General features: G+C 41.3%; 2 protein-coding genes and 1 long non-coding RNA gene across 5 annotated transcripts; all 3 read left to right on the top strand.

Annotated features, from left to right (window-relative positions):
- The first annotated feature begins 32,863 nt into the window (after nt 1-32,863).
- Nucleotides 32,864-39,753, top strand: LOC116649512. Its single transcript, XR_004302687.1, has 4 exons — nt 32,864-32,967; nt 33,764-34,043; nt 34,906-34,964; nt 39,721-39,753. It is a non-coding gene; the product is annotated as an uncharacterized LOC116649512 (long non-coding RNA).
- A 112-nt stretch (nt 39,754-39,865) lies between these two features.
- On the top strand, nt 39,866-44,044 carry LOC116649555 (zinc finger protein 33B-like). The gene is made up of 3 exons (XM_032432472.1): nt 39,866-39,897; nt 40,127-40,253; nt 41,887-44,044. Exons 2-3 carry the CDS (start codon nt 40,220-40,222, stop codon nt 43,560-43,562), a joined length of 1,710 nt encoding a protein of 569 aa, XP_032288363.1. The 5' UTR covers nt 39,866-39,897; nt 40,127-40,219; the 3' UTR covers nt 43,563-44,044.
- Nucleotides 44,045-67,121: 23,077 nt separating this feature from the next.
- Nucleotides 67,122-110,751, top strand: BMS1 (BMS1 ribosome biogenesis factor). 3 transcript variants are annotated; one of them, XM_032432429.1, is made up of 24 exons: nt 67,167-67,243; nt 68,797-69,006; nt 69,991-70,181; nt 72,240-72,319; nt 75,491-75,679; nt 76,322-76,464; nt 76,833-76,952; nt 77,209-77,330; nt 77,648-77,841; nt 79,808-79,947; nt 81,465-82,210; nt 82,421-82,522; nt 83,792-83,949; nt 88,872-88,953; nt 100,439-100,509; nt 101,167-101,340; nt 103,900-104,088; nt 104,178-104,358; nt 104,554-104,612; nt 105,595-105,717; nt 106,670-106,817; nt 107,163-107,338; nt 109,399-109,560; nt 110,085-110,751. In XM_032432429.1, exons 2-24 carry the CDS (start codon nt 68,831-68,833, stop codon nt 110,313-110,315), a joined length of 3,957 nt encoding a protein of 1,318 aa, XP_032288320.1. In that variant the 5' UTR covers nt 67,167-67,243; nt 68,797-68,830; the 3' UTR covers nt 110,316-110,751. The 3 variants fall into 3 exon arrangements, with proteins under 3 accessions (XP_032288321.1, XP_032288320.1, XP_032288319.1); XM_032432428.1 differs by having other exon boundaries at nt 100,436-100,509; nt 110,085-110,750; XM_032432430.1 differs by lacking the exon at nt 76,833-76,952 and having other exon boundaries at nt 67,122-67,243; nt 100,436-100,509; nt 110,085-110,750.
- Nucleotides 110,752-144,179: the final 33,428 nt, after the last annotated feature.

Below are 144,179 nucleotides of genomic sequence, written 5' to 3'. Positions count from 1 at the left end.
GGAGTCCCGCATAGGGCTCCCCCCTCCACAGGAAAACTGCTTCTCCCTCTCCCACTCCCCTGCTTGTGTTCCCTCTCTTGCTGTGTCTCTCTCTGTCAAATAAATAAAATCTTTAAAAAAAAAAATAAATAATAAAAGCTTTATTAAAGAAAAAAAAAAGAACTATGAGTCCAATATCAGAATTCTAGGACCAGTTCTATGTTTGACAATCTAGATGAGTCAAACTCTATGAGTTGCCTTATCAGTTAAATAAAAGGGTTAGGCTTGCAGCCCTGGCTGCAAACTAGAAAATTCCTTGGGAATCTTTAAAAACAAACAAGCCAAAAAACCAAACCAAACAAAACAAAACAGAGAAACTGACACCTGAGCTAATCTCTAGTCCGGTAAATCAGAATCTCTGGTAGCGAGGCCCGGGCATCAGAATTATCAGTAATTGAAAGAAAGAAAGAAACCACAAGGTAATTTTATTGTGTAATCATGATTTTTTTTTTTAAAAAAAAGATTTTATTTATTTATTTGACAGAGAGACACAGCGAGAGAGGGAACACAAGCAGGGGGAGTGGAGGAGGGAGAAGCAGGCTTCCCACTGAGCAGGGAGCCCGATGTGGGGCTCGATCCCAGGACCCTGGGATCATGACCTGAGCCGAAGGCAGACGCTTAATGGTTGAGCCACCCAGGCTCCCCTGTAATCATGATTTAAAACCACTGCACTAGGGGCGCCTGAGTGGCACAGTTGGTTAGGAGTCTGACTCTTGGTTTTGGCTCAGGTCATGATCTCAGGGTGGTGAGATGGAGCCCTGCATCAGGCTCTGGGCTCAGGGAGGTGCCTGCTTGAGATTCTTTCTCTCCTTGTCCCCCTCCCCCTGGGACTACCAAACCAGATCTGTATGTCAAGTCACAATAATCCTGCAGAAGCAGAGGAGAGAGGGACTATGTGTCTGTGAAAGTGCCGGCTGACCACCAACTTGATATTCTAGAAATAGGAACTTCTATAATAAGGACCCAATATTTGGTATATGTCCTTAGTGTCTGCTTAAGTATAAGTTTGTTTCAGGTGTTTTGGTAGTTGTACCTCCTGACGGTCATCGGTTGTTCAATGGCCTGTAGGTGAGATCTAGTCCCTTACTTTTCCAAAGCCAGGCAAATACCATCTGGGGACAGACCAGACTCAGAGAACCAGAGGTGCAGAGCTAGATCATACCCATTTCCTCTCAGGGGGTTGGCTGATCAGGTACCCCATTTGGTGCCAAAACTGGAAGCAAATTGGATGTTCTTCAGCAGGTGAAGGGCTAAATAAACTGTGGTACATCCATACAATGGAGTATTATTCAGCAGTTAAAACAAATGAGCTATCAAGCCATAAGGACATGAAGGAACATTAAATGCATATTGCTACATGAAAGACACATTTAAAAAGACTACATATTATATAATTCCAAGTATACGACATTCCGGAGAAGGCCAAATTATAGAAATAATATTAACAGATCAGTCCTTGCCCGAGGTTTAGGGGGAATGGTATGGGGGAGCACAGGATACTTTTAGGACAGAGAAACTCTTCTTATGATACTATAATAGTAGATACCTAATATTATGTACAATACAAAGATGAACCTAATATTATGTACAATACAAAGATAAATACAATACGATACTGTGAACTCTGAACTTTAATTAGGAATAATATATCAATATTGGTTCATCGATGGGAACTAATATACCATACAAATGCAAGATGTTAGTGTAACAACCCAGCAGCTGGTCCTAAGGGTTGACTTGCTTCAAGTTAACACACTCCTTACTTGGTGACCTAAGTCCCTTGACCTACAACAGACTGATTTACTTTCTTTGAGATTTGCAGACCACTGGCCTTGAGGAGTGAAGGACCAGAACTTTCCCAGGCCACAGAAGCCAGCAAGTCTGTTTGAAGCAGTCTCGGCCTCCTGATTAGCCCAGCAATTTTTTTTAACAAAATGTTTTTCTTTTTTTTGGTCACACAAGTGATTTTACTGACCTCCCTTTGTATATCTGTAGATGTTGCCTTCCTTTGCAGAAAGAACAGAGTCCTCCTGCACATCACGGAACTAGAACCAGAACCCCTCTCACACAATTCCCTGGCACTAAGATAACTTTTGTAGCTGGTATTGTGGAGTCTGCACATAATCAAGGATTGTTGCAGGCCATTGCACTCCCTTTGCAGATTAACTACCCTACACCCCTTAAGAAACCCCTAAGTGGGGCAGAACCCTTGGAGTTGGCTTTTGAACAAGAGTCCACCTCTGTCTCAGGTTGCCAGCTTCCTGAATAAAGCTCAAATCCCTCTCCAATCAAAAACTTGTGTCTTGAGTAATGGCCTTTCCAGGGACTGGCAGCCGAACTTGGGTTCCAAAACATTAATAATAGGGAAACTGTAGGAGGGGTGAGGGTGTGGAGGAGGCAGGTATATTAGAACCTTGTACTTTCTGTGCATTTTTCCTATAAGCCTACAAGTGCTCTAAAAATAAAGTTTATTGAGTGAAAAAGAAAAAAAACTCTTGCAGTAAGGGAGGTGGCTACTGCAATGGGAGAGGGTGACTATGGCCTTAGGGAAACAGCTCTGATCTTAAGATCTGCAAATGTCTGAAAGATTAATCACAAAAGTGTGTGTGTGTGTGTGTGTGTGTGTGTGTGTGTGTGTGTGTTTATAAATAGGAAAGAGCTCACAGAGTAGGCAGTTAGACAAGAGCCGGTGATAAATAGGTGACACATTAGAAGCCTGAGGGTACAACATCCTGACTTTGTGGCTTCAACAACCTGGCCTTAGGGCTTCCAGCACTCCAGGGCTGACAGACCCAGAACCACAGGTGCAGAACATGCCTCTCCTCTTCAATCTCTGCCCCAGGGTAACCTATAGCTTCATTATGATTTATTTAAACTGTGGTTTCAAGACACCCACCCCTATGGGGGAAGGTGGCCAGGATAGTTGCAACAAGAACCTTGTAGGGCCAAAACTCCCCCTCCGAAGTGGTAGGAGGAGTCCCTTAGATGATTAGAAACAACCTCTGTTGGAGAGTGTTTTAACTGATGTGATTTTGGAATATAGTGAGGTTTGGTGGGGTGAGGTCCAGAGCCCACGACCAAGAAAGAATTCTTGAGACGCCTTTGGTGCAAAATGGTGGTTTATTAAAGCACAGGGACAGGACCCATGGGCAGAAAGAGCTGCTGCACCGGGGTTGTGAGGGGTGGCTGATTATATACTTGGGAGTTGGGGGCGGTAAGGAAAAGGGAGTTTTCAAAAGAACTTTCAAATGCTAAAGAGGATCTACAGGGTACAGAAGGCCCTGCCACTGTCAAGCTGCCGTTGTTTTTCCCTCTAGCAAAGCATTAACATTAAGATAGTTGGGAGCTTCCTGGAAGAATGTCACGCATATGCCACCCAGGAGGTGGGAGGGTGGGCTGCAGGGTGTCAGCTTGTGCTTTGTCCTCAGTTAGCCTTCTGTTCCCTCATCACTATGACCCATAGCCTTCTTTTTATGTTATATCTTTTTATGTTTTATCTTTTCATGGATAAAAGAAAAGACATCCTTATCCCTGATGCAGTTACCACTTCTGGGCCTGCCCACTCTCCCTTCTCCACTGTCCTTAATAAACTGCTTTGGGCTTGCAACTTTCCTGCTGGCTGTTTTTATTGGAGCGTGGATCCTCACGTAAATCTTTTGTGGGTAATCCAATAATCAACACCTCCGTTTACACAATGTAGACTCTCCCACTGGTAACAGAGCAATGAAAACTAAAGAGAGGGTTCCTGGGTGGCTCAGTCGGTTAAACGTCTGCCTTCGGCCCAGATCATGATCCCGGGGTCCTGGGATCGAAGTCCCGCATCGGGCTCCCTCTTCAGCCTGGAGTCTGCTTCTCCCTCTCCCTCTACCTGCCCACTGCTTGTGCTCTCTCTCGGTCTCTCAAATAAATAAATAAAATCTTAAAAAAAAAAAAAGAAAAGAAAACTTAAGAGAGAAACTCATTTTTTTAATGGAGGTGTAGACAGGCAAGAAGGAACTGGGTTTCAGGAGCAGGGCAGTGGATGGCAAGATCAGGAAATACTTTTCCTTATTGTCAGCCAAGTTTTGAGAGGGATTGTTTGGCATTCCTATACTTGTTTAAACTTAGGAGTAAGTCAAATTTCAGGGTCCTGTGGGGGAAAAGAAAAATTTAGTCAAGTTAAATTTACAGGTATTTTATTCTGATTGGTCATGGGGACAAATGGTTTGGCTGATCATTTATGAGACAGAATGGGAAATGTGGTGGTTTTGTGTCTAGTTTTGTCATAGGTAAACAAGGGGCCTGTGGTGAGTGTTAGTAATATGGAAAAAGGTGGTTCTTTGCCATTTAACAAAAGACCACAAAAGAAATCGAAATAGACAAGTTTATTACTCAAGGCCTTGAAGCCACGTGGGAAGGTCAAGGCAGGCTGCAGGCAGAGAGAGGGAGGCATCACCTGGGGCACAAGCCTTTATTGTGTCTTTGAATAAAATGCTTTAGGGCTCCCAGGGTAAGGCTGGATTGGTCAATTCAAACCAAAAAGAGCTGGGTTGGGGGGGGTTGGTAAACACCCCCAAGATACGGGAGCAAAGACTTATGGGAAATGTAGTTTTCATTCTGCTGTTGGACTTCTGGGCTGCTTTTGCGTATGTTCACTTTCACTCCGCATCTGTAAATTGTCTTTCCCCAGGGTACACCTTTGCGTGGGTGGCGCTTCCAGGGTCGCGGAATCTTTGCACTCCCTAGGGACCAGTACTACCGGCTAGGGGAGTGGCGGGTGAGTCCTGGAGGGTTGGCAGAGGGCCAACAAGGGTCCGTTCGGCTCAGGGGTGACGGGGGGGACAGTAGAGGGGACCCCGCAGCGGGACCTCTGGCACTTGAGCCTGCCCAGGGCGGGTGGGGGTGGCCTCGGCCTGGAGGAGGAAGGGGCCGGCGTCCGGCGTGGGGACGGGGGCGCAGGTCCCGGGAGGTTGCAGAATCTGTGAGCAATGTCGCGGCTCCTGCCGGAGCTCTGTTCAAGTTACTGAGCAGCTCTGGGAATGACATTCAGTTTCCCGTTGTGCAGAATGAGAGTATTTTAATACCTGACTGCAACTGTTGGTTTAATACCAACCTGCGGTGGTTCTGCGCTGTTAACGTATATGCTATATATATTTAGATTTTTGTCATCAAGAGATCTCACTTCCATATTGGAGGTAAGTTGGCTGTTTCCATGTTAAGAGAATAGGAAAACTGAGGCTCAAAGGTAAAGTGATTTACCCAAGATCACACAGCCAGCAGCGATGGGAATCTAGTTTTCGATCTGTTTTTCTCTCCATCTCATGTTCTTTCTAATAAACTGCCCTGCCTAAAACCCAGCATTGTTATTCATAGCATTGAGCACTGATAGTGTCTTTACAGAATCCAGGAAAATAATTGTGAAGCAAATTATTAAATAAACAAAGTTCTCATGTTCTTTCTAATAAACTGCCCTGCCTAAAACCCAGCATTGTTATTCATAGCATTGAGCACTGATAGTGTCTTCACAGAATCCAGGAAAATAATATGGGGACTGAATAATTTCTTGGCCCTTGTGTTTATGGGATTTTTTGTTATTCTTCTGAGCCCTTGGGTCAGGCAGCACAATTTCTGGGCCAGGTCTGCCCTGTCTAGCTTTTGTCTTTGGAGGCCTTCATTTGAGTTTGTAGATGGCCAAGCCCTTGATTTTTTGGGAAAGTATGACCTGAGAGTCAGATTGGGAGTCCTGTTTGAAAGTTCCAACCATATTTAATTTGTCCCCATGGCTCAGGTCCCAGCTCTTTTAAAGCAAAACAGCTCTTGAGGTAAGAAAGAGTAGTCCCCAGGAACCTCACCTGGAAGATCACTCCTTGATCTGAGTGAGACCTCTCACCAGAGCTCCACACAGAGACAGAAGGGTCCCAGGAAAGACTATATCCTAAAACTGACAGGACAAAAGTAATTCTCGGTCCTCCTACAGAATGAGCAATGCTTAGGTGATGTCACCTTAACCAGAAGTCATTGCAGGCTGTCCATTGATCAGCTTTGAGAACTGAAATAAGGCTAGCAGCATGAGCAAAGGGTAGGCAGCACAGCTGAGGGACCTCACAGGAGGCTTGGTGAGGACACAGTTCGGGAAAAGGAATCACCAGCCACAGAAGGAGAAACTGCCCTTCTTGTTCACTCTCATCACTCCCTTTACTCTGCGCTCGCTCTATAACCTAGAGCAGTGTATCACTGGTCTTTCTATTCTGACAGTAAAAAATCAAATAACTAATGCATAAAGACTTTGAAGATTTTAAAATTTTGCCTTTATTTAAGAGGTGAAAAAGAAAGTGGACCAGAAGGTAAGTGATTTGTTTAGAGTCACATGATTTATTAGTGGCATGCCCAGAGAACTCCTTGCTGTCCCCCATTAACAATGATGTCACCTCAAATTTTTTATTAAAAGATCTTTTTGAAAAACCATAACCAAGTTAGAATAAACAAAGTACCCCACCGCTTTTCAGGGGATGCTGATCAGGGGATGCTAACCCAAGGGCCAAACATTGTTACTAGGCATGCAGAGAAATAAAGGCAATGTCTTTCCTATATTGTTCTTTGTTTAATTAGTTCTCAGTGATTTTTACTTTTTTTTTTTTTGGTCACTAGAGGGCAAGATAAATTCTTCTTAGTAGGAAATTAGTCGGAAATGTTTACATTCATTCAACAAAAAATTGCATTCTAAGCTCTCTGTGACCAGAGTCAGCATAGACACTGGGTGCTCCTCCACAGGCTCTGTCCTGCCCTTAGGGTTGAAGGGCCCAGACCACAGGGGCTTTGTATGTAGCTGCTGTGTGTGTGTGAAGCTTGCTAGGCAGATAAGCCTGAGAACTGCACAGCTCACCTGGTTGCATAGGACCTCATTTTCTTACCTTCTTTCCCAGCTGTACCTTTACAGTTCTCTTCAGTTTTCCAAGGCAACAGGAAATGAACGAATCACAGGTGAGTTTATTCCTGCTTTGTTTCACTGTGGTTTTTGTGAGGTTTGTAAGGGAACAGAAATTAAAATAGAAAAATAGAAATAGATGAAAATCAACATCAGAGACCCTATAGACTATCAGGTCAAGAGCTGAGCAAAGTCAGCATATTGATAAATCCTGGTCCTATAAAGTCCCAGAGTTACCAAATTTGAGCTGCAAGTTTGCCTCTGATCTCTCTGACAGCAGAGGAGAACCAGAGAAGAAAGTCTTTTAGGGCACTAAAATGCTGGCACTTCTGTAACAAATTATCAGAGACTGACGGCTTAAACAACAAATACTTATTTCTTATAGTTCTGGAGTCTGGTAACTCCAAGATCAAGATGCCAACCTATTTGGTTCTTAGTGAGGACCCTCATCCAGTTTGCACATGGATCTCTTCTCATTCGCATGGTGGGGAGAGAGTAGGTGGCAAGCTCTCTCATGTCTTTTCTTCTCAGGGCACTAATGACCCAATTACCTCCCAAAGTCTCCATTGTCAGATACCATTACATTGGGGATTAGGGCTTCAACATATGAATTTTGGTGGCGGGACACAAGTGTTCGGTTCATAACAGAGTTCGAGTACATAATTTTCTAATGGTCTTGCTGGGTCCAGCGGTATAGAATATCTGGAAGAAGGCTGAATGGCCTACATGTCCTTTAAACAGCTCTGCATAAATATTTCCCTCACCCAGACTGTGGCACTATACGTGTGACTGCTACTTAACCCTGCTTACTTGCCAGCACTTGGTGTTGTCAGACTTTAGACTTAGTGCCAATCTAACTTCTGAGAAAAACTCGTTTTAATTTGCATTTCTGAGATTACTAATGAGCTTGTACATCATATATTTATTGGCTTTTTTTAAAAAAAAGATTTTATTTATTTATTTGACAGAGAGAGAAAGAGAGAGAGCACAAGCAGGGAGAGTGGCAGGTGGAGGGAGAGGGAGAAGCAGGCTCCCCGCTGAGCAGACAGTCCAACATGGGGCTCGATCCCAGGACCCCGGGATCATGACCTGAGCCGAAGGCAGTCGCTTAACCAACTGAGCCACCCAGGCGCCCCTATTTATTGGCTTTTCATTGCTTTTGTGAAAGACTTCATTTTTAATTTTTCTATATTAATTTTTAAGAATACTTGATATATTTTGGACAGTAATTCTTTGTCTATTATATTTGTTGTGAACATGTTCTCCAACTCTGTCCCTTGACCTTTACCTCTACAGAGTCTTTGGCTTTATTAGAGTTTTATATTTTTACATAGACCAATCTTTTGATCTTTTCCATTTTATTTATTTTTCAATTTTAAAATTCTTCCCTAACTTAAGATAATTTAATATTTAAAATTTTTGTTTAATTAATATTAATACTATTAAAAATATTTAAGCCTTGAACCAATATGGAAATCGTTATTGTAGATAATATGAGGAGGGAATCTAGTTTTACCTTTTAACACATGAAGTACCAGTTCTTTTTTTTTTTTTTTTTTAAGATTTTATTCATTTATTTGACAGAGAGAGACACAGCGAGAGAGGGAGAGAGGGAACAGAAGCAGGGGGAGTGGGAGAGGGAGAAGCAGGCTTCCCGCTGAGTAGGGAGCCCGATGCGGGGCTCGATCCCAGGACCCTGGGATCATGACCTGAGCCGAAGGCAGGCGCTTAACGACTGAGCCACCCAGGCGCCCCAGTACCAGTTCTTTACTAATGTTTTTCTCAATGAATTATAATGCCACAGCTATCCCGTATATTACTGTGTCTGCATGCATCTGTTTCTGGCCATTCTAATTCATTCCATTAATCCTTAATTCATTCTTCTTTAGGTTCATCTTGTCCTTTCTCACCTTTTTTCTGTCCTACTGGATGAAACCTGGCATCCTTACCTTGTGCCTGGTTTTCAGAGATTACTTAGGAAGTATTAGCAGACCCCGGCGTAGTCTCTTTGGGTTTGGGTACACACCAGTTACCCCATTAAGTAAGTTTCTTCCTAAACCTTAAGTTGTAAATGTCCATTACACTTAGTGGTTTTTCTAGATCCCTTAAGGATTGATTTGGTTACTAATTTGATTTCTTAGATGGTATATAGTTTTTTTCAGGTTTTCTGAACTTCTTGGTTCAATTTTGGGCACATTTATTTAAAAAATTGTACATTTTTTTAAGTTTTCCAATTTTTTTGCATAAGTATGTTTAAAAGACTTGACTTAAAATCTTTAGTGAATGCTAATTTTTTAAAAGTATGAATGCTAATTTTTTATTCCAATTTTTATCAGTTATTAAATTTCACTTTAATATAGAAGCTGCTGATTAGAAATGGAAAAACTGTGGTCTGGCTAGTCATATATCTGAAAGCCTAAAATTATAGCATGTGGATATAGGATTGATATTTTTTTTTTTTTAAGATTTTATTTATTTATTTGACAGAAATTGAGAGAGAGCACAAGTAGGCAGAGCGGCAGGCAGAGGGAGAGGGGGAAGCAGGCTCTCCACTGAGCAGGGAGCCCGACGCGGGGCTCAATCCCAGGACCTTGGGATCATGACCTGAGCCGAAGACAGGCACTTAACCAGCTGAGCCACCCAGGTGCCCCCGGATTGATATTTTCAGTTGGTGATAGCATTCTTGAAATGCTTTGCCAGGAGAGGACACAGAGTTGCCATAGTGATGCCAACCGTTAATATACACCAAGCTATCATGGTTTTATGTATTTTTTTATCTGTGTGTGTGTGTGTGTGTGTGTGTGTATTGGGTAATGCATTCACGTTGGAAAAGTCAGTACAATACAAACAATATAAATAGTGAATTCACACTCCCATGTCTGTCTTTCACTGCAAACTCCTCTTGTAATTATAGGGAACAAATTTTGTGTATGTCTATTTTCTCCATTTTTTAATTAATTATTTATTTATTTATTTTTAAAGATTTTATTTATTCATTTGAGACACAGAGATACGGAGTGAGAGAGAGCATGAGCAGGGGGGAGACAGAGGGAGAGGGAGAAGCAGGCTCCCCGCTGAGCAGAAAGCCCGACGCGGGGCTCGATCCCAGGACCCTGGAATCACGACCTGAGCCGAAGGCAGACGCCTAACCATCTGAGCCACCCAGGCGCCCCTATTTTCTCCATTTTTTTAAATGCAGAGACAAGTAAATGTGATTTTATAGCTATCTATCTGGGTAGATAGATATAGGTATGTATATAAACTATATACACGTAAATATGCATTTCTACCTTTTTCTTGCATGTGTTTACATGTATATATGTGTGAATATATATATACATGTGTATTAATGCATGTGTATATATGTGTGTATATATGTATGTACTTATTTTTAATCCTTCGCCAAAGGATATAAGCATACCATAAAATAACCTGTTCTTCACCTTAATTTTTGCATTTAAGAATATATACTGGAGATACTTTGAAATTAGTACATAGTAAAATTTATGTAGTTTATTTAAAATTTTTTTTATAGAGATGGAATTCACCTTTTTAAAGTGTTCAGTTCAGGGATGCCTGGCTGGCTCAGTCTGTAGAGTGTAGAGCATGTAACTCTTGATCTCAGGGTTGTGAGTTTGAACCCCACACTGGGTGTAGAGATTACTTAAAAATAAAACCGGAAGGAAGGAAGGGAGGGAAGGAGGGAGGGAGGGAAGAAGGAGAAAGAGTTCAGTTCAGTGGTTTTTAGTATTTTCACATAGTGGTGCAGTCATCACCAGTATCCATTTTCAAAACATTTTCATCATCCCAAAACAAGACACCGTACCCATTAGTAGTTACTTTCCTATTTTGCCTCAACTCCAGGCAACCACTGATTGACTTTTTGTCTGTATAGATTTGCCCATCATGGATATTTCATATAAGTGGAATCATAAAATCTGAGGTCTTTTGTGTCTGGTGTCTTTGACAGCATAATGTTTTCAATGTTCATCCTTACTGTAGCATGTATTAGTACTTTTTTTTTTAATGGCTCTGTTATGTTATACAGATACATCACATTTGATTTATCCATTATTTTGGACATCTGTGTTTTTCCCACCTTTTGTCTATTATGAATAAAGCTGCTTTGAACATTTATAGACAAGCTTTTGCATGAACATATGATTTTAGTGCTGTGGGTATATACTTAGGAGTGGGAGTGGAGTTGCTGGGTCATATGGTAACTTTATATTTAACTTTTTGAGGAACCACCAAACTGTTCGCTGGAGGGGCTGCATAATTCTGCATTCTAACCAGCAATATATAAGCATTCCGATTTCTCTACATCATTGACTCACTTGTTATTGTTCATCTTCTTTATCATAGCCATTCTAGTGGGTATGGAATGGGATATCATTGTGGTTTTGATTTGATTTTCCTGGATGATTAAAGTTGTTGAACATCTTTACATGCACCCGTTGGCCATTAGTATATCTTCTTGTGAGAAATGTCTATTCAAATTCTTTGCCCATTTTTAATTGGTTTATTTTCTTATCATTGAGTTGTGAGAGTTCTTTATATAAACTGGATACAGACTGTTGTCAGATACATAATTTATAAATATTTTTTCCCATTCTGTGGATTGTCTTTTCACCTTCTTGGTAATTTTTTTTTTTTTTTTAAGATTTTATATGCCCATTTGAGAGCTCGAGAGAGAGCTCAAGAGAGAGCACAAGCGGTGGGGAGGGGCAGAGGGAGAGGGAGAAGCAGACTCCGCGCCAAGCAGGCAGTTTGCCATGGGGCTTGATCCCAAGACCCTGAGATCATGACCTGAGCCGAAGGCAGACGCTTAACCAACTGAGCCACCCAGGTGCCTCTTGGTAATGTGTTTTGAGGCACAAAAATTATTCTTTTATTGATGTCCAATTTATCTTTTCTTTAGTTGCTCATGCTTTAAGTGTCATACCTATGAAACCATTGCCTAATCCAAAATCTTGAAGATTCAACCCTGTGTTTTCTTCAAAGTAACAATTTTTGTCTTAAAGTCTCTTTTACTTAATATTAATATAGGCCTTTCTAGCTGTCTTTTGGTGATGTGTTGAGCAGAACACTAGGCACACGTTACCAATGCTGGGGAAGACTGACCGTGTTGGAGACAGCAAATACCGTCACTATACCAGCCTGCAGGAATAGAAGTTTAAATACTTCTGCCCACCACATCTTGGTATCAGAGTCACCAAGGAAAACACAACAGAGTCAAGCACTGGATGGAATAATGCTTTTACACAGTTAGAGAAGAGATAGAGCAAGATAAGTTCTGATAATATGCCACTGGTCCCCAAAGCTAGTCGGTGCCCCCAGCAGCTGACACGGCAGTTGGCCTATGCACCCTCCTCTTATGCCACAAGAGGAGTCCAACCCCACTATTGTGGAGTCCAGAATATTGAAAGCTGAGGTGGTGCCAGAAGTGCATTTATTACATGCTTAATCAGAAAGAAGGAACACTTAAATACAAGATATTCCCACAGGTGAATGGTTTGTACCGGCTGTGTGGTCTCTGCATCTCTGTGTAAGGAAATGTTCCAGGCCCAAGGCTCATTCTTATGCAGCTGAGTGGGGGTTGAAAGACTACACGCACGAGACTGTCTTTCTCATCAGTTTTCATGGTGTATCTCTGTCCATCCTTTCATTTTCTGTTTATGTCCTTAGATCTCAAGTGAGTCTGTCAGACACTGTTTACCAGGATCACGTTTTTGTTTTGTTTTTATCCAGTATGATATCCACTATATGCCTTTTAATTAGAGTGTTTAATCAATTTATATTTAGTATAATTGCTGATAGAGTAGGATTTAGGCCTGCCATTTTCTTATTTGAGTTCTAGATTGTTTTGTTCCTCTGTTCCTGCATTACTGCCTTCTTTTCTGTTCAATAGATATTTTTTAATGTACCATTTTAATTCCCTTGTCATTTCTTTTGCTATATTTAGTTATTTTCTTGATGGTTGTCCTGGGAATAACAATTAACATCTTAATTTTTAACAATCAAGTTTGGAATAATATGAACTTAATTTCAATAGCATATAAAAATTTTACTTCTATCTACTTCTATTCATTCCCTTACTCTTCCTTTGTGTTTTTATTGTCATACAGATTATATCTTCATGTATTGTGTGGCACCAACACATTTATATTTTTTCTTTACAAAGTGTCTTTTAAATCGGGTAGGAGAAAAAAAGAATTACGGATAAAAATATATTTATACTATCTTTTACTTAGATAGTATTACCTTTACCAGTGCTCTTTGTTTCTTTGTGTGGATTTGTGGTACTGTCTAATGCCCTTTCATTTCAGCCTGAACAACTCCCTTTAGTATTTTTTGTGAGATGAATGTGGTAGCAATGAATTCTCTCAGTTTTTGTTAATCTGTGTATGTTTTGATTTCTCCTTCATTTTTCAAGGATAGTTTGGGCCTGACAGTCTTTTTCAGCACTTTAAATATGTCCTCCCTACTGCCTTCTTGCCTCTGTGGTCTCTAAAGCAAAATGACCTGTTAATCTTATTGAAAATCCATTGTACACAATGAGTTGCTTTGGTCTTGTTGCTTCCAAGACCCTGTCTTTGACCATTAACAGTTTATGATGTGTGTAGTTAATTGATTTTTTGGGGTTTTATTTGTAGTTTGTTCAACTTTGTGGATGTGCAGGTTCCTATCTTCCATCAAGTTTGGGAAGATTTTGGCCATTGTTTCTTCAGCTGTTGTTTCCTCTCCTTCCTCTTTTCTCTTTCTGGGTCTCCCATTATGCATATGTTCATACACTTGATGTCCCACAGGTCTCTGAGGCTCTGTTCAACTCTTCATTTTTTCTTTCTGTTATTCAGACTAGATAAATTTAGTTGACCAGTCTGTCTTCCATCAAGTTTGTTGGTTATTTCTTCTGCCACCTCAAATCTGTTGTTGTGCCCTTCTAATGAATTTCTAATTTCCAGTTACTGTATTTTTTAACTCTAGAATATCTTTATGGGTTTTTTAAAAATAATTTTTAACTCTTTATTGGTATTGTCTACATAGAAGGACATTGTTCTCATACTTTTCTGTAGTTCTTTAGATGTGGTTACCTTTAGTTGTTTGAACATATTTAAAATAATTGATTTAAAGTCTTTGTCTAGCAAGTCCAATATCTGTACTTCTTTAGGACAATTTGTATCAATTGGTTTTTTTCCCTATTGTATCAGACATAATTGCTTGTTTCTTTGTCTTGTAATTTTTGTTGAAAAAAAGAAAACTGTCTATTTTAAATAGTATTTAGTGGCTTTCAGAGTCTCTCCTCCCTATTCATTGTTATTGCTGTCATTGTTATGTTGCTTAGTGGGATTTCTAAACTGATTATGTAAAGTTCTATTCTTTATCATGTGCAGCCACTGAAATCTCTACTCAGTAGGTTAGTCAGCTAATGATTTACCAGATTTTCTCAAATGCCTGGAGTTAATAAGTCTCCTTGTCTGTGCCCAGGGCTCTCTGTGCATTATTGGTACCCATCTTCAACACTCAGACATGCTGTGAACAACTCTTCCATAGTCTTTACTTCTTACATGTACCAAAGCTTCAAGGTCAGCTGAGGATAAGAACTTAGGATCTTCTTAGATCTTTCCTGAGCATGTGCACACCCCTGGGCATGCATGTGGCTTTCTTGATTCCCAGGAGTATGTTGAAGCTTTCAAAGCTCCTGTGGGTATCTAATTACTTGCTTTTCCCTTTTCAGCTTTTAAATTAGCCTCTTGCCTGCTCCGACTGTTATTTATCACTGCAGGCAGCTGTGAAGTTAATAATTTTCCTCTAATTCTTTTCCAAGCATGTTGCCTGAGGAAAAGGCTGTTTGTACTGTGGAAGCTCCAAGTTAGCTTAAAGACAGTGGAGTCTTCCAGGGAGCCATCAGACATGTAAATAATGACATTTCTCTGGGAATGAGGCTTTGAAAGAACTCCTTCCCTATTCTGCTCTTTCTGGTGGCTGCCTGGTTGCTGCTTTTCACTGTGATTACAAGCTGCTCATTTTCAAGGCTCCTGTGGAGCTGGATTGTATAGGATAGGAATGAAGCAAGTAAAAATGCCACAAATCTCACTTTGGCCGTGTTTGGTGAAACTAAGTGTTTATTGAATAAATGCTCCCTGGATTTATGCAAGCGTTTGGATAGTTTCAAACTTCTAAAAAGTTGATTCTTATAATTTTTGCTAGTTTTCCTAATTATTTTATGGAGGAATTTATGGAAGTCTTTACTCTGCTTCTTACTACTTTTGCTCCTCATTGTGTATAGGTGCATGGTTTCTGTTGTATGCATTTGTCATTGATTATTTAACCAGTTCTCTGTTGAAGGACACTTGTTTACAGTCTTTTGCTGTTACTAACAGTGTTTCATTGAATAACCTTATTTATGTAACCTAATTTCATACGTGTGAATCTTAAGGAAAAATTTTCTAGAATTAGAATAATTGGATCATGGGTCGAAACTAAGCCATTTCTTAATTTTCACAGATACTACAAAATTGCCCTGAACAGTGATATATCATTTTGCACTTTTGCTGGAAATTAGTTTGTATCCCTTAGTTCTTTAACTGTTAATTGAGCATTGCTTTTTGCCAGATAGTATTTTATGTGTTCAGGATACTGTCAGTGGTATGCTGGTAAATGTTTAACAACTAGTTCTTTTAGGAGAATCCCACCCTCTGATTTGTAATGTTTTCTGATTTCTGGAGTGTTAATGCACCCACCATAGCCAGTTTTAGGCTACCAACCTGACAGTACTGAACATGGAGTTGGGGAGAGATATATACACCAACCCTTTTAAGCTGGTATGAGCAAGTGCCAGCAATCACTGGACCCGGCCATGAATAATGTTGACTAAAAATAACCCTGTTTGGGGCGCTGGGTAGCTCAGTTGGTTAAGTGTCTGCCATCGGCTCAGGTCATGATCCCAGGGTTCTGGGATCCAGCCCTGCATCAGGCTCTCTGCTCAGCAGGGAGTCTGCTTCTCCCTCTGCCCCTACCCCACCATGCGCTCTCTCTCTCTCTCAAATAAATAAAATCTTAAAAAATAATGAAAATAAAAATAACCCTGTTTTCCTAGAGGAGAGGGCAAAAGGCAATAAATATCATAAATAAGTAAATTATATACAGTATTATTAGAAAATAAGTGGTGGAAATATCAAGTAGGATAAGGCACATGGGAAATTGCAGGGTTATTAAATAGGATAGGCTGGGTGGAACTAACAAGGAGGTGACATTTAAACAATAACAATAAGTGATGAAGTAGAGCAGTGGTTCTCAAACTTTAGCAGGCATCAGAATTATGTGGAGGGCTTGTTAAAACAGAGATTGTGGGTCCCATTTTTAGATTTCCTGCCTCAGTGTGTATGGAGTGGGGCCCAAAAATTTCCTTGTCTTTGAAGTTTCCATGTGGTGCTGATGCTTCTAGTCCAGGGACCATCCTTGCCGAACCACTAGAGTAATGCATCCCAGAAGGTTGTGTCAGTCCCAACCTGTTGATAGTGATGCTATTGGCTAGGAATGCCTGAGGCACTCTTCTGGCCCGTGTTCCTTGAAGTGAGCCCCCGAACGGACATTTCCCTGACCAAAGCCAGTGTTGTGGCTAGACCAGCCCTCATGGTTGTGATTGCAGGATGCACTTCAAAAACCATCAGGGAACTTTGAGAAACAAGATTTATTACTCACAAGTCCTAGAAGGTACACTGCATGCCCAGGGGTCACACAGTAGTGAGGTCACAGGTAGAGAAGAGAGTGGACCTGGGGCTCTGCCTTTATTACAGTCCGAGGGTGAAGTGTCTAAGGTCTTGTGGGTTTACTCCTTATTAGCTAATTTAAATCATAAGAGCCAGAAACTAGGGCACAGGAGGGAGAAGCTGAGTCACTAAGACTGTCAGTTGTCTACCTTGCCCAGGGCTTTCTGAAAGAGGGTACTTCACAGATGGAGGCAGCCTAATTCCTTATTTGGTTGTTTTGTTGGTAGCTGTGTCATACAGCTAGCAATAGGTTTAATCAAGATGGATATTCGTTTGAAATGGATGCCTCAGCAATCAAAAGCTTAGTGTCAGGCACTTATACAACACAGAGGGAACACATAGGACAGAGATGCTGTTATGTTCAAGGAGTAGTAAGGAGGCTGGTTGAGCTGGAATAGAAGAGTGAGGAAGAGTACAGTAGGGAATGAAGTTAGAGTTAGTAGGCCAAGTCATGTGGCACAGTGGAAGGCATTATAAGGAGCTGGGCTTTTGGTCTGAGTCAGATGGGAACTGTTGCAAGTTGTAGAGCAAAAAAGTGGTGTGATCTAAGTTATGTTTCTGAGAATCACTGGTTTCAGTGTTATTATAGGCAAGAAGGGAAGGTGGAAGCAGGAGTCTTTTGCAGTAATTTTGGCACAAGTGGTCAATTACACATGTGTTTTGAATGCAGTACATATATATGCGTATGCATATATATATTCACATATACACATATACATGTGGTTAGAGAGATACAAAAATAAATAGAGATGTCTATGCATGCAAGGGTTAGTACTCATACAGTATTTCCAAGCTCTGTCTATAGAGGGCCTGGACGTGCTAATATCCCTATAACAGTGAGCGCATTTCATACCAATATCTTGGTTTCTAAATACCATTCTCCAATAAAAAGAACCAGGGTTTCTTGGAGAAGTGATTGGTTCAGGACTGAGACAGAAAGGTACTAGATAATCCTAGTCCACCTTGTGGTGTCAGAAAGGAAGGAAGTACTCCAAAAAAAGGATAAGCTCATGTTGAAAGGGCATAAGAGCCAACCTGAAAAAACTAAAAAGAAATGGCCAAAGCTTGAACAATGTGAGCAAGAAGATAAATAACAATTGTATTTAATTATAGCCCACAGAAAAAATAAATATCCATAAGTCCATCCTGATGTTTTTATTCAATTATTTACTTCTTTGTCTTTTATTTTAATTTAAATTCAGTTAGCTAACATATAGTACATCATTAGTTTTTGATGTAGTGTTCAATGATTCATTAGTTGCATATAACACCCAGTGTTCATCACATCACATGCCCTCTTAATGACCATCACCCGGTTACCCCATACCCACCCACCTCCCTTTCTCTCTCTGATTTCTTCCCATTCAGTTTTCCCTCCCTTCCCCTAAGACCCTATGCGCTATTCCTTATGTTCCACATATGAGTGAAACCATATGATAATTGTCTTTCTCTGCTTGACTTATTTCACTTAACATAACCCTCCAGTCCCATCCATGTCGAAGTAAATGGTAGGTATTCATCCTTTCTGATGGCTGAGTAATATTCCATTGTATATGTGAACGACATCTTCTTTATCCATTTATCTGTTGAAGGACATCTTAGCTCTTTCCACAGTTTGTCTGTTGTGGACATTGCTGCTATGAACATTGGGGTGCATATGCCCCTTCTTTTCCCTACATCTGTATTTTTTTTTCTTAAATATTTTATTTATTTATTTGACAGAGAGAGACACAGTGAGAAAGGGAACACAAGCAGGGGGAGTGGGAGAAGGAGAAGCAGGGCTTACTGCGGAGCAGAGAGCCTGATGCAGGGCTTGATCCTAGGACCCTGGGATCATGACCTGAGCCGAAGGCAGACACTTAACAACTGAGCTACCCAGGGGCCCCACTACATCTGTATCTTTGGGGTAAATACCCAGTAGTGCAATTCCTGGGTCATAGGGTAGCTCTATTTTTAACTTCTTGAGGAACCTCCATACTGTTTTCCAGAGTGGCTGTACCAGCTTGCATTCCCACCAACAGTGTAAGAGGGTTCCCGTTTCTCCACATTCTCGCCAATATTTGTTGTTCTCAGTCTTGTTAATTTTAACCATTCTAACTGGTGTAAGGTGGTATCTCATTGTGCTTCTGATTTGTATTTCCCTGATGGCAAGTGATGTGGAGCATACTTTCATGTGTCTGTTGGCCATTTGTATGTCTTCTTTGGAGAAGTGCCTTTTCATGTCTTCTGCCCATTTCTTAACTGGATTATTTGTTTTTTGGGTGTGGAGTTTAATAAGTTCTTTATAGATATTGGATACCAACCCTTTATCTGTAATGTCATTTGCAAATATCTTCTCCCATTCTGTGGGTTGCCTCTTAGAGTTGTTGACTGTTTCCTTTGCCGTGCAGAAGCTTTTGATCTTGATGAAGTCCTAAAAGTTCATGTTTGCTTTTGTTTCCCTTGCCTTTAGAGATGTGTCTTGAAAGAAATTGCTGTGGCCTATGTCAAAGAGGTTACTGCCTATGTTCTCCTCTAGGATTTTGATGGATTCCTGTCTCACTTTTAGGTCTTTCATCCATTTTGAGTTTCTTTGTGTATGGTGTAAGAGAATGATCCATTTTCATTCTTCTTCTGCATGTGGCTGTCCAATTTTCCCAGGACCATTTATTGAAGAGACTATCTTTTTTCCATTGGATATTCTTTCTGCTTTGTCAATTATTAATTGACCATAGAGTTGAGGGTCCATATCTGGGCTCTCTGTTCTGTTCCATTGATCTATGTGTCTGTTTTTGTGCCAGTACCATGCTGTCTTGATGATCACAGCTTTGTAATATAGCTTGAAGTCAGGAATTGTGATGCCCCCAGCTTTGGTTTTCTTTTTCAACATTCCTGTGGCTATTCGGGGTCTTTTCTGGTTCCATACAAATTTTAGGATTATTTGTTCCAGCTCTATGAAAAATGTCGATGGTATTTTGATAGGGATTGCATTGAATGTGTGGATTGCTCTGGACAGCATAGACATTTTAACAATGTTTATTCTTCCAATCTATGAGCATGGAATGTTTTTCCATTTCTGTGTCTTCCTCAATTAATTTCATAAGTGCTCTGTAGTTTGTAGAGTAAAGATCCTTTACCTCTTTTTTTTTAAAGATTTTATTTATTAATTTTGACAGAGAGAGGGAGTGAGAGAGGGAACACAAGCAGGGGGAGTGGGAGAGGGAGAAGCAGGCTTCCCACTGAACAGAGAGCCCGACATGGGGCTCGATCCCAGGACCCTAGGATCATGACCTGAGCCAAAGGCAGACGCTTAATGACTGAGTCACCCAGGCACCCTGATCCTTTACCTCTTTAGTTAGGTTTATTTCTAGGTATGTTATAGGTTTTGGTGCAATTGTAAATGGAATCGATTCCTTAATTTCTCTTTCTTCAGTTACATTGTTAGTGTATAGAAATGCAACTGATTTCTGTGCATTGATTTTGTGGGTTTTTTTAAAAGATTTTATTTATTTATTTGACACATAGATAGTGAGAGAGAGCACAAGCAGGGGTAGCTGCAGACAGAGGAAGAGGGAGAAGCAGGCTCTCTGCTGAGCAAGGAGCCTGATGTGGGGCTTAATCCCAGGACCCTGAGATCATGACCTGAGCTGAAGGCAGACGTTTAACCAACTGAGCCACCAAGGCGCCCCTCTGTGCATTGATTTTGTATCCTGCCACATTGCTGAATTGCTGTATGAGTTCTAGTAATTTGGGGGTGGAGTCTTTTGGGTTTTCCACATAAAGTATCATGTCATCTTCAAAGAGAGAGAGTTTGACTTCTTCTTTGCCAATTTGAATACCTTTTATTTCTTTTTGTTGTCTGATTGCTGAGGCTAGCTCTTCTAGTATGATGTTGAACAACAGTGGTAAGAGTGGGCATCCCTTTCGTGTTCCTGACCTTAATGGAAAATCTCTCAGTTTTTCCCCATTGAGAATATTCACTATGGGCTTTTCATAGATAGCTTTTGTGATATTGAGGTATGTTCCCTCTATCCTTATACTTTGAAGAGTTTTAATCAAGAAAGGATGCTGTAGGGGCACCTGGGTGGCTCAGACGGTTGGGCGGCTTCCTTCAGCTCGGGTTGTAGTCCCGGGGTCCTGGGATCAAGCCCCACATGGGGCTCCCTGCTCGGCAGGGGGCCTGCTTCTCCCTCTCCCCGCCCCCTGCTTGTGCTCTCTCTCTCTCTCATAAATAAAAATTAAAAAAAAAAATGCTGTATTTTGTCAAATGCTGCTTTTTCTGCATCATTTGAGAGGATCATATGGTTATTGTCTTTTCTTTTATTAATGTGCTCTTTCATGTTGATTGATTTCCGAATGTTGAACCACCCTTGCATCTCAGGAATAGATCCCACCTGTTCCTGATGAATAATCCTTTTAATATACTGTTGGGGGTGCCTGGGTGGCTCAGTTGGTTAAGCGACTGCCTTCGGCTCAGGTCATGATCCCGGAGTCCTGGGATCGAGTCCCACATTGGGCTCCCGGCTCAGCAGGGAGCCTGCTTCTCCCTCTGACCCTCTCCCCTCTCATGCTGTTTCTCTCTCTCTCTCTCTCAAATAAATAAATAAAATCTTTAAAAAAATATATATATATACTGTTGGATCCTATTGGCTAGGATCTTGTTGAGTATTTTTGCATCCACGTTCATCAGGGATATTGGTTGTAATTCTCTTTTTGATGGGGTCTTTGGTTTTGGGATCAGCATAATGCTGGCCTCATAGAGCAAGTTTGGAAGTTTTCCTTCCATTTCTATTTTTTGAAACAGCTTCAGTAGAATCGGTATTAGTTCTTCTTTAATCGTTTGGTAGAATTCCCTTGGGATGCCATCTGGCCCTGGACTCTTGTTTTTTGGGCAGTTTTTTATTACTGCTTCAATTTCCTTACTGGTTATTGGTCTATTCAGATTGTTCTTCCTGTTTCAGTCTTCGTAGTTTATAAGTTTCCAGGAATGCATCCATTTCCTCCAGATTGCTTAATTTGTTGGCATATAGTTGCTGGTAATAATTTCTAATAATTGTTTCTATTTCCTTAGTGCTAGTCGTGATCTCTACCCTTTCATTCATGATTGATTTGGGTCCTTTCCCTTTTCTTTTGGATAAGTCTGGGCAGAGGTTTATCAATCTTATTAATTCTTTCAAAGAACCAGCTTCTAGTTTCGTTGATCTACTGTTGTTCTACTGTTTTCTGGTTTATATCTCATTGATATCTGCTCTAATCTTTATTATTTCTCTTCTCCTGCTTGGTTTGTTTTACGTGCTGTTCTTTCTCCACTCCTTTAGGTGTAAGGTTAGCTTGTGCATTTGGGATTTTTCTAATTTTTTGAGAGAGGCTTGGATGGCTATGTATTTCCCTCTTAGGACTGTCTTTGCAGTGTCCCATTGGTTTTGGACTGATGTCTTTTCATTCTCATTAGTTTCAATGAATTGTTTAAGTTCTTCTTTCATTTCCTGGTTGGCCCAATCATTCTTTAGCAGGCTGCTCTTTAACTTCCAAGTGTTTGAGTTCCTTCCAAATTTCTTCTTGTGGTTGAGTTCCAGTTTCAAAGTATTGTGGTCTGAAAATATGCAGGGAACAACCTCAATCTTTTGGTATCGGTTGAGACCTGATTTGTGACCCAGTATGTGATCTATTCTGTAGAAAGTTCCATGTGCACTCGAGAAGAATGAGTATTCTGTTGTTTTAGGATAGAATGTTCTGTATATATCTACAAAGTCCATCTGGTTCCAATGTGTCATTCAAAGCTCTTGTTTCTTTGTGGATCTTCTTCTTAGATGATCTGTCCATTGCTGTGAGTGGAGTGTTGAGGTCTGCTATTAATGTATTATTATTAATATGTTTCTTTATTTTGGTTATTAATTGGTTTATATAATTGGCTGCTCCCATGTTGGGGGCATAGATATTTACAATTGTTTGATCTTCTTGTTGGATAGACCCTTTAAGTATGATATAGTGTCCCTCTACATCTCTTACTATGGTCTTTGGTTTAAAATCTAATTTTTCTGATATGAGGATTCCCACCCCAGCCTTCTTTTGAGGTCCATTATCGTGGTAAATGGTTCTCCATCCCCTCACTTTCAATCTGGAGGTATCTTTAGATTCAAAATGAGTCTCTTGTAGATAGCATATGGATGTGTACTGCTTTTTATCCAATCTGAAACCCTGTCTTTTCATGGGAGCATTCAACCCATTTACATTCAGAGTAACTATTGAAAGATATGAATTTAGTGCCATTGTATTGCCTGTAAAGTCCCTGTTTCTGTAGATTGTCACTGTTTCCGGTCTTTGTGACTCTTGGGTTCTCTCTTCAGTTACAGAATCCCCCTAAGTATTTCTTGCAGGGCTGGCTTGTTGGTCACATATTCTTTCAGTTTCTACCTGTCCTGAAAGCTCTTTATCTCTCCATCCATTCTGAATGACAGCCTTGCTGGATAAAGTATTCTTGGCTGCACATTCTTTTCATTCAGTACCCTGAATATGTCTTGCCAGCACTTTCTGGCTTGCCAGGTTTCTGTGGACAGGTCTGATGTTATTCTGATGTTCCTCCCACCATATGTAAGGAACCTCCTCTCCCTGGCTATTCTCAGGACAGTTTCTTTGGCTGTAAAATTTGCAGGCTTCACTATTATATGTCAGGGTGTTGATCTATTTTTATTGATTTGGGGACGGGTCCTCTCTACCTCTTGAACTTGAATGCTTGTTTCCTTCCCCAGATTAGGGAAGTTCTTAGCTATGATTTGCTCAACTATACCTTTTAGCCCTCTCTCTCTCTCCACCCCCTCAGGGATCCCAATAATTCTGACATTGGAACGTTTCATGGCATCATTAATCTCTCTAGTCCTTTTTTCATGTGCTACTAGCACCCTATCTCTGTTTTCCTCAATTTCCTTCCATTCCATCAGCTTATCTTCTAGATCACTAATTCTCTCTTCTGCCTCGTTTACCCTGGCTGTTAGAATATCCAGTTTAGACTGCATCTCATTCATAGCATTTTTTAGTTTGGCCTGATTAGATCTCATTTCTCCTCTTAGAGATTCTATATTGTCACTATTGCTTTTTTCAAGCCTTGCTATTGACTTTATGATTGCCATCCTGAATTCTAACTCTGACATCTTGCTTATATGTATATCCATTAGTTCTGTGGCAGAAGACATTGTCTCTGTTCTTTTCTTTGTTGAGAGTTCCTCCTCCTAGTCATTCTGTTGGGGGATGGTTGAGTGAATGAGCAGTGTCCAAAATATCAACCACGACCCAAGCAAGATGCACCCTAGCAAAATCTGGAGTGGTCAGAAGCCACCACTGAAAAAACAAAGCCAATATGTAACACAAGAATAAAATTAAACAATTTAAAAGTTTTAAAGAAGGGGGACTATAATCTCTCAGTCTGGACAAAGCAAGGTGTTTCATTTGTTCCTGGGTGTATTTTGGTCTCTGTGTTAGAGGACACTATGTCCCAAAATTACAAGGAAAGTAAAACTCGTATATATATAAGGGTAAAATTGAGTAGAGTGAAAAAAGGCAAGCATATAGCTATAAAAAATATAGGTTTGAAAAAAATACAAGTTAAAAAGCGACTATGGAAAATAAGTTGATATAATAAACATCTAGTTGAAATGAGGAGAAGGTAAAAAGAAAAAAAACAGAAAAAGCATATGAAAAAAAATAAAGAATTTTATCTGAAAAATAAACAAGTCATGAGGCCACACCTGGAGCTCAGTTTACAATTTTCTCCTGGCATTGCGATTTTACAGTCTTATGGGATCCACAGGATTGTCGTCCACCTGTTCTTCCAGCCTGTCTTCTGGGGGAGGGGCCTGCTGCACTGTAACCCTGTCTGTGCGGAATTGCCCCACCCCATCAGGGGGATGGGCTCAGTGGGAACCGGGCTTCTGTGTGGCTTTTGTTCCTTGGGGACTTTTCACACCTCTTCAGAGGATCAGAGCAAAAATGGCCACAGCCAAACCTCTGGCCCAGAGCAGAAAATTCGCAGTCTGCCCTCTTTAATAAACCCTCCAGGACAGTCTCCACTTCTGCATGTGCCGCTGAAAACTGCAGCCTCCCATGGTGTGCACCCACAGCAACTCTCTCAGCGATCATCCCAGGGGCCCAGGAGTGCCACTGCCCTTTTTGATTCTTTTTTTTTTTTTAAGATTTTATTTATTTTTTTGACAGAGAGTGAGAAACAGACACAGAGAGAGCACAAGCATGGGGAGCAGCAGAGGGAGAGGGAGAGGCAGGCTCTCTGCTAAGCAGGGAGCCTGATGCGGTGCTTGATCCCAGGACCCTGAGATCATGACCTGAGCCTAAGGCAGATGCTTTCACGACTGAGCCACCCAGGAACCCTTTGTGATTCTAAAACCGTAAGCAGCTGCAGGCTCGTGCACACACCTGAAGCTCCTGGACCATGTCTGGGTACTGCTCTAAAGCCCTTTCAGGGCTGCTACTGCTCTGTGAGTTTTTGCCTGGTTGTGGGCCAGGTTCCAGATTTTTTCAGGCCATTCAAGAGAATAGTGATTATCAACCAGCCCAGCACATGGTTTATGGTGATCTGGGCTGAGAGTCCTTCCTGGGCTCACTGACCATAACCTGCTTCCTGGCTCCACTGCTTGGGCACTCTACCAGTTCATGCACCCCCTTTAGCTCTGCGGCTTCTCATATCCCAAGACCACAATGTCCTACCTAGAATTCTGCCTTTTCATTTCCAGAGCCCCTTTCAGAGAGGGATGGCTCTCACTAGAGCAGATTTCTAAGGGTTCCGATTTTGCACTCCAGTGTTATATCACTTTCCAGGAGCCAGCTTATGGAGCCTCCCTCCCCCTTCTGGTTATCTTCTGATATCTCCCCTCAGGTTCACGACTCCACACGTCCTATCTTGCAAAAAGCAGTCACTTTTCTGCTTGTAGAGACCCAGATATGTATTCTTACATCTCAGGCTGATTTCGTGGGTGTTCAAAATGGTTTGATAGATATCCAGCTAAATTCAGGGGACCAGTTGAAACAGGGTCCCCTACTCCTCTGCCATCTTGTCTCCTCCCCTGTCTCATTCATAGCATTTTTAAGTTGGCCTGATTAGATCTCATTTCTGACCTTAGAGATTCTGTATTGTCATTTATGCTTTTTTCAAGCCTAGCTATTAACTTTATAATTGCTATCATGAATTCTGTCTCTGACATCTTATATCCATATAGATTACCTCTGTGGCAGAGAACCTTGCCTCTGGTTCTTTTGTTGTGAATTCCTCCTAGTCATTTTGCCCAGAGAAGGATGGGTGAACAAATGAACAGAGTCCAAAATATCAACCACGACCGAAGCAAAATACACCCTAGAAAAATGCAAAGTGGTTGGAAGCCACCACAGAAAAGCAAACAAAACCAAAACCAAACAAAGTAATAAAAAAGAGGGGGGGAAGATACAAATGTAGTGATCTGGAGGGGCACATGCGCCCCAATGTTTATAGCAGCAGTGTCCACAATAGCCAAACTATGGAAAGAGCCTAGATGTGCATCAACAGATGAATGGATAAAGAAGATGTGGTGTGTATACACACACACACACACACACACACACACAAACACACACAATGTAATATTATGCAGCTATCAAAAAATGAAATCTTGCCATTTGCAATGACATGAATGGAACTAGAGGGTATTATGCTAAGCAAAATAAGTCAATCAGAGAAAGACAGTTATCATATGATCTCACTGATATGAGGAATTTGAGAAACAAGACAGAGGATCATAGGGGAAGGAAGGGAAAATGAAACAAGACAAAACCAGAGAGGGAGACAAACCATAAGAGACTCAATCTCAGGAAACAAACTGAGGGTTGCTGGAATGGAGGGGGGTGGGAGGGATGGCGTAGCTGGGTGATGGACATTGGGGAGGGTATATGCTATGGTGAGCACTGTGAATTGTGTAAGACTGTTGAATCACAGACCTGTACCCCTGAAACAAATAATACATTATATGTTAATAAAAAAAAAGGTGGGGGAAGAGAGACTATAATCTCACAGGGTGGACAAAGTAGGGTGGTCCACTTGTTCCTGAATGAATTTTGGTCTGTGTGTTAGAAGACACTACATCACAAAATTGCAAAGAAAGCAAAACTTATATATATATAAAAGTAAAATTGAATAGAGTGAAAAAGGACTAAAATGAAGCATATATCTATAAAATGTAGATATAAGAAATAAAAGTTAAAAAGCAACTTAAAAACCTAAGTTGGTAAAATAAGAATCTAGTTGAAATGGGAAAAAGGCTAAAAAAAAAGGAAATGGAAAATTTTAGACTGAAAGATAAACGAGTCATGAGAAAACACCTGGAGCTCAGTATACTATTTTCCCCTGGCTCTGGAGCTTTACAGTCTTGTGGGATCCATTAAGTTGTAGTCCACCTGTTCTTCCAGTCTGTCTTCTGGGGGAGGGCCTGCTGTGCTGCTTCTCAGGTGTCTTTGCCTGGGTGGTGTTGCCCCACGCCTTGTCAGGGGGCTGGGCTCAGTGAAAGCTGGGCCTGTGTGGCTTTTGTTCTCTGGAGGCTTTTCACACCTCTTCAGAGGATCAGAGGAAAAATGGTGTACCCAGATCTCCGGCCCCCAAGTGAAAGATCGTGGTTCCCCCCTTTTCAATAAGCCCTCTGTAGCTGCCTCTGAAAAGGGGAAGAGGGAAAGGTGGAAAGTCTTGCACTCATCTGACACTAGGCAAATGGATGAGAAATTGCCTTGTAGCAGTCTCTTATAAGACAGGCATGAAAAACTGTCTCGTGGCAGCTCCTTGCCTGTCTAGGATGGTACAAAATGTACAAGGAAGAAACCACTGAATGATTACATGGTATATCTGGTTGAACTACCTCCTCTTTTTGTCCCATCCTAGACAGGCTTATCCCCTTGCTTTAAAAGGAACTGTGGGATGTTCCACCAAGACTCAAGAGATGCACCAGCTTATTAGTGTGTCGTGGCAGAGCCATTTTTTTACAACTGTACCCCAACCTTTCATGTCAACGGCAAGATTTTTTTGAAGCATAGGATATCCCATCATAAACCTTAATTAATTGTACCCATCCTTTCTATTTATCTTAGACAACCTTAGATGAACGTGATTACAACTGAGCATCAGCAGGATGCTCAATCCCACTTGGAGGGATGATTGTAGCTATGTTCCCCATCCAGATCCAAGCCAAGTAAATATGTTGCAGATACCATTGAGATTAACTGTAAAGAGCTACTTCTCTCTTAGGTGGGAGATTGATTTTTTTTGCTTTCCGTGTTTGGGAATCCAGCTGAAGCAGTCACACAGACTTTGTCTTGTCTGGCCAGCAGGCAATCCTGGATGGTGTGATTGTTCATCACCACTCACACTAGAAAGTTTATTCTTAGTTGTAGTGACCTCTTCAGGGTCATTGGTCAGGATCCAAATCTTTGTCTAAAAGTTGGGATTATAATGTGAGGAATCTTAAGTACCAGAAAGGATTTGTAGGAGGGATGCTACTTTCTGATGTGTACAAAGGAACAGTTATTAGGTTTTTATCAGCACAGTCAGGCTGAAGATGACCAATCCAGCAATAAATTTCAGAGCCATATCTATGGTCTAGGAAAAGTATACAGGGAGTTCTTGTTTTCCTTAAGCAATATGGGGACTACGGAGTATCAGCAATAATATAAGGCTGAGGGGACTCATGCTTGTGCGGAAAATTAAGCTTGTTTAGTCATCTTGGGTGGGGGCCATCCACTTCTAAAATTTTCAGGCCTCAGTTGAAGGACACCCAGTAGAATAGAATCCAGTAGTTAAGTTGAGAGCAGTGGTGATAGTCTGATATGACAGTCCAGCCCAAGTGTTCAGCAGATGAGAGCCAAGAGAATTTAATAGTCCTCCCACCAATCCTGGCCTCCTAGATTCTAAGGTGTTTCTTCCCCAGCAGCTGGGGTTTTACCTGTATGACCATGTGATCAGTATAACCAGTCCCTGAAGCAACTACCTCCTCTTTCTGTCCCATCCTTAATAATTTTCAGCCCACACTGTTCAACCAGATATACCATGTAATCATTCAGTGGTTTCTTCCTTGTACATTTTGTACCATCCTAGAACATATCGTTTCCCTGTTATGTAGGTCACACTAGGACCCACCTTATGTATTGTTATCTCATGTCTGTGAACATTACCATCAATATTCAGAGCTTCTCAGATGCAGCAAGTATAACCAGGTGGTAAGAGAGGTACCAGGTTGGAATCTCCCACCGTCAGCTCTTCTTTACCACCCATAAGTTCCTACAGTCCAGTTTCTCAGAGGTAGATAAGAGGAAACTAAGAGTGAGAAGGGTTATTTATGTGTTTTGGGTCTCATATAGCTAGTGTACCTCTTCTTTCACCATACCCCAACCTCATAATTTATCCAGCAGGGAGGCATCCATTTGGAAAATTGCCACAGTGAGAGCACATACTTTCTGTTTAAGTGTGTGCTTCACTGGGAGTATTAGCTGTCTACTTAGCTTTTTAGGTTCTCCTTTAATAGTACATTTTATCTTTTAATGGTAACTGCTTCCTGGGTGTGATATGAAGTATATGTCCAGTGAATGCTGCAGACATTTGCCTACTGCTAAGTATTCTTGGAAACAGAGATGGCACTATTCTTTGACATGATGTGTTTGGGAACTAAAGGGTGTAATATAGTCTACTTAGGAACTCTTGAATAGTATGGCCTGCATCTGCTGTGTGAATGAGAATTGCTGTGCCATACCTGAATAATCAATGCCCGAAGGTATCCTCAAAAGGAAGGTAGAGGGTCTGGATAGTCTCTCTGCCAGGACCTGCCAGGTCTGGTGCCCCAGGCTGTGTGCCCTGGAGTTCCTTTGCCATTTGTATTAGTTTCCTTGGGCTTCCATAACAAAGTACCACAAATTAGATGGCTTACACACAGAAATTTATTCTCTCTTCTGGAGGCTAGAAACCCAAAATCAAGGTGTTGGCACAGCCTTGCACTCTCTGAAGCCTCTAGGGAGGACTTCTCCCTTGCCTCTTCCAAGCTTCTGGCAGTTGCTGGCAGTCATTAGCATTCCTTGGCTTGTAGATGCATCACTCCTGTCTCTATCTCCATGATCACATGGTGTGTGTCTAAATTTCCTTCTTATAAGGACACCAGTCATTGGATTAGGGCCCACTCTAGTCCAGTATGACCTTCTCTTAACTTGATTACATCTGCAAAGACCCTGTTTCCAAATCAGTTCACATTCACAGGTACCATGTGTTAGCTCTTAAACATATCTTTTTGGAGGAACACAGTTCAACCCATAACAGTCTGCCCTCTGACCCCTCAAAATTCATGTCCTTCCTATGCAAAATACATTCACCAAGTCCCAACATACCCCTCAATTCTTAATTTATTCCAGGCTTAACTCTAAGTCCAAAATCTCATCTAAATATAATAATTTAAAAAGTCCCCAATCCCAAATTCTAAATCATCTAAATCAGAAATCAGTGAGATTCTAGGTATAGGCTGTTCTGGGGCATAATTATTCTCTGTCCACAGACCTGTAAAACTTGAAAACAAATTGTTTACAAAATACAGTGATAGGGGACATGTGGCTAGAGGGAAGGCCACATTTGGTGGAGAGTGGGAGGGGACTCAAGATCCTCATAGATTGACTACATTAAACCTTTGATGGTTTGTCAGTGATGTCTCACTGCTATTGACATTTTCATGTTTGGCTTTTCCAGCCTTTGAAACTAAACCATCTCATGTTTTATGAAAGGGACAGTCCACACACCCAAGTGGCTGTAACTGATACTGCTAAATGTATTGTAAAAATTGATATTTTAAGTATGCGTGATGCTTCTCTTAATTGTAAGGAATGTTCGGACAGAGGTACTGGGACAAGTGCCCAGCGAGGCTCTCCCAGCCCAGCCATGTAATATCAGTAAAGCAGTACAAGATGGGGGGATGGATTAACATCCTGATAAAGAGCTGGTAGAGATAGGGGTACTTAACGATTTACGAGGCTCTACGGTGTGCTCTCCCACTTGGGTCAGTCAGTCCTAATAAGTCTCTTGAGCTGCAAATGTCAGTGACCGACCACTATGCACACTAGAGCACCAGTCAGGCATCAGTCAAACTTCCCACCTTCATGCAGGTGGACATTTACCTCTGCAGATAAGGCTTTCTCAGAGGTTGGAGTCCGTGCCAGCACCTTATGCTTCTTGGGGGTGTTGGAACACTGAAGTCCCTGAGGAGGCCTGGACTTCGATGATGAACAGATTAGCTAAGTTAAAGGCTGGTAGTGCACTGAGCCACTATGGCTGTGTATCCGCAGAGAAAACTGTTACAAACCTTATATGCAAAATAAAATTCCACCAGTGGTCCGAGTTGTAGGCTGTAGTGCTTGCCCAGTAAAACACTCCCCCAAAATACATCTTGCTACATTTTCACTGACTCATGAACAATAGCCAACAGGATGGCAGGGTGCTTCAGTACCTAGCAGCAGGATCAAGTCCTAAGCCCCTGGGGGGTCACACATTGTGATAACAGATTGTATAGGATCCCTTACTCCTGTTGTCACCCATGTGGACTCCAGTGGAAAAGGTCCCTTTGACAATGAACATCACTGAAACCAACAGATGTTAGTTTAGGCTGATCAGACCTGAGCCATCCAGAGAAGACCATAGACCTCTGGATATACCATCACACAGGATGAGCATCTATATTCCAGTATTGAGACCAAAATCAAAGCTTAGTGATTCAGCCTAGGGAAGCCTGACAAATGTGCCTAGAGTGCCCATTCCACATGAATGGTGTACTAGTTTCCTAGGGCTGCCTTAACAGACCACCACAACTTGTGTGGCTTAAAACAACAGGCATGTATTCTCTCACAGGTCTGAAATTATACCAGAACCAAACCAGTCAGTGTTCATCTGCCCCATACAGAGCAAGCCAGTAAAGATTGACACTGAGCTTCGGCAGTGAAGAAAGATAAGCTATTTATTGGTATGGTGCATCCCAAGAGAATGGGGAGCTAATGCTCAAAGTCTCAAACTTACAGGTGACACCTTCTAAGGGCAAAATTTGGGGGAGGGGTTTCCTGAGAAGGTGGATGCTATTGATTGGAGGCCTAGGAAGTAATGTTAACAGAAATAGTTACTTCTGGCGCCACTTCATCTGGTCCCACAGAGGTCTGTTCTATCTCAAGATAGAGATGGAATCTGAAAAATAGCTTTATATATGTTAGAGATTTCATTAGGTACATCTGGTGATTATGTGTTTAGGAGAGTGCTAATCAGCTGCTTGTATCTGCTTGTGTGTGCTAAGCTAGTGGGGTTGCTTTCCTTCATGTTCCTTTGAATGATACAAGCATTCCTATCTCTTGGTCCTGGATCTGTGTGTTCCCTGGCTGGTTCAGCTGCGCCTGGGAGCAATATGACCCCTGGTGTTCATTATTTCATCCGAACTAACAAGATGGATGCCCGCTTCAAAATCAAGGTGTCAACAGGGTTGTTTCCTATTAGAGGTTCTAAGAGGGAATCTGTTCCATGCTTCTCTCCTAACTCCTGATGGTTTTTGGCAGTCTTTGACACCCATTGGCTTGTAGCCATATCCCTCCAATCTGTCTCCACATTCACAAGGCATTCTCCCATGCCTCTGTTTCCTCTCTTTGCTCATAAGGACACCAGTCATCAGAGCCCACCCTAATCCAGTATGACTTCATTTTAACTTAACTAATGACATCTGCAAAGACCCTATTCAAAAATAGTCACAATCTGAGGCTCTTAATGGACATGAATTTGGAGGCAAGGAGATACTATTCTACTATTCTACTCAGGCCAAAATGAACCATTTTATATTGTAACCATATAGTTCACGGTTCCCTGGTGGTCCCTGACATGTTCTTTACAGCTTACTCTCTCATAATTCCTTCAACAACCTCGCATCATACTGCATCATTTTGCAATGCCCTGCGGGCCAGAAAGAACCAGGCCCAGGAAACCCCTGGGAGAAGCCCTGAAAGCACCTCTGCCCTCCGGGGGGAAAACTCTTCAGACGAGGCGTGGTGCCAGGGCTTATGGGAAACGTAGTCCTACGTTTCCTCGTCTCACACGGCGCAGGTTCAGGGAAAGGGTTTTCCATGTTCTCCGAGGCTTGTTGTGCGCATGTGTAACTTCGGTCTCCAGGTGTTTTCCGCGGGTTTCCCCGCCCCGCGGAGGAAATCCTGGAGCGTTCCGGGAGGCTGGCGCTGCGCGAGTGGGGGCGGCGGGTGAGCCCAGGCAGGATGGGCGAGCGCCCGCGGGGGCGGCCGTGGGGAGGGGGCTAGGCGAAGGCGGGTGGGGGCGGCCTCGGGGAGGGACGGCCGGGCGGGGCGCTTCTGTCAAGTGGGGGCCGCGGGCGAGTGGGGCCGCGGCGTCGGCGGGGCTGCGGGAAGGGGGCGTGAGCTTTGGATCCAGGTGGAGCCGGGTGTAAGTTGGTTACTGCTGGCAAGATGACGAGGATGGGTGAGAGTAGGTTTCTTCATGTGTAAAACAAGGTTATTATGTGCTACGTGGGGTTCTGAGGATTAAAATTTTTTACACATGTTTTTAAAATAGCATTTTCAGTTTTAACGTTCGGAGCAGAGCTTAGTTAATATTAGCTGTTAAGGTTTTTGGAAGATATTTTACCTTTTCGTTGGCTAAATTTTATTTAATCCTAATAACGGCCTTTAATGTAACTGTTTTCTGTCTTGGCAGACAAGAAAACTGAGGCTCAGAGGGCTCAAGTGAAATACTCAAGGTCTCACAGTTTGGTAGACAACCCTGTTGAAAACCATCCTATTTCTCACAGCACCTTCTTTAGGGCCCAAGGAAACAACCCCAAAGTGTGTGAGCACTGAATCTCACCTTGTGGTCATGTATTTTGGGATTTCTTGGCATGTCAGAACCCTTGGATCAGACTGCATAACTTACTGCACTGTCCAACTTTCAGCATCCTCAGTGGCCTTAGAGTTTAGGCAGATAAGTTCTGTGAGATTTTGATCCCTGAATCAAACTTCTAAATAAATGATTTTGTCTTTTAAGCCTAGGTTCCCGCTCCCTTGGAAGAAAGCAGCTTTTATGAAGTAAGGAGGAAGCCCCAGGAACAGGAATCTCACCTTGAAGGTCACTCCTCGGACCTCAGACTTCTCAGCCACAGCTTTTGAGCAGAGGCAGGATACTCCTAGAAGGGAGCAGGTCCTGGGTTTGCATAGTCTGCAGTAGCAGTTCTTTATTCTGCTCAGAATGAGCATTGCCCCGCTATCACCGCATCCAGAGGGCCTCACCATGATGAAAGGTCTGGGCCAAGCTTCAGGAAAGATAGGTGAGTGGACACTGGGTGGTGGGTGAGGGGCAGGTTGTGTGGAAAATATTAATTCATTAGAGGGTTCATGTCTGCATGGTCTGCAGGGAGAGATCCCTAGGCGCAACTGAAGAAATTCTATCTCCAGCCTTTAATAAACATGCCCTGCCTTCAGCCTCCACCCACTTTTTCTAGATTTTGAGCTGCTCTTCTATGTCCCTTTAGGGGTATGCTGCCACTCCATCTACCCTGATTTTATAGAGGCATAGAATAGGGTCATCTGTGTCTGCTTAATTTCAGAGCTGAGAAACCTTGACTCTGGGTGTCTAAGTAGCCTGCCCAGAGTCACCAAGTTTGTTAGAGGCAGTGCCAGGACCAGAAAACTGTCCACGAGGTAAGTCATCCACCAGGTTCTATCGCAGCTTAGTTAGAAACAGTTTTTAAAGTAGGCCCGTCCATAAAGCAACCTCATCTTTTTCTGCAGAGTGATTTCTCTAACCCTTAAGGGTAAGCAACTCAGTAGGAATGTAAGTAAACAAATATCTTGAGTATTTTTCCTACAACATTGATAGTGAAAAATAAAGATTTGTCTTTTGATATCTTTGTTAAATTAGTACTGGATTGGTTCTAAAAGAAAAATGAAAATTTTAAATCATTAGGAAATAAACCCAGTGAAAAATTGCTCAACCAGGCTCTACAGTTCTGTCAGAGTCACACATGTGAATTCTCCCTGCACATGGTTCTTGCTGACTCTCGGGGGCCAAAGAACTTTTTCCTACAGGGTAACATTTAACCGTCTGGTGGGCATGGGGTTTTAGGAGCTGAATCTCAAAAGTCTATAGCAGCCAAATCTCACATGACCTACTGTTTTCTTCTCCCATAGCTGTACATTCAACCTTCTCTGTACTTTCCCAAAAGGAACAGAAAAAGAACAAATCCCAGGTGAGCTGTTTTTCATTTCTCACATTGTTTTCCATTGCATAAAACAATGAAGATAAAAATGATAAAAGCTGTCAAGGAATACATAGAGTTAACAGATCGAAAACAAGGAAAGGTCAGTATGTTAATTATGTGGAGACAATGATAATTGTTTTTCCGTTAGTATATATATTACACGTTATATTGTGTAGCAGTAATTTTTATAATAATAATTATTGCAAATTTATCTTTGATACTCTGTCCAAAAGGAAAATGCTTTGCCTTGACCATAAAAATAAAAGTAATTCTTCACGGAACACAAAGATTTCCTGGCCTGAAATCTGAAAAAATTCTGTCTTCCTGAAAGTAAGGTAGTTGACAATTTCAATTAACAAGTCTGAGACGAATGCTGCCCATCATCTTCACCTCTGATTGTTCTTTAGTAGGTGCAGAGAGCAGAAGGCCAAAGCATAACTTAGTTGATTCAAGTTGATGATTTTTTTTTAAGATGTATTTATTTATTTGAGAAGGGAGGGGCAGAGGAGAGAATCTCAAGCAGACTCCCACTGAGCATGAAGCCCCACGTGGAGCTCTATCTCACGACCCTGAGGTCGTGAGCCAAAACGAAGAGTCGGACACTTAATTGACTGAGCCACCCAGGTGCCCCTCAGGTTGATGATTTCTTTTGTCTGCTTTACAGTATTGTCCTTTTCCTGTTGCCTTTTAGCAAAGCTTATCCTCATGTGATTATCTTTGGTCTGTTGTAATTCTTACCTTATTATTTCTTGACTGATTTCATATTCTGTGGATTTTTAACTATTTCAAAGGATGCACAACCACTCAATTTGAAATTCAAACGCTGAATGTTGTGCTTGTTTAAGTGAGAGCTATTGCTGGTCAGATATATTCTTACTGAGCAAAGCAAATTGTTGATTTTCTGTATGGTTTTTGCAAAGAGTTGGTATATTCGTTTCCTGTGGATACTATAACAAGTTACCCCAAATTTAGTAGCTTAAAACAACAGAAATTTATTCTTTCAGTTCTGGAGACTAGAAGTCTGAAATCAAGGTGTTGTCAGGGATGTGCTCCTGCTTAAGCTTCTAGAGGAGATTCCATCCCCCATCTCTTTCATCTTCTGGTGGCTTTTGGGAGAGAGGCAGGAGATAGAATGGAGAAAAAAACAAAGATGAAGAAAAATAAATATTTTGTAAGGCCTTGTATCAGTGTTCCCCAGAGAAACAGAACCAATAGGGTGTGTGTGTGTGTGTGTGTGTGTACAGATAGCATATAATATAGACCCACGTAAATACACGTATGTATACATTCGTTTTATGGAATTGGTGCCTGGGATTGTGGGGCCTGGCAAATCTAACCAGCACACTGGAAACTCAGGACATAATGCTGCAGTCTTGAGGCAGAATTCCTTCTTTTGGGGGAAACATTAGTTTTTGCTCATAAAGGCCTTTAACTGTTTGGATGAGGCCCACCCACATTATTGAGGGTAATCTACTTAAAGTCAACCCATTGTAGATATTAACCACATCTATAAAATACCTTCACAGCAACACTTAGATAAGTGTTTTATGAAATAACTGGATACTGTAGCCTATGAAGTTGACACATAAAACTAACCATTACAAGTCCTATAAGAAGATAACAGTGATCTATTGTGTTGTATGTATGTGTTGTATGTATACATATATATGTGTTAATATATATGGGGTGTATGTATGAGTAAATCTCATATACATAAATATGTACATTTTTATGATCATGTGACTAGTAAACAGTACTTGACTGGATTGTTTTTATGCATGACATGAGATTTCCTTTTATATTGGGTATTTAACTCATTAACATTTATTGTGCTCACTGATGATGTTTAGTTTTAGTTCCTCCATCTTTATTTGTATTTTTATTTATCCCATCTTCTTTCCTTTCTTTAATTTTTCTCTGTCGATTATATTTCTCCCTTCCAGTGGTTTGAAAATTCAGTATTTTTTTCCATTGGTTCTCCTGGAAACAGTTAACATAGGTTTATATTTGTATTTTTTCCATCAACATCAAGAATTTTTATTTTCTAGACCTGACCTGATCTTTTGCATGTTTTACTGTCCCTTCCTTCCACATCTCATGTTTTATAGAAGTGATCAGAATCGTTAAAATTTTAGTTTTTTAAATTATTTTTTTAAAGATTTTTATTTACTTGAGAGGGGGTGAGAACGAGAGAGATCACAGAGGGAGAGGGAGAAGCAGACTTGCTGCTGAGCAGGGAGCCCAATGTAGGGCTCCATCCCAGGATCCTGGGAACGTGACCTGAGCTGAAGGCGGACACTTAACCAGCTGAGCCATCCAGGCGCCCCAGAATTGTTTTTTAATATAAATTTTTTAAAATCCTTTATTAACAGGTACAGTATTTAGACATGACTAAGTTATCTGGTTATTTTCTGTAATTTCCAAGGTAGTTGGATTAAAATGTCTATAGATAAGAGGAGGTCAGTGAGCTAGCACCTTGATCTTGGACTTCCAGCCTCCAGAACTGTGGGAAAATAAATTTCTTTTGTTTAAGCCATCCGGTGTGTGGTAGTTTGTTATGGGAGCCTTAGCAAACTAATAACATATGGTAATTATATTTTTAATTCTTTGAGGACACACCATACTGTTTTCCATAGTGGCTGTACCATTTTACGTTCCCACCAACATGCACAAGAGTTCCAGTTTTTCCACAGCTTCACCAACACTTTTATTTTGTTTGCTAATGGGTGTGAGGTGAAGTGACGTTCTTTTGAGTACTGTTAATCTCCAGTGTCTTTAAAAACAGTCGTTTCCTATTTTTGGAATCATAATAATTATATAGTTTTGTTTTCTTCTTACTCACTTTTTCACTTCATCTGGTGCATGTCTTTTGTGTTACATGTTCTTAAATTTCTAGTGAACCTTCATTGTCCATCTATATTTATATGTGAAGATTTGGTTTGATTCATGTAGGTAGCTATTGTGAGTTTATTCAGAAATACAGAATGCTGTTCCTTTATCTGTTTTCTCTCCTCAGGGAAAGAACTGACTTCAAGGATTTATAAAGGGAATTGTTGGAAAGATAGAACCTGGTGAATTTCCTTTTAGGTTATCAGCAGGGAGTATATAGGCAACTTTAAGGGACTATTGATTTTTGAAGTGGACATTTCCCATACTGTGGATTTAGACCATCATGATCTATCTCATCAAAGACCTGCCTTAAAACAAAACCAGTATCCATTTTCTTTCTGGCTGACTTTGCCATTGCTAGAGCCCCTGAAGCATTTACCTAAAACATTTTTTTTAATCTGATTTATCCTTAAACTATCAGCTGTGTTTATACAGAGTGACAAATGCCAGAGTGGTCTGACACTCCTTCAGTTTATTCCTCAGCCAATCAATCAGCGCACTGTCCACTTTGAGCTTAGATGATGGCCATATATACTATATACTGAATGTATGCAGACACATACGTGCCACCCATAGGCAGTTCTCACTTTGCACTGTCGTGTGGGGCTATAAAAATGGGCACATACACTGAAACCATGCAAAGCAAACTTAATCATGGGGGAAAGTGGTAGTTCTGTGATCTTTAAATATCTTTAAAAATATTTGTCAAAACATTAAAAATGTGTATAAAAATGAAAAAATACTATAATATTTAGTACTAAGTACCTCTTCATTAAGATCCTTTGGGTGTAGATCTAGAGTGTCTCAAATGGAGGCAGTATTAACATTCCTACAGTCAGGTATTTCTTCTAAAACCCCATTTATATTTGATTTGAATTTCACTTCTAATGTAATCAGTTCTCATTTCTTTGCTGCTCTTTCATCTTTGTTGGCCAGTTCCCTTTTGCAAACCGTTCAACTATTTTTGCAAAATGCCGTATTGCCAGGAGACAAGGAGGGAACATGTGTTTTTTTTTTTTTTTTTTTTTTTTTAAAAATTTTTATTTTTTTTTTTGAGAGAGAGAGAATGAGAGAGAGCACATGAGAGGGGGGGAGGGTCAGAGGGAGAAGCAGACTCCCTGCCGAGCAGGGAGCCCGATGCGGGACTCGATCCAGGGACTCCAGGATCATGACCTGAGCCGAAGGCAGTCGCTCAACCAACTGAGCCACCCAGGCGCCCGGAACATGTGTTTTGTTGTTTGTGTGTGGACTGAGTAACAGATGTGCAGTGATCAGTCACTGGTGGACTTTGAAAAAAAATGACATGATTGATAATCATTCATGGTGTTTGTTATTTATGTAGTGATTTGTGGATTGAAGAGCAAGCAGCAAAGTTTGTACTTTATGTGATTACTCAGAGTTACCATAGTAACTGAAATCTGACAGTGTTGTTGGGGGACTATTGTTACTTAACTAAATAAATTGTGGTAACTGAAATTTGTGCATGTCAGGACCATGTCTGTAGAGACAGACATTCAGACATATCTGTATATTGCCACAGATTTGTGCCAATTTGATGCTTAAAAGTTTTCCTCTCTTAAAAGGGTGAGTCATCAAATACTTTGGAGAACTCTTGTCTAAATGAACAATGCCAAAATAACCAGATTAGGGCATTTTATATCTTTAAAGCTCCAAATTCAGTTCTCTCTTGATCTTATGCTATTATTTAATCCAGTTTGCATCCATACTAGATTGTAAGCTTCCTGAAAGTAGAAACAGTGTTTTATGTATTTTAATATCCACAGAAACTAGGACACTTTCATGTATATAACGTATCTTATGTTTGTGTGTATTTGTGTGTTGTGTTTTTTTTAAGATTTTATTTATTTGTCAGAGAAAGAGAGAGTGCACAAACAGGGGGAGCGACAGGCAGAGGGAGAAGCAGGCTCCCCACCGAGCAAGGAGCCCTCTGTGGGACTCGATCCTAGGACCCTGGGATCATGACCTGAGCCGAAGGCAGATGCTTAACCGACTGAGCCACCCAGGCATCCCTGTATGTGGTTTTTATTATTATTATTATTATCATCATTTATTATTATTATTATTTTATATTTCTCTTTCTCCCTCCACATATAAAACCAAACAGGGACTATGGCAAGTCTCCCATATAAACTTTTTCTAATAAACTCAATAGTAAACATGGTGAAGGATTGCTTCCTAAATATATTTACTCTGTCATATAGTTTTGAGCACTTCTGATTGATCAGATATGTGTGTTACAGGGATCAATTTCATTTGAGGATGTGACTGTGAACTTTACCCAGGAGGAGTGGGGTCAACTGGACCCTGATCAGAGGACCTTGTACAGGGATGTGATGTTGGAGAACTATAGCATCTTCATCTCACTGGGTAAGCAAAACTTTCCTGAGTAACATCAGCATGTCCTTTTGTTGTTATCAAAGCATGTGGATCTTTTTTTTTTTTTTTTTAATTTATTTGACAGAGAAAGAGACAGCGAGAGAGGGAACACAGCAGAGGGAGTGGGAGAGGGCAAAGCCGGCTTCCCGCCAAGCAGGGAGCTCCATGTGGGGCTCGATCCCAGGACCCTGGGATCATGACCTGAGCTGAAGGCAGACACTTAACGACTGAGCCACCCAGGTGCCCCAAAGCATGTGGATCTTTTGTAGAGTTTAATGATACTTAGGTTTGGACACCAGGAATATTGTTTTCTCCTTCCCAACTGAAAGATTCCAGTGGGTTCCTTCACTGTGCAGCTCCTGAAGCTGGACCTTGGTTTTTCTTCTGAGTTCCTAAAGCCAAGCAGCTTTTCCTATGTCCTTTATCATTTTTCATTATCAGGACATTGCATTACCAAACCAGAGGAGATCTTGAAGTTAGAGCAAGAAGGCAGCATGGGTGTTAGAGAAAGAATTTGCAAGCCAGTATTACCCTGATGAGTCATCCAGGGGAAATTAGATCCCAGGTGGTTGTTGCAAGTATGTGCATCTTTGGAGTGTTTTTAAGAAGCTCTGTTTGGAAGCGACTAAGGATGCTTAGCCTGCATACCTAAATTCACCAAAGATACACTCTCACACATATATGTTCTCTTTTCGATTGGCTTTTTAAGAGTTTACTCCCTTTTATTTGTACCTTGAAATTCATTCCCATGTCATATTAATATTTTATGTTGGCTAGTCTCCTTCCTCTAGCATTCTCAGCTTCATATTCCCTTCATTTTCAAGGACTTCTTTTGTTTTTAGGAATTAATAAATTAGTTTAACCAGTATTAATTGAGCACTTGCTCCATGCCAGTCATGTTTTAAGTGAAAGAGATAGAGCAGTGATGAAATAAATCCCTTGATCTCATGGAATTTGTATTAGCAGGAGAGAGATGCAGGAAGCTGATTGCCATGAGAGTTGAGAGTAGAAGCAAGGAGACCAGTTAGGAAAAACGACACCCCATAGACTAGGTTTGAGGTAATAGAGTGTGCATAGTGATGGAATTCGGGCTATCTCTCAAAGGTAGGATTAACAAAATCAGCACCTAGATTCTAATTCATTCTCTCTGAACTCTTTCATTCCTCGGGTAGTTTTTTGGAACAACAACCTTGTCTACCTGTTTTCCATGTCACATTTACTATATAATTTTTTTATTGAGTACATCTTACTGTGAATTCCACTCATTGTGATTCATCCACTCTTACTGAATCCTTTATTTTCTATTCTTTGTTTATTTTACCCCTTCTGTCCATTTTGAAATATATATTCGTGAAGGACCAAATAAATATGTGTGTTCATTGCCAATTTTACTTTCCTTTCTTCCACCACCATAGCTTTGTTTGATTGGTTGGTTTGTTGTCACCTCTTTCCCCCAGCTCCTCAGAAAAGTAGAGGGAATGGAAAATGCTGATTTGGTATTACTTTTATCTCAAAAGACAGTCTCTGAAACCAAAGAGCTGGGTGTATGAGGGGTATTTGTGTATTAGCCCAATTTTATTAGAAGTAGTTTCAGATTCATAAGGTATGTTTTTCTTATTTCTAGAAGAATTGAAAGTTGATGGCATAATAGAGAGCAAAGAAAACCAAGACAGACATTTATGGCAAGATGCATTTATCAATAACAAAAAAGTGATTACGGAGAAAGAGAATGTATTAAGGAAAACATTTAATCTGTACATAGACTCTGTTCCTTCCAGAAAAATGTCCAGTAAATATAATCTAGATGGAGTCAGTTTAGAAAATACGTCAGAGTTAACCACTAATAATAAAAACTACATCGGAAAGGAATCCGATGATGCCAATGGGTACAAGAAATTGCTTCCTGATATTAATCATGAGAAAACTCATACTAGAGAGAAGTTTAATGAATTTAATAAAAATGAGAGCATCTTCTATCATAATGAGGATTTTATTCAGCAACAAAAGATTCACACTGTGGAGCAACTGCCTGAATATAATGAATGCATTAAAACCTTCCACAATAATGCTCTCTTCATTACACATAACAGAACTCACACAGGAGAGAGATCATGTGATTATAATAAATGTGAGAAAACTTTCAGGGGTGGGTCCAACCACATGCTACGTCAGATAATTTACTCAAGGAAGAATCACTATAAATTTAATGAATGTGGGGAAAGCTGTGATAAGTCAGTCCTTTGGAAGAAACATCCTAGAATTCACATGGGTGAAGAGTGTGAGAAATACCACGAGTGTGATGTATGTGGGAAAACCTTCCTCCGGAAGTCAAACCTCACAATACATCACAGAATACACACAGGAGAAAAACCCTATAAATGTAATGAATGTGGGAAATCCTTTTACCAGAAGTCAACCCTCACTGTACATCAAAGAACTCATACAGGAGAGAGACCCTATGAATGTGCTAAATGTGGGAAAAAATTCTACCAGAACTCAGCCCTCCATCAGCATCAAAGAACACACACAGGGGAGAAGCCTTACAAATGTAGTGAATGTGGAAAATCTTTCTCCCAAAAGTCAGACCTGACTGTGCATCAGAGCTCTCACACAGGCGAAAAACCTTATAAATGTAACAAATGTGACAAGTCCTTTAGTATAAAGTCAAAACTCACTGTACACCAGAGAATACACTCAGGGGAGAAGCCCTATGAATGTAGCAACTGTGGAAAAATGTATCATATGAAGTCAACCCTCATTAAACATCAAAGACTTCACACAGGGCAGAAGATATATGAATGCAGTGAATGTAGGAAGACCTTCTGTGGGAAGTCAGTTCTCCTTAAACATCAGAGAATTCATACAGGGGAGAAACCTTATGAATGTGTAGAATGTAGGAAAACCTTTTCTGAGAAGTCAACCCTCAGTAAACATCAGAGAATTCATACCGGGGAGAAACCCTTTGAATGTAACAAATGCGGGAAGTCATTCTGCCAAAAGTCACAACTCGTTGAACATCAGAGAATTCATACAGGGGAGAAGCCCTTTGAATGTAAAGAATGTAGGAGAACATTTTGCCAGAGGGCATCCCTCAATGTACATCAGAGAACACACACAGGAGAGAGGCCCTATGAATGTAATGAATGTGGAAAATGTTTTTATGATAGTTCGACCCTCACTAAACATAAGAGGATTCATTCAGGGGAGAAACCCTATAAATGTAATGAATGTGGGAAGACCTTCAGCCACAAAGCAACTCTCACCACACATCAGAAAATACACAGAAGAGAAACACTGTAAAGATGGATGGTGAAACCGTCTTGCTGTAACTCAGAACTGTTGGTCTGACAGAAAGTATATCCAAGGAAGTAACCCTATGGTTGTAATGAATGTGGGAAGTCCAACCAGAAGTCAGCCTTCAATTTACATCATAGAACTCACACAGGGGACATCCCTGGCAGTGTTTTTACCAAACTGGGCACAGAACAAGTCTTTATTTCTCTGCAGCTCTTGCATTCAGGTGGGATGATGTGCATGAGAGCTGGCCAATGGGCTGTGAGTATAATGATGTAATTCACTTCTGGTCTGACACATAATGGCCTCCATGGCAATTCTTTGTATTCTCTGTTCTCTATGGAGTAGGATGTAGAATGCCTTCTGTTGAGAGGTCAGCACTCACTGTGTGTTGATGAACTCACACAAGAGTAGAAATCGCTGTCAACATCTTTTTTTTTTTAAAGATTTTATTTATTTATTTGACAGAGAGAGCAGGAGAGGGACAAGCAAGGGGAGTGGGAGAGGGAGAAGCAGGCTCCCCGCTGAGCAGGGAGCCCAACGTGGGGCTCGATCCCAGGACCCTGGGATCATGACCTGAGCCGAAGGCAGACGCTTAACGACTGAGCCACCCAGGCGCCCCTCTGTCAACATCTTGATGTTTAGAAACCTAACCCACAAATGAAACTTACTGTAACTGGAGAAATCAGAGTTAAGAAATCTTGAGATTGCAACAAATTTAAAAAAGCCTTTACAAAAAGGCATTATCTCATTGAACCTCAGGTAAACTAATAGACTAAAACCGTATAAGCACATGGTTTCTGAAAGCTTTCAACAAAACATATTTTATTGTATTTCAGAGAATTATTACTGAGGGAAACTGAATTTAGAAAATACAGAAATTTTTTTCTTTAGAAAAAATTTTTAAGTTGTAGCATAGGAAATACAGAGGCCAAGTATGTATTTTTCACATTTAGCACAACTCTGATTTTAAGAAAGCTGCTGTGAACAGTGAGCTCATTGTACTTACCACCATAAAATGTGTTCATTAAGAAAACAGCCCCATCTCTGAATATCCTGAAATGTTTACTTGGGGAACCTAAGTAGGTTTGAATGTGCCAAACCCAACTTAGATGTAACCCGGGAACTGTGTGTGTAGTAACGTTCTTTACCTTTACTTCTAGTATTGGCAACCATGGTACGGTGCAAGTGTTGGCAAACCTTTTCCGTAAAAGGCCGTATGGTGAATACTTTAACCTTACAGGCTACATGTGCTTTTTGTCACTTTTTTTTTTTTTTTTTTTTTTTTTTTTTTACAACCTGTTAAAAATGTAAAAAAAAAATCATTCTTAGCTCATGGGCCATTGAAAAACAGACTTGGCCAGATTTAGCTTGTGGACCATAGTCTGTGGACCCCTGATACAGTGGTTAAAAGCATGGACTCTGGAACTGTACTTGCTAGGCTCAGGTCCCAGTTCTGTTGCACATTAGCTGTGTGGCCTGGGACAAATCCCTTAACATTTGTTCCTCAGTTTCCTTTTTTGCAAAATGATGATACTGACATTACACTAGCACATGGAGTTCTAGTAAGGACTAGGTAAGTTCATGAATGTAAAGTACTAAACCATTGTATAGAATGCTACAAGTGTTAGCTATTATATGACTGGCAACAGATTTGTTGGAGCTTTTACAGGCTTTTGATTACCTACTCAGCAGCTGTTCCTCACTCCATGCCAGTAGAGGATTCAGGAAATGAATGATGATTGATCTAACCTAATTTTTTCCAGCTTATTGAGGCATAATTGACAAATACAATTGTAAAATATTTAAAGTGTATAATGTGGTAATTTATATATTGTAAAAGGATTCCCCCATCAAATTAATTAAGGCAACTGTCACCTCGTATATTTACCAGCCCCAGCCCCCCTTTTTGGTGAGAACATTTATTTGGTGAGAACATTATTTTTTGGTGAGAACATTTCCACTCTCAGCAAATTTCAGTTATATAATACAGTGTTACTAACTCCAGTTACCATGTTACACATTAGATCCTCATGGTCTAACCTAATTTTGAAAAATGTGTCCCAATTAATGATTCATTTGAAATAAGCATCTGACCCAGCTCTGGCCAGTGAAAAACTCTGAAGAATATTCAGTGAAATACGGGAAAACAGGATTTCCCAGTGGTTAACAAACATTTGATTAAAAAAAAAAAAAAAGCCCTTTGATTTTGCTGGATATTTTTATGTTTGGATGTGATACCTGATTGTAGTTTTGGATCCTAAGGTAGTATCTGAGTTTGGCAGAACACAAACCTGGGAAGAGGTTTAGTCAACAGTGTCTTTTGAGCAGGTGAATCAACCAACCCTGGAGCTTCTTTATATATTTTTTTCTAATTATACTAGTTGAGTTGGGATTTTCTGTTTCTTAGAGCTGAGAGTGGTTTAACCAACTTACAGATATACCTTTTTGAAGAGGTATTAATTCAGATATACTAACATTTATAAGCCTCCGGAGAGGACATTTTCTCATGAGAAACTGATTCAGGGGTGGCTGTTTTTCAGCCATGTAAATCTCCATATAGTGAGCCTAACCATTAGAAATAGAGCTATTTGTTACTTTAGCATATGAAACAAGTGTCTATCTAATTCATTGAGCTTTTGTTGCATCTATACAAGAAAAGCACTTAGAAAATCATTACCTCATGTATGCCTTACATTTAAAATATGTGAAATAAACATTAAGTTAAATTTAATTGTCCATTGACCTGTCTCTGTTATTGCTTGATTAGATAAGGTGTGAGATAAGGATCTAATGTTTTCCCAAATGAATAATCAGTTCTCAACACCGTGTGACTGAAGTTTGAAGTACCATCTTTATCAGGTGCTAAATTATCATTTGTAGGGAGTGTTTTTATAGCTCAGGACTCCATCCCTGTATTTTCTTTAGTAACCAGCTTGCCCTCATGAAATAGGAGCTGGTAGATCTCCTGAAGATTCCACATCCTCTTGGCTTCTCATTTATTCCTGGGAAGGACATTTGATCCAAATGGGCCAGTAAGAGCCCTACATGGGATTTTTGTAGAAGTAGAACATCATGTTATGTGGTTGGTGACCTGGGACTTCTAGCAGCTATGAGAAGGTTTCTGCATGAAGAAAAATAGTTAACATGTAGAAACATTTAAGAGAGAATCTTGATGTTGCACAAGGTCAATCAGTGCTTGACTCCCTTGTTCTATATATTCCATAGATACACACTGTCATGTTCTTCTGGTTTCATTATTAAGCCAACAAATGTTAACATTCTCTCTATACCATGATCAGTTTCTATTTCGCTAAATTCTTTGTTTATGCTCATGTCAAAGGTGATGTTTTAATTAGTATGGCTTTTTAATGCTTTTTATTATAGAGCAAGTCCTTTCACCCATAATTATACAATTAATCTTCAGCAAAGGAGGAAAGAATGTGCAATGGGAAAAAGACAGGCTTTGTTGAAGTAAGAGTTAGTGAGGTATAATTTTACGTAAAATCAAATTCACCATTTTAAAGGGGTACTGTTTTGAGTTTTGACAAATATATGCAATTGTGTAACTACCATCATGCTCAGCCACTGGCAGCCACTGATCTGCTTCTGCCCCTACAGTTTTACCTTTTCTAAAAGGTCATGTAAATGGAATCATGGGTTACATAATCTTTTATGTCTGTATAAATGCTTTTGAGATTCATCCATGTTATTGCATGCATCAGTAGTTTACTTTTTGTTGCTGAGTAATAGTCCATTGTATGGCTGCCACAACCTGTTTACCCATTCACCTGTTGAAGGTCATTTGACTTATTTTCAACTTCTATTATGAATAAGCCTCTTATGAACATTCCATAGAAGTCTTTTTGTGGACACAGATTTTCCTTTATCTTGTGTAAATACCTATGAGTAGTGGCATTGGATCATATGATAAATAAATGTATGTTCAGTATTTGCTTATTTCATTCCAGTTTCTCTCAGATAAAAAAAAAGTTACGGAAGCACTGTGTACTGGTTATGATTAATTAAAAAGATCACACATGAATATCCTAGTGAGAATTTTGAACTTTAAGATCAGAAGTTTCCAAACAAAATCAATCACTTAGAAGGAATAATAAATCATGATGTTGTTTGCTTTTTCAAAATCAGTAGGAATATTACAATATTTAAAGATATTTGACAGAAATGGACTCTATGTGAATGACTCAGTATCTGTTCAAAAGTGCCTGTGGGAAGGGAAAAGAAAAGACTTGGAAAGTGTACTTTAAAAAAATGTAAATTTCAGAGGGAATTTCTGAGTAAACTTATATATAGAGCCCAATTAAGTTATATCAAAAACACTAATGTGGGGAAAATTGCAAGAGAAAATCTAGTAAAAATTATAAATTTCAAAGGATGATACTACTGATTGCATTATATTTGTAATGTAAGTGTTAAATGATTTATGAATAGGATTTACTCTAAGGAATATGTATTAGGCAGGATTTTTGTTGCGTGAGGCTCCTTTGAGCAGAATAAGAGCTTAGTTTACAGATAGGGGAAATTGGAATAAATACTGTGGTGTTGCATTGTTACCAACATGAATTTATGCATAGTTTCTAATATTAATAGATAGTAAATATACAAAAGTGCACATATGGAAGTATACAAACCCACATTTCTTAGCTCTCTCCACTAGAGATGGCACAGTAGCAGCAAAAACACAGTAGAAATAGACATAGCTAGTTCCTGCATTTTCGTTTCTAAATACCATTCTTCACTGAAAGGAACCAGAGTTCTTAGAGAAATGGCTGAATAGTTGAAATCCCTGAATAGTTCAGGGAAATTACATGATGAGCCTGGAACATTTTTTGTGTGAGAAAGAAATGCTAAAGAATAATGGGACCACATCAAAAGGACATGGCTTAAAAACAAAGGGACTTCCACTGGCAGATTCTGGGACAATATAAGAATTGAAATAATTGTACAACATTGAGCAAAATAGGAATCCAGGAGACTATACTAATATAAATGGATAAATGGGGAAACGAACATGTTTTTCCTTAACAGAATAATATCAATAAATGTAGAAGGAAATCAGAACTGAGAAATTACCATTTGGTTATCACAGTAACGATGACTTTGGGCAAGTATCAGTGGATACTAAAAAACTAGTGGATGAAAATGGATGAAGAATCGTATGGTCTCAAAGTATATCCCTACAAAATATTTAATTATAAAGGGTGAAAAAAATAACTCAGAGGATAACATGGTAGACACCCTCTTAATCAAGTAATCGAAGTTAACCCTATCAGTAATGGTTTAATCAACATCATGGGCCACCTGTAAGCAACATCATGTCTGCCTGAATGGATTCAGTGAGAAAACTCAACATTTCAGTGACAGTTCAGCTAATGGATAACATGGGTCTAGTCATTAGAAAATACCAGGCAAAGCAAAATTGGAAGTACATTCTACGAAGATTATAATCCAAAATTCCAAGGTAATCAAAGTTCAGGAAATGGAACTGTTTCAAATTGAGGGAGACTAGAAAGATCGGACACCTGAGTAAACCACATGACACTTGAAGGATCCTTCTTAAAAAGGCATTATCAGAGCAATTGGTGAAACTTGAATTTGGTCTTTAAGTAAAATATATGCATGAGTTTTTGTACTGTACTTTCCTGAAGGTTAAAAGTTTTTTCATAATTCAAAGTAAAAAATACAGGGGAGCGTACATTAACATCATGGCAGCCTAAGACATCCCTTGTTATCATCCCCCTTTCAACACCTAAAATTCAGCATCTACCCATGACCAAAAGTACCTTTGTGGGAGCTGTGAGATCGAGCACAATCCTCCAAGGACCCAGGAGGAGTCTTCCCCACCTGTGTATCATGTAATAAGCAGACAGATCCCCATACGGTCTGTGGAACTGACAGGAATCTGTGAAATGATTCTAACACCTCTTGGCTGCAGTCCAGGAACACCTGGAAAACACTGAATTGGGCACTCACTGATGAGAGAGCCTTTGTAGAAGCCTAGGTCTCTAGAGGAGAAATCCCAGTACTCCCTTGCACCAAAAACAAAACAAATGAATTTGGACACATTTGTAAGAGGAACTTGCCTGCCTCACACCTTTCCTCGAGGTGGCACAGCTTAGAGAAAGAGGAGGCTGGGGATCCCTCCCACAGGAGAAAAGGGGGAGGAACAAGTGAGTGCCCAGCTTCCCCAGCTGTGTGGGCTGCTGCTAAAGAAACCCATCTCTCCAGTATCACCCAGAGTATTAAAGTAGAGCTCCGAGGCAGGGAGGGAGGAGATCTGGAAAGATGCAGATGAGAATATCAAAGGGCATAAAAGGGATGCAGTTCCTACTGACAGCATTCTAGACTTCAGCAGGAAGCCTACTCATGAATCATTGGGAAAATGCGCTCTCTCTCTGACAAAAAAAAAAAAATCTCAGGGCTGCTTCAGGACAGACCAACACCAGTAGATTAGGTACCATCGTTTAGACCCACATGACTACTGTGGGTCTGCTATATAATTGTCTCCTTCAAATGAAGCTCTAAATACAATGTTTATCTCATCATTAAGCTATCCAAAAGACAGTGGGTTATTTATAAATATTGACAGCTTATTGAGTGAAAACAGATGTACTCATTGATAAAACAAATGCACAGATTTTTTTTCATATTATATCTGAAACCAAGCCACATAAGTATGGGGAGAAGGCCATGTAGTGGAATTAAGGGAGGTAGGTGTCTTCCAGAGGGGAAGCCTGGCAGAAGCACCAGGGTGATAGTACATGTTTCCATGCTCTAGATAAGCAGGTCCCGGTGATGGTTCATTTTATGTGTCAATTTGGCTGGGCCACAGAACTCAGATATTTGGTCAAATATTATTATAGATGTTTCTGTGAGAGTGTTCTGGATGAGATTTACATTTAAATTGGTGGACTTTGAATAAAGTAGATTGCTCTCTTAGATGGGCTTCATCCAATCAGTTGAAGCCTTGAATTTAAAAAAGACTGACTTTCCCCAAGCAAGAAGGAATTCTCCATAAGACTGCCTTCAGACTTCATCTGCAATATTGGCTCTTCTTGGTTGAGCAGATAGTCCTCAGACTCAGACTGCAACTCTCTCTGTCTCCAGTCTGCCAACCTCCATCAGATTTTAGACTTGCCAAGCCTCCACAATTACATGAACAAATTCCTTAAAATACATCATATATATCTCTGTCTCTGTATTTACGTACTCTTGGTTCTGTCTCTCTGGAGAACCCTGCTATAATACAGTCTTCCTAGAATGGTCTTGCTTGAGGGAGGCATGATCCTAGGATGGTCGGAAAGTTTCCAGCTGGGGGTTGGGTATTAACACATCACCATCTCTTTGTCTCCCTCCCCTGATTTTTGAAAATCCTCTCATCATTTATTACATCCACATATATTTATCCCCAACATATGCTCGGGCCTTATGAAACTCCCTTGACTAAGCAGAGGAGCATTGAGGAGAAAAGTCTAAATAGTGGTGTCTGGTGAAGACGAGAATGTGTGTTGGGAAGCAAGTAACTCAGGGTAGATTCAAGTCTTGATCTTAACTTCCACTGCAGATGACACGTAATTTCATGTCTAGGACATCTCCTCTTTGATGTTTTTGCTTTGCTGTTTATTTCCTGACTGTTAAGTATAATTTTTTTTAAGCACAATGTTATGTGGTCATCTTAGGGGGGAAAGTAAGGTTTTGTGCAGGGGTCCTGGGGTTCTAGGGTTCCAGCTCTGGAGAGGACTGGCACTACAAAGGTTATCACCCCTTTGTGTGATCTATAACTATGTGAAAAGATTTTTCTCAAGGTGGAGATTTTATTCATAAATATTAATGTATAATGAATGTTCTAAGAGCAGTTAGGGATAGAGAGATGAAAATAACACTATCCTTACCCACCTTACCCTATGTTTTAGCTTAAACCATAGCAGAAGAATGTAGCTGTGAACTAAATGAAGAAGAGAAAAAATCACCCTCAATTGAAGGAGCCAGACTGTCACTCCTGAGTCCATCAACAACTAGCCCTAACTTCTCCCTTTAACACCCCAAGGGAAGGGAAGGACAGATGTTCTCCAAGTTTTCCAGGTGATTAGATTTTATTTGACTCATGTATTTAGGGCTAAGAAGGTAGGTGCCTTGTGTGTGTTTATAATTCTGTGTGGTCTATGTAGGAATCTACTAAATTGGCTTTGTACATTTTCTCTTAGCTACAGAAAAAAAGTCTTAATTCCCATATTCACTAAGGTTGCCACCGTATCCATCTTTATAAGGTTTTTGAAATCAGATGTAAATATTTCTCACTAGGGGAAGTAGAGATTCGGGTCTGGCCAACACTTCCATTGCCACCACTGCCAGAAGATTCTCTGCAGCCTGTGGTTCTCCCCCACCACCGACATCAGTCCCAGGGGCGGACACCCCCGCATCAGGGCTGGCAGCCTCAGCCCACGGTCCAGCCACAGCAGCCGCAAGGGCATCTAGGAAGGCTGGCTCCAGTTTTATCTCAGTAATGGACAACCATGTAGTATGAGGAACTCCCAGACATGAAGAGTGGACAAAAGAAGCTATATAGTCCCAAAGCCTGACAAATGTTCCTACATGAATGGCAAAGAATTTGGGAGCCAACTTACTCTCTTATTAAGAACTATAAAAGTGTGGGGGTGCCTGGGTGTCTCAGATGGTTGGGAGTCTGCCTTTGGCTCATGTCATGATCTCAGGGTCTTGGGACGGAGCCCCGCATCAGGCTTCCTGCTCAGTGGGGAGCCTGCTTCTCCCTCTCCTTCTGCCTCTTCCTCCCTCTCGTACCCAAGTGCTCTCTCTCTCAAATGAATTAAAAAAAAAAATCTTAAAAAAAAAAAACACAAAGAACTGTAAAAGTGTGAAACTTTTTAAAGTTGCTTCAAATCTTTTAGGGAAAGAGAAAGGACACAATTACCTAATAGCTCTAATTAAATACTATCTCAATCCTTAAAGCACTTTGCAACTTTGGTGTTAAATATCTTTACATGTCATGTTTGGTATCTCACAATATTTACCTGTTGATTTTATTACTCATTTGGTTCAATTTAATGGTTGGCCACTTGAGCAAATGCAAACAGGCCTTGGTCCAGTGGGCACTCAAGAACTCATGAGCAGAGCTGCAGTTAGGTGGCACAGTGAGCACTACCTGGGCTGGTAAAGGTAGACAGCCATTGTCTGAACTGTGGCACCGGCCCCACAGTCTGTGACCTTTAATGATATAACTTTTCTGAGCCTCAGTCTTCCCATCTGTAAAATGGAGATAATAGTGCTACACCCTAGGCACTCTTGTAAAGATTAAGTGAGATAGTATTTGAGAAATAGGCTTCTCAGAGTCCTGTCTCGGAGTGAGCGCTCGATGGCGGCTGTTTCAGGTTACTGGGACTATTCCAGTCACTGAGGGACATCCCCACGTCTGTTTCCCTGATGACTTCCTTGAGGGGAAATTCTGAGTTAGAGGCCATGGGTATATTCAGACTCCATACACAGTGCTAGATTGCTATACAAACGGATACAAATCATTTTTACTTAGATTCCACCTGAACTATCCTGCCTTGTAAACCTCTACAGTGGGTCTGTGAGCCATTATCACTGAAGTTCCAACAATTCCTCAAAGTCTTCTCCAAGTGACTCCATGCTGTCTCACGTGCAAAAAATGGGACACAATTCATATTCCTGGATTGCTAGGTGATTCAGGCTCCAAGGGGCCCCGGAAACAGGCTATAATACAAGTGCCTCATTATACCTGTAGTCCTTGGGTCCACTTATCCTGGTTGTAACAGTCTGGGGAAAGGGCTTATGCCACATAATCCCCATGGAATCTGAGAATAGATTTCATCCATTCATTTAACAGAAATGTTTTAGTTACATCAATATTTAAATGTCATTTATTAGATACATTCTATTTTTTCCACCCAGCAGTAATCCTATTTGAAGTGAGGTTGAAGCAACATCGATAAATAGAAAAAAATTTAAATATTAAGTATATGAAGTGAAAAATTGCCAAATGTTTTATCACAGTATGTCTGTTTGTTCACACCTCAGAAAACAGGATAACAATGGTGTGAGAATATTCGACATAGAATTTCATACCTAAACAAATCATAGTTTCAGTTTTCCATTGTTTTCCCAATTTTCTCTTTAAGTGCATTACTTATATAAAGCAAAAATTTTAGTAACAATACTTATAGTATAGCCCAAATGTTTTTCTGAAGAAGAACAAATAAATCAGACGTCAATATTTTTTTTTAACGCAGTAGATGGTCCCTCATAGGAGAAACAAGGCAGTAGCAAGGTTTTCTCAGAAATTCAGTGACTCAAAAGAAATGACACATAAACGGAATAATTATTGAATAAGAAGCCTTATGTTTGGAAACCCATGATGTAAACATGGGCCGGGGCTAACATGGCAGCAAACCAATAAAACCATTAACGGGAGAAAGTGTATGCTAGTAAGTCTAAGTAAAGTGTGCTATTTTAGAAGGCTTCACAATGCCAAAATACAAAAGAAATATTTTGAAGGATAGAAAAAGTAAAATAAGGAATATAACAGCTCCGTATAAATTAAGAGAGAACAGGACATTGAGGGATAGTATTGTAAAATACAAGAGAACAAAGAATTATTCTTCATAAAAATTTGTCAAAGATTATTTTTATTGCATGGATGAGTGAAATCAATTATAAGGGTGTTTAGGAAGTATTTAAAGATAACATAAAATGTGATTGTTTTTCTTCTAAATTAGGATTGCATATCTCAATGATCTGGGGAATATATCATTTAAATAATCAAGCCTGAGGTGAACCCTAGATTGTTTTTTTTTTTTAAAGATTCTATTTATTTATATGTCAGAGAGAGAGAGAGAGCACAGAGGCAGAGGGAGAAGCAGGCTCCCTGCTGAGTAAGGAGCCCATTGCGGGACTCAATCCCAGGACCCCAGGATCATGACCTGAGCCAAAGGCAGATGCTTAACCGACGGAGCCACCCAGGCATCCCAACCCAAGATTGTTTTAATGAGAATTTCAGATAAAAGAATGAGACAGAGAGACACATAGATTGTCAAAAGAAAATAAAAAGCTCCTCAGATAATCTTGATGACTTCCCGCTTAAGTACTATTATTCAAAAAATAGTCACTATAATTAAAAAAATAAAATATCAAGAGTCAAGATCAACCTGGCAACAGGAAAGCATAAGAAAGTAGAATATGAGGAGGAGCAAGATGGCAGAGGAGTAGGAGACCTGGATTTCGTCTGGTCCCAGGAATTCAGCTGGATAGGGATCAAACCATTCTGAACACCTATGAACTCAACAGGAGATTGAAGAAAAGAATAGCAACAACTCTCTGAACAGAAAAGCGACCACTTTCTGGAAGATGATAATAAGGACTTTTGCCTGAAACCATCTGAAAATGGATCAAACAGAAGACAGAAGCCAATGTCCAAATGTGTTATACCCCAAATCATGTCATCGCAGCTATTATAATCATGGAATTTTGCTATGTTTTTCCCATTTATCCATTCATCTGTTGATGGACATCTGGGTTGTTTTCCGTTTTTAGCTATTACAAATACAGCTACTATAAACATTAAAAAAAAAAGTAGAATATATAAAACTGGTTAGATAATATGTGAAATGTAATATAAATAGTAATAATAATATATATTATATATTATATAATAATATATATATTAGTAATATATAATAATATTAACATAATATTAATATATTTTTATTTATATTTTAATTGATTTTTGATAGATTATATATACATATGTAAAATATATTTGGGAATCCAACCTTCTGTGCTCATGTCTCCAAGGACTATGATGCCGGAGCTCTCCTCAGGTGGTGAAATCTATCATTGAAGAGCAAGCTGGTAGGCCTTCTCTGCATAAAAGCTGTGTCCTTTCTCAAACCTACATGTACCTGATCAGATGCTGAGGAGACCTAGCCTGCTTCTCTGAGGACCACAGAGTGCATTTGAACCTGATGATGCTCCAGTGGGTAGTGGTTGATGATTCAACAACAGATGTGGCCCATTGCCCAACCTCAGATCATTCTGAGTGTAAGAATGTGCAAGGTGTGGAGTCCCAGAACCATCTTACTGCCCGCCCCCAACATGTCCCATATGCTAAAGAACAACGTATATGTAGGTTCTCCTCCTTCACTGTTGCAAGAGGCAAGTTCAAAGTGGGCTTTGAATCCATCTGAGATTTGTTTGTTGATTTGCTTTGGTATCATGAAGCATAGTGTTTCTCTCGTGCACACATTTGGAGCTTACGGGGCTCAGATGGACTGCTATGTATAGGGCACCCCCAAACCCTCAGAGAACCCCTGTGCAAAGCATTGCTGGGCAATAGCTCACATTCCATAATGTCTACTAATATGAAACAAGGGAACTGATTGCTTTTGTTCTTCTGTTATTTGAGGAGATGAGCACAGTAGTTGAGATCTCAGGCTTTAAGTGCCCTGGTTTGAATTCAGCTTGATCATCTACCTCTGCTATGCGGTGGGGCATGTTGCCACTTAGCCAAGCCTCAGTCCCTCGGCTGTAAGATGGAGGTAAAACTTCCAGAAATGGTGGGTGAAAGAATTAAAGAAGATGCCAAATGGAAAGCTGTTAGCAAATTACCCATTTCAAGGTAAGCTGTCAAAATAAAATTAACTAAAAATATTTTCCTTTACAAACATACTGTGACCCCATGAGAGGTGACCTGGTAAAACCAAAACCAAAACCAACACAACCACCTCCATTAAGCCTGTCTGTACTCCCTAATCCCTGCAAGGGATCAGGGAGGGGTAAGAGCTCCTGCCCAGGATTAAGCTGGGCCCTCCACTTTACTTTTGCTAGGAATACAGTTGAACAAATGTAGCCATGTAGAAAAAACTTCTATTGCTTATTATTGGCAAATGACTTACGGAATGGCCTGGTTTATTTGCCATTCAACCTCCTTTTGCAACTAGAAGTTCTCTTCAAGGGATAAAGGGAACTTAGACTTCATCTAGTCCAAATTTTCCTTTTATAAAAAAGAGAGTAAGTCCAGAGAGGTAAAAAAAACTATCTCAAGGTCATTCACTCCTATTTCCCTGCTTTCCTTGTAATGGAAGAATATACGGGACTAGGAAGCTCAAATGTCCATGCTCACTTTTCACCCGGGATTTCCTACAGGCCAGGACTCCGAGACCCCATGATCCCTTCCTCGGGTAGGACAATGCTGGGCTTTCAGAGGGGAGAGGCCGAGCCTAGGAAGGGGTGGGAAACTCAGCACAGTAAACCCTACCCAGAGAATATGGCATCCGAGCAGAGCAACTCGGGCTTTTGTGCTCTCCCCAGTCTGCTGGCTCAGCTTTGGGAAAGACTGCAGCTAGCGAGAGAGAGAGAGAGAGAGAGAGAGAGAGAGAGAGAGAGAGAGAGCGAGAGCACTCATGGTCTTCTTGGTAGTATTCAAGGGCAGGCCTAGCCAATGGAGCACATGGGTGGACTCCTTCCTGCAGGCATCCATTCCCTGCTGCGGCCCCGCCCAGGCTGCTGGAATGCGCTCTAGCTGCTGTGAAGCGTCCCCTGTATATGTCTCTGATCTCTACCAGTGCTTCGTTCCCCAGAACTGAAATGACAGCCTAATAGCAAAAGCACCGTTAGCCTATCTATCAAAAAGCTGAGTGATCTGTAACAAAATCCTGCTCTACAGCTGTCAGCTCTGTGGCCCTGGGAGGTCAGCTCCTACTCCCCACAGCTGCCGACTTAGTGGCTGCCGATGGAAGGCAGTGCCCAGCCTGTGCTGAGCATGCAGTGTTTGCGCTTGACACGTTTTGTTCTTCAGTTGGCACTTTTGACTGTCGCTTTCTGCTGTATTTGTCCCAGGTCGAGGAGTGGGTTCTTTCTCACCCCTTCGGGTTAGACCATGGGGAATGAGATCTGAACTGCGGATCTGCGGGGTCCTTTTGGGGTGCTCCGTGATGGCCCTTACTGCAGGACATGCAGACCCAGATGACCAGGGGACAGGGCAACACACAGAGCAAGGCGGAGAGAAAATCAGTCACCAGGTTCTGGGATGCCAAGGCAAACTTGACCCACACAGCTCTTCTGCCAACAAGGCATTAGGCTGAAACTCGACTGCCCTCCCCTCGGCTGCTAATCTGTCCAGACTTCCCTGCTGTTTCTCAGGACCCAAAGCCTCACCCCCAGCAAGGCCACTGCACCGCGGTCTTGCCTCCCCGGCAGGGACAGCACCTCTGCCCCTCACCTCAGCTCTCTCACTGACCCGGCACAGCATCTCGCCGCTGCCTATGTCTCACTGGTTGCCCTAGATGCAAACAGAAACAAAGCATTAAATCGAGGCGACAAATATATTAAGTTTTCCTTGGACTTGGTCCTTTTATCACAGAAAGAGTTTTTTAATTAGATTTTTTGGGGTCCTAATTATAGCCATCAGCCCAAGGAGATCAACATGAGGTTGGCTCAAATTTCCATCAACTGTGGAAATGAAGGCACACCCTGAGATTTTTGTGAATTCTCAGGGGACTAATGGGCTCATGGTCATGTGTGTGAAATGGTCCCCTGGCAAGCTCCCTGCACATGCTGCACTGGAAGGCCACTGGCTCCCACCGCCCCTGAGCTTGGTGGAGCCCGGCCTGTGCATGGTCAGAACCCGCTGTGTGGCCCAGGGGGAGTGCTGTGACCTGGGCAGGCCCCGGGCAGGGACACCAGCCTGAACTTGAGACTATCCAGATCCCCCAGTGTGGGGCTTGGTGGCGATGGCTCAGTGTAGGCCTGGCCTGGCCATTCCATGGTTTGGGGCTTATATAAGTTACCTCACGCTGCTGTAACAAATACCACAGACTGGGGGGCTTGAACAACAGAAACTTACTTTCTCCCAGCTCCGAGTGCTGGAAGTTGGAGATCAAGGCACTGGCAGGTTTGGTTTCCCCTGAAAGTTCTCTCCCCTTGCCTTCCAGATGGCTGTCCTCTCAACCTGTCTTCACATAGTCTTTCGTCTGTATGTGTCTGTGTCCTGATCTCTTCTTATGAGGACACCAGTCATACCAGTCATGGATTAGGCCCACCCGTATGACCTCATTTCAACTTAATTGCCTCTTTAAAGAACCCCATCTCCAAGTATAGTCATATTCTGAGGTAGTAGGGGTTAGGACTTCAATATACGAATTTTAGACGGACACAATTCAGCCCGTATGAGGGCTAAAGTGAGGAGGCCCTAGCTTTGGAACAAGCTTATTAATGGTTTCTAAGGATCTGAGTACAAAGTTGAAGATAAATAAAGATCCCCAAATGGAAAGCAGATAGGCTTGACCACGTTAAAATTCTATACATAACCTTCAGGCTGTCTGCCTGGGTTAGGGAGGGCTGGAAACCGCTGACATAGAGAATATTTAAAAGTAAAATCAAGAACATCGTCACGGCCTGGATACTATTCACGCCTGAAAGCCATTGGTGGTGATGGGTGCATGTGTGGCCAGGAGGGGGCACTGTCCCGTGCGCCCCCAGACCAGAAACTATGTATGTACAGTCGTGGTGATGGGTGCATGTGTGGCCAGGAGGGGGCACTGTCCCGTGCGCCCCCCAGACCAGAAAGTATGTATGTACAGTCGTGAGAACAGCACAGGCGCTGCCAAAGCGGCCTGCTGGTGAGTCAAATGGCTGAGCTCTACGGCACATTTCAAGGCCAGAGTGGTGACAGACCCTTCCTGGGGGCTGCTGCTGGGGGCCCAGTGCTCTCTTCTTCAGGGGTCAAGCAGGGACCCCTATGCAGAACCTCCCACACAGGTCTGTCTGGGCAGTCACTGGATGCTGTGGGACAAGAATGGCACTGTGGTCATAGCTCAGCCTGGCCCTCTCTGAAGTCTGCTGTTGCCAACAGTGCTGGCATCACCCGCCCCTGGGGCTCCCACCCAGGAAATGGTAGGAGGGGTGCAGAGTCATGCTGACAGAGATCCAGGACTCTGGGGGAAATGGCTCCACAACTTAAGGACATCAGAGTTGAATGGCCCTAGGGCATAGCCATTTTCTCCTCTTGTGCTCTAAAATAGAAAAGCAAGACCTAAAGAGGGAAAGATGTGCCCAGACCCCCTGAATCAGGCTCTGTGCACTGCTCCAGCCCTGGTGCAGAGACCATGTAGACCATGCTGGGGACTGAAGAAAGGCCTCCTTGCTGATGAAGTGGCTTTGGACAGACACACAGGATGTGGTGAGGGATAAGATCAGAGAATGAGCCATGGTGGCTTGAGAGGTGAGAGATCTGATCAGTGCGGGGGTGCCCCTTCTAGAAAGTTCTAGGTCAACCACAAATGTTTGCACAAGTCAGGGGTCACCCTGGGCTCTTGTCTTTTATTGACATTACATCTAAAGATTTCAGGAGACACATGTCTTGAAAAGAGAAAGAATTAGATTTCCAAAGTGAGTTATAATTACTGCATACATAATGTGTTATGTATAATGGATGGTTTATCTAAGATATAATATGCTCAGAAGCTGCCCCTGTGCCAGGTGGTATAATTCCAAGTTTCCAGCTGGTCCAGTCCACCTCTCCATCTTCTTGTTGGTCTTCAAGAGAAACCTCCTCCATCATTATGCACAAACCTCTAGGGCTAGCAAGACTCAGTCTCTATTCCCACAGAATGCTAGGTCTTCTAAATATGGAAAATAACAATTGGAATGTCATATTCTTCTACATTTTTGGTCTGTATAATTTTAAAACCAATGTTACAAGATGATAGCAATAAGAAGGTAAAAAGGGAAGTTGGGAGGCAGTCATTGGGTCTGGATGGACAGACTTAGGTGCTACATGCCTGTGATTCTGCATACTTATGTACCCACAATGGTTGCCTGCTCCTGAAACATCTAGTTTGCGAGAGTATCGTGTCTACAGGATGGCAAAGAGCACTGGCTTTGGGTTCAGATGCTCCCAAGTCATGTTACCAGCAAAAGTTTCTCTGATTTTCCATTTTCTCATCTACAAAGACAGATGGTAATGCCTTAGTCATAGGGCATTAGTGGGAATTACTTGGGATAATGTAAAGTTCTCAGCAGATCTCCTTGCAGATGGAAAGTACAATCCTGGCAGCTATTATTTTGATTGTCATTATCATTATTATCACATCACTAGCCCATGAGGTTTTTGCTCTGATTCCAGAACCTAGTTTAAGACTCATTCTCCATCTCTGTCCCAACCACACTAGCATTTTTAGTCCCTGGAGCCTTTCGAAGGTTGCTTGCTACTAGGCAAGCCTTGAATGAAGTAGCTGGAAGGGCACACCTGGATGTTACTCCCGGGTGCTCCCCAAATAAGTGGTGGTTTTCTCTCTTGATTTATTTCTACTTCATTTTCTAGGTATCCATCATGTGTCTGATTTTTTTCAACTAGGCTGTGAGGTCACTGAACATAGGGTTGTCCTTATGGCTTCTAGATTGCCAGGGCCTCATACCAAGTGGGCATTCATGGATGCTGGTAGGAGGAGGGGAAGGAGGAGGGGAGCAGGGACCTGGCCAAAATGCACAGCTCCACCTGACTGGTCATGGCCCATTGCTCTCTCCTTTAGATCCATCCCGGTTCCTAGGAGCAGCAGGCCCACTGCCACCTCAGACACACTCGGGCTGGTGACTTTGCCTTGTGTCCTCCCATCCTAGGACTTCTCACAGTCAGCCCTGGTGTGCAGCTCAATGGAGAAAGCAAGGGCTCGGGTTGAGCTTGAGAGCTCAGAGTTATAGAGTACTGAAGAACAAAGCAGTGTTTAGATTCTCTTAGTCTCACTCTCCTCTCTACAAACTGGATATGCTGCTTAACTGAGGATGGTAGAGGAGAACTGGACCCCTAGGGCTGCTGGACCTGCCCTCATGGCCTCTGAGTCATGGGGCGTGTCTGGGTGTCTGACCCTGACTGTGTTTGAGGCTTCACAGCTCTTGTGAGCACTTGCCTGCCTTCACCTACCTGACAATTTAGGACATGAGGCCAGTGAGGCTGAGTGACCTGCTACCCATGGTAAATGCCAGGGCTGATTCTGGAGGCCCGGTCCACACCTAATCCCCAGAAGGTGCAAGTGAGAGGAGAGGAGGCTGAGGCTACTGAGAGATGAACTGTGGAGATAGGAGTGTTTGGCTGGCTTCTGCTATATCCAGGAAGCAGCTCTTACTGGCTCCTGGTCATACTTTGTACCCTACAGAGGGATTTGGCAAACCACAATTATGGGCAGGACCTGAGTCTCCAAGATCAACTGGATAGGTAACACCTCCATAGAGGCAGGGCCTCCTGGAAATCCCAAATCCTGTAGACCAGTGGTTCTCAATGCTGGTCCCAGGATCAGCAGCAGCAGCTTCACCTGGGAACTTCTTGACATGCAAATCCTCAGCCCCTACCCAAGCACTACTGAATCGAACTCAGGCGGGACTGTCAATCTCTGTTTTAATGAGCCCTACAAAAGATTCTGGTGTATGCTAGAGTTTGAAGACCATGGCCCTAGACCATCCCCTGACTCCCTGTGGCCATTAGCCCTTCCAACCCCACCTTCCCAAGTCCTCCAGCCTGTTTCTGAAATTGCTCTGATGAGGCTTATCTTGAGTTCTCAGGTGAGGAGCCCAGAAGAGTGGTGCTTGTCCTATACTATCTTCTACCACCCTGAGCACTTCTCCTTTCCAGGGACATAGGTCCTTTTCTTGCAAGTGGAAGACCTAGGAAGTAGAGATGGTCCTGTCCTTCATGCAGAGCATCTTTATGCTGCCATGGGGACTGAGCTGGTGGCCGCACAACCTGACACACCCTGTCCGGGTGCCTCTGCTTGACCACAGTGTGCTCATGATAAACCTTCGACATAGTGACCCCACTGATGAGAAGTGGCTCATAAGTCACCCAATGAAGCCATGGACCACCCTAGCAGGCTCTGGGACAGTTAACAGTCTCACCTCCAGCTGACCTGAATAAGGGCCTCACTGACCACTGTCCATTCTCCCAGGCCTACCCCTGTGGGCTAGGGACACCCTGCCTCATGCCTGGCCCACTGCCCAGAAGGCAAAGAATGTGGAGGAGACTGCCCCTTCTTCCCTGTAGGCCCATCTGGGGTTGGACACCTGCTCATTTCCCTGCAGGAGAACTCCTGAGGATTTCAAAAGTAGACTCTGGAAAACTTTAACCTGGGCTATTGTAGGCTTTCATGGGTCCAAAAATGTGTGAAATTTTAACAAAAAAGTACATTTTTCTGGACATGCATCAAATTCTCTAAGGGATCTATTACCCCAAATAGGCTAAGAACCACTTTCTCTAAGGAGCCCCTCAGTAATCTCTGGATTACTGGAAGGTTCCTAGATATAAATGGGGAAACTTAATCCATAGTTAAGTATTAATGGGAAAGGAAAATGGCAAAGAACATAACATGGCAATTTATTGACTACAAAATACATGACTTATAAACATGAATAGAATATACATTGACTTATAACATGACTTATAAACATGGATAGAATATACACTCAGAAAGTACACAAAGCTCAAGCGTATTGCTCAATAATTACTTACAAAGTCAACAAGCCATCAACTAGCACCAGATGCGTAAAGAGAACATTACTAGGCACTCCAGAAGCTGTCCACAGACCCCTTCCAGTCATATATTCCCCTCCTCCACAAAAGTAACAATTATCCTGACTTCCATTGCCATATGTCAGTTTTGCCTAATTTTAAAACTTTAAACAGAAACAAACAACATATTCTCCTTTGTGTCTGGCTTCTTTTACTAAACGTCATCTATGTTGTCTCTCATGGTGGTTTATTTTCATTGTTACGTATTACATATTATTCCATCGTATCAATATACTAGTTTATTCATGCTTTTATTGATGGACTTTTGGAGTTTTCCCCATTTGGATAATGCTATGAACACTCTTGTACATGTCTTTCTGTATTTATTTATGTCACTGGCTTATAGGATAGGTGTATGCTCAGTAATAATATGCTGAACTATTTTCCAGTGTTTATACCAATTTAAATTCCCAGTGGCACCTTATGTCTTAACAGGATCACTCTGGCTGCTGCACTGGGAATTTGTAAGAGCAACGGTGGAAGCAGGAAGATCATCAAGAGGTTTTGCATTAATCCGTGTGTGATAAGATGGGGCTCAGCTCAGGACGGTAGTACCAGAGATGGTGAAGAGTGGTTGGATTCTGGTTGTATTTTAAAGGTAGAGTCAACAGGAATTTCCTGACAGGTTGTATATGGAGGATAGAAAAAGACAGGAGACACGGATGTGTCTGAAGTGTTTGGCCTAATCAACTTTATGGCTGGAACAGTCATCAACTGAGATTAAAACTTGGCAGCCAATCTATTTGGCATTTTACATTTGAGATGTCTATTATACATCCAAATAGATATGTCAGCTCAGTTTTAAAGGTCCCACCACACATCACATCACACATACACTTTTGGACAGGGGGAGAATAAAATAATTGGCAGAAAAGATTTTGTAAAGTTTTAAAAATTTTTGTTTTTATTCTAATTTAACGTAGATAATATATTCACATAATTCAAAATTCAAAAGATTTGTAAATGCATGCATGAAGGGTCCCCATACTTTTGTCCCCAAGCTATTTGGTTCCATTACCAGGACATAACTGATTTATTGTGTATCTTTAAATGATGTGTAAAATTTTCTTTCTTGGCATTAATAATTGGGAGTTTCTATCTTGAACAAAACAAAACAAAACAAATGGATATGTCAGGGAGGCAGCTGGAATTCAAGAAAGAGGTCTGAGTCATTGATTAAATTTGGGAGTTGGTGGCAAATGATGGTGTATTGGTAAGGGTCCAATCAGGAAAGAGAAACTCACTGTAATTTGAAAAGGAAAAGTTTACATTAAGCATTATTAACTACAACAGGGAATTGGAGCAATGAGGTATGGGCTAGTAAGAAGAGAACTCTAAAGAATATTAAGAATAGCAGATCTGAGGAGCGGCCACTACCCTAGGACAGGGATAGAAGGCCTAGGAAGAGTCCCCCTCCTCAACTCCAAGCCCTATCAGCTGAGATCCAGACCTCACTGAAGGGGTATGGCCACAGCCCACTGGTGTCAGGGCGGTCTCTGCAGTGCTGCACCACTGGAACTTGCTGGCAATCCCTGTCTGGGATCCTTGCTGGCAATGCCAGCTGGGGAAAAAGGTAGGTGTCTCAGGAGAGTCCCTCCATGACAAAAGTGCCAGGAGGTAGGGGTAGGGGAAGAAAGAGTGGGGCCTGCTGGCCGGCAGATGCTGCTGGGCACCACATACTGGAGGCGCTGGCCCTGGAAAAATGACCCACCTGCAGGAGCCTAGCCAAGAAGCAGAGCAAAACCAGGCAGAAAGACTGCTTGCTCCTGCAAAGTCTCTCCATCGCCCCCTACTTACAAAACTTAATACATATGCCAGTGTCAAAGGAAACATTTTTAGAGTAGGCAATTAAGAATGAATTTGTAGCAGAGATACAATAAATTGTTAACGGATATAGATGACATACAAAACTACAAGACAGAATGAAATCACCAGGGAAGAAGTACAGACACAGAAGAGAAGAGCAAAGGCCGAGTCCTGTGGGCTGTCTAACTTGAACATGTCAGGTAAGAGTGGAAGAACCTTTAGCAAAGGCTACTGAGAAGGAGCAGCCAAGATTGTGGTGGTGTGCTGGGAGCAAAGAGAATCTAAGAGAGAATAGGAGGAGAGGAACTGGAGAACATATTGACAATTCCTTTGTGAAATTTTGCTACAAAGAGGAACGGAGAAAAGGTGTAGTATCTGTTATAGGAAATGGGCCAAGAGGAGTTTGTTTTGAAGATGGGAGAAATAACCGCATGTTGTACAGTGATGGGAATAGTCCAGTAAAAACTGATGATGTTGGGGAGAGAATAGACTGGGGGGAGTGACACCCTGGAGATGATGGGATCTTGCACTTGAGTGCAGGATTCCTTTAGGGGGACATACCGGTAGTTCACCTACAGTAACAGGCAGGTAGCAGACGGGAGCATGAGTGGATGTGGTGGTGAAAGTCTGTGATGGTGGGAGTCTTCACTTCCATTTTTTTGGTGAAGTCAGAAGCAAGGAAGGGAGAGGTGGTGGGAAGGACTGAAGAGAGAAGATGTGAAATACTCATTTGGAAGAATGGCATAGACCAGGCAAAGTTAGCATTATTGAGCTGAGGGTGGTCAGCCTGGTTCCAGGGTTTCCTCCAGCCATTTGTGGTAGCATGCTGTAGATGGAGAATAGGGTCTACCCAGGGCTCTTATTTTACCGAGCAGATATGATGAGGTGACAGGGAGGTGAGGCAGTCAGTATACAAGAGACTGATGATAATGACTGCCCATGGAGTTTAAGCGAGCTTACTAGGGAAGGAGAATTCATCAAGGGAGGAAGATCTGGGTCAGAGGTACTGGTTGGATTACAGTTGATTTCAGGGCATTAGAGGGAGAAACCTGAAGATGCGAGGTGGCAGTCAGTGCAATCCTTGCACCTGACAAAGTCTAGGGTCTGATCACAGGCAGAGTGAGGGGCTGATGTAAGACAGAGGACAAGAGTGGGACTCATGGAGCCAAGAGAATGTTGGGATTATCTACCTGTAAACTGAAAGCTCCAAGAAGTGAGAGGGATACTGTTGGAGGGAGTTACTAAATTACACACTCTTGACAGATGAGAGAAGTGGGTGCCCTGTAGAGTAGCCCGCCCTAGCACTGCAGAGTGAGTACCTGTGGGATGCCGAGGGAGAGAACGAGCTCACTGTGAAAAGCATGAAGCAGAGAGGTCTCAATTGCTAGAGTGAGCCTAGTTTTGTGGGGGTAGAACTGAGTCTCAGGAGCCCTGGTGAGAGCACACTGAAAAGAAAACCTCCAAGGCAAGAGGGAGACACAAATTCTGAAAATGTACACAGCTTTGTAGCCACGAGGACATCCCAGCTCACCTGAGATGGGGTTAGATGAACTTCAAGAAGTCCCTCAGGTGGGAATGGGCAGGGCCCTGGGAGGGCAAACCCGTGCTGGAAGGAACTGCAAGGGGCTGCGTTCTTCCGCGGAAAGGCCCATTTCCAGGACCAGAGACCGTGCTGAGTCAGAGTCTGTCCCTGCCCTCAGTCTCGGTGCTGGCAAAAGAGGGAATTACAGCACTGAAGACGTCCGAGAATGTCCAGCTCTGTCATCTTTAAGGATGAGCAGGCAGATGAGCCAGACAGACTCCCAACCGTGGGCTACTCCAATAGGCCATGGAGGGACCTGATGCCGGTGGCATTCGGAGGCGACGGGTGCCAGGACTCCGGCTGACCGAGACTAAATATGTTACTTCGTCTTTCGTCCTACACCAAGGAACGGGCTCTAGGCCGCACTGTCGCCACGGCCTCCGGGGGAACTCAGACGTGCGCGACGAACCGGCTCGGAGTCCCAAAGCAGGGTGGGCAGTGCGGCCGCCGTCCCCGCCGGGTCCGGGCGGCGCGCGGCCTCAGGTTGGATCGCACCGCGCAGTTGTCGCCTGCGCCCGTCCTCAGCCAATCAGGAGCCTTCCTTCCGGCTTTCCCGCGAGTCGTCCTTTGGCCGGTCTCTTTCTTCTGCATCCTTGTTTCCTGCCGGCCCGTAGAGTCCGCGCGTAGGGTGCGTTTCCGTTTCCGGCGCTGTCCATGCGGGCCTGAGAAGTAGCAGTTGTGAACCCGGTAACGGCCGCGGGGTTGGGGAGGCGGCGGTGGTGGGCACCCGGGGACTGGGGCTCTGAGAGTTTTGCGAGTCGTGCTTGGCAAAGTCGGCCAGGACAGTCTTTGCCCCTGAAGAGCGCCTGAGGCGCTGGACCGGTCACACATAGTGCGTGCCGGAGTCTTGCTCCGAGGTCCTTGGGATGGCTGAATGAATTCGTGCGGAGAGCCCGAACCGGGTGGGGAGGTGGCAGGGAGAAGAGAGAGGTCGTTCCTTGGCGGGATAATCCTAGCAGGTGACTCAGACCTGGGCCACATCTGTTGATTCCATGTTGTGCTTTTCCCATCCCTCTCCCCGCCCCCCAAGAGAGGGAGAAAAGTGTCAGTACAAGTTTGGGAACAAAATGTAGTAGAGAAGAAAAATAACGTCCTGAAATCACATAGCTATTTAGTTTCAAAGCGTTCCCTAGAACTCGGCTCTCCTAACTCCTGGCTGGTGTTTCCTGACATGCTGGTATATGTGGACTTCTATTGGCGCTCGTGTGTGTCCGTGGGAAGTCTCTGACTGATCTCCTAAGTGCAGCCTTCTCATGTGGCCCTTTACTGCATGGCATGAAAGATACTAGTTTGGATTTCCTTCGCTAGTCGGATCACAGCTGTAGTCCTCTCTTGGCAAAATGCCTAGTACATCATAGGCAGGCACAAATATTTATTGAACTGAAATTAATTCAGTAACTTAACTGAGTGAAGTGACCTTTTTTTCCTTTTTTCTTAGTTTCTTTTTCTTTTTTAATTAGCCAAGTGCTCAGATTGTATACAGCCTGGTTTCCTAAAAAACCTCACTAATTCAGTGTTTCTCAATTTATGGGCCATGAATTCCTAGGACGCTCAGAAATCTTTGTAAGGGTTTCTGCAAATACATGTGGTCTCCAGGCATCATCCACAATCAACCATATCTCACACATCTAGATGTTACTATTTTTTTAAATGCATATAAATGATTATTGTAATTTAAAATTTTACAGAATCAACAGGTACTAAAAGTAACACATGTTATCATGTTGGAGGATTATTAAAATGCTTTAATTTGTTAAAATGTCTTAAAGATGGTTTAAGTTTGGAAACCACTTCATTAGTCCAACTGATATTTTGGGCTGAGCAGTCCAGTGTGGTAACTACTAGTCACATATGGCTATTTAAATTTAGAATGGAATTAATTAAAATTATATTCAATTTCAGTTTCTCAGTTTCACTGGGTCCATTTTAAGTTCTCAGAAGCCACATGTGGTAAGTGGCCACTGTGTTGAAAAGTATAGGTATAGAGTATTTCCATTATTGCAGAAATAGTGCTGATATAGACACTTAAGATGAATAAAAAGTAACATAAGCAGAAGGAACTAGCAAATCTAATTTATAGCATAACAGAGAAATGAAATTGGGAATAGTATTAAGCAATTTCTATCCTTGTTGCAGGAATACCTTATCTCTTCATAAAGAAATAAATGAAATTTGCTGTTTTTCCTTGGGTGTTTTCTGGATTGTAAAATGTTTCCCATATCCCTGCCTTATCAATGTAGGTTAGAGTTACCTGTGAATTGGCAAAAAGCCACTATGGAGACTAAGGACCAGAAGAAACACAGAAAGAAAAACAGTGGGCCCAAAGCTGAGAAGAAAAAGAAACGGCATCTGCAGGATCTCCAACTTGGAGACGAGGAAGATGCCCGGAAGAGAAACCCCAAAGCTTTTGCAGTCCAGTCTGCTGTGCGGATGGCTCGATCCTTTCACAGGTATGTTTAGCTGGAGTCTAGTTGTTCATTCCATTTGTTCTTTTTAAACAGTAGGAGCCTCCCCAGATGTTTGGATTCATGAGTCTTTAACAGCTTTGAAGGACATGAAGATGCATGCCATATTCCTTTTACTAAAATGTGAGCCTAGGTGACTCAGTTGGTTAAGCGTCCAGTTCTTGATCTCTGCTCAGGTCTTGATCTTGGGGTTGTGAGTTCAAGCCCTGCATTGGATCCATGCTGGGCATGAACCCTACATTAAAAAAATAAAAAAATAAAATGTGAGCAAGTAGTCTTTCCTATGGAAGCTGCCTTGCCTCCAGTATCTGCCCACTGATTGGCTTTTTTTGCCCAAGAGAAAAGCTTAAGAGTTTTTCTTTATAGAATTTCTTTGTTTGTGGGGCTCTTAGGTGGCTCTGTCGGTTAAGCATCTGACTCTTTATGTGAGTTCAAGCCCCATGTTGGACCCCACACTGCGCCTGGAGCCTTCTAGAAAGAAAGAAAGAAAGAATTTGTAAAATTTAAACAGTTTCTATGGTAATAGGTGTGCTTGTGTTTTTTTCTGGATATGTTTCATATAATATGTAGTAATAAATAGCTTTATTTAATGCATTCTTATTATATGCCAGCCATTGTACTTTAAACATTATTGAATTAAATTCTAATAGGAGAGCCAAAGTTAACTCCACAGCTCCTGCTGTTATTCATTATGATACACTGCCTGCATGTTTATCTTTTTTTTTTTAAACTAGTACAGTCAGCTAATAAAGCAATCAGATTTAAGGTGTGTATAGTTTTTAATACTCTATACTGTTGAAGTCAATCTGTTATATGTTTACTAAAGTGGTTATTTGGATTGGGTCTAGAAGTTAACAAGTTAATACTATCCATATTGTCTGTTCTGCTCTCTTTAAAATCTTTACTTATAAGGATGATGCCTTTTATATTTTGAAAGTGGATTTAATTTTTCTTTCTTTTTACAAATAGGACTCAAGATTTGAAGACAAAAAAGCATCACATTCCAGTGGTTGATCGAACTCCATTAGAGCCCCCACCAATAGTGGTGGTGGTGATGGGGCCTCCAAAAGTTGGAAAGAGCACTTTGATCCAGTGCCTCATTCGGAACTTCACCAGGCAGAAGCTGACAGAGATCAGAGGCCCTGTAACGATCGTGTCAGGTAGGAGGGTGCTACCCCAGGCGGATAGGGCATATGTCGTCTGAGGGATAGGCATGTCTTTGTTGAACATTCTGTTGGACTGGTAAATGTTAAAGTAATGTTCTCACTTCATATTACCTCTCTTGTACTAAATTGGCTATAGCTTCAAAAAAGGATAGATTCCCTGATATAATAATGATGTAGATGTATACCTAATTCTGACTGCTATATGGATTTGCCAGGTGTGTTCTCTGAGAGGTTTGGCAGGCCTGGGCAGCCTGGGTTGTTCATGGTGACAACCTTCATTTAACAGGGAGTGAGTATCTGCCGTGTGTCAGGCATACCTGCTTGCCCTCGTGAAGCCACATTGTTAGGAAAGTGAGGGAGATTTCCTCTCTTTTTCTGTGAGAAGTTGTCTGGTCTGGAAGATGGTGACCTTTCTGTTTGAGGGAAGATGAAATAAATTCCCAAATGGCAATGAAAGAATCTGAAATTTCTTTCCCCTTTTTTTTTTTTTTTTTAAAAAAGATTTTATTTTTAAGTAATCTCTCCACCCAACGTGGGGCTTGAACTCACAACCCCAAGATCAAGAGTTGCATGCTTTGGGCGCCTGGGTGGCTCAGTTGTTAAGTGTCTGCCTTCAGCTCGGGTCATGATCTCAGGGTCCTGGGATTGAGTCCCACATCGGGCTCCTTGCTTGGCAGGAAGCCTGCTTCTCCCTCTCCCTCTGCTGCTCCCCCTGCTTGTGCTCTCTCTCTCTCTCTCAAATAAATAAATAAAATCTTTAAAAAAAAAAAAAGGTACATACTCTACTGAGCCCCTGAAATTTCTTATTATAGCAATAATATAGTTGGATTGAGGCTTTTCTTTCTTCCTTTTTTTTTAAATTTTATTTTAAGATTTATTTATTTATTTTAGGGAGAGAGCACGCAAGAGCAAGTGGGGACAGGGGCAGAGGGAGAGAATATTTCAAGCACATTCCCCACTGAGCATGGAGCCCGGAGCCCCATGCAAGGCTCCATCTCAGGAACTGGAGATCATGACCTGAGCCAAAACCAAGAGCCAGATGCTTAACCAACTGAGCCACCCAGGTGCCCCAAAGCTTTTTCTTTATCATAAAGGCATTCCTGTCATTTTGACAGATTTCTTATTAATTTTTCTTTTTTTAAAGTAAACTCTTACCCCCATTGTGGGGCTTGAACTCCTGGCTTGGAGATCAAGAGTCGCATGCTCCACTGACTGAGATAGCCAAGCACCCCACTTTTATGTATGTATGTATGTATTTATGTATTTATTCTTCTATGTATGTATGTATTTATGTGTGTATGTATGTATGTATTTATGTATTTATTTATTGATTGATTGTAAACTCTACCCTAACGTGGGGCTTGAGCTCAACTTTAAGATCAAGAGTCACAGACTGATTCCTTTTAACTTAAGTTAGAACTAATGACTGTTCCATGAAGATTCTCTTGCATTATGTTTGAGGATGTTTTTAGCTACAGTGGGAATGTGGGGAACTTTGATAAAGATAGAAGTGTTGGCCTGCTGCTGAACAGCAGGGTCATGGTCATCGTGAAGCTTGCTTGTCTGCCCATTCCAGGCAGAATTTTACGTGTTTGGGCACTTTATTCATGTGGGTAAACTTCTGACATTATTTTAAAATTAGGGAACCTAGCAAAAAAACCAAGGTGGAATTTATTTTATCAGTTTTCTCCTATAAAAATGAACTTCTGGCATACTTGTGTAAGGGTATATGGTGCTTTACTGGATAGAATTTAAAATGGTAATTCGAGTAAATGGATATTTTTTTTTTAAAGTAAAATTTGGGGGTTGTGCCTGGGTGGCACAGTCAGTTAAACATCCGACTCTTGATTTAGGCTCAGGTCATGATCTCAGGGTCATGAGATCGGGCCCTGTGTGGGGCTCTGAACTCGGCGCAAAGTCTGCTTGAGATTTTCTCTCTCTCTCTTTCCCTCTCCCTCTGCTCCTCCCCCTACTAGCATGCTCTCTCTTTCTCTAAAATAAATAAATAAAATCTTAAAAAAAAAAATGAAATTGTTGTCTTTTCACTTACAGGTAAAAAGCGCAGACTCACCATTATTGAATGTGGGTGTGACATTAACATGATGATTGATCTGGCTAAAGTGGCAGATTTGGTAAGTCAGTGGGGGCAGTGTGAATTTCTGATGAGGACTTAACAGCAGTGTGGTATATTATTTATCTCATGTTGAAGGAAAGAAAGGCTTATGATTATTAAAGGAATGGTGAATATAATCAGGGATACCATAGATGTGTTTGAATTGATGATTATGATAATACTGTTATAATAAGAATGGAATATGCACAGTGAAATGTCTCAAATCTACAAGCGAATTACAGAAAAACCTTTAACATAGTTAAGATATACATACAGACAGACATACAGACATACAAATATGTAAGTAGTGAGACCATTTCTTGAATCCTTACTAGGCACTGTGCTAACAGCTTTCTAGAAATTTAGTTCATCAAATCCCCCAGTATGCCTTAGAGGTAAGTAGGTATTATCTCCAGTTTACATAGGATGAAATTGAGTCCCTAGAAGTTAAGTAGTTTCTGAGTATAGGAACTCTGCTCTTGGTGGTGCCAGAAACTCCAGTTCTTAATGATTATGACAAAATAAGTTCATGAATTGCTTTTGAGAAGTTGTCAGAGTTTATAATAGAAAATCTAGACAGTACACAACATATGGAAATTGTGCAACTTTGATTGCATTTAATGGTAATGTTCATTAATTATATTTTAAGTTAACAAAAATAAATCTAAGAAAAAAATAAAGCCATATTGATTAGGAAGAGTGGGGTAACAGAGGCCGTTTTTTGTTTGTTTTTTTGTTTCAACAATTTCTGGAAAGCTGTTTGGTGACATGAGCTACAGATTTTAACCTTTGGCCCATGAAGTGTCCTAAAATATAAAATAAAAGGTAATTTAATGTAGATGTTAGAGCTGTGCCATTCTAATATCAGAAAACTAAATGCCATTCAAATTTTGAACATGTAATGCTATACTATTAATAAAAATAAGTGTGTCATTGTCAACATAAAATAGTATAAACTAATTAAATCTCGTGTTTTGAAATGATTACAGTAGTTTAGCATATGAATCATTGGTTCCTTTTTTATGTAAAATATACCAAGTCCCTAATTTTAAAAGCATAGACATATTAAGAAAGATGTCTTTCGGGGCGCCTGGGTGGCTCAGTTGGTTAAGCAACTGCCTTCGGCTCAGGTCATGATCCTGGAGTCCCGGGATCGAGTCCCACATCGGACTCCCTGCTCAGTGGGGAGTCTGCTTCTCCCTCTGATCCTCCCCCTCTCATGCTCTCTGTCTCCCATTCTCTCTCTCAGATAAATAAATAAAAAAATCTTTAAAAAAAAAAAAAGAAAGATGTCTTTCATATACATCTTTTTAAGACTTAAAAAGGAACCCATGCATTTGGTAAAATATTCAAACTGTATTATAGAGTACAATGCATGTTTTCTCTTTCCTGCTATGACCCCTAGTCTCTCAGTTTCCCTCAAAGCAATATTCTAGATATGTATATAAATTCATATGCAACCCTTTTAAAGCATACACTATTTATTATACATTCTGTTCTGTACTTTGCTTTTTTTTTTCACTCAGTATGTCTTAAAAGTATATAAGTACTATAGCTCAACCTCGTTCTTTTTAAGTATTCTGTTGCATGTACCATAATTTTTTAACTTGTTTAAAAATGTTGATTGCTCTGCTCTGGGTTGTCATAAAGCCTCCTAAGTCACAGCAAAGGCATGTACATACATGAATTTGTGTGTATTTGCACGTGTGTGCTTTGAAGGAATAATACAGGCTTCATTTATCTTTAGTTGACAAGATTGTCAGCTAAGGGGCTGTTGCTACCTATTCTTCTGTTCCTACAATGAATTGCTTGGCCCGTGGCACTCTATGGTGTCAAATGGGATATAGGGCTATTCCACTTCCAGCCGCTCACCTTCAACCTGTTCAGGGGCGTGGAAGAACTCTGCTGCCAGCTTGGCCTGTGGTCTGCAGTGGCTGCTGTACTTTCTTGCAGTGCTCAGTGGCCCACCGTCATGTATTTTGTGGTTTAGGATTATGAATGTTCCTTAGTTTAACCAAAGATAAGTGTTTCTGATTCTGTTTCTGTGTGTGTGTGTGTGTGCGTTTCAATTAGCTACAGAAAGATGAGAACAGAGATGTCTTTAATATATTAAAACTAGAAGTATCCAGTAGTGAACTCTGAAATTATTTTGCATGTTTGAAGAGTCAAAAATCTTAAAAATTGGTCTTATATGCTTATATTTTCTTATAGATTAGCATTCCTTTCAATTCTAAACTGATAGCTTTTTTTTTTTTTTTTTTTAGTTTCTGAGCAAATGCATGTTATAAATTAGCATAAGATAGAGCTTTCCTACTATATACCAGCAAAAAACTTTTTTTTTTCCCTGTGAGAAGACTGAAACAAAAATGTTTAGTTTTCTTACATTTTTGGTATTTTTCACTGATTACCACTTCATCCCATTTTTTGGATGTCAGAGATCTGTTGCTTGGTTTTCTTGTTAGAGACCTGTTATTTGGCCTAAAAATACCTTACAAAAATTTTTATTTCTTGAAGTGAGAACTTTCCAGGTGAGGGCGAGGGCCAAATTAGACCCAACTTTTTCTGAGTTATTTCTTTTTTTTTTTTTTTTTTTTAAAGATTTTATTCATTTTTTTTGTCAGAGAGAGAGAGCACAAGCGAGGGGAGTGGCAGGCAGAGCAGGTAGAGGGAGAAGCAGGCTCCCTGCCAAGCAAGGAGCCCGATGCGGGACCCGATCCCAGAACCCTGGGATCATGACCTGAGCCGAAGGCAGACGCCCAACCGACTGAGCCACCCAGGCGTCCCTGAGTTATTTCTAATACATCCAAATTCTTGAAGTGGAAATTTATATTGTGGTGGATATTGTCTCATGGTTGCCTTTTAGAGAAAGTCAAAGGGTGGCATTTTCTCTGTCACGATGATCCCTAAGTAATCATTTGATTTAGTCCAGATTAGGAGTTGGCAAACTTTTTCTGTAAAGGGCCAGATGGTAAATATCTTAAGCTTTGCGGGTCATAGTTTCTTTTGCCACTGCTTAACCTTGTTGTTGTAGTGCAAACACAGGTGTAGACAATACATAAATTAATATGGCTGTGTTCTAGTAAAACTTTAGTTATAAAACAGGTCATGGGTCAGATTTGGCCCATGGACTATAGTTTGTTTATGGTCTCTTTTGAGTAGCTTCCTTGAGTAATTGTGTTTTCTGTTTTAGGTTTTGATGCTTATAGATGCCAGCTTTGGGTTTGAAATGGAAACATTTGAGTTTCTAAACATCTGTCAAGTACATGGCTTTCCCAAAATTATGGGCGTTCTCACTCACTTAGATTCCTTCAAGCATAATAAACAACTGAAGAAGACAAAGAAGCGATTAAAACACAGGTTCTGGACAGAAGTCTACCCGGTAGGAAGAGAATTAATTATTGAATACTAACACTATAATCTTTAAAAAAAATAGGTTGAGTAGGAGAGATTAATAAGCATCCCTTCAGGATTCACCTTTGGAATTTCTTTTATATATCTGTTCATAGTCCCTGCAGTATTTCCTCAAAATAGTCTGTATTTCAGAACTCTTGGTGTGTCTCATTTGTCTCTGTAGCCGCCCCCAGCACCAGGCAATACCTGTCTCTAAATGTTTTAGATTTGTGATTATTTAATAGAGTTTGTCTGAAGTTTCTCGTAGTTACAGGACCAGGAACTATAGCACACACGTACTGCCAGTCCACTCTCCCCTGCATACTGCTGTGGCCCATTGGTCATAGAAGTTTTTCTGTGCCCAGGAGCCTCACTGTCCTCCCTGTGCAGTACTCTAGACAGATGCCACTGCTTGACTGGAGAGCAATCTTGAAGCTAAATGTATTTGCAGTTCTGCCTCTACTAAGCCCTAACAAGAGTACTGAAAGAAGGCAGAGAAGTTTGGGAAGCACTGATAAGTGGTTTTCTAGAAGTCTCCCTTAGGATTGCTTCTTATTTAGAGGTCTTTATTTTGATATAGTATTGACAAGAATTTAATTGAAATTTAATTTTTTGCTTTTTTAATGTTTAGGGTGCCAAGCTGTTCTACCTTTCTGGAATGGTACATGGAGAATATCAAAACCAAGAAATTCACAATCTGGGCCGTTTTATTACAGTTATGAAGTTTAGGCCTCTTACATGGCAAACTTCTCATCCTTATATCCTAGCAGACAGGTAAAAAGTACATGTAAAGTTTTTCTTTTCTGGCCTGTATATTTCAAAGCTACAAAGGTCAGAAAAAGAACAGTAATAGAGCTTATTTTGTTCTTATTTTTGAATAATGAGGGAGAAATGTAGTTGGTGGAAAATATCTCCTTTTTTTGTATCATTACCTAAAGATGCTGTGGCTTCAGGAGTAAAGTATGAAATGTTTAGAAAAAATGTGAGGATTTTGAAGCATTTAAGGCTACACGATATGGTCCTATCCTGCTTTTTCAACCTTAATCTTCAGTGATAACTGTCTTTGGACCGTGGTGCTCTAGTCACCCAGATGTGCCCTTGTGCTTTCTTTTCTTTATGTTTTTTCCATATTCTTTTCTCAGCCTGGAATCCCTTTCTCTACTTGCCAGAATCCAGGACACACCAAAAAACCCAGATCAAAGCTTAATCTTCTTCCATAAAGGGTTTTTCTGGATATGTTTTCATCTCTTCCTTAACCCCAGGTGCACGTTATTTCCCATTTCTGGTATTTTACTCACAGAATGTATATTACGTAGAGCCTAAGAGCAGTGCAATCATGTGTTTGCTTCTTTTCCTTTGGGAGATGGTGAACTACACTTCCTTATTTCTGTATTTCCTATAATTTTCTAAACAACGTGTTTAGTGAACTAGTGAATTTGATCAGTCTTTGACACGTGAAGGGAGGTACAAAAACTTTGACATTTATTTCTGCCTTACGATTGGGTTTTATTTTTCTAGGATGGAAGATTTGACAAACCCAGAAGATATTCGAACAAATATCAAGTGTGACCGAAAGGTGTCTCTTTATGGATATTTAAGAGGAGCACACTTGAAAAATAAAAGCCAAATTCATATGCCAGGTATCCTTTTGTTGTAAAATTTACCAAATTTGTAGAACCCTTGGGATGAGTTACTTCATTTCTCAGGAAAAATGAAAAATGGCCAAATAAGATAGAGCCACAATGCCAGAAATTTTAAGACTAACTGAGCTCTTCCTCAGCTAGCAAAGGTGTTGAGTTGACCAAATCCCTTCTGTTCTGATGACATTGGTTAGCTAGAGAGGCAGAGTGCCATGACAAACGATATCCTTGTGGTTGAAGCCTTCCAACTGTGGGCTGTTTTTGTTGACAGTTGATACACTTACAGCTGAAGCCATCTTCCTCTATCTGTCTTCCAGGTGTAGGAGATTTTGCTGTGAGTGATGTCAGTTTCCTCCCGGACCCCTGTGCCCTTCCTGAACAACAAAAGAAGCGCTGCTTAAATGAGAAGGAGAAGTTGGTTTATGCACCTCTCTCTGGAGTTGGTGGTGTCCTATACGACAAAGATGCTGTCTATGTCGATCTTGGTGGCAGCCATGGCTTCCAAGAATCGGTAAGAGGAAAGTGACAGGAAGTAATGTAGTCAGCTTTTATATACTGAAGCTTTTTATCTTTATTTGTAGTTATGGTAAAAGCTACAATGTATATTGTAAATATACAGAATACCAATTGCACTAAGCAGAAAGTAAAATACATGTTCTCCATTCTGTTGCCAAGACACACAGGGGAAGGGGCGCCTGGGTGGCTCAGTCGTTAAGCGTCTGCCTTCAGCTCACGTCATGATCCCAGGGTCCTGGAATTGAGTCCCACATCGGGCTCCCTGCTCGGCGGGAAGCCTGCTTCTCCCTCTCCCACTCCCCCTGCTTGTGTTCCCTCTCTTGCTGTCTCTCTCTCTCTGTTGAAAAATAAATAAAATCTTTAAAAAAAATAAAAAATAAAAAGACACACAGGGGATCCTAGGTCTTCTAGTGTGAACATTGCAAGCAGTTTGGTGCTTGTACTTCCTGTCTTTCTTTATACAAGCATACCTCATTTTATTGTGCTTCGCTTTATTGCATTTCACCAATATTGCCTTTTTTACAAATTGAAGTTCGTGGCAACCCTATATTGAACAAGTCTATCGGTGCCTTTTTTCCAACAGCATTTGCTCACTTTGTGTCTGTGTCACATTATGTTAATTCTCACAATATTTCAAATGTTTTCATTATTATTATATTTGTTACAGTATCTGTCATAAGTGATTATCACTGAAAGCTCAAATAATGATTAGCATTTTTAGCAATAAAGTATTTTTTAATTAAGGTATGTACATATTTTTTAGACATAATGCTATTGCACACTTAATAGACTACAGTATAGTATAAACATAACTTTTATATGCACTGGGAAACCAAAAAATTTCATTTGACTTGCTTCGTTGTGGTGTTTTAGAACTGAACCCACAATATCTCTGAAGTATGCCTATACAGTATCTGTGTTTTCTAGCTCTCTTTGCTTTCTCTTTTTATTTTTCTCTCTAAACATATGCATATTTATCTAAATTATATTATGTATAATTAGAGGATTAATATTACATGTAAATACCATGTATTTGTATACATATAGATGGTCTTTGTGTGTCTGTGAGAGAGAGAGAGAAGTAATATTTATTTTATTTTTTTTAAAGATTTTATTTATTTATTTGAAAGGGAGAGAGGGCTAGAGAGAGAACACGAGAGAGAGAGCATAAGCAGTGGGGAGGGGCAGAGGGAGAAGCAGGTCTCCCCTGCAAGCAGGGAGCCTGATACAGGGCTCGATACCAGGACCCCAGGATCATGTCCTGAGTTGAAGGTAGATTAACTGACTGAGCCACCCAGGTGCCCCATAATATTTCTTATATGGGCTCCAACTTTAAATGCTCTTGCAACTTTTGGGGGGCACCTAAGAATACATGATTCCATTTTTCCCTGTTAGTATTTGTAGAGCTGCTTTGGTCTTTTTTACAGCTGTGTGGTATTTCGTTGTCTGGATAAATTTTATTTATTGAACCAACCCTTGGAAATCTGTGGGGAGGTCACCCCTAGCTTCCCCTGGTTTGAACATTGCTGCAGTTAGCACTCTCAAGCATGCAGTTTTGGTCACTGGGAGGGATCTTTCTATGCAGTAAATTCCTTGAAGTGAAAATTTTGAATCAAAGGCAGCAGAATTTTTTTTAAATGAACCCCAGATTTTCATTTTGTTTATTCTGCAATGGAATTTTATTGGGCAAACTAAACGTTTTGTGTAGCATTGGCACTTAAGGTTTTTCTAGCTAAGTATTTAGGTTATCAGGTTGTATACTCCATGAACTTTGGAAAAGTTTAATGAAGACAGAGGTCAATTTTAGACTAAGATTTTTTTTTTTTTTTTGAGGCAATAAGAAATGTTTTCAGAAACTATGTTATGTTTAGGATAATTTTGAGAAACTGATTGAAACCAGTATGTGGCTCTTCCGAATTCTTGTGTGTTCCTCACTTTCCCTTTCTTGGTGGCCTTGACAGGACGAGGTGAGGCCCACTCATGAACTGGTACAAAGTCTCATTTCCACCCATTCCACTATCGATGCCAAGATGGCTTCAAGTAGAGTGACACTTTTTTCGGATTCCAAACCACTGGGGTCAGAGGATATAGATAATCAAGGGTAAGTTTGCCATTTTTTTGTTTTTCATAAAAAAATATTATATTACAGAAGATTATATCACCTATCATTCTGCCATCAATACACCTTTTGGTGGGATTCATTCCAGGTTTTTTTGCTTTGCTATATATATATATACATATGTTTCTGAGGGCTTTTCAGTTATGTGACCTTACATGGAGGTATTCTTGAAATATTATACAGGATTCAGTTTTTAGCAAACCCAGAATATTCCTCAGATATCACAAAATGTTTTCTATAGGTTGCTTTTGATTCTTAGGAGACCTGAGGCCACTTGGCTTTCTTTTAGTGGCCAAATACTAGTATAAGCAGAGTAAGGAAGCTTGTTCAGGTGGTTGTTGAGAAGCTACATATCTTATCTCTTAGAGTTTTCCTTAGACTGTGTTGTAGTATGTCCTGGGTCAGTATCCACTAATGTGTAGCTTATTTGAATTATTTTTAGTCTGGGTTGGGAATTTGTATATCTTATACATAATGAGTGTTTTGGTTTTATTTAGTGATTTATGTGTGATTCCCAATAAAAATCAGTCTGAAAATGATTGAAATTATCTAGTTTATAATTTATTATAAATGTATACAAAGTAAAATTTTTTGGAAAAATTTATCTGCTGCCCTCTAATTAGCAGATGGTATAGATGATAGTTAAGTACAGTATTCTTAATATATTAGCTGGCATTCTTTAACAGGAAGCTCTTAACTTCCACCCCTTTATTTTAATATCACTGTTGACTAATTGACTTTTTAAAAAATTCCATTTGTTTTTATCCTATTACTATCATTCTTTCTGTTGCCTAGATTATCCCTTCATTCTGTCTCCTGTGTCCTTTTGGCACTTCCCTATTAGCCTTTGAGCATTTCCTGACTTTATGACACAACAGGATGTTCCAGGCTTAACTTTGTATTTTCCTGGCTTTGGATCTGGAATCAGTCATTTAAGGATCATCTATTTCAAGCTTGGAAATGATCAGTCTTCTAAAATATTGATCAAACACTCACTTCCCTATAGAGCAATTTTTCCCTAATGTTAGACTTTTTGTTTTTTAAAGGTTACCTCTTTATAAGTTCTTTGGAAGAAAGGTGTTAGGGAATTGTGCTTGAGTTTGCTCAGTATCTCTCCCAGTATTTATCAAATCATTTCTTTCTATGCTATGTTATTTAAAACCATTCCTTGAGGGCGCCTGGGTGGCTCAGTTGGTTAAGCGACTGCCTTCGGCTCAGGTCATGATCCTGGAGTCCCTGGATCGAGTCCCGCATCGGGCTCCCTGCCGAGCAAGGGAGCCTGCTTCTCCCTCTGACCCTCCCCCCTCTCACGTGCTCTCTCTCTCTCATTCTGTCTCAAATAAATAAATAAAATCTTAAAAAAAAAAAAAAACAAAACAAAAAAAAACCAAACCATTCCTTGATATTATCTTCTGTTTGCCTAAGTATTGAACTTGCCATGTCTAGAGTAGCCAGTTACTGTACAAATTGAGTTATTTTGCATTTACTTGGTCATATAGGCAGTGGATGCCAAAAGAGGAAAAGCAGATGGATTTGAAAACTGGCCGAGTGCGTCGGAAAGCCATTTTTGGAGATGAAGATGAGTCTGGAGATAGTGATGACGAAGATGATGAAGAAATGTCTGAAGGTGACAGGTTGGACGATAGCTCTAGTGATGATGAAACAGAAGAGGAGGCAGATGCCGAAATGACGAATACGGTGTATGCGACGGGCAGACGTGTCAAACGGCAGAGACTCGAGGAGATGGAAGAAGACCTCGAGGTGGACTTGCCAGCATTTGCTGACAGTGATGATGATCTCGAGAGGAGCTCAGAGGAAGAAGGAGAAGCAGAGGAAGCCGGTGGAAGCAGTGAAGGAGACGACTCCCCTTCAGGAGAGAGGGTTATTTCAGAATCTAAAGTTGTTGGAGACAGTAGTAAAGCAGGACTTGTACAAACTAATGGTTTGAGTAACAGCTTGAATTTGGAGAAAGCAGCCCTCACCACTTCAGATTCAGGCCATTGCACAGCTGAAGAGGCATTTGCATCTGAAGATGAAACTGAAGAAAGCTCCTGTCTCAGTACAGAGGATGAGGATTCAGAAAATGAAGAGGTTATTAGAAAAAAGTTTCCAGAGTCTTTTCAAGTGACCGGTGGTCAGAGACTGGGGTCAGAGAACTTAACTGATGAGACCAGTGATGTGGAAGACTTACTCAAAGAGGAAGAAGATTACAAGGAAGAAAACAACTATTCCACAGAAACTTCAGGTATGCTTAAATTTAGTGTAACTGTTGTTATAAACTTGGCACTGGAAATGTTCTACAAATAGAATGTCTACATTTGGGAGTCTGCTGTTTTGGAGATTTTGTTAACTTTTCAAATATTGCACTCAAGGATTTGAGGATGAATGAGCAGTGAGCTCAAGGCAGAAAGGACAGATAAACACACTTAACCTGTGTTGGCGTTGGTCCTTCCAGGCGCCCTCAAGTGGAAGGAAGACCTTTCCAGGAAGGCAGCTGAGGCCTTTCTGAGGCAGCAACAGGCAACTCCAAACCTTCGAAAGCTTATTTATGGCACAGGTAAGAGAGCTCTGGTTCAGATCTAGAAACGTTTTAGTTTCTTAGACCATTTTCTGGAAGGGAGATGAGGAAATTGGTTGGAGGATTTGGGTGGTACTTTTGAAATCCATATGATATCGTTGGCTGTCGTAGTTTATATGTAGCAGATGTTTTTAATCATCAGCTCATGGGTTTGCCGTAGAACTTTTGACGAGAATACTCTCCGTTATGTCATTTTATATCCTCTATCCAAAGTCCTTCAGGACATTTTTTTGGGTAGAATTTAGTGCCAGAAAAGAACAAAGTGGTGCATTTTATATTGGGGTCCCAGTTACTATGTGATTAGAACAAGGCCAAAGGAGTATATGGGAGCTAGGAGCATTGAATCGAAAGGTTGGTGTGTGCTGATTTCCATTCGGGTTTTGCCTAAGTACTCTTTTTTTTTTTTATGTTATGTTAATCACCATACATTACATCATTAGTTTTTGATGTAGTGTTCCATGATTCATTGTTTGCATATAACACCCAGTGCTCTTTAATACCCATCACCAGGCTAACCCATCCTCCCACCCCCCTCCCCTCTAGAACCCTCAGTTTGTTTTTCAGAGTCCATCGTCTCTCATGGTTCGTCTCCCCCTCTGATTCCCCCCACTTCACTCTTCCCCTCCTGCTATCTTCTTCTTCTTCTTTTTTTTTTTTTAACATATATTGTATTATTTGTTTCAGAGGTACAGATCTGTGATTCAACAGTCTTTCACAATTCACAGCGCTCACCATAGCACATACCCTCCCCAATGTCTATCACCCAGCCACCCCATCCCTCCCACCCCCCACCACTCCAGCAACCCTTAGTTTGTTTCCTGAGATTAAGAATTCCTCTTATCAGTGAGGTCATATGATACATGCCTTTCTCTGATTGACTTATTTCGCTCAGCGTAACACCCTCCAGTTCCATCCACGTCTTTGCAAATTTGCCTAAGTACTCTTAGTGATTAGAGACTCAGCAGTCTTCAAGAGGAACTCTTTATGCTAATTAAAAGCTCTGCCTTTAAATGTCCCTTTCTTTCCATAACCCACAGCGTTCTGTCTCCTCCCTGAACTCTTTGCTGCTTTCTTGTAGGAGGGCCTAGGTCCTCCAGACACATTGAGCAGTAGTTCCCTGGCCTTTTCTCTTTCTGTAGCTGATGCACTCAGGGACACCACCATACCGACCACAAACAGGGACCCATAGTCCCAGGTCCTTTAGGGTGAAGATTTGTTCTCACTTTTTCATCATGGTGGTCTCTTTAGTGACAGAGGATAATGAAGAAGAAGATGGTGATACCAGGGAAGAACTTGGAGGGTTGTTTCGTGTCAGCCAGCCTTCAAGAGAGTGTAAACATAAGCTTGACTCTTTGGACTGCTCCAGATTTCATGTGGAGGCACCCCATGATTGGGATTTAGAAGAGGTAAGGCTGAATATGAATCTATGTTTCACTTCTGAGGCAATTAGGGAATTGTTCTAAAAGAAGATTATGTGATTTCAGTATTTCCTGCCTGTTACTAGCTTTTCATTTTTGTGAGATAATAGGACATTCCCCCAGATATTGGACTGCATCCTAAGCAATAATGTGTTTTGAGTTTAGGCAGACTCTGTGCATGTGTTATGGAGAAATGGAAAATGGATAGTAGTGTTAATCTTTATTTTGAAGCATTGCACATAATTTTTCATATATTTGAAATATTTTGTGTTTTATAACTAGGATATACCTCATGTCCCTGAGTTAACATTTATAATTTCTACTGTTTGTAAACAAAAAAATCCATGATACTGGTAAATTTTCTTCCCCTGCTCACCACTCTTCAGTCCACTGGAGTTCATTGAGTTCTCAAACTTGCCAGGCTTAATACCATCTTAGACTTCTTGCCCCTCAGTTTTCTCTTCTGGAATGTTCTGACGTTCTTAAGGCTGGCTTCTTTTGATCATTCAGTTTTGCTTAAATATCACTCCTTAGGCCTGATCACTATCATATTACTTAATTTAATTCACTGAGTAGCACTTAAGCACTTTATGAGATTTTAGGTAACTTTTTTTTGCAGTAAAATTTCATACAGATTATAGAAAACCACATAAAAACAACAGTTTAAAGTAATGGATTACTAGGTGAGGACCCATGTAACCACTGTGTGTCCATCCCAGTCATAGTCCTGTCCTCCCTGCAGAAGGAACCATGACTCTTATGGTAATCATTTCCTACTTTTCTTCATAATTTCATCCTCCAAGTTTGTACTATAGGTTAGTTTTATCAGATTTTGGGGGGGTTAGTTTTCACTCTGCCTTTTCAGTCTCTTAATCTACAGTCCCCTCCATCCATCTCTTTTTTTCCCATATATTTTATTTGTTTAAGAAACTGTTTGATGTGTAGAGTTTCTCATATTCTGGTTTTTCTGGATTGCATTGCATCCTTCTGTGCAGTTTATCAGGCTCCTCTCTTCTGTATTTCCTGTAAAATGGTGCAGAGCAATACCAATAGAACTGTCTGTGATGATGGAAATGATCTATCGATCATTGAGCTGTCCAGTGTGGCTACTTGTGTCTCTTGAGTACTTTAAGTGTAGCTAGTGAGACAGAAGAACTACATTTTTAATTTAATTTTAGTTTTATTTAATCTTAATTCATTAGAATTTAAATAACCATGTGGTTGTAGCTACCCTATGGACAGCACATCTAGAAATTTGATTAGATTTAGGTTTGATTTTTTTTTTTTTTTTTTTTGGGGGGGGAAGACAGCTTCCTAAATGGTGGCACATAAAATCATCTTATGATGTTAAAATCTGTTGATCCTCAATGCCTAGATCCATTAACTTATTAAGGATGTAAAATGGTGAGATTCTGTTCAAATTGCTCTTTATTTATTATCTGGAATACTTCTATAAAGAAAACTTTCCCTCATCAACTATTTGGTTACTTAGTTCCATATAAGTAGGATAAATACTTGATTCTTTTTATTAGTTTTCAGAATGATTCTCCAAATGTGACTTTTTCTTTTTTAAGTATCATTTTGAACTCACAGACTTTAATATTGAGTGTTTCCTTCCACTGAACTTGTCATCCTTATGGATACTCCTATTATCCCATTTCTGGCCAGTGGGAGTCTCTTTAAGTTGGATCCTAAATTCTTTTGACATGATCCTAATAGTCTTTGATTGCTTCTTTGCCATCTGATATGATGAGGTATTCCAGGATCATCTTCTACATTTCTGATGCCAGACTAGGAAGCAGCTATAAGAAGTCCTGATTTCTTTTAGTACAAAATGGTATTTCAGCATCACAATCTAGGCATAGGAGTACACACTGCTATGGACTGGTCATTGTTTCTAGGCCTTTCAGTGACCAAAGCTAGAATTCATACAGTTATTTCCAATTCAGATTCAGAACTGCAGAGTTCTTATTTAACCTCTTTTATTTTACTTTTTTATCTCTGTTTTTCCACTGGGGAATTAATTCCGTTTGACTTTCAAGATGATGAAATTAGAATCACTCATTTGCTTTACCCCACTTATGTACAAAATAGTGTCAGAATAACATTATGCATGTTACTATTAATATGATTACTGAAAACAGAGTTTTTCCCCCTCATATGTTCCCCCATTTTCTTTTTCCAAAAGTGGCTACACAGGTTTACATTCCCACCAGCAGTGTATGTGGTTTCTGATTTCTCTACATCCTTACCAACACTTGTTATTACTATTATTATTATTATTATAGCCATTCTGTTGGTGTGAAGTAGTATCTTATTATAGTTTTGATTTGCTTTTCTCTGATAGCTAATGATATTGGGCACCTTTTCATGTGCTTACTGGCCATTTGAAGAAATGTCTATTCATATGGTTTGCCCATTTTAAAAATTGTGTTTTTTTTGTCATCGAGTTGTAAGAGTTGTTTATATATTCAATTTGTCAGATATATGATTTACAAATATTTTCTCTCATTCTGTAGGTTGTCTTTAAAGTGCAAAATTAAAATTTTTTTAAAAAGATTTTATTTATTTATTAGAGAGAGAGTGTGTGAGAGACAGCATGAGCGGGGTTGGGGAGCTAGAGGGGCAGAGGGAGAGGGATAAGAAGTCTCCCCACTGAGCAGGGAGCCAAGTGTGGGGCTCGATCCCAGGACCCTGGCATCATGACCTGAGCCGAAGGCAAACGTTTAACCGACTGAGCCACCCAGGCGCCCCAACAAAGTTCTAAATTTTAATGAGGTTTAACTTATTTATATTTCTGTTATTTCTGTGTTTGGTATCATATCTAAGAAACCATTGCCAAATCGGAGATCATGACGCTTCACTCTTACGTTTTCATCTAATAGTTTTATAGTTCTTACATTTAGGTCATTGATCCATTTCAAGTTAATTTTAGTATTTGGTATGAGATAAGTTCAACTTCATTCTTTTGCCTGTAGATATCCAATTGTCCTAGCACCATTTGTTGAAAAGACTGTTCTTTCCCCACTGCCTTGTCTTGGCACCCTGAATGAAAATCACTTGACCATAGATACATGGGTTTATTTATGGACTCTTAATTATATTTCACTGACATATCTTTCTTTATGCTAATACCTTACTGTTTGATTACTATTGCTTTGTAGTAAGTTTTGAAATAGGAAAATGTGAGTCCTCCAGCTTTGTTCTTCTTTTTTAAGATTGTTTTACCTATCTGGATCCCTTGGGTTTTCTGTATTGTAGGATCAGCTTTTTCATTTCTCCAAAGAGGCCAGTTGGGATTTTAATAGGGATTGTGTTGAATCTGTAGATCACTTTGGATGGTATTGATATCTTAACAATATTAAGTCTTCTGTTCCATTAACATGGGATGCCTTTCCATTTATTTAGATCTTTCATTTCTTTCAAGAACGTTTTGTAGTTATCAGAGTATAAGCTTTGCACTTCTTTTATTGAACTTATTTCCAGTATTTTATTGTTTTCAGTGCCATTGTAAAAGGAACTGTTTTTTCAATTTTATATTTGGATTGTTCGTTGTTAGTGTATAGAAATAAAATTTATTGTTGTATATTGATCTAGTATTTTGCAACCTTGCTAAACTCATTTATTCCGAAAGTTTTTCAATGGATCCCTAGAATTTTCTATATACAAGACCATATCACTTATGAGTAGAGGTAGTTTTCCTTTCTAAACTAGATGCCTTTATTTCAATTTCTTGCCTAATTGTCCTGGCTAGAATGTCTAGTACAGCGTTGAATAGAAGTGGTGAGAGGAGACAGCCTTGTCTTACTCCTGATCTTAGGGGGAAAGTTCTCTATTTTAACCATTTAGTATGATGCTAGCTGTGGGTTTTTTATGGATGCTGTTTATCAGGTTAAGGAAGTTCCCTTCTACTCTTGGTTTGTTTAGTATTTTTATCATAGAGGGTCTATTTTTTAATTTTTTGGTCTTTGGTTCCCCTAAGTCAATTGTTAATTTTCGTGAAAGAAGTAAGGATTTTCTTCTAACAGTCTGCCATCCTTCAGTTGCCTACGAAGCTTCTTGGCATAGAGCAGATGTTTAGTAAATATTTAGTGAGTGATTATAGGCATGAAGAAATGAGTAAATGAACAGATTTGCTTTGCATCTATTGTAATCATGCTAGCCTCAAAGCTGCTCTTTGAGAGTGAGGTTGTATATGAAAAACATGATTCATGACCAAAATGTGATTGAGGTGTAAGCCAGGACCTATCTGAAGATTTCTATAAGTGTGCTTTTAAGGCCTTGGCAGTGAATGACATGAGCTGTCCTAGGTCAGTTTCCCCAGGAAAGAGATTCTGAAAGAGAGAGTTGTGTACAGGTTTTACTCTATATTTAAGGGGGGCACCCAGCATCTGCTACATGTATATACTAGATGATCTAGCAGGTCTGAGACTGAGAACTTCATCAGTACTTTCTGCCCGATCGTGCTTATCCAGGACATTTAGCCTTTGTCAGAAAATTATCATTGGTCAAGTAATTAAATTTTCAAATAGCCACAATAAGTCTGGATTAACAAATAGTAAAACCAACTTTCTAAATGCTGTCTAACTGCATTGCCTTAGGAATACTAATAATCTTTGAAAATCAGTTGCTTTAGTAAATACGTTTGTTTACTTATGAAGTCAGTGAGCTAATAGTACCTCCCCATCCACTGCTTAATGTTACGACATTTAAGTTTTTATCTCTATGGTTATACTATCTACATCAAAAATTAACATATCTCATATGTCTAGTTGGAATGAGAATTTCCAAAAAAAATGTGTCTTGAAAAGTATTTAAAGGTAAGTTGTCACCTACTACTGTTTCTTAATTTCAGTTGTTTTGTTGAGTGATTGGAACGTGTCAACTAAGTGCTGACTTTTCTGTGTAAGGTTATGAATAGTATCAGAGATTGCTTTGTGACTGGGAAGTGGGAAGAGGATAAAGATGCAGCCAAGATTTTAGCAGAAGATGGTAAGTAAAGGGCCTTATTTTTCAGAGAAGACTGTCTTCTCTATATTTTATTCCATATCTTTAAAAGTTGGAAATAATAGGCAAATGTGAAATGCTTTGGGGAACGCTGACAGAGGAGTTTATGGGTAATACTCTGGTTCCTCTTTTTATGGTGATCTTATTTTCTTCCCCTGGTTAACTGACTTGTTAGAAATGGACCTTAAAGAAAAGTGGGAGGCTTTCCATAAATCTTATCATGTGTTTGTTAAAAATGGATTTTTGTGTGTGTGAAAAATAAACTCAAATAACATATTTTTCTTTTTAATAATGAAGGTGGTATACATTGTAGAACATCTAGAATAAAAAGTCATACCATAACCTCCACCATCTGTTAAAAAACCTTTGTTAATTTTTTGAGTTTATTTATTTCCAGTCATTTACAAATTTTTAAAATTTCTAGTTATAATCCTACTTTATATAAATTGCATCATTAAATTTTTTCAGAGGTTTCATGTTTACGATTTAATTCTCTCATATCCTAATTCAGTTCACAGTTTCTCATTTAAGCAATTTACCTTGTCCATATTATGAATAACTCTGCACTGGAGCACCTTGAAATAACTCTTGGGTCACATTTTTTATTTTCATAAGTTAGATTCATAAAAGTTAGAATTGTTGAGTCATTTTATGAACCACAACTCCCAAAAGGTTTTTCAGAAAGTCGTTCTTATTTATGTGCCCTTAAGCAGTGTATCTTAGTACTTAACATTTTACTGCTTTCATTCAATATTGAATACTACCCATAAAAAAATGTTATTTTTGGCAATTTGATAAAGAAAATTGTTTCTTTTTATATTTATAACTGGCATTCTTTTGATTACTAGTAAGTGAGAATATTTAAGGTATGTTGGCTATGGCATTTCTTTGCTGAATTCTTTGTGTTTTTTGCTCATTTTTCTAATGGGGTATTAATGTGTTTTTTTACTGATTTGTAAAATTATCCTTTAAAGGATATTTATCCTCTTTCATTGATTGTAAATATTTTTCTTCTTTTAGCTACTCAACTGCTTTCTGCCACTATATAGTAGTTTGTACCCTCTAGAACTTTATATAAGTAGAATCATACAGTATGTACTCTTCTAACTTCTACTCAGCATAATTATTTTGAGATATTCCATCCTGTTGCATCTTTGTCCCTTTTTATTGCTGAATAGTTGATTTCTTTTATTAGTGAGTAGTATTCCATTGTATGATGCTCTGCAGTTTGTTTATCTGTTCACCTGTTGGTGACATTTAGGTTATTTCTGGGTTTTGGCTCTTGCAAATAAAGCTACTGTGAACATGCTTGCACAAGTTTTTGTATGAGCAACTGCTTTCATTTCTGTTGGGTCCATAACCTCAGAGTGGGCTGAATGGATCATGTGGTAGATGTATGTTTAATTTTTTAAGAAATAGCCAAATTGTTTTCCTAAGTGGTTTTACCATTTTGTATTGCCATTAGCACTTTATGAGATTTCCAGTTATTCCATGTCCTTGCCAATACTTGATACAGTCCGTCTTTTTAGTTTAAATAGTCTTGAGGTATAGAACGATATCTCATGGTTTTCATGTGTATTTTCCTAATGACTGATGATATTGAGCATTTTTGTGTGCTTATTTTCCATCTGTTTCTTCTTTGGTGAAGTGTTTGTCAAATCTCTTGTGCAGTATTTTAATCTATTTAGTTTACTGGAATCCTTTATCACTTGTGATTTTAATTATCCTTGCCTAGTATGTGGTTTGTCTTTTCATATTTTTAACAGTGTCTTTTGCAGAGCAAAAGTTTTTAATTTTGATGAAGGCCAATTTTTTTTAATGGACTGTGCTTTTGATAATGTATCTGAGAAATCTTTGCCCCTGTCGTGACCCAAGGTTTAGTGTTTTTTCTCTAATAAACTTCCTGTTTTGAGATAATTGTAGACTGAATTAAATTGACATGCATGTGTTAAGACCTAATACAGAGAGATCTCTTGTATATTGTACTGTGTCCTATATAGTACAAGACCACAACCTTTATATTAATGTTGATACCATCCACTGATCTTACGTAGATTTCCCCAGTTTTACTTCTGCTCGTATGTTTTGTCTGTGTGTGTTTAGTTCTATGCTATTTTATCACATGTGTAGGTTTATGTATCTACAAACAGTTACAATACAGAACATTTCCATCACCACAGGATACTTTATATTGCTCTTTTTTAAACACATTTAGCTCCTTGCTCTCACCCATCTCCAAGTTCCTACCTGTCAATCACTTATCTGTTTTTCATTTCTATAATGTTATAATTTTTAAGAATGTTAAATAAACGGGATCATACAATATGTAACCCTTTATGATTGATTTTTTTCCCCCATTCATCATAATTTCCTAGAGAGGTCCATGAAAGTTGTTGCATGTGACTGTAGTTCATTCCTTTTTATTGCAGAGTAATGAGTAGTACTCTCTGATATGGATGTAGCAGTTTGTTTAACCATTCACCCACTGAAGTACATCTGGGTTGTTTCCAGTTTTTGGCTATTGAGAATTGAACTGCTATGAACATTTATGTACAGGTTTTTATATAAATATGAACTTCCTATTTTTCTGGGATAAATGCCTAAGAATACAGTTGCTGGGTTGTATGGTAATTGCATATTTAGCTTTATAGGAAACTGCCAAAGTAGTTGGGCCTTTTTATATTTCCACCAGTAATATATGAATGATCCAGTTTCTTCATATCTTTGCCAGTATTTGGTGTCCTCACTATTATTTATTTTATCCAGTCTAATAGTGGTATTTCACTGTGGTTTCATTTTATATTTCCCTGATGGCTAATGATGGTGAGCATTTTATCATTTTTGCCACATTTTATTATTTGCAGTGTATTCTTTTATAAAATGTTCATGGATGTCTTTTGCCATGTTTCTTATTGGATTCTTTTTTTAATGTTGAGTATTGGGAGTTCTTTATATATTTTATTCCATTATTGGATATGTGGTTTGCAGATATTTTCTCCTAGTATGTAGCTTGTCTTTTCATTTCTTAATAGGGCCTTTCATAGAGCAAAAGCTTTTAGTTTTGATGAGGTCCAATTTATCATTTTATCATTTTTAGGGATCATGTCAAGTCTAGGAATTGTTTTCTATTCCTAGATCCTGATGATTTTCTCCTATGTTGTTTTCTAAGAATTTTATACTCTTATTTTCTGTTTATGGCAGCAATCTATTTTGATTTTTTTTTTAGGATTTATTTATTTTAGAGAGAGAGAGTGTGCATGCATGCGAGTAGGGGCAGAAGGAGAGAATCTTCAAGCAGACTCTCCGCTGAGTGTGGAGTCTGACATGTGGGGCTCTCACAACCCGTGAGATCAAGACCTGAGCCGAAACCAAGAGTTGGCTGCTTAACTGAGTGAGCCACCCAGGCACGCCTATTTTGATTTCTTTATAAGGTGTGAGGTTTAGGTTAAGGGTTATATTTTTGCCTGAGGTGTATATTCCTCAAGCACTTTTTGTTTCATTGACTTGCTTTTGCACCTTTGTCAAAAATCAGTTAAGCATCTTTGTGTGGGTTTATTGCTGGGTTCTCTCTTGTGTTGCATTGATTCATGTGTCAGGCCTTCCACCCATACCACACTATCTTGGTTACTGTGGTTACATAGTAAACATTAATACTGGGTAGAGTGATTCCTCTCACTTTATTCTTTTTTTTCAAGGTTGTTTTATCCTAGGGCCTGTGACTGCATATAAATGTTAGAATAAGCTTATCTGTATCTACAAAAAAACTGCTGGGATTTTGATGGGAGTTGCATTAAACCTATAGGTCAATTTGGGGAGAATCTTTACTATTTTGAGTATTCTAATCCAGGAGCATTTATTTGTCTTTAATTTCCTTCATCAGTATTTTGTAATATTTGGCATCCTAATGGTGAGTATATTTTGATAAGTTTATACTGAAGTATTTCATTTTCATTGATTTTTATGTGTTTATCTTTTATTTTGCTGAACTCACTTATTAGTTGGGAGGGGATTTTTTTTGGTCTAGATTGCTTGGGATCTTTTACATAGTTGTGTTATCTGCACATAGGAACAGTATTATTTCTTTTTAACCTGTGGCCTTTTATTTTTATTTACTTGTTTATAATCATTTTATTTATTTATTTTTTCATAGTGATAAGTGTACTCTTTAATCCCCATTTCCTCACCTACCTCCTCTCTGGTAACCATCAGTTTGTTCTCTATAGCTAAGAATCTGTTTCTTGGTTTGTCTCTCTTTTTTCCTTTGCTCATTTGTTTTGTTCTTTAAATTCCACATATGAGTGAGATCATATGGTATTTATCTTTCTCTGACTGACTTATTTCGCTTAGCGTTATACTCTCTAGATCCATCCATGTTGTTGCAGATGGCAAGATTTCATTCTTTTTGATGGCTGAATAATATTCCCTTGTGTGTGTGTGTGTGTGTGTGTGTGTGTGTGTGTGTGTGTACATACATATGTATGTATATATATATATACACACACACACACCCCATCTTCTTTATCCATTTATCTATCAGCGGACACTTGGGCTGCATCTGTAGTTTGGCTATTGAAAATAATGCTGCCATAAACATGGGGGTGCATGTATCCCTTTGAGTTAGTGTTTTTGTATTTCTGGGGTAAATACCCAGCGGTGCAATTATATGTATATGTATATTAAATACATTTATATTTAATTTAAATTTTTTCTTATATAATGACTAGGATTAGTGCTAACAGGAAATCTTGCCTTGTTCCCAGTATTTTTCACTATTATGTATGATGTTAGTTTGGTTTCTCTGTGGATGCTCTTTATGTGCTCCATTCTTCTGTATTCCTGGTATACTGAGAGGTGTTTTATTTTTTTTTAAATTATGAATGGGTGGTGAATTTTGTAAAATGCCTTTCAGTGTCAGTTGATATGATCATATGAATTTTTTATTCCTTACCCTTTTGATATAGTGGATTACATTGATTAATTTTTGAATTTGGACCAGCTTTGCATACCTGGAATAAATCCCAGTTGGTCATGATATATAATTCTTTTTATATGTTGTTGAACTTTATTTGATAGTATTTTGTTAAGGAATTTTGTATCTAAGTTTATAAGAGATACTGGTCTATAGTGTTGTTGGTTTTTTGTTTTGGGGGATTTTTTTTGGTACTGTCTTCATTTAGTTTTGGTGTCAGAGTAATATTGGCTTCATAAAATGATTCCAAAGTATTCCCAATTTTTGTTTCCTGGAAGAGATTGTGTAGAATTGGAATGTTAATTTTTAAAATGTTTGGTATAATCTCCAGTGAAATGGTCAGGGCCTGGAGATTTCTTTTTTGGGAGCTTATAATGACAAGTTTTATTTCTTTAATGGTTATAGGATAATTTAAATAATTTAGGTTATATATTCCATCTTGGAATGGATTTCTGAATTTTGCTATCTTACGGTTTTCAAGGAATTTCAAAGGCTTTTGGCAAAGTGAAAGTTTCACTAAGTGCCTTCTCCAAGAAACTAGCTTGGGTATTCTGAGTATAATACTCATAGTATTCATTTAATAACCTTTCAATGGCTGCAGGATCTGTTGTGGTAATCCCATTTCATTCTTGATAATTGGTGATTTGTGTCCTCTTCCTTTTTCTCTTTGTCAGTAGGTTTATTAATTTTGTTGATTTTTTTCAAATAATCAGCTTTTGGTTTCATTGATTTCTGTGTTCCATTTTTTAGTTTTCAATTTTATTGGTTTTTGCTTTTATCTTTATTATTTCTGTTCTTTGCTTGTTTTAGGTTATTTTGTACTTTTCAGTTTTCTTAGATTATTGGTTTAAGACCTTTTCTCATTTCTAATATGAGCATTTAGTGCTGTAAATTGCTTTCTCTGCACTGCTTAGCCGCTCCCCCCAAATTTTCATTCAATTCTATGCATTTTTCTGTTTCCTATGAGACTTCTCTTTGATCCATGCATTATTTAGTGTTTTTTACCTACAAACTACGAAATGTTTAGGAATTTTCTTGTCTTTCTGTTATTGATTTTCAGTTTAATTACATTATATTCTAAGAACATACTCATGATTTCAGATGTTTTACATTTGTTTAGATTTGCTTTACTACCCAGACTATGCCCTGTCTTGATAGATGTTCTGTGGGTGCTTTAAAAATTGTTTATTCTGCTGTTGTTGGGTATCATGTTCTATATATGTCAGTTAGATTCTGTTGGGTTGGCTGTATTGTTCAAATCTTCTCTATCTTTGCTGATTTTCATACTTAATTTTATCAGTTCCTGAGAGGAGGATATTGAAGTTACCATGTATTATTTTGGACTTAAATATCTCTTTCAGCTCTATCAATTTTTGCTTCTTATATTTGAGGCTCTGTTTGGTGCACATATGTTTAGGATTGTTATGTCTTTCCGGTGGATTGATGTTGTGTATTATGGTCACCTCCTATTCAACCCATTGGTGAAGGAGAGATTCCAGCTCTAGGGTTATGGGGATGGCTGAACACACACCTGACACTGGACAGATGTGATTGACAGCAGTTTATTAGTCACATACACTCATAGCCTGAGGGAAGGGAACACTGCATGCCATGCAGAGATTGAACAACCAGGGGCTTTGGGAGAAAGGCTTTGTACCTAAATGAGCATAGGATGACCATTGGTTCCCTTGACAGGATGTGATTAATGCATTTGAATAAATTAATGGGCTGGCAGAGAGGTGAAGTGAAACCTGTTAGGTTGAGGGATAGGTGGGGTGCAGGTGGTCCAACTGAAAAAGAACTATCAGGATGGGGAGCCTTTCCCATAGGGCAGGGACATATCTGGCAGGCCTACTCACAGCTAGACCTTTGGGACCCTGTGAGGCTCAAGGATGTCAAGGCAGCCCATGAAATTTTAGGCCTTACAGTTCAGTTAAGTCTTTCTCTGGCTCTGATAGTTTTCTTTGCTCTGAAGTTTATTTTATGAGATAATAATTTAGCCATTCTTGCTTTTTTAAAAGATGAGTTGCACAGTATATCTTTCCCCTTTTACTTTCAACTTACTTGAGTTGTTAAATCTAAGGGGAGTTTCTTGTAAACAGCATGTGTAGTAGGTTATGTGCTTCTATCCTCTCTGTCAATCTGTATTTTGATTGGTATATTATGCCATTTACATTTAAGGTACTTACTATATGTAATTGTGTAAGTCTGATATTTTACTGTTTTGTTGTTTGTTTACTCTGATTCTAATTTTTTTCTGTCTTTCCTCTGTTTTCATTTTCTTCTATCTTGACATGTTTACAGTTTTTGAGTGTCTCTAGTTTTTGTAGTTGTTGCTCATTGTAATATAATAGCCTACTGGTGCCAGCATTTTATCATTTGAGTAACATGTGGAAACTTTTCTTCCATTTCGGTCCCTTTATCTTTCCCACTTTTAAATGTTATTGGTTTGTGTATTAGATAGTGCTATAATTTTTTTTCAATCTTCAAATATGATTTTAAAAACTCATAAGAAAAAGGCTATTTTATTGTATGTAGCCATGCTTTTGGTCTTTTGTTTGTTTTTTCTTTTTTTCCCAGAGGTCCCAGATTTCTTCTTTTATAATTTACTTACTGCTTAAGAACTTTCTTTAGCCATTTTTTTTTTTTTTTTAAAGATTTTATTTGAGAGAGAGAGAGCCGGGTGAGTGAGCATGAATAGGGGGCAGAGGCAGAGGGAGAGGGAGAAACAGACCTCCCCACTGAGCAGGGAGACCGATGTGGGGCTCGATCCCAAGACCCTGAGATAACGATCTGAGCCAAAGTCAGACATTTAACTGACTGAGCCACCCAGGTGCCCCACTTTAGCCACTTTTTAAGAGTAGGTATGCTAGCGACAGATTCCTGTAGTTGTTATCCATGTGAGAATGTCTTTATTTCCAACCCATAGTTTCACTGGATGTAGAATCATAGCTGACAGTTCTTTCCTTCAGCACATGAAAAATGTACCACTTCCTTCTGACCTCTGATTTCAGAGGAGAAATGCACTGTCATTTTGAATTGGTGTGAATCTGTCATTTCTTTCTGGCTGCTCTCAAGATTTTTATCTTTGTTTTCAGTTTTCAGAAGTTTGATTGGTGAAGATTTCATTGGGTTTCCTCTGTTTGAAATTTGCTCAGCTTCTTGAATCTTTTAGGTTTATGTCTTTTACCAAATTTGGGAAGCTTCAGTCATTATTTCTTTCAATCCAGGTATCCTTGTGAGATCATATAAATGGTGGATCTTTTGTTTCTGCCCCACAGGTCCATGAGGCTCTGCTCATTTTTTTTTTGGCTGTTTTTCCTCTACAGTGTTCAGACTGGATAAATTCTGTTGATCTGGCCTCAAGTTCTCTGATTCTATCCTCTGTCATCTCCACTCTTACTATCTAGCAAGCTTTTAAAACTTCTTCTGTTGTATTTTTCAGTTCTATAATTTCTGTTTGGTTCTTCAGTTTCTTTGCTGAGATTTTCAATTTTTTGGTTGTTGCCAAAGGATTTTTAGTCACTTGATGAAGCATTTTGGTAATGGCTGCTTTAAGTACAAGTCAGATAGTTTCAATATCTGATTCATTTTATTGTTGGTGTCAGATGTCTTTTCACATTTCAGTTAAAATTTTCCCGGATTGGGGTATGACAGGTGATTATCTATTGTATCCTACACATTTTGGTTTTTATGTTAGGAGACACTGGGTCCTATGTAATCTTTTTATTTTAGCATGCAGTCCTCTTGTTTAGGATTAGTGTGCAGGTCCTGGTCTACTTTATGGGCTGTGGTTCCAATGACAATTTAATTTTAGAGCTTTTGTGGTACTATTTTGATCTGCTTAGTTTATCTGATGCCACTGGTCTCTGCGGGTACTGCCTGAGGAGACAGAGGACCTTCCCTAGTCCGGGCCCCCTGTTGTGGCTAGGTGGGGAAAGGTTGTCTTGGCCTGTAGGGCTAGTTTGCTTGCTGTGGGGATATCTTTGCTGGTCCTCCCAGGGTACACATTGTTTTTAGATGAGGGAGGAGAGCCTCATGCCTGGCAGAATCTCCCTTTGTCAATAACCCTTAGCCACCTGGTATATCTTGGTGGAGGAAAAGAGATTCAGGCTCTTTGGGGAAGGCGAACACTTCCCCTCGTCACTTATTGTCAGTGGGGCTTTCAAAGCACCCCCTTTACCAGTGCTGCCCGATTTACCCAGTGTTGCTGCTGAGAACTGAGTTTGATCTGAGGGAACATTGAGTCTACCTGGTCTACCTTCTGTTGCTAGGTTGAGGGTTGGGAAACAGTGGCTCTGAATTGCCTTTCTGTGGGTTGTGGTATAGTGAGCCACTGGCCATTATGTCATTCCTCTGGTCCTGGGGACCCTCACCAGCCCTTTTTTTCTTTACACCTTTCAGAGTTCTTTGATTTTCTTTAGGCTCTTGTGTTATTTTTGGAGTTGGTTATACTTAGTTGGGAGGAACAGAAGAAATAAGTCTACACTATCTTTTCTAGACCAGAAATCTGTGTTGGTATTTTTTTTTTAAATTTTAATTCCAGTATGGTTAACTTACAGTGTTATATTAGTTTCAGATGTACAATATAGTAATTTAACAGTTATGTATATTACTCAGTGCTCATCATGACAAGCGTACTCTTAATCCCCTTATTTCACTCATACCCCTAGCCTTCTCCCCTCTGGTAACCATCTGTTTGTTCTTTATAATTAAGAGAGATTTTTGGTTTGTCTCTTTTTTTTTCCCTTGCTTATTTGTTTTGTTTCTTATATTCCACAAGTGAGTAAAATCATATGGTATTCGTCTTTCTCTGACTAACTTATTTTGCTCTCGAGCTCCATTCATGGTGTTGCAAATGGCAAGATTTCATTCCTTTTGATGGCTGAATAATATTCCATTTTACACACACACACACCCCTACACATCTTCTTTATCCATTCATCTATCGATGGACGCTTGGCCTACTTCCATAATTTGGCTATTGTAAATAGTGTTATAATAAACATAAGGATGCATATATCCTTTCAAATTAGTATTTTCATATTCTTTGGGTAAATACCCAGTAGTGCAATTACTGGATTATCTGATAGTTCTATTTTTAATTTTTTGAGGAACCTCCATACTCTCTTCCTGCACCAGTTTGCATTCCCACCAACAGTGCACAAGGGTTCCTTTTTTTCCGCATCCTTGCCAACACTTGTTTTTTGTGTTTTTTATTTTAGTCATCCTGACAGGTGTGAGTTGGATCTCATTGTGGTTTTGATTTGCATTTCCCTGACAATGAGTGATGTTGAGCATCTTTTCATGTGTCTTTTCGTCAGTGGAGAAATGTCTGTTCATGTCTTCTGCCCGTTTTTAATTGAATTATTTGGGTTTTTTTGGTATTGAGTTGTATATATATTTTGGATACTTACCCTTTACTGGATATGTCATTTGCAAATATCTTCTCCCATTCAGTAGGTTGTCTTTTCTTGGTGGTGTTTTTTATTATAACTGTGATAAAAGGAGAATTGACATCTTTCTGATATTGAGTCTTCTTTTTCAAATATATGGTAATCTTTGTTCAGTAGATAACATTAACCACACCTACTTCATTAGGTTGTGTTGAAGAATGTAGTTAAGGCACATAAAATACTTGTCTGTAAAGCACTTGCAAGTGTTAGCTAATGTCTATTCCATGTGTTCTTTAGTAGCATATTAAAGCTTTTTAAGTTTTTAAAATAAAGTTTTGGTACATTTCTTGTAAGGTTTAGTCCTAAGTATTTTGTCCTTTTTTGTTTTTATTACAAATGGAATCTTCCCATCTACTGTATCTTCTTTGGCTCTTTGATTCTTTGGCTCTTTCTTATATGAAAATGTTTTATCTAAATATTACTTCTAAATATTGCTTCCCAAAGGAGTTTTAGCATCTTTTTCTTTTAAGGATAGGACCCATAGCTAAACTTAGAGCTCTAAAAACAAATGGATGAGTGAATTAATGAGCTCTTCATGTGGTTCAGCATTATTTTGGGTACCACTCTTACTCTAAGTCCTGTATTTTATGTAATCCAAGATTTTTCCTGGGTATGCCAGGCATTGTGTTGTGTTGATCTTACTATTGAGACTCTTTGTCCTATGTGTTATTAATCAAGCCATGGTTTTTTCATGTCACTGTTGGTCTTGGGGGCTCACCTGCAGGGCCATGCATATATCTCTGTGTGCATCTCTGCTGCAAAGTGTTTACCACCTGTATTGGAAAAATAGCTCTTGGCTAAGTGCGATATCGAAGTAAAGTAAGGAAATATGGGTTGGGTCCATGCGCTTCATCCAAACAGGTGGTGAAATACTGACAATTCAACAAGAAAAAGAAGCGTGTGGAAGTACAGGATTCTCCTGGGGTGTGTAGCAATAAGTAAAAATGAAATTTGGGCTTCAGAGTATGCAGTGCACCTGGTGGTGCTACAGTGTCATATGCAAGCCCTATTCACAGAGGACATTTGGGTGTTCTTTTCCCAGAAGAGCTCTATGGTGACTTTGAAGACCTGGAAACAGGGGACGTGCACAAGGGAAAACCAGGCGCAGATACTCAGGTATGATTTTGTCATGGCTGGCTGTCAGTCACTGGTCCTTGATCTGTGGTCAGTATGTCCTGAGAGAGGCCCATATTAAGAAATGCAGATCTTATTATCTGTGTAGATTACAGAGTAGATGGATTCCTTCCTAAAAATGCGGAGATTGGGAACAGATCAAAGTTGTTGGTTTGTTATTCTTGATCTTTTGGGTGATACCTACTACCTCTTGTTGTCATTATGATTCTTCAGTCATTGAAAGTTTAGCTCCCAAGTCACTGTCTTTCTCTCTACCATTCCTTTTGCCATCATTCTCCTCTTAATTTAAGTACCATTTAAAAAAACTAAATCCCTATTCTCCCTAGTATTTCTTTAGAACAGTGTCTGGGGAGCATCTGGGTGGGGACACTTGCTGTTATTTTTATTCATATTTGGCATTCCCAGCCAGAGTAAGGAGTGACAGTGTATTGTAATGCAGATGTCTAAATGTCTCTTGTAGTAGTACATGTTATTTAGAGCCAAAGGCTGTGTTTTGGTTTCGTTTGTTTTTTGTTTTGTCTTCCTAATGATCATAACCAAGACTTTTGCAGCTCAGATAGAACTTTAAAAATCTGCTTTAATGTTTAAAGAAAAGATCTCCACAAACTTTTACAAAATTTTCTCTTCTGGAAATTTAAGATTGAAGATGCAGAAGAAGTTAAGGAAGAAATTGACCCCAGTGCAGAGGAAAGTGCCAAGAAAAAGCATTTGGATAAGAAGAGAAAATTGAAGGAGATGTTTGATGCAGAATATGATGAAGGAGAAAGCACGTATTTTGATGATCTTAAAGGAGAAATGCATAAACAAGCACAGGTAAGAAAACTTGGTTCCTATCAGCTTTATTTCAAGGCTATAATACAGTGTTGTGAATACGTAATTTCGTTTAGGTCTCTGCTTCCTGACCTGCTTCTCTGCCTCAGGTTTGGATTCTTAGGTCAAGATGCAGATAAGTGTGTTTATTCATGCAGTCATCTGATTGTTTTTTCAATCAGAAATTGACCAGAAAGATACCAATATCTATTTTATACCAAGCATCGAGGAAGTAAAAATGGCTGAGACAGGCAGCAACTGCTGAGGATCTCTCAGTGTGGTGGTTTGAGACAGTGTTTATTTAAATGCAGGCATTGCCTTAGCATTCTGAGTACTGCTCCCTGGAATCATAAATAATTTGAATGGGTAGGTGATTCTTGCACACACCAGTGCTTATGCATACACCAGTGCTGTCCAGGGAGGCTTTCCTAAAAATTCACCTTGGTCAGAGTTCAGAGGGTATTTCAAGTGTCGGGTCAGATGTGGAGATAAAGGGAACACGTGGAATGCTGAAAAGAAGATAGTCTGGCCCCCCTGCCTGGGATGCTGAACAGACCGACTTGATGAACTCACTCTGAAGGAGTTACAAAGATGTGTATGCAGTTGATGGCGAGTGTTTGAGTTGTGCTTTGACAAGGGGGACCACCAATAATTCCTGTAAACTAGAACATATCTTAATACATCTTAAACAGGTTGAGCATATGATTTCTGAAAATGCCGTCAGTGGGCTTTGCCCAACCTAGGCTTTCATCTGTTCAAAGAAAGTATCTCCTGGTTAGTCATTAATATAGTGGTTCTAAGTCTATACTGACTTTTGATAGAAGTTAGTAACTAAGACGTGTAAAGCTAGTTCTGAGGTCTTTGCTTCAGTTCATTTATAACTTAAAATCACCTAGAATCTTGTGGCCTTTTGTAAAGGACTTTGAATTTTTTACTCTGAGTGAAATGGGGACCCATGGGGGGTTTTGAACAGAGGAAAGACACGTATGACCTGCTTACCTTTGAAAGGATTGCTGTGGCAAGAGTTCAGTAAGATTAAGGTGACTTGCCATGGGGGGTGGGGACGTGTGTGGCAGTGGAGGCGAAAGAGTCAAATTCTGGATATACACTTTCGAAAGGTAGATCAAAGGTAGATTGTGGGGTGTGTGAGAGGAAATAAGGATGACTTGCTGGAAGGATTGAGTTGTCAGTAAGATAGGAAAACCTCTAGTTGGTGCAGGTTTGTCTAAGAAGATGAAGTTTAGAGCTGTTGGGTTTGAGATCTCTCTCAGACAAGTGGAGCTTCAAGTAGTCAGTGAGGAGCCCTGGAGAGAGATTGGGGCCAGGGACTTGGATGTACAGTCCTCAGCATCTAGATGCTACTTAAAGCCATGAAGTGGATGGGATGCCCTAGGAAGTGAGTGTGGAGCAGGAGAGGAGAGGACTAGGACTGACAGTGGGTACTCCATTGTAAGAGGCTGGGCGGAGAGGATGAAGCAGCAGTGGGGATTCAGCCGTGCTCAGGAGAGAGAAGAAATTGAAGAGAACACGAAGTAAGCTGGAAGCCACCATAGAAGGAGGGATAAATTATTTTAAATCCTGATGATGTATTAACTACAATGAAGACAAAATTGACAACTGGATTGGAATGTGGAGACCCTACGTGATTTTGGCAAGCATTTTTATGGAGTGTGGGTTAAAGTCCAAGTTGGGGGGATTTAAGAGAATGGGAGCAGAGGAACTGGAGACTATGAATATAGAAAACTTATAAGCCATTTTACTTCAGAGAGAAGCAGAGAAATGGGGCAGTAGTTGGAGGAAGTAGAGTCCAAAGAAGATGTTAAGATGGGAGAAATAGCAGGCAAGACCTGTTAGAATAAAGTTCAGTAAGAGTGAATGATACCTAGTATGCAAGTGAAGTTTGGCATAAAATAAATCTATAGTAGCTGCCCAGATGAACTTTCTGTAATAACGGAAATGTCTATCTGTGCCGTCTTGTATTGTAGCCACTAGCCACGTGTTGCTACTGATCACTTGAAATGTGACTACTGTGACCAGGGGACTGAATTTAAAATTTTTATTTAATTTTAATTAATTTCAGTAATATAATAAGTAATAAATATAATAACAAGATAAAAGGCTGGATGTGGGTATAAACCCTGGTAGAAGAGATTGCTGTGGAGATTCTTTTAGACTGCTTAGTTTTTGAGTGAATTAAACAGTCAACAGCTGAGAGTGAGGATGAGGGAGGAGATACTGGATATTGGATATTGGAGAGTAAGAAAAGAAAGTGTGGACTGGGAAGCTGAGAGTGTTGGCTGACCAGCATTAAGGGTTGCTTTCAGAGTTGTTTGCATTTGCTGTATCTTGGAGCAACAAAGGAGAAAACAGTTGGGATATATCCTGAACAAACTGTACAGATAAGAATGTATGTTATTTTTAAAGAGGATAAAGCATAAGTGATTATGTCTGTGTTCCTTTATGAGAAAGTGCTCATTTTTTAAAATGTTAATCTTAACTTTTATTAAAGATAACAGCATTGTGGGTTTTTTAATTGTTTTTTTTCCCTGCTCTCGTATCTAGCTTAACCGAGCAGAATTTGAAGATCAAGATGATGAAGCCAGAGTTCAATATGAGGGTTTTCGACCTGGGATGTATGTTCGAATTGAGATAGAAAATGTCCCCTGTGAATTTGTGCTTAACTTTGACCCCCATTACCCAATTATTTTGGGTGGTTTGGGCAATAGTGAAGGCAATGTTGGATATGTACAGGTAGGTACCCTTTGCTGCATGCTTTGACAATTGGGGTTCTTGGGACATACTTCCACCACTAATCTTATTGAAATCTCTTCTCCCCTCAGATGCGTCTGAAGAAACATCGTTGGTATAAGAAAATCCTCAAGTCCCGAGATCCAATCATTTTTTCTGTAGGGTGGAGGAGGTTTCAGACTATTCCACTCTATTATATTGAAGACCACAATGGAAGACAAAGGCTTCTAAAATACACCCCACAGCACATGCATTGTGGAGCAACCTTTTGGGGTAATATGTGATTGGAATAACTTGCTTGTAGGTTAATTTAAGCCATTACAGTTTTGCTTTTCTCTATTAAATCCCAATTCATAAGATTTTTCTCTTTTTTTTTGGATTGAGGTACATATGTAAAATGGAATCCAGAATTTGTGATTCACTGTATTTCTTTCTTTCTTTCCTTTTTTTCTTCCTATTTTCTTTAAGGTCCAATCACTCCACAGGGAACTGGGTTCTTGGCAGTACAGTCTGTCAGTGGCATAATGGTAAATATCTTGAATGTTTTATTTTCCAGATTGTGTAGGAGAAGTATGTCTTGGATATGGAATGTGTACATGAATCTTGAAGTTGAAAATGACTCGTTTTTTAGTATTCATAGCAAACTTCTCTCTGCTTTTAATTTTTCTACATCTTTTTAAGTAGGATGTGGGAATGAAGGGAGAGGTAGAATTATTATGGTACTGATGACATTTTATATTTTTATGCATTTTTGGACTTTTTTCTTTTTTTTTTTTAAAAGATTTATTTTAGAGAGAGTGTGCACATATGCGTGGAGGGGGGGCAGAGGGTGAGAGAGAGAGAGAGAATCTTCAAGCAGACTCCCTGCTGAGCTTGGAGTCCAACATGGGGCTCAATCCCACAACCCTGAGATCATGACCCAAGCTGAAATCAAGAGTTGGTCGCTTAACCTACTGAGCCACCCAGGCACCCCTTATTTTTCTAAAAATATTCTAAGTAGTGCTCACCATGTGCTAAACATTATGCTAGGTTCTAAGGATACTTCGGATACCAGCTAGACATAAGACTAGCCCTAGTAATGCTGGTTTAGCAAAGTATGGTCATACAGTCTTCATTTGATCAATCAGAGCAGGTTTTATTGGCCCTGTTTGACAGAAAACAGAATAATGAGCAGATGAAATCTGCTCTGGGGGTCCACAATTTAATTTCTTAAACATTGTAACCAAATTTTCATATTCCTTTCCATTCCAAATTGGTCATTGTTTTAAAATTATGTTATTGCGAAATTACCCTCCAGAGAATACTCAAGACACCATCATTAGTTTGGCTTACATATATTATAGCTTCAGATTTTGTTAAAATACTGCTTTGTATGTTCAGATATTCTTTTTTGTTCTTTCTTAGCTGGTTGTAAGTGAAATGCACTTTAGGAATTTATTGCATCCTAGAATTACAGTTTTTCTCTTACTGATACTATTCCTGTATTCAAATTTTGGGGGTTCTTCCCAGCCTGATTTCCGGATAGCTGCCACAGGAGTTGTCCTCGATCTGGATAAATCCATAAAAATTGTGAAGAAATTAAAGCTAACTGGTTTTCCTTACAAAATTTTCAAGAATACGTCGTTCATTAAGGTCCGTATATCTGTATACTCACATATTTATAAATGTATATTTTATTGAAGGAGGAATGAAATACTTCTAAAATATAGTCTGATGTTTTCAAAAGAGTATTTGAAATCTTTTATAAACTTGGTCTTTGCTACTTTTGGTTTACTACTTTCTTTTGGTCTCTATGTTACTTAAATATGCTCAGAAAATTTCAAGGTGACGTTAATAGAGCTACTTACTAATCGAGGCTATTCCTTATTTCGTGTGGGACTGTGACAGAGCTAATATTGAAAATATGGAATCTCATTCCCTGGCTTTTTTCCCCTGCCTTTTTGGTCTGTGTTAAGAAAGGGGGGAAATCATAGGTTTATTAAACACCTCAGTAGAAAAATAGACAAAGTATTTTGTAAAATACTTGTTGGCAGGGGTATGGAGAAATGGATGCTCTATTATGCAGTATAATGTGGGAGGGTAGTTTGAGTGACATTTATTGAAAATCTTATTAGTGGGGGTTTCCATAAAAGTACTGAGTTAAGATGATCATAAAATATTCTTGTAATATCAGGTAATAAAGTCACTAACATTTATCCAACTCTCTTTCTTTTCTGAGCATGTGCACCTAAGTCATAGGATATGAGCTGCAGCCCAGCCCTGGCCGATGATAGCAAAGGCTCTCTAGGCCAGTTCAGTCTGATAGATATCTTTTTGATCTTTTCTTCTACAAAGATATCGGTGATGAGCATGCTAATGAGCCTACAATAGAATCTTGATTAATGTTATTTTGGGGAAGATGAAATAGAATTGTATTCCTTTTGACCTAGTAATTCCACTCTTGGTGGGGAAAAAACATTTTGATTATTTTAGCACTGTTAAAGAAGTTTTTTTTTTGTTTTTTTTTTTACCAAGGATTCATTTATGAAATAAGAAGTAAAATGTCTGATTTTGTGTGTATGTATTTTTTTTCATATACCTATAGGGAATGTTTAATTCTGCCTTGGAAGTGGCCAAATTTGAAGGCGCTGTGATTCGAACTGTCAGTGGCATAAGGGGACAGATCAAGAAAGCACTCCGGGCTCCAGAAGGAGCTTTCCGGGCCAGCTTTGAGGATAAGTTGCTGATGAGTGGTAAATATAACTTTGTAGTATAATCATAACAGCGTGTTACTCTTCACTGTTGATTTCTAGCCAGTGTAGACTAGAGGTTGTAGTTCAGGTTTTAGAAAATTGGAATCGGCTCCAGCTCTCCCCAGTTGGAGCATCTTATGCAGTGTGCCGAGTCACGCTGTGTGTGGAGCCATGTGATTCACACCCAGTGCAAGTTTTGTGATATTCAAGAGTAGTTTACTTGGTGAAGTCTCTCTTCAAAAACCGTGCAGCCAATTAGAAAGTTTGGGGTGAATGTTTTGTTCTTTTCCTTGACAAGATGAATCTTCTTTTGAAAATGTTAAAGTAAGTTGTCTCTTTTTCCAGATATTGTCTTCATGAGAACCTGGTATCCTGTCTCCATTCCAGCCTTCTATAACCCAGTAACATCTTTGTTGAAACCAGTTGGTGAGAAAGACACCTGGTCAGGAATGCGGACCACTGGTCAACTCCGGCTTGCCCATGGTGTCAAACTAAAGCCCAACAAGGATTCTTTGTATAAGGTAACAGTCACTCACACGTGTGCTCCATAGATGGGGGTCATCCAGATGCTTTGTACATAATGTTTTCTATGTTTTCAATTTTCAAGTAGGAAACCTACCATTAAATTTGAATGAACATGTATATTCATAGAATATTTTGGAAAGAATGCAGGAAAGTGGTAATAGGGGTTTTCGTGGGTTGGAAAGGAGACAAACTCTTCATTGTATACTCTTTTGAACTATTTTTTCCCCCATCAGATACATGTATTACTTTAAAAAACATTAATGTGCTAATTTTTGTTGAAGCAATGTGAGTGGGTTCTTTTGGGAAGTTTTAATAAACTTTGTAGTGAAGTGTTAAATACAGAAAAATATACAGATCATAAGCATACAGCTCATGAATTTAACACACCCAAATTGCCATCACCTGGATCAAGCAATAGAATTACCAGCACGACAAAAGCCCCCTTGTGACTTCTCCTAGTCACTACCCCACCTCCACCTCAGAGATAGTCATTCTCTCAACTCCTGACATATAAATTAGTTCTGCTGTTTTTGAGTTTTATAAAATATAGCATATACTGTTTTGCCTGGTTTCTTTTCTTTCAGTTTTATGAGATTCATTCATGTTCTTGTAGGCATTCATTTATTGTTATTGTTGAGTAGAAATCTATTATGTTATGTCAGTTTATTCATTGATGGACATTATTCCCAATTTTTGGCCATTATAAATGCTGCCCTGAACACTTACATGTGACTTGTTTGGTGTTCATGTGCACACATTTCTTTTGCATTGATCCCCCCAGGTTGGGATTGCCCGGTATGGGGTATGCACGTGTTCAGCTTCACTGTATGATGCCTACAATATTCTGGTGTAGTGTACCAGGTTAGACTCCCACCAACAGTAGTTGCCAGTAGTTGGCATCATCAGTATTTTTTTAATTTTAAGTTCTCAGTGCCTTTCAAAATCCCATTTCATTTGGATTTTGGTCTTTGAGAACTTTCATTATTTTCTTCACAGGTTAACAATGCATTTGAAAAGATTTGTTTTAATGCAGGATAAATATAAATTGTTTTATAATAAGAGGGGTGTTCAGGATATCAGTCTGCCATTCTGCCAGAAACAAATTTCCTAGGCATTACTTTTTTAATAAAATAATTAATAATACAATTTTTAATCCTGTTACATGAATTTCTAATAAAATATACTACAGGACATGGTACCTACAAGTACCACCTCTAGCTTGTGGTGCTTACTCTTTTTTCAGAATGTGATTTCTCCGAGTTCCTTCATTCTAAGCATTTTAGGTTCCTCCTAAACAGAGAATATTGAATATTATCATGGATGATGTCTTTAATAATAAATTTAAAGACATAGCAGCAATATTCTCTATATAGTTGATGTTGACCTTGGTAAAGACCTAGGGCAAGACTTTGCACTTATTAACTATTTTTGAGGCAGTTAGAGTTTTGGTCATCTCAATTTAAGCGTAGAAATTAGATTACCTTAAAAATTGAATGTAGAGAGTATTTATTCTTTATATGTCATTTAAATCTCATTTTTCTCAGCTGGCCTTCCATCAGAAACAGAATAAAATTAAACTTTTTAATGAGAATCAGGGATGGGAACACTTGAGCTACTGCTGATTGGAGGAAGAACTATGTCCTTAAATCCACAGAGGTTGATAGTGAAGATGAACACCTAGATTATTGTTATTAGGCTAGAAGAAACTACCTCAGTGCCCCCAAAATAAGATGTGGGTTTTCCATTAAAAGAAACTTTGGATGTGTTCATCTGCTCTGTTGAGATCCCCATAGTTCATACCATAGACATGGACACAGTTGATTTTTTGGGAGAATTGTAAGTATAGTCTGTGTATTTCTCTGTTTCGCCTAGAGCAATGTACATCCATTGAGGCAATCACATTTGATGGATGATTGAATCCTCATTTCTGATGATCAGCAGACTCTGGTGTTACTGATCATGTGGAAAAGTCAATCCACTGAGAAGATTTTAGGCAAGTTTTAAATGCATATAGATCATAATTTAAATACATCGCTGTTTTTATTTTTCTTTTTAGCCGATTGTGAGGCAAAAGAAACATTTTAATTCACTGCACATTCCAAAAGCCTTGCAGAAGGCCCTGCCATTTAAGAACAAGCCCAAGACCCAAGCAAAGGCAGGCAAGATGCCGAAGGACAGGCTGAGACCAGCCGTCATACGGGAACCTCATGAGAGGAAGGTACTGTCAACGGATGGCTTCCTGCGTGTTGCATTTAGATGTGAAAGTAATGCTCTCAGTAGCACAGTTGGTGTTTCTGTTGCGTTCTCATTTTTCTTCAGGAAAGGATAAGAGCCAGACTTATTTGAGGCACGAGAACTGGAAGTTAGAGGAAAGGCCAGAGTCCATTTCCCTTCTTTTGTTTAGTCATGCTGTGTCTTATGCATTTTAATGGGGAGTAATAGGCACCCAGCTGGCAAATCACTCTGTCTTAGTTGTACACTGTTTCCACAGTGATTAACAAAGGTGGTTATTGGTGAAGGCCATTCTTTAAGTATTTTGCTCAGTAAATATGCTCCTACTGATGCCTCCATGCAATTATGATTTCCTAGTTCAGGATAAATTTTCCCTGACTTAATATTCATTTGGATCATAGATTGATTCTAGTTTTGATACATCAGCTGAGGTGTTTAGGTCCCCTGAAACTTAGAAGGAAAGCATGATGTAGGAGTATTCTGGTGCTCACTGGGTTTTGTCCTTGTCAGATCCTTGCACTGCTGGACGCTCTGAGTACAGTGCACAGTCAGAAGATGAAGAAGGCCAAGGAGCAACGACATCTGCACAATAAAGAACACTTTAAAGTGAAGCAGAAGGAGGAAGAAGAGAAACTGAAGCGACAGAAGGACCTCAGGAAGAAGCTCTTCCGAATTCAGGGTCAGAAAGAAAGGAGAAATCAGAAGTCCAGCCTGAAGGGGCCTGAGGAGCCATCAAAATGAGCTTCAGACAGACACTGTCATTTGGATCTGCAGAGATGGATGGTTTCAAATATTACAGTACTTGTAAATGACAACAGGGCACTGGTGCTCAAGAAAGACCTCTTTGTTGGATTTGTCGCCCAGACTGTGCCTTTGAGAGGAGAAATGGAAACTCTGTTGATAGGACACCCATTCATTCTCAGCATCTAGGTTTTGTCAAGATTTAAAGGAATATTATTTATGGTTTTGTAGATTCCTTCACATTCCTCTTACCTGTCTCAGTTTAATTATTTGTGCTACAAAAATATCATTAAAATACTTTCCTGTTAATTTTGGCTTAATAGTTTTCATTAGGGATGAATGCTTGATGATTGTAGATAATTGCTTATTCTGCCACCTTCATGATGAGTCTTCCAGAGGGGGGAAAATATTGACTTGAAAACTCAGCTTTAAAATTTGGAAAAGAGAGCGCCTGGGTGGCTCACTCGTTAAGCATCTGCCTTCAGCTCAGGTCATGATCCCAGGGTCCTGGGATTGAGCCCCGCATCGGGCTCCCTGCTCTGCGGGAAGCCTGCTTCTCCCTCTCCCACTCCCCCTGCTTGGGTTCCCTCTCTCGCTGTCTCTCTCTCTCTGTCAGATAAATAAATAAAATCTTAAAAATAATAATAATAAATTAAATTTAGAAAAGAGTGTATGGTCCAGTGCACAGCTGAGTTTCCCAGAGGCCATGTGATGTGCAATAGTGCAGTAGCCTGACTGCAGATGGGGGAATCCAGCTGCTTCTATTTATGTTAACCATGTAATGGGCTAGTTTGTGTTCTTTTAAAACAAATTAATAAAAAATACTTTTAACATTTTCTTTCATTTCTTACATAGTAAAAATTGATAGATACAATCCACTTGAAGAAAAACTCTTTGAAGTCCTCATTTTTAAGAGTGTAAAGATCTTGAGATCCAAATACCTGGGAAGCGCTGCCCGGCACGACTCCTTCCTGAGGTGGCCACCTGGGCTGCTCGCCAGCTCCCAGTTCTGTACCCAGAACCTAATGCTCTTGGTGTCAGGCACCTTACAGGAGGACAGTAAAGGCGGGGATGAACTAATTAAATTCCTGCCCTGTCACTAAATGTGATTGCTCCCTGGCTGCCAAGATGCCGTGGCCTGGCAGCAAGAGTACAGGAAGACAGAAGGGGAGCTGCTGCTGAGCTTTCTGTCTCCTCCCTGTGCCTTCCTCAACACACTTCCCCTGCCCAAGACCCCAGATGCAGTGGGTGGCTTGCCACTTGCAGGGTGCGGGGAGCCTTGAATGTGATCGTGTGCTTTACAAACTAGGTTCTGGCAAAGTTAACCGTGTAATGAGATCCTTGTAGGGGAGTTGTTATCTAAGTGAAGCTGTTTTAACATCCTCTTAAATGTCTTTTCCCCCCCTGTGGACTCCTGACCGAAGAGACAGAACTGAGGACTGGCCTGGTGCCCCAGGCTGGCTCAACTCAAGGAGACAGCTCCCGGCCCATGCAACCGTCTGCCCTCCACTGAGGGGGGCAGCAAGAACCCCAACCTGGAGGACCGGCGTGGTCAGGCTTTCCCCTCTGGACAATGCCCTCTGAATCTGACAGAAATACGGTACTACCACATTAATACAAGGGAAGAGGAAACAGGTGAAATGAATTTTAGTACTTCTATTTTTAAGCCAATATATCTAAAATGTTACCACCACATACAGTCCATATAAGAATCACTAATGAGATAGTCGACATTTCTATTTTTTGCCATTTTTGAAATTTGGGTGTGTGCTTTACTCTTACAGCTACTCTCAATTCAGATGCTAAATTTTGTGGAAAATACTTGATTTATACCTAGATTTCATTAAATTTATAGTGTAAAAGATTGACATACCCTAGTTGTTTCAAATATAACTGAACTTAGTACCAGTTTTTAAATTGAAATTCATTAAAATTAAAACTAAATGTCCAGTTCCTCAGCAGTAGTCGGACATTTCAGTTACTTGATAGCCGGCATGGCCAGTGGCTATGTTGAGGACAGTGTGGCTCTACAGTGTAGGAGGTCTGCAAAGGCTTCCTTAAAGGAAGCAAGTGACCTCTGATGCATGATCTGAAGAAGCAGGTTAACTTGGCAAAAGGTAGGAGTGGGAAGAAGAGTATCAGCCAGCAGGAATGTATGTGCAAAGGCCCTGTGGCACAAGGCAGCACGATACCTGTAAGCCAGTGTGTTTGGAGCCAGGATGGGCAGAGGGTTGCAGGAAACTACAGAGGAAGATAGAGAAGGAAATGGAGAGGCAGGCGATGAGGCTGCATTAAGATACTGTCTTTATCTCAAGATACTGGAAAGCCCTTTGGAGAATGTTTAGCTGGGAAAACATGGTCAGATTTGTATTTTTGAAAAATTCCCTTTACTGTGGGGTAGAAAATAATGCAGAGGGAATCCAGAGGTAAATCCTGGAAGGAGGCTGACACAGGAGTGGTAGAAGATGGTACAGAGAGGGAGAAGTGGGGGATGCTAGAGCTTTAGGAGGTAACATTGGAGGTATGTTGGATCTGAGAGTTGTGAGAACAAGGGGTTTTCAGGAAAGATCCCTGGACTCCTAGGTGTCTGGCTTGCACTGAGGATTTTGCTGGCTGGGCTGCTGGGTAGTGAGGAACTCAGTTTTAGGGCATGGTACCTGTGGGACAGCCATATGGAGACATCTGAGGAGGTAGTTAGGAATACTGTCTGAAGCTCAGGTTGACCTATCTGGGCTTAAAATGCATTCCTAAGAGACATCAACACCCTCCTGGAAGAGGATTGAGTTATCTAGGGAGGGGTCAAAATTGAACACAAGTGGGTCTTAGTCTAGCATGCTTCCCATTGGTTCAGTATTTTCACATACCTCAAAATCACCAAGTCCAACCCATATAAGCAGAGCAGTGCAGCCCAAGAAGCCCATTGATTGTGTTGCAGTTCACTTGACTAGAGCTGAGCAGGTGCAGCTCAGCAAGGCTGTGCACAGAAGCCAGACATGTAGGTGACATCAACAGGTAGGACAGCCTGTCTTTCCCAGCCAGTGTCTTACACTACTTTGGGCAGACTTGACCATCCCAGTGCTGAGGTGTAGTAAGGGTCTGCCATTCACTGTGATGTGACGAGGGAAGTTGCTGAGTATCTCTGAGTTTCAAGTTTCTTGGCTGTAAGATGGGGTTAATAACCAATCTTGCAGTATGTAAGGATTTAATGAGATTACATGCAAGGTAACTGGTACAGAACAGATTTTCAAATTTTTATTTTTCTCCTCTGGTCCCATTTTAAAGAGGTGTGTAAGCCTATGTATTTTAACACATACACAGATTCATGTAACCACTACCACAATCAAGATACCAAACAATCCTCTCTCTCCCAAGCACTAACTCATGCAAAGTAGCCCTCCCAACCGTCCCCCACCACACCCTGCTAACTACTGACATGCTATTCCACACCACAGCTTTGTTTTGAGAATGTCATGTAAGTAGAACCATAAGGCATGTAATCTCTTGTGATGGCTACTTTCTCTAAGCATCGTGCCTTTGAAATCTATCCCAATTGTTCTGTGTATCAGTGATGCTTCCCATTTGATTACTAAATAATATCCAACCGTATAGGGAGACCACAGTTGGTTATCTATTCACTAACAGAAGGACACTGTTTTGTTTTGTTTTTTTTTCCAGCTTTGGGCAATTATGAACATAACTGCTATGAACATTTGTGTGGAGGTTTTTATGTGCACATAAGTTTTCACTACTCCAGGGTAAATACCTAGGCGTAGGAGTCGGTCGTATGGTCTAATAGAACTGTCAGACTCTTCAGAGTGGCTCTACCATTTTTGCTTTCCGACCACCAGTAAGAGGGAGCGAGTTCCAGTGCTCTGCCCCTTCATCATCACTTGACACTGCCAGTGCTTTTCATTTTAGCCATTCTAATGGGTATTAGTTGTATCTCATGTGGTTTTAACTCGCATTTCCTTAATGACCAACAATACTGAGCATCCTTTCATATGCTTACTTGCCTTTCATATACAGCGACCTCTTTGGTGAAGTTTGCCTTCTTTTTATTTGGATTGTTTGTTTTCTTAATGTTGATTTAAAGAGTTCTTTATACATTTTGGAATAAGTCCTTTGTCAGATATGTGATTTGCAAGCATTTTCTCCTGGTCTGCAGCTGTGGTTTCATTAGCAGTGTCTTTTGCAAAGTTTTTAACATCAAGTCTAATTTACTAATTTTTTTTCTTTTATGGATTGTGTATTTGGTGTCATGACTAAGAACTCTTTTCCTAACCCTAGGTTAGAAGATTTTCTCCTGTTTTCTTTTAAAAGTTTTAAAGCTTTATGATTTTCATTTCGAGTTTTGTGTAAGGTGTAAGATTCGGGGTACTTTTTTTTTTTTTTAACTTACAACCAATTTTTCTGATGCCATTTGTTGAAAGACTAACCTTTCTTCATTGAAATACCTTTGCATCCTTATCAAAAATCAGTTGGGCATATTTGTGAGGGTATATTTCTGGTATATGTTTTTTGTTTTTTTTTTTAAGATTTTATTTTTTTATTTGAGAGAGAGAGAATGAGAGAGAGCACATGAGAGGGGGGAGGGTCAGAGGGAGAAGCAGACTCCCTGCCGAGCAGGGAGCCCGATGCGGGACTCGATCCAGGGACTCCAGAATCATGACCTGAGCCGAAGGCAGTCGCTTAACCAACTGAGCCACCCAGGCGCCCTCTGGTATACGTTTTAATAAGCTTGCCCACGTTTACAAAAAAATCCTGTGGTGATTTTGATTGCATTAAATCTGTGAATCAGTTTGGAGAGTGTCGACAGCTTTGCTCTGTTGAGTCTTCCAGTCTGTGAGCTTGCCATATCTCTCCATTTACTTACGTTTTCTTTGGTTTCTTTCATCACCATTTTATAGTTTTCAGCCTATAGATCCTGTGCGAGTTTTATTAGATTTATGTCTAGGTTTTTAATAATTTAATAATTGAGTCATTGTAAATAATACCAATTATTTAAATTTTGCTTTCAAATTGTTCACTGCTAGTTTTTAGAGAAATGATTGATTTTCATGTGTTGAACTTATATCCTGCAACTTTACTAGACCCATTTATTAGTTCTAGGTCTTCTGTTATTGTTGTCTTTGGTTTATTTCTTAGGATTTTATTTTATTTTTTATTTTATTATTTTTTTTAAAGATTTTATTTATTTGACAGAGAGAGACACAGTGAGAGAGGGAACACAAGCAGGGGGAGTAGGAGAGGGAGAAGCAGGCTTCCCACTGAGCAGGGAGCCTGGTGTGGGGCTCCATCCCAGGACCCCGGGATCATGACCTGAGCTGAAGGCAGATGCTTAACGGCTCAGCCACCCAGGTGCCCCTTATTTCTTAGGATTTTATACATAGACCATTATATTGTCTGCAAATAGGGACAGTTTTTATTCCTTCCCAGCTGTATGCCTTTTTTTCTTGATATATTGGACTAGCTAGGACTTCTCGTATAATGTGGAATTGGAGTGATGAGTGTGGGCATCATTGCTTTGTTCCCAGTTTTTTTTGTAGATGCTCTTCTCAGTTTGAGGAAATTCCTTTCCATGTCTAGTTAGCTGGGAATTTTTTTTTTTTTAAATCATGAATGGGTGTTGAATTTTGCTAAGTGCCTTTTCTGCACCAACTTATATAATCATGTGGTTTCCATCTTTAGATTGTTAACGTGGTGGATTACATGGATTTATTTTTCAAAAAGTGAACCAACATTGCATTCTTGGGATAAACCCCATTTGGTTATGGCATAGTATTCTTTTACTATTTTGCTATATTTGAAGTACTGATGTTTTGTTGAGTATTTTTGCATCTGTGTTTGTAAGGGATATCGATCTATAGAGTTTTTGTGTCTGATTATGGTATCAGAGTAATGCTGGCCTTATAAAATGAGTTAGGAAATGTTCTCTCCCTTTCTATTTTCTGGAAGTGATTAAATGGAATTGGTGTTATTTCTTTAAATGTTTGATAGAATTTGGCAGTGAACCACCTAGGCCTAGAGATTTTTAAAAAATGTTTTCAACAGGGGCGCTTTATGCTCAGTTGGTTAAGTGTCTACCTTCAGCTCAGGTCATGATCCCGGGGTCCTGGTATCGAATCCCGCATCAGGCTCCCTGCTCAGTGGGAAGCCTGCTTCTCCCTCTCCCTCTGCCTGCCTCTCTGCCTGCTTGTGCTCTCTCTCTGTCAAATAAATAAATAAAAAATCTTTAAAAAAAAAAAGTTTTTAACAATAAATTCGGTATCTTTAATAGTTGTAGGGCTATTCAGATTATCTATTTCATCTTGAGTGAATTTTGGTAGATTATGAAATGGAATTAGTTTATTTCATCTAAGTTGCCAAATTTATGGGCATAGAGTTATTTGTAGGATTCCCTTACCATCATTTTATCATCTTTGAGGTCTATAGTGATAGCACCTCCTTTATTCCTGATATTGGTAATTTGTGTCTTCTCTACTTTTGTTCTTTGTCAATCTTCCTAGGGGCTTATTAATTTTATTGATTTTTTTTTTAAAGAATAAGCTTTTGGTTTATTGATTTTCTCTACTGCTGTTTTCAATTTCATTGGTTTTTGTTCTTTATTATTTCTCTTCTTGTGCTTGCCTTGATTTTATTCTGCTCTTCTTCTCTAATATCTTAAGGTTGAAGTTAGATTAATGATTTGAGGCCTTTCTTCTTTTCTAATACAAGCATTTAATGCTATGCGTGTCTCTGTAAGCGCTGTTTAGCTACAAGTCCTAACCAGCCTTCTTTGAGTTCTGACAGTTGTCAGTTCCATATACAAAGCTCTGGTGGTGTTATTTGGGTCAGTTTCACGTGGGCATTATGCAGTAGCCTGCATGGGATCTGGACATTGATCTGTCTCTTAGGTCCATTCTCAAAGTCAGTGATACACTGTTTAGGGTCAGATCTATGCATGCACAGCTCAGGAGGGAGCTCAGGAGTTCCTAAACACTGTTCTGAACTCCTCCCACTCCATGATTTCCCTAGTACTTTCCTGTTCCCTGGGGCTCTCCACTTCCCTAATGGTGAATGATGTTGACCATCCTTTCATGTATTTATTTGCTATCTGTATTTCTCTTTGGTCAAATATCTGTTCATTTCTTTTGTACAGTTTCAATTTTATTTGTTTAATGTTGAGAGTTCTTCATATATTCTAGACAGAAGTTCTTAGGTATATGATTTGCAAATATTTTATCCTAGTCTGTAATTTGTCTTTTCATCATCTTAATAGGATCTTTTGCAGAGCAATAAAAAATTTAATTCTAATACAGTCCAATTTTTCAATTTTTCCTTTTATGGATTGTACTTTTGGTGTCAAGTCTAAGAACGCTTTTCTATTACTTTTCTTGTGACATCTGGCTGGCTCAGTCCGTGGAGCATGCTACTCTTGATCTTGGAATTGTGAGTTTGAGCTCCACTTTGGGTGCAGAGATTACTTTTTAAATCTTTTAAAACACTATTACTTCTTTCTTCAAGTTAATATTACAAGTTATTAGTTACTGGTTTTATTTACTTTTATTGATTGACATGTAATTTAATTTAATTATTTTGAAAGAATGTAATTATTTTGAAGTAATATATGAATATATTCAGTTTGTAAACATTCCTTTTTCTACTTTCCCTTCTCCTCCCCGCCCCTCCCCTTCCTCTACTTCCCCCACCTTCTACCAGTGCCTTGATCTTAAACTTCCCAGCCTCCAGAACTGTGAGAAAGAGGCTTCTGTTGTTCAAGCTACCTAGTTTATGGTATTTTTGTTATAGTCACCCAAATGCACTAAGACAATGGGAGATAAAAAGAAAACCCAGGAACTTACTCCTAAAGTCATTCCTCAAATCCGGTGCCTCCTGGCCAGTCTGCCTTCCTATTCCACCTTATAGAGTCCTTTTATGATTGTCTGTTAGATTATTTCCAGTGTATTTAGTGATATTTAGAAGGAAGGAGCAGACAGGTAAGTCTACACCAACTTATAATGGAATGTCCAATTGATTTTTAGTCATTTGAATATGTTGCCACAATATCTGTCCCTCGAAGGGCGTTAACACTTCATACTCCCACCAGCAATGCCTGCATACATCCCTTTTCTTTATCCATGAAAACATCTGATGATATGACTTGTTTGTAAATTTGCTCTTGTGCCTAATAAGATGATTAATATAGGCTGCTAGCTGTGTCCTGTGAACCCAAACCTTAGAGATGTCACAAAAGGGATAATTAATTGATAGAGCCCAGAACCTAAGATAAAAAGCCATGAGAAGTCCCGGGGGGAGATAGAGCATGAGAAGAGTAAACCCGGAAAGGAAAAGACCACAAACTGAACACCAGAGGGAGCAGATAAATAGACAAGACAGGAAAAGCATTTACATGTGCATAATAAATATCCTCAGGAGGATATTGGAAATAGGAGGCTCAAGGCCGTTATGAAGAAGAACCAGCTGGGGATATTGTGTATGAACAATGTAAGTGCTGAAATGATAAACTTGATGGGAAGTTTAAAGAGCAGAAGAAAAAAATGAATGAACAGGGATCAGGTTGGGGCTCTTCTAGAAGAGATGAGGAAAGGCTAATACAACTGCCAGAAGGAGAGGAAAAGATCAATAGGTAAGAGGACTTACCTGAAAAATAATTGAGAATTTCCCCAATTCCTGCCAATGGAAAATGTGCTCAATACTTTTAATTTTTGCCAGTCTGTCAGGCACAAGAAATATTACATTATTGTTTAAATTTGCATTTTTATTAGATAACCAGAAGGCTTCAGCATGTTTTCCAGTGTTCATTGGCCATTCTCATAATCTTCTGTGATTTGTGCATATCATTTGCTCATTTTTCTAGCTGGGTTGTTTTGCCATTAGTTTTGTAAAACCTCCTTATATATTTTGGATGTAAATCTTGTGGTTGTTTACAAATCTTATATTTTTGCCCCAGTATGACACATACTAGTCTTTCAACAAGTCCCTGATGCTTTTCTTTATAGGGAAGTTTTAAATGCCCGTAAATCAAATCTAGTATTTTCCTTTATGGCTTTGAGAGTTTGTGTCCTGTTTGAGTGAGTCATTCCTACCTCTTTAATTTAAAAAATGACCTTTTTTTTTTTAAATTTAATTTTATTTAAAATCAATTTATCACCATGCCTTACATCATTTGTTTTTGATGTAGTGTTCCATGATTCATTGTTTGTAAAAAATGACCTTCTATTTTAAATATCCTCCTATTATAAAAGATCTTTCCAGATGTTTTCTAAATTTTTAATTTTTATTCTTTAGCCTAAAAATAATTAGTAATTGTTAAACTATTACTCTTTTGTGACATCTGGCTGGCTCAGTCCGTGGAGCATGCAACTCTTGACCTTGGAGTTGTGAGTTCGGGCCCCACATTGGGTGTAGAGATTACTTTAAAAAAATCTTTAAAAACACTATTATTTCTCTCTTTAAGTTAATATTACAAGTTATTAGTTATTGGTTTTATTTACTTTTATTGACTGATTTACACTTAATTTAATTATTTTGAAAAAATGTAATTATTTTGAAGTAATATATGAATATATTCAGTTTGTAAACATTCCAACAGTATAGGAAGAGTGTAAACAGAACCAGTTTCCTCTGTAATTCCCTCCCAAACCTCTCATCTCATTATCTTCCCCACAGCTGACCGTGCTGATCTGATGTGTATCTTCTGGATCTCTTTTAGACACTTACATTTATATACTGCTATTTTCCTGCATGTGGTGTCTTAAAAAACAAACACATAGAACTGTTTTGTTTGGAAACTTTCTATTTTTACTAGCATGCGTGTCTTGGGGGACCTTTCTACGTCATTGAAATGTGTGTCTGCGTGTATGGATGTGTGCAAACATGTAGGTGTGTGCTCACATGTGCACTCACGTGTGCAGGCATGTGGACGTGTGTGTGTGATCCTGTAGAAAGTGTGTTCATCTTGTAGAGAGAACTGGGGAGCTTCCCATTTTCTCCTGTGCTTGGTAACTCTATAATGGCAATCCCGTCCCCGGAGGCTGAAGGAACCCCTGTAATGCCTTCATTACCTGTTTCATTTGTTCCGTGTCTATTGTTCTTTTCAGATTTTCTGCCTCCTGGTAAGCCAATTTTGGTATGTATTCCAAGAAAATCTTCCACTTCCTCCAGGTAAAACAAAATCAACCAGAATGAAGCTGTATCTACGGTCTTCTTGTGGTTTAAAATATCTCCTTCATATCTGTAGTCATGTCACTTTTTAACTTAATGTTTTCATAGTTCTACCTTTTCCTTTTTTCTTCTGCTTGACTTCCCAGAGGTTTGCTTATTTTCACGATCTTTTCAAGGAACCAGTTTTGGATTTTATCAAATCTACTTTTATTATGGTTGTTTTTAAGTTAAATTACTTTATATCTTGTTTCTTCTTTTTTAAAGAAATCTTCTTGTGTTATTTGCTTAATTATATCTTTCTTATACTACTTAGGTACATGCATATATACTTAAGACTATTCAGTTTCCCCTGAATACTTCTTTGGACATATCCAACAGGTCATGCTTTTATAGTAGTCTGTTTCTAAAGTGTTTTTCACTTTAGTTTTTTTTTCTTTTTCACCCATCAGCTTTTTGCCTTCAGCTTTCTCTTCTGTCTCTTTCATCGTGTTTATTACAAATTCATTTGATGATATAAATTTCTCTATAATACCAATTTTGTTGAAGTCCATAATTTTTATATGAATACCTTACTGTCATGGAGTTCCAAATGTTTTATAATTTCCATTGTGGAAATTAATTTTGCTTCTGAAATGTATTTTTAACCTTGTCTTCGTCTTGTTTCTCCTTTTATTGAACCTGGTGAGAGACTGTGGTTTGTGGAAGGTGTGATTTCCTTGCTCCCCCAGCACAGCGTTTCCGAATGCTCTACACGAGCGTGAGGACACATCTTCTCTGTTGGGTAGGAGTTCAAATATTCCTGTAACTTGAGTTAGAGATATTCTCCTGTTTTTTTTAACAGCCTCATCTGTGTAGTTGGCCCACATCTTTGGAGCCAGTGAATCCTTTAACATATCCACGATGTTTCTCTGTTTGCTTCAGCTGCAGGGCGTGGAGAGAGGCCAGAGATGTGTTTGTCCAGGCCTGGAACATTTCCGTTTGCTCTTACTGTGCCTTGCCAGGTAAGTGCTCCTTGTCGCCGAGAGCACAGTGAGTGCGCTTGTCAGTTAGTTGCATAGCCAGGTACATTTGCCCTGGGTTGGAGGGGGCCCTGCCTCTGCTTGTCACTGCTGAGACGGTGTCCACTTCTCTGATAGATTTTGCTGGTCAGCTGCCTTCCACCTGGCCTGGGCTACTGGTTAGCCCTCTGTGTGAAGATGAGTCTAGCACGAATGAAGAGGAGCATAGGCTTCTGCAAGCTGCCAGGACTCAGCCCCCACCCTTGGGGCTGCTGTCAGTCTGACACGGAGGGTGTCTCTGGGAGGTCGGCCCCAGGCCTGTTCCTTAGCAGGCGTTCTTCCTGCTCTGGTGTCTCTCAGGGCACCTCCTCAGCCTGCAGCTCTTTCTTTCTTGCACCAGCTCTTGTCTGGCTCTCTCACCTCTTATTCTCTGCCCTGCCATACTGCTGCCCATTTTTGGAATAAACCTGGGGTTTATGAAAGGTGATTCTGCATGGTGAAAAAGAGTGTGGATTTTTCCAAAGCAAGGATATTTGGGGGCGCCTGGGTGGCTCAGTCAATTAAGCATCTGATTCTTGATTTTGGCTCAGGTCATGATCAAGGGTCATGAGATTAAGCCCCACGAGGGGTTCCATGCTCAGTGGGGAGTCTGCTTGTGATTCTTTCCCTCTCCCTCTGCCCTACCCCTGCTTACACACACACTCTCTCTAAAATAAATAAATAAATCTTAAAAAAAAAGAAAGCAGGATATTTGCACGTTCATAGCAGCATTATTCACATAGCTAAAAGGTGGACACAACCTAAGTGTCCATCAGTGGATGAATGGATGAACAAAATGTGGTGTATCTAGACAATGGAATATTACTCAGCCTTAAAAAAGGGGAAGGAAAATCTGACACATACTACATCATGGATGAACCTTGAAGATACTATGCTTAGTAAAATAAGCCAGACCGAAAAGGACAAATACTACATGAGTCCACCTGCATGGAATAGGAAATTTCATGGAGAGAGAATGTAGAACAGTGGTTGCCAGGGGCCGCAGGGAGGGAGAAAGGGGAGCTGTTGTTTAACGGCTTTGGAGCTTCAGTTCGGGAAGATGAAGAAGTTCTGGAGATAGATGGTGATAATGATTGCAGAACAGTGTGGATGCACTTAATAATACCACTGAACTGTACATTTAAAAATGCCTAAAAGGGTAATTTTTATGTATATTTTACCATAATTTTTTTAAAACAGGTGTGGGTTTTGGACCAGTCTGCCTGTCTCAAATCCTGCCTCACTGTTAAGTTGTACGGGCTTCAGCAGGTTACTGAGCCTCCTTGTGCTCCAGTCCTCGTGTAAAATGGCAATACTAGGGGGTTCACGCCGGCAGAGCTGGGGGAGTGCTCCTGGCCCCGTGTTAGGTGATGGCTGCTTCTGCCTTCCCTGGGTGCTTGTGTGGGGATTGGGGGGGAGGGGGCTCAGTTCACCATCCTGTTCATCCCTAGCCTTCTTCCAGGGGGGCTTTGCCATGCTTCTCCTCCCACCCAGGCCTCAGCACCATCCTCCCTGCCCATCGTGCCCTGCTTGTTTCTTGATCTCCAGTAACATCTTGTTTTTCACGCTCAACCCCGGAGTCCCCTCCATCAGCCCCTGACTGCTGGGTCCTGCTTCCTGTGGGCTCTGCGAAGGTATCCATCCTCTCTCTCGTGATACTTGGTTGTGTCTGTTTGTTGAGACACCTGCTTCTCCCGGTGGATGCTAAGGTCTTGGACAATGTCCTTACTGGTCCCAGGGTGCTGTTTTCTGAACTGGAAACTGACCACAAATGGCATATTCCTTGCTACCCAACAGCTGGCCCTGATGCACAGTCAGCAAATGCTGTGTCCTCTTTTGGGCCTCAGTTTCCCCATCTATACAGTCAACAAATGAAGTCATCGCAGGTCTGATACCATGTGCCTTTCTGATGGTAACTGGTGCCAAGCCGGGTATAAGTCTAGGGCACCCTGCCATGTGAGAAGGAGAGTGCCGGGGTGTGTGCACATACGGCGGCCGGGTGTGAGTGTGCGCGTGTGTGTGTTCAGACAGGAGACAGCCTCAGCTGCCAGCAGTGCGGGAGACTTCCTTCCTCTCACGATCCTGGGGATAGAGGTGGAGGACCGTCCCACCTGTCTGGGTGACTCTGGGTGTCCAGCATCCCGGGGTAAGCGAGCCGCTGTGCTTGGGCCCGCCTCCCAGGCCTCCTCACCGGGAGTTACATGTAGAGGCCAGGAGGGGGCACCAAAGACAAACAAAAGCGGAAGGACAGCAGGTGGGCTCCTGGCTCCACCTCCTGCCTGATAGGGATGGAGCGGGCAGCCCATGCCTCTGATCCAGGCCTATGGCTGACAGTGACAATAGTAATTATTACTCACTACACTTATTGCTTATTTCGCACTTATGCTCCCAAGCACTGCGATGACTGCATAATGTGGATTCTCTCGTTGTATTTCCCTATTACGGAACCCTGTATTTTTGTAAATCTGTGATTAAAGAACACCCAGGATAAAGCTAAAAGCTCTAGAGATCTGGGTCCTGCCACTCAGTAGTCGTGTGACTTTGGACACATCTTTGAGCCTGAGGTTCTTCTTCTTCTATATAAAACAGATGTTTTAGCACAAGGGTATGTGTTCACACATGTGTGTGGGGGTATGTGCACGACTGTGTGCACACATACATGCCTGTGAGAGTGTGTGCGCTTGAACATGTTCATTAAGGGCCCAGGGGATGGAGCTGAGGAGTGAAGGGGAGATCCCTGCAAGGCAGTTGACACCAGGAATTTGGTGCCCAAGAGAGAAGCTGAGATCCAGAAGCATGCTGGGGGTCATGTTTTAGGAGAGAGGCCCAGGGAGCACCTTTATAGTCCAGAGAGGGGAGCACAGAGGACAGGCCCAGGGCAGCCCCAAGCCTCAGGAAAGGTGGAAGGAACATAGCTGAGAAGATGGAGAGGGTGCTCAGAAAAGGAAGTGGAGATTGGAGGCATCAGGAGATGCACAGGCTGTCAAGAAGGCATCTTGGTGCCTGGGCAGAGACTGTCCCTGGGGGAGGAGACTGCCACAGGGTGGTGCTCAGGGGACAGAACAGGGCTCTACCAGGGGGCCCCTGGGGTATGGACCAGCGGGCGGACCACAGTGGTTGTGCCACTTCAAGGCACTACTGAAACGGGAGAGAGATGAATTATTCAACAAGTGTGCTGGGGACAAGTAGTGAGTCCACTGAGAAAACGTCAAGTCACTCCTCAGGCTATAAAATCAATGCCAGCTGATTAAAACTTTAAATATAAAGAAAAGAGAGGAAAATAGGTAGATCAAGTGTTTGAGGTGATCCCAGGAAGCAGGGGTGAGGGAGTGGATACAAGAAGGGGTGGGTAAGCCGCTGACCGCAGGGCCTGTGACCGAGGGCCTCACAGAGCACACCGATGGCTGGGGCGGCGGCTTCTCCTGTCGCTGCCCCCAGGAGTCCTCTGAGGCGTGCACGCCTTGCACATCCAGGCTCCCTGAGTGAAGAGAACGGAGCACGGGTGACACAGAACCTTTGAAATCACAGGGGCCACTGAGACTGTCCTGGACACAAGCCGCACAAACAGGTTTGGGGAAGAGAGAAAAGTCCCAACTCCCAACCCCGGAGTCTAAGAACCTCCATGGACTTGCTTAGACCCTCCCATGCTTCTTTTCAGGCCTGCGCATTTTTCCTTAGTTGCAATTATGGAAATGTGTGCTTCTAAGTAATCTTACCTTATCCCCTTAATTTTAATACTTGGATATTTTTTTAATGATGCCGCGTAGTCCTAATACTGCCGTTGCTGGAGTCCCTCAGGGCCGCCATCCCACCGTCCTCAGCATTCTGTTCTTCGTGTTGTGGGGCTCCCACTACCCTCCTCGGGCAGCTGGCACAGACCTTCCCGGCCAGTCCTGCTGTGTGCTACGCTGCCACCTCCATTCTGACCTTCTCTAGCGCCCTCAGCATCACTGCTGCCCGGCACGGGGAACTTCCCACGCACCGAGCCCAGTTTCAGGTGCTTTGCGGGCATTTCCTCTCAGCCCTCTTACCGGAAAGGGAGGCACGGCTGTCACCGCATTTGCTGATGAGGCCCTGCGGCCTCCAGAGGCTCACTGCTTCCGTCCTCTCCTCGCCCGTTTGTCCGCAGCCCAACCCGCCTCCCTATGCCCACTTCCCTTCCGATCTTAACAGAGACACCCCCAGAAGCCTCCTGGGGTCCATCCAGGGGGCTGGGGTGCTCTGTTGGACCCTCAGCCGCTGGGCTTCCCTGAGGTACTGGAGCTGACTGGGCTCTCCCCACTCTGAGGAGGCGACTGCCACACGTCTTGCCTTTGGGGTTTCCAAAGGGCCTGGCCCAGGGCCTGATCCCAATAAGGGAGCCAAAATGCCTGTCAGAGAGACACCTGTCCCCCCGGCTTTAGGCTCAGGGTGAAGTCCTAGAAAGCTCTTGTTCTGTGGGCCTCACACGTGCACGCAAACATGCCCCACAGCCTCTTGTCTCTGCACCTTGAACTCCAACCCCCTGCCCGCTTGCCCATCCTTCAAAGCCAACTCAAAACCCGTCTCAGAGTCTCTGGTCCTCTTTCCTTCCCCTCCTCTTAGAAGAAGTGATGCTCTCCTCAATCACCAAGTATTCATTGGGCCCTTTGCGTATGCTGGGCCCTCCTGAGTCAGGTGCAGCTACCGAGCACCTTCTGTATGCCCAGCCCAGACTGCTCTGTGAGTCCAGGACAAGGGGAACCTCATCGGACGGATGAAGAAACCGAGGCACAGAGAGGCCATCTGGCAGAGCTGGGTTCACACTCAGGCTCCATGGCTGAGCCTTCTCCCAGGACTCAGCGGGGGAAGGTTTGGACACACATCAGGGAGGTGTGAGGCTCGGACAGCAGGAAGCCGTGGGGGTCAACAAAGGATTCCTGGAATCCCAGAGCAGGAACTGGAAGGATGAGGGAAGACAAGAGGTATGAAGGGGGCTGGAGGTGGAGGAGGGCAGGACGAGACTGGCCCAGGTGACAGAGGCTCTGCTGGACAGGACAGGGAGGCTAGCCATCCTGCCGGCTATGGGGGCCCACAGTGGACTGTCCCTGTGCGCATCAACAGGTCAGCTGAGCTGCTCTGTGTCATGGTCTCTAGGTGCATTCTTTCGTCCCTGCCTTTGTACATTTGTTCAACAAACCTATGTTGAGAAACTCTCATATATACTTTCTCTCCATGGTCCAGGACATAGGAATATAGTTAGCTGCCCTGGGAGTTATTATAAGATATTCTTAGAAAAGAAAGCAAGAGGCATCTTTGTAGGATGTTGGGTGTATCTCTTAGTCTTCTGTGGTTGGGTTAGTAGGAGTTGTGCCCTGAAAGTGCTGAAATGGCAAAGTGAAGGAACAGACTTTGAGATCACCACCCATGCCCCAGCCACTCACTCCGCTGAGAATGGGCCTGTCTTCTCTTTCTAGTAACAATAAACTTGGCAATAGCCACTATCATCTACTGGGTGCTTTTTCCAGGCCAGTCTCTGTGTTTAGTGCTTTACTTATATTCTGTTATTTTGAACCTTAGAACAATCCTATGACTATTCCCATCCCACGGGCAAGGAAACTGAGCCCCAGGGAGGTCACATAGACCCCCCAAGGTCTCCTAGCTAGAAGGTGGTGGTGCTAAGGTTGGCCCCGCCTGAGGAACTCTGACACTCACAGCCGCAGCCCCAAATCCTACCGTCTCGGTGCCACAGTTTTCTGTGTTCCTCACAGCCATTTTGACAAGCAGATGTGATTGGTCCTGCCCCACTGAGGGACAGACAGGCCAGAGCTGGGAGCGGGGAGCTGGAGTGAGGGCTGGCTTTGTCCGTCCCCAGAGCAGGAGCTCATTTCCCCGAGCAGGGTGCCCGTGCCCTGGTATGAGAGGGCGCCTGGCCCCACCTGCAGCCCGCAACTTTTCTAGGCACCCTCCCCACCTGTCAAACTAGGAGGGCCTATGACACGGGGCCACTGGGGCAGGAACTGGACCTTCAAATGCCAGGTGCCTGCCCAGGTGATGGCTGGGAAAGGCCGCCTCCCCGTGAGCGCTGTTCCCTGGCCGTGTGCTGCCCACAAGGCCCGAGGAGGTGGCCCCTCCAACCTCCTGCCCTGGATCCCAGCATGGGACTTCCCTCGTCTGCTGTGTCTGGCCCTGGTTGCCCTAATTCTGCCATGTGTCAGCAGCAGCCCTTCTGGAAGCCACGTTCTCCGGGAAGATTTGATTATGTCCTGGTGGTGCCACCTCGTTAATGCAATCAGGAAGTTTCCTCAAGACTTCAGCTGCTTTGCTGGCCGCCGGGCCTGGCTCCCGGGACATCCATGCTGCTCTTCTGCTCACAGCTTCTCACAGAAACCGTCCGCTGACCACACCAGGGCCCAGCGGGAAGTGCTGTGGCCGCCTCACTGGAGCGTCCTGCTGTTATCCTCCTGCCTTCTTGGAGTGAGGCCCTCGGCTCGGATTTTATTCAGAATCATTGAGAATCTTCATCTGTTTAAAAAAAGTACTCAGCAATGAGGAATCAGCCCTTTGGAGAACATTCCAGAAAATGGCCATTTTCCATTAAGGTTAGGCTCTTAATTGAAAATTGTAAGAGGAGAGGAAATTTGGGGAGAGTCCAGAAATTCTTTCCATTATGGTAATAAGCTGTAATCAGAACCAAAGAGTTGTGTTAATTCTTGTGGGTTCTCTCCCTGGGATTGCCTAGAGTGTGTCATCCATAGACCCTGGGAGTTGGGATGAGGGAACTAATGAGGTCAAGTGTTCCAAGAAACAGACACAGGGAGGGTTGGGGGCGCATCTTGCTCCTTGGCTTTCCTGCATCCCCACCTGCTCACCCCAGGCTGCTCCCAGGACTGACCTCAGAGGCAACTCGGTGTCATGCTGTTCGAAAACATGGGGATGGGGCCTTCCAGGCAGAGGGCGAGCATGAGTTGTGGCTGGGTGGGGGCGGGCACTGGGGACAGTGCGGGGTGGGCAGCAGTCAGGGTCTGGGTGAGTCGAGGGTCTGAGTTTTCCAAGTAAGGCAGGGACTAAGTGTTGAAGGTGAGGCTGCTGCAGGAGAGGGGCTCACTCAGGGGAGGGCAGGTGTCCCAGGTGGTGGCCAGAAGAGCCACTTCTCCAAGTGCATCTGAGTGGCTGGCACACGATGGGCACAGGATGTCTCACCTGCTCCCATGTGTCCCTTCCATGTGGGGTCAAGTGGAGTTCCCCGTCATCTAGCCTGGCCTCCTCACCCTTGCCCCTTGCGGCTGGCGCCCTGCGGTTTCTGTGAGTGGCGCTGTCAGGATGGCGAAGCCCGGCCATGTCAGCTGTCCCCACGGGGCTTCTTAGAGCCCGGACTCTGGGCCTGGATCTGCCCCATGGGCTGAGGGTCCCCAGACAGATCTCACTGGCTTCGGCAGAATTCCCCACAAACTCCCCCATGGGCCCGCTGGCAGACTACACAGCGCAGCTACTGGTTGGACGCAGGATTGTCAGGGCCTTGGACGTGGGCGAGACAATGGCAAGGGGGGTGATGATGACACCGCCACGTGGTCATTAATTTCCTCCCCTTCAAGGCCCACCTGGGACTTTTCTCCCTTTCCTATTTAATACTCCTGGGAGCTCCCCACCTGCATTGAGCAGTTGCTCTCTCTGTTGGGCCAGGGTAAGCCAGGAAATTAGAAAAAAAATACTGTTAACATGTGTCGAGGGCCTACTGTGTGCCCGGAGCTTTACCTCCCATCCAATCCCTAAAACAATCTTGCAGGGTTTGCACCATCGCCTCCCTAGTGACACAGGAGGAAATGGGGCTCCAGGAGGCTCAGTGACTGGTCACAGGTGACTTGTCCCAGATGACACAGCCTACTTGAAGTGAGGCTGGGATTGGAGCCAGGTCTTTCTGGGCGCTGCCCTCCGTCCATGGGGCCGAGCCAGGAAATGTGTCCATGGAGGGCAGGGTTGACTCTCTTGGGAGAACCGTGTCCCCAAGTCCTACCAACACCTCTCCTTCCTGCTGCCTACCTGAGTCCTCTGGGTACCTTCAGGCCACATGGCAGCAAGGACTTCTGTGCCTCAGAAGGGACCAGGATCCCTGAGAGGTAGACATCCACCCACCTCCTGGCCCAGGAGCCTGGGGTCTCTTTGCTGCTCTTATCATTTCATTCCTCCCTTACCTTTATGCTTATCACGGAACAAAAAAATAAAGCTGTGTTCAGGAAACCAGGGGTGTGGCCAAGATTGCCATCCATTCCTGACAATATTCACTTTTGGATTAATTCAGAAAGTGACCCATCTTGATTACCTTACAGAATTCCCACAGAAATGGTCAGAGAACCAGAACTTGACAGAACATCTTAATGAGGCTGGAGTGAGATCAGGTTACACAAAGAATGTTCTTGGATTAGCTGGGAAACCACTGGAGATCCTGAAATGTTTTCAGGACCTTTAGATGAGCAAACACACAGTGACAGGTCTGCTGGAGTAGGATTAGGAAAACACTGGTCTTTCCCAACAAATGATTATGGCTTTTTGTCCTGGATAATAAGGGTTATATTATATCCTGTTTTCCTTTTTACCTTGGCTTCCAGGAGGCTCAGTTTTATGTTCGACTCTAGACCTACTTTCCCTGGGCTGGTTCTCTGGTATAGGCCCTGGTCCCTTTCCCCTCTTCATCACATGAGCCTGTTTGACTTATGTACGTGTTTCCCGTTATGGCTGATTGTGGGACATCCTTTCTGGAGAGAGGCACAGCATCAAGAGTGAGTAAGCAATGATGGGGGGCAACAGTGTCCTTGAAGGGCTCTCTGCTGAGGATGGGTTAGGTATGGGGGCTGGCAAGGAGGACATGGGACCGAGGCCTCAGGGGTGGCAACCAGGAGGTAAGTGTCAAGGAGCCTTCGCTGATGGTGACATCTCAGCGTGTGCCATTCCATGGACACTTGAAGTAAACAGAGGCGTTGCAAGTTAGCCTCAATAGCTCACGTGCACAGGAGGGAGAAGCCATGCACAGCTCCCGGCCCCTTGCTCAGGCGTCACTGCTTTCCTGTTTCTTGGCTGTCCTGGTGCGGACCTGAGGCAGTGCTGGGTGTCTCCGTACCTTGCTTGGCTCTCTGCCCTCGTGCCAGAAAGAGAAGACTCAAGCTCTATGCGCGCTCGCGCTCGGGTCTCACCCTACCTCTTGTTGAGACTCACTTAGATTATCCCTGTTTTTTCTCACTGATGAAGATAGTGCTACAGTGAGCCTGTTAATGCGTGCAGCTTTTTCCCTCTCTGAAGTCATTTCCACGGAGTAATCCCCCAAATGTGGAACCACTGCGCCAGAGTGTGAGCATTTGAATGCAGGAGTGTGTGGGGCTGGCCCGACGACTCTGGCCAGCTCCCAGGCCACCACCCCCATGTTGCCTATTCCTGTGCCCCAAACTCGTCACTGTTGGGTTTGCCACGAAGACGTTAATTTGCTACAAAACTGCACCTTATCACTCAATCTGAATTTCTTTGCTTGCTAGGTGGTTGAACAGTTTGCTCTACTTTTTGTTGTCTTTTTTGTTTCTGCCTTTTGTGTTTCATTCTCATGAACTCTCTGTTCATGCCCATCGTACATTTATCAGTCAAGGACTTGATGAAGTCATTAACATTTGAGGGAATTTTTAAATGCAATAGTAGCTATAGGTCTGTCATGTTTAATACAAATACCTTTCTAGCCTGTGTTCCTTCTTATTTTAGTTTTTTTTTTTTTTTCTACCAGAAGTTCAGATTGTTCCCTAGTCAAATCGTGGCCCTGATTTTGCTGGTGAAAGGGAACTGGCTGGTTGTCGTTCCTCACCCTGAGTTTGGGCACCACCCCAAAAGGCTGCCAAGCCCAGCTGGGAGTGGGCTTTGGGGGCATAGCTTGTGCATTTGAGGCCTGTACCCAGACACCTCATTGTGCTTTATTATCACCTGAGCCCCAGAGGCCTGGGAGCTGGGGCAAGTCCGACAGCTGGACAAGGGTTGCTAGCAGGGCATCAACCTTGGATCTGAAGGACCAGGGTAGGTAAGCTCCCAACTCAGCCCTGGAGGGTGGCCAGAACCAATCTTGTCTTGGGCCACGGGGCTCTCCAAGACCCGCCCCTATCTGAGAAAGGTCCAAAGGGCATGTCCCTTAGTGGCCATATGCCACCCTCTATGTTGGTAAGTGCTTGGTGAGCCCCTGGGGACCTGGGGGCCACCCCGGGGGTGTGGTGGGAGCACTCACTTCGCCCCCAGCAGAGGGTTTTGTGCAGAGATAGGGAGGGGCTGTGCCACACATACTCAGCAAGACCCCTTCTAGATCTTCTGTTCTACAGACCCTCACATCTAGCAGCTCCTCAGCCTCCTGCCCACCATGCCGTCCCCTTGGGGTGCCTTGGTCACTTGTCAGTCCCGCTGATCATGCACTGTCCCGTCCTCCAGGAGCCTTCCCTTGCTGCCTACTGCGATCAGTTCCCAGGCCTCTGCCCAGCACTTCCTGGAGGGGCATCCTGAGGACTTCCCGGTAGAGGTGTCTCCACAGGCACAGGCTGGCTATTACCTGGCCTGCAGAAAGGCGCAGCGGATAGTTGTCAGACCGAATGTGTTGTGGGCTGGTCGGACCCCAGGCTCTGGCACACAAGTGAGGTGTCCCTCTGGGAACCCCCGGCCTCCTTCAGATGTGAGTGTGGAGTCTCAGGGTGCTTAAGGGGGGTGGGGGAAGCTGGGAGGTGCTCCCTTCCTGCCTCGTGGCAGAGCCTGGGCAAATCTCGGGAAGGCAGCCAGCCGTCCCCTGTCTCCGGCCTCCTTTGTGTGTGAGTCACCATCTGGAAGTCGCCGTCATTTGTTTTAATTTAGCGGGAGTCGGCTCATCTTGGGAGTATGGCCACCGGCTTGTCCTTCCTTCCACTGTGGCTTTATGCTCAGCGAGGAAAGGGGGTGGGGTGCAGAGTGCTTGGCAATAAAGCACTTTCTCCTCATCATCTTTAAAAAATTTTTTCTTAGCAGAAGCAATGGGAGAAATTTACTGGCCTGTCAGAAAAGCCATTGCTCATCAGACTGCAGAAAGGAAAAGCAGAGGTCATCAATTCATGGGCAGTGTCCCAGGAAGGGATTAAATCATTTAGCAACATGTCCTTAAGAAATCATTGAAGCCTCATACTGTCATTCTCTTTTCCTGGACCTTCCCATCAAATACATTTTCCAAATGCAGAGCGAGTCGGACGCTGATGGTTATCTTCCCAGCGGTTCCAAAGGCTGTGCCTCCGCCATTTCTGCTAGAAGACCTGGCACCTGCGTGTGCGGGGGGCGTGGGGATGACACACATGTGTGCGCCTCCTTGTGCCGACAAATAGGTGGTCGTGTGATGTGGTTACATAAACACACACACACCACCATTGCTTAGCCGCGATGGTGTTCGGTTTTCTTATGTTTGTGTTCTGTTGTGAACTGCCATCCCTTCGTTCAGATAAATAAAGGTAGAAGTATATTCCAGAAGACCCATTAGTGTTCCCTGGTGTGTGATCTGTGCCATGCACAGGGCTCTGGGGGCCTGGCCTGGTGTCCTCAGATGCCTGGGGGGACCTGCGAGCAGCCCCCCGCTGCTGTGCCCCGTGGGAGCCCGTGGACTAGTGGTTGGGAGCTTTGAAGCTGGCTGCAGCTGGGTTCAAACGGCTCTTCCCCACCATCAAGTGGTGTGGCTTCTCCTCTCAAAGACGTCCTCTAGGGCCACAAGAGCCTAGGATGTGCGGTGCGTTTAAGCAGATGAAGGGTCCTTTCGGTTGTCAGAATGTCTCAAATTCTGGCAGCCTGTCTCACCAGGACACTCGTCATGATGCATGAGGTGTGGATAACTAAGATATCATGATGGTTAATGTTATATGTCAACTTGCCGGGGCCGCGGGGGACCCAGGTTCAACATGATTTCTGGGTGCATCTGTGAGGGTGCTTCCAGAAGAGATTAGCATTTGAAGTGGTAGACTGAGCAAAGCAGATTGCCTTTCCCAGTGTGGGTGGGCCTTATACCACCAAAGGCCTGAATAGAACAAATAGAACAAAAAGTGGAGGGAAGGAGGATTTGTTCCCTTTCCGCCTGCCTGCTGAGCTGCGACTTGTCTTCTCCTGCCCTTGGGCTGGGGATTCTCAGGGCTTGGGACTCCAAATGGAACTACCCCACTGGCTCTCCTGATGTCAGATCGTGGAACTCCGCCTCCACGGTTGCCTGAGCCGGTTCCTCCTAATAAACCTCTTTTTTTGTTAGAGAGAACACTGACTAATACAGATATGAAGGTGGTCCACACAGCCCGGCCAGTCATGAAAACAGTCAACACAAACAGATGAAATATCCTTGTTGGAACTAAACAGGAAGACGTTCTAAGCACGAATCATCCCCTTTTGTTCATCTCACAAACTCTCGGTGAACAGGTGCCCTGTGTTGGGCCCTGGGCCAGGGATGCAGGGGTGGACCAGCCACCTCTCTAGCCTCGCAGGGCTCGGGTACCTGTGGGAGATGGCTGTCCCTGGTGGGTGAGCAGAGAAGCGGGGAGGCTGGGCCCTGCGCAGGCAACAGCCGGGCCATGGTGGTGGGGGCTGAGGGTGGACGCTCCCCTGCACCAGGCACTGCCCACCTCTCGGGGACAGGGTCCCCGTGGGCAGGTGGGAGAAGCTCGGCAGGTCTGCGGAACAGCAGGGGAGTGGAGAGGTGCCAGCCCCCACCGAGACGCACCCCCCACCGGGCCAGGCAGCCAGAGCTTAGCTGGGCTGGCAGACTGCATCTTCAGAGTCTTATTTCCATCTTACAGAAGACACTGAGAGCAGAGACAGCCCAGGACAGGGCAGGCGTGCACTGAGGCCCTACTAGGGCCTGCCACTCTGGCCCATGGACTCTGAGGGCCTGGAGCGACCCGCTCAAGCTTGCCATCCCTGGAGTGCCTTCCATTTTCCTCTCCATGTGACAATATCACACCCCACCCCCACCAGCCTCGGAGGGCCCAGTGAGCGCCAGGCTGTGCTCCTTGACCAGGTTCCCCCACAGTGTTACCTGCGGTCTGCCTGGGGGTCGGGAGTGTGGGCCACACCGAGGGCCTGGTGAGACATCTATGGCCCCGGCCAAGGGGAAACTGAGAGACCGCCGGGCGGCTGTGAGGCTTGGAGGTGAGCAAGCTGCTCGGCGGCTATCCCCTGGGGACTGGCTCATCCCCTGGTCCATGATCACCCTGGGAGGTTCATGGGGCAGCTCCTGTTCCTCCCAGAACCACCCCCCCCACCCCTGCAACCCGTGCCTCTATCAGCTAGTTAAGTGCTGAAAGCTGGAAGTGCCCTGGCCCACTGGAAATGGTGCTGGGTGGGCCTATGGCAGGAACTAGTCAGTGTCCTCCGGGATGGCGGGAGCATTCTCATGTCAGAGGACTGTGGGGTCGGTCTGGAGTTGTGGGACTGTGCTTACTCTCTGCAGGGGACAAAGGGCCCTCTGTACTGCCCACAGACTCCATTCAGGCCTGTCCTCTTTTTTAAAGATTTTATTTATTTATTTGAGAGAGAGAAGGAGCGAGAGAGCATGAGCAGGGGGAGGGGCAGAGGGAGAGGGAGAAGCAGACTCCCCACTGAGCACAGTCTGACACTGGGCTCAATCTCAGGACCCTGAGATCATGACCTGAGCTGCAATCCAGAGTCGAACGCTTAACCAACTGAGCCACCCAGGTGCCCTATCTTGGTGCCTCTTAAACAAGCTGTAAGTGACTATCTCCCTGCACCTGCAGGCCAACTAGATGGGAGATGCAGTTAACAGCTGTGGTCCCCTTCCGCAGGAGCTAAAGCCTATGGAGGTGTGTGCTAAGTTCTCAGGGATGCGGGAGCACACAGGGGCCTTGCCCCTGGGGTGCAGTGGGCACCAGGCTCTCCTGAGTGGGTCCCAGAGCAGCGAGAGCAGGACTTGAGGGAAAGGGGGTAACAGCCAGCACAAGACCAGGGAGCAGGGAACATGCTGGGTGTAGTAACTAGCTCGTCTCTCCGGCCAGGACTTCCCCAGCTTTGGCACCAAACGTCCCACGGGCCAGGAAAGCGCTCCATCCTGGCTCAACTGGGACTGTTGGTTCTCCTGCTAGGAGGCGGGTACGGGTGTAAGAGGAGAGGCCAGAAAAGCAGGCCAGGCTTAGAGGGTGACAAACACACCCAGGAGCTTAGACTTGGCCCTTTGGGTGGTGGTGGAGCCACAGGGTCAGATTTTGCTTCTGAAAGATCTGGAGGCTGCACTCAAAGACATGGGCAGGGGAAGGCAGGGGTGAGTCAGGAGGCTTCTGGTGATAGAGGCCAGGCTTTGAAGACTTTTAAACTGGGCTGCATGGGGGAGGGGAGGCATGGGGAAGGCAAGATCAGGAACTCAGGACCCAATAGGTGTTGGGGGAGGCAAGGGCCCTGCCCAGGATCATGGCCTGGGCCTAGGTGTCCAGGCGTGGGTAGATGGGATCCATTCCCCCAGGGGAGCTGAGCCGCTCTGTGTCGGACCCATGGAGCAGGAGGGCCGTGGAGGGGACAACAGATGAAAAGATGTCCTTCAGCTTTGCCAGTTTGCTCTTCATAAGGGGATGAGTACGAATCAGTGGAGACCCTGGGTGTGGACATTGGTTTCCCCAGTGGATTCCTCAGGACAGAAGGGCGCTATGTGGGACATGGCACCGAGCTAGTTAAGTTTGGGAATGCTGAATTTATCTTGCTAAACAAGCCTCCTCTCTGGCTGACCCCCAGAGCTGGACCTTGGCACCACCATGGGCCCCACAGGAGTTGGAGAGTTAGGGTACTCAAGGCACGGGTGGAAAGGGCTGGCATGGACTCTGCTAGAAGTCAGCCACAATAGGATGAGGAAGTGGGAGTCAGAGAAAAATGGGGGACTGAGCCAGGGCCAAAGAAGGAGAGACAGGCCAAAGGGGCACTGAGGCCCCCGCTCCCATGAGGCCCAGCACAGTCCAAGAGGTGGGGAGACAGGCCAGATGATGGGAGCCAGCATTCTTCCCGGACCCATACCTGCTCCTGGGCCTCACTGGAGCTCTCCCTTCTCCTGATCTACCCTCTTCTGTCTCCAATTTCATCCCTGGTTTATTCTGTGCATCTTTTCCTAACATCTGGTGTGCAACGTAGAGCTTATTAATTTTCATTCTATCTTTTCCTTAACATAGCACCTAAGGTTATAAATTTCTCTCCAGTAAATTTTACCTGTATCCCAGGAGAGTCAATATCTGCTGCTTCTATTATTGCTTGCTTTATGTCCTTTGTATTTTTCATTATCATTTCTCCTTTGGCTCATGAATTATTGTTTTCCAGATGTATCTGGGTTTGGGCCTTGACCTGTGATTGACTTCTAATATCACTGTGTCTTGATTAGAAAGCATGTTCCGTATATCATCTTTGGTATTTGTTGAAGCTTTCTTTGTGGCCAGCTACACAGTCAATATTACAAACATTCCATCCATGCTGAGAAAATGTGAATGCAGAGTTCTGTGTCTCCCCAGTAGGTCATACATAACAATGGTGCATTTCAAATCTCCTTATTTTTATGATTTTTATTCTGCCTGATGTATCACCTTTCCAAGGTTAGTGTGTTAAATCTCCCAGCCATGCTGGTGAGCTGGTTACTTTCACCTAAGTGTGTCATTGTCACTCTGAGGTTCCATTATTGTTTGGCGCTATTATGCCTCCTGGTACATAATCTGTGTCATTGCCATGGTGCCAGTTACCGTGTCACCATAGTGCTTTTACCCCTGCTTTTACCACTTTTTCTACAATGGCTTTCTTCTGGGTCCCTTTTCCTACCACCTCACTTTTAACTTTGATAAGTCATTAAAGTTCATATATGTCATATACTTGCTTTAAAAAAATCTAGCTGGAGAATGTTTTAAAATTATATATATATATATATAATTAATAATTTAATAATTTAATAAATAATTTAATAAATATATATTTAAAGATTTATTTATTTATTTTAGAGAGCGAGCACATGCGCAAGCACCCGTGAGTGGGAGGGGGGCAGAGGGAGAGAATCTTAAGCGGGCTCCACGCCCAGCACGGAGCCTGATGTGGGGCTCAGTCTCACGACCCTGAGATCATGACCTGAGCCAAAACCAAGAGTCTGATGCTTAACCGACTGAGCCACCCAGGTGCCCCTGTTTTTTAATGATATATTTTGAATTACTTTTACTGTCTTATTTTCTGCCTACCGTACTTTTTAGCATTTTTTCCCCTTTGTCCCTAGTGGATTCCGTTTTCTTATTCTCTTTCCCTCCCCTGCTGGTCTAGAGGTTGTAAGACCTATTTCTGTTTTATGCACTTCATTTTTTGTGTTTAGTGGCTTTCAGGTGTACAGACTTGAGCACTCCTCAGTTCATGGAGTTCTCCCCTTTCTCCCCTCCCTCACCCCTCTGCCTCTCTCCTCCTTCTCCCTCCTCACCATCATCAGCCCACACTGGGCCCATTCCTCAGATATGCCAGCCCCTCTTGTGTATTTTTATGTGCTTCTCCAGTCCCCATGCCACATATTTATTTTTATCTATTAGTAGATAAGAAAAATACAAAGTATCATATCATGTGTGTGGGCCTTTGTAGTCCACCTTCATGGTGTCAGGCTGTAGGTTTCCCCCTTTCTCATGGGCACCCTTACGTCCAACACACCTCCTGCCTGCTGCACTGTCCTGGCTTCATGTCACTCACCACAGGCCTGACAATGGACTGGGCCTCTCATGTGGCCTTGAGAGGCCTGAGGGCACTCTTGTTTCTCTGTAACTGCGTTTTCCTCCTGAATTCTAACTCTGCTGGTGTTGGTTTGTTTGACACTTAACAAACACTTTCGTGTAAAGTCTTGTGTCTTTCTGTAATTCTTGGAACTTCTCTGTCAGCATTCCTTCAAATATTTTCTCTCTATTCACTCTTCTTTCTCTTTCCAGGATCCCTGGTATAGGGACAGGGACACTTTTTTTCTATCTTCCACACCTCTCAACTTTCCTCCTATGCTTTTCCCCCTTATCCCTCCTGATGCATTCTGGAAGAGTCCCTCAGTGAAATCTTCCAGTCAGTTTCAACACTAGTCCACTTTTCACATCCAACATCTCCAGCTGGTTCACCTTCATAATTACCTTTAAACGTGTGTTCCCAATATGCTCGCTTATGATTCTGAGCACTTCAGTTGCTTGTCTCAAGTTCCTGTTCTGTCTATCCCATCAGTCTGTCTCCTTTGGCATATGTGGCTCCCTTTGGGATCTTTCTGCCATAGAGCCTCACATGTGTGCATGCATGTTTTAGGTCAGGCAGTGGAGGGTAAAAGAAAGTGGAACTAGACAGACCGGAGTTCCACCTATCAGCTAGGTAACCTGTGGGCCTTTGCACAGGATGCTCTTTCTACCTGAGAAATGCCCCCACTTCTCCTGGATTGCCTAATTCCTATCCATGAAGTTTAGAAGCCTTCTTTCACACCCACTCCCACCTCTGGTGGGACAGGTGCCCCTTCTCTGTTGCCATACATCCTGGCCTTTCTTCAGTTGTCACACTGGTCATACCCTCCCACACACACACACACACACAGTTTTTGATATAAAAACATGTGAAATATACATATGGAAGAATCCATGCAATGCAAACGTACTGTTTACATTATAATAGCACAGTGAATACCTCTGTACTTGTACCCAGTTTAAGAATGGATTAGTTCCAATAGCTTGGAATATGCCCTCCTCCTCCCAGAGGGAATCACTGTCTAGACTTCGGTGATAAACATCCTTGCTCTTCTGTTAGTGTATATAATGAACTTTATAGTATTGCAATTTAATTACATATATTCTGTGATGCTCTCTCTCTATGAAGTTTTTGGAATTTATCTCTGTTAATGCATGTAGCTGTCTATAATTCATTCCTTTTCACTGTTGTGAAATTATAGCCCATCATATCTATATACTACAATTATTTTATTTATTTATTCTACTGCTGAAGAGCATATGGATTTCTTTCCCTTTTTTTTTCCTATTGCTGACAGTGCTCCCACGAACCCTACAGGACACATGGGCAAGAATTTCTCTAGGATGTGTGTTTATATATATTTGCAGGAAGTGTATCTATTTGTACAGTGCGTTTAGAGGAGAAAAAGTGCTGGATTCATCTCTTCTAGGTAATGCCACCCTGTGTCTCAGAGTGGTGTGTGCCAACGTCAGCTCTACCAGCAGTAGGGGAGAGTTCCCATTGCTCAACATTACCAACACTGCATTGCCAAACTTACAAACTTCCGTCTGTTCGGAGCGTGTGAAATAGTATCTTATTGTGGTTTTCATTTGCATGTCTTTTATCAGTAACATGGTTAAGTATCTTCTCATATTTATTATTCATGCAGGTTTTCTCTTTTATGACTTTATAACAGTCTTCTCAAGTCTTTTGCACGTTTTTCTGTTGGGTGGTTTTTCTTTTCTTACTGGATTTTGTGATAAAGCTGCTTATACCAGACTCATGAGAACCAACTGTGCCCATCTCTTCCCATCTCTGCACCTCGTGACCTCACACTGGTGGCTTGAAATTGGTCACATGGGAGTTTTTACATCATGAAGATTAGCAAATGCTACAAATCAGGACTTTCTTGGGTCTGGAGAAGCTGTTGTTCAACCTTTTCCAGCAGACCGCTGCTTACAAGAGTTCTTTTTGTATCTAGGCTCGAGTCACTTGTTAATTATGTGCTACAAATATTTTACCCCACATTGTGGTTTTTAAAAATATTTCCTTTGAGTAAATTTTGATTAACAGAAGTTCTTAATTTTAATGTGGTTTCATCTTTAAATTTTTTCCTATATGTGTGGTATGCTTTGTGTCTTGTTTAAGAAATCTTTCCTATCCTGAGGATATTAAGAATCCTCTCATCTTTTCTTCTGAAAATTTTGGAATTTTGCCTTTTACATTCGAGTCTTTAATATACCTGAATTTGTGTGGGTTGTGGGGTAGGGGGCCCTATTTATTTATTTATTTATTTATTTATTTATTTATTTATTTATCTATCTATCTATTTATTTAGCAAGCTGAGATCACATATTTCCTCACAGACAGAGAAGAGGGCAATGTAATGATATCTGTGCTGAATTGGGTGAGATAAGGCAAATATCCAATAACTCTGCAGTTCGAGTCAACGCTAGTGAGAAGATATCCATACATTTTGTGATTTTATGTGTGTCGTTTGGATGAATTGTCCCAAGATACATATCTATATGGTGCCCAGTTGTGGTAGATTAATTGCAGAAACAGGCCGTCTTTCTCATGGTTGCCTATAGCCATTTGCTTAGGAAGGGCCCTCCCAAACTGATGCTGGGCTTGGTGCCATGACTTGCTTTGGCCAACAGGGCAGTAGCAGAGGCTTAGAAAAGCACATGTACATTTTTGTTCTTTTCTTGTACTTCTGCCACCACCTTGAGAGCAAGCCTGGCTTAGCCTGCTGGAAGGATGTGAGTGACATGTGGAAGAGAGTGGAGCCATTCCAGCTGAAGCCATCCTAGACCGGACAGCTCCCAGCCAACCCATCAACTGGTCAGCCACAGTCATGCAAATCTAGTCCAGAGTGCAGAACTGCCCCACCAACCTGTGGACTCCTGAGAAATAACCAGTGGTTACTGTTTTAAGCCACTAGGATTGGGGCTGGCTTGTTACACAGCACTATCTCACTGATAACATGTTAGTTATTTGAGAGTAGTCCAGATCCTTAAGGTTTCCAATGGCATTGCCTTATTTATTTAGGCTTTAATGTTTTTTGAGTATCTCCTATGCATGATTGCTTAGGGATGCCCCTTTAAAATTTTGGTGAAAAAAAGGGTCATTTTACCCTTTGTTTTAATAGATAAATCAAGGTTGTTCTTAATACAGTTATGTTTTTATCATCTCCTCCAAGGTGTAAGATTTCATCTACTCCAAGGTGCCAAAGTACTCTGTCATTTAAGCAAGCTGAGAGCTTAGCAGCACTTTGGAAGAACCCAAATGTAATAGTAATGGTTAATGAAAATCTCTTTTAAAATTTAAAGTCATCTAAAACTATTAATATACTACTGAGCAAAGCTTTGGTGTTCTTCCTTTGGCTCTGAAATATTTTGTTTTTATCATCTGTTATTTTATTCCAAATTTATTCTTTGTTGCAAAAATTATTAATAAGGGAGTCTCATTCATTCTGGCTATCTAATAGTAGTTGAACAAAAATGGTGCCAGGTTCTGCATTTCATGTGGGTCCCCTCGTCCTCTTTTCTATTCAGGTATAATCCTTTTGCTGCTCTCTTCTTTTATCTCTGTACTGCCCACCTCCCTGGCTTAGTTCCTCTCTAGGAAGGACACATAGAAGATCCTGGTGGGACTAGAACCCAGTGTTTTAAAATCTTTCCAAAATTAAGGAGGACTCACTCTCTGGGATGAGGACTTACCCAAAGTCTTTGAAATAATATAGAATGGAAGTTTTAAATCACTAAGAGACCGAAACGATTAAAGGATTCTTTTTGTCTCCCCTCTAATTCATAATAAGTATAATAACTAGCATTTATGTCTGCTTACAGTATGCCAGGCACTCTTGTAAGCACTATAGATATACTGACTCATGTTAATTTTCAGAACAATCCTAGAGGACAGCTACTACTATTATATTCATTCTACAAATGAGGGGACTGGGCCAGCCTAAACAGTTAACAAACTTGACAGAGCTCACATAGCTTGTGAGTGTAATAGGGATTCAATAATCCAGTTCCAGAGTCTGCATCCCTAGCCAAGAGAGTAGTAAACTATGTTTAGATATCACCTGCACTGTTTACAGTCCTGTGATACGTGTGAGAGCTGGCTTCAAATGTCTAAGCAGCCCAGGACCCCTGAGCTGGCATGACTCCCTGGTTTTAGGATTAACACAGAGAAATTTATTTGCAACCCACATTCCTTCTCTGTACACACTTCACTTGGAATCACCAGCTAACATTTTGTCCTACTTGTTTTTCCTCCCTCTCTCTCTTTTTACTGTACCATTTGAGAATAAGTTGCAGATATCACAACCGTTCCTAAGTATTTCAGTGTGTCTCCCAAAACAACATTCTTTTATATACCCGTAATATAATTATCTAATTTAACATTGATTTTTTTTGACATTTTTGAAGAGTACAGGCCAGTTGTTTTGTAGACTGTGTTTTATTTGAGTTTGATGTTCCTTCATGATTAGATACGGGTTATGCATTTCCTGCAGGAATATTCCAGGAATGATGTTATATCTTTCTTAGGGCATTCCTCATGATGCTGGTTTATCCTATTACTAGTGATATTAATCTTAAGTCAATGTCAAGGTAGTGTCTGCCAGATTTTTCTATAGGAAAGGGATTTTTGCCCCTTTAAAATTAATAAGTAATCTGCAGAAATAATCTATTCATCAATTAACTTCCATCTAATGGTTTTAGCATCCAATGATATTTCTTGCCTGAATCATTAATTACAATGGTGGCTATAAAATGGTGGTTTTTAACTCTGCATCATTCCTTGTAAAGAGGAATGTTCATTCCTTCATTCCTCTATTCATTTTATTACTTATACTAACAGTGATACCATGTATTCTGTTTTTATTTGCTGTCTTATATTCATTGTTGTCATTATTCATTTGCACGTTGAGATCATCTCAGATTTGGGGACCTCTTCAATCTGGATATTGTGTCCTCTCTTATGCCTTACTCAGTTTTCCAGCACTTCCTTACTTTCTGGCACAGCACAACAGTCTAGACTCGCAATGTCCCTTTTCTGTTCCAGTCTTGGATTTAGTCATTTTGTTAAGAAGCCTCGATTCAATTTAGGGGGGGAATGGCAGTTAGAAACTGAGATCTAGGCTCTGGTTGTACTCAATGGTCCTGGAGTATCATGCTTCTAGGTCCTTTAAGTGAACAGAGGAGGAAATACATGGGGTTTTTTGGTTGTTTGTTTAAATTAGGAGTCTATCTGATTACCTGTAATTCTAATCCAATGCCACAGGATTCTTCTCTTTACCTCTCCTTGCCTTTTATTTCATTCTCCCCCAAAGAGTAATATACACACTCATTTGCTCAATTCTATAATACACATAAAAACAGTTCCAGAGTTTCTTCTCCAAAGAAACTTTAAAATTTATTTGTAAGTAATCTCCTATAATCTTTAAAATTTCTTCCACATCAGTGATTTTTTGTGCCTTATTTCTTACTTTATTTATATTAGTCTTTTCTTCTGTTTTTTAAGAAAAATTCACTAACTAGAATATCAATTTATTAATTAGTCCTACTCTGTTCTCAACTTCAATGATTTTTGCTTTTTATTTTAGTATCTTAATCTTTATGCTATTCTGGTGACTTTGTTTTAGCTTTATGAGTTACAGTTTATTCACTGCTTTTAACTTTTTCAGATTATGAATTTTCCTCTGGCAATGCATTAAGTAAAACATTTCTGTTATCTTTATTTTTTAGGCATTCTATTTCATTTGGTTTTATTTTTCCTTTCATCCAAGAGTAGCTTAAGAGAACAGTTTTAAATCGTCAGAGTAAAAGGCTTTTTAAAAAATACACTCTTAATTTCCAATTTTTATTGCAAGTGATAAAAAGTGTTGGTTTTCACCTTGGCGGTGATGCTTTCCTTGTGAACAAACATTTGATTAGTTGTGAATGTTCATTGTGCACTTGAGAATGTATATCCTCCATTACCAGGGTATAAT

The sequence above is a fragment of the Phoca vitulina genome, unplaced genomic scaffold (genome assembly GCF_004348235.1).
Source record: "Phoca vitulina isolate PV1807 unplaced genomic scaffold, GSC_HSeal_1.0 scaffold48, whole genome shotgun sequence".
NCBI classification, from domain to species: Eukaryota; Metazoa; Chordata; class Mammalia; order Carnivora; family Phocidae; genus Phoca; species Phoca vitulina.
The sequence above is the reverse complement of the archived record's forward strand: the minus strand, read 5'-3'. Positions and strand labels throughout refer to the sequence as shown.

Coding starts and splice junctions, on each gene's coding strand:
- LOC116649555 (XM_032432472.1), top strand. CDS start 40,220: ATGTTGGAGAACTATAGCATCTTCATCTCACTGG. Junction 40,254..41,886: donor TAGCATCTTCATCTCACTGG/GTAAGCAAAACT, acceptor TCTTATTTCTAG/AAGAATTGAAAGTTGATGGC.
- BMS1 (XM_032432428.1), top strand. CDS start 68,831: ATGGAGACTAAGGACCAGAAGAAACACAGAAAGAAAAACAGTGGGCCC. Junction 77,331..77,647: donor AAGCCAAATTCATATGCCAG/GTATCCTTTTGT, acceptor TCTGTCTTCCAG/GTGTAGGAGATTTTGCTGTG. Junction 83,950..88,871: donor ATGATTGGGATTTAGAAGAG/GTAAGGCTGAAT, acceptor TTTCTGTGTAAG/GTTATGAATAGTATCAGAGA.